Below are 137,222 nucleotides of genomic sequence, written 5' to 3' on the forward strand. Positions count from 1 at the left end.
ACATGTTTTTGCAATGCACATATCAATGCCTACGACATAACAGAGCTGAATAATCAACAAGTACTTCACATACACTTAAGTTTTAAAAAGCTAGCGCTGTGTTTCCACCAAAGAAAGTTTATCAAGCATTTGGGACACTTGAAGCATTTCAAAGTCCTCGTACTTAATGAAAGACCACAGAAGATCTCTGCTCAAGATGAAGCACCTTGTAAAGCACAGGGACTTGCAGCTGTAGAGAACTTTTATGATTGGTTTATAGCATGCAGAAATCATGCATATCTAAAAAGTGGTTCCTGTCTGTTTCATCATAACCAGCAATAAGCTTCGGATTAAAAAAAAAACTGGAGGGTGCATGAAACAAAAACAACAATGCTGTTAACTTCAAATTGCAGGAAATGTGTTAAAAGAAAAGACAAAGGCACTCATGCAGTTTGTCTCCATGGGCTGGAGGAACCTTTTAGTACTTATGGTTCTAAAAGATCCTGGAACTTTTGGTGGAAACGCAGCTTGAAAGATGACACAGAGTTGACAACAACATGGAGAAACATGAAAGGATGCAGCTCCCCCACATACTGTAAATCTGAGTCTAACTAGTCACCTGTGTATTAGTTCATCTACAAGGTTCACTAGTTGAGTGCAGGGCAATAAAAAGACTTACATTCGGCTGGATTCAGATTCCTCCTGCAGGCCCAGTATACAGTCGTCTGAAAGAAATGTTTGACATTAATGTTTATTTTTCACCTCTGATTACAAGAAGAGAGACACACACACACACTCACATCCAAACCCTCCTCATCAACACATGTTCAACTGACAGCTAGTCACCTGTCAGGATGAATCCCACATAAGCACTTTACTTTCTGATGCACTTTCTTCCTTTTGGTTTTATCATGCTGCTAATACTGTGTTTATGTTTGTTCTTTCATGTGCCCTTAAATGTTTGAGCCTGTCTCTAGTATATTTTTATTATGCACTGTCAATGTTGAATCTTGAGAAAAAGTAGCTCAGACACAGATTGAGAGGACAGTCGGTGAAGGGATGGTGACCTTAGAGGACAAGAAGCTCCTGTGATACATGATAAGTATAATCTTCCATTCGTCAATTTTTGAATGTCCAAAACATCGACCAATACAAATTATTTCACTCTTAACAATAACTCTTTTCTCATCCTTTAAAATGTGCATTTAATGTTGTCATTCACTTAATCCAAAAATGTCAATGTTATTAGTTTGTCCTCTCTGTGCTGCTGTAGAAACCTAGCAATGCAAGATGGCGGCCTCCATGGAAGGGGACCATAGACTGTATAAAATATGGATGTAGTATCCGTGACGTCACCCATCTGTTCCTGAGAGCTGTTTTGAAGCAAATCGACGGCAGCAGCCATATTGGTAATGAGGAACTCAACTAGGCGGAGTGTGACGTAGTGTGAGCCTCTTAGCCAATGGCTGTGTGTTCCCGACCGGGAGTCATGTCAGTCATGTCCTTATTTGGGCAAAAACTTGAAATCTTAATATCTTCTTTACCGTCACGTTAGAAAATAATTCACCCCCCTTACAGTGTGTGCAGATAGAGAGATTAGCATTGTAGGGCCAAGACGTTTTTTGAACCAGGCTGTAAACATGTTTATTAATGCTGCAAAGATCCTCTTTTTCCCATTCATGTCTATGTGGTTTCCTGTGTTTCTGCAGCCAGCCTTAAGCGGATTCTTCATGTATTGCAGTTTATAACACTTCTGCATGGGCTTCATCGTTTGAGACCGGAGGTTGCCGCTTGAAGGGGACCCGCTCCTTATATAGATATTAGGGATGTTAAGAATTAAAGGTGACATATCATGCAAAATGGACTTTTTAATGGTTCTTTACCTGAAATATGTTTCCCTGGCATGTCTACAAACCCCCCGAGAATGAAAAAAATCCATTCTGCCCCTGTTCTGATTTCTCCACCTTTCTGTAAATGTGTGTGAAACCAGCCGTTTCAGACTTCAGTGTTTTTGTTACGTAACAACAATATCCGGTCTGTCACGGAGTCAGAGCTCGGAGCTTGTTCAGCCCATAGACTGTATAAAATAATACTCAACCCCTCCTCCGTTTTTCATTACCTGCACACATGTGTGCTAACAAGGAGCTTAGGAGGGAGGCATGCTAGTTGTAGGCTGTCTTAATAAACACAAAGGTCGGTTTTACTCCCCACGTCTGCAGATTTGAAGATCTAGTGGATGATTTTTATTTGTCATGGATAAGTGCTAGCGCTAGTTAGCATAGCTACATAGCTACATGTTCATAGCTGTAGCTGTAGCTGTGTACCAAGACACACGTCGACATACTGACAAATAAAACAACAAGAAACACAGAATCTGTGACCAATCCTTCAGAAAGGTCCTGCTACAGGCGCCTCTCCGTCAGGATCAGATTCAGAGGGTTGAAGTAACGCGATCTCTGAGCAGCCGTGTATATTCAGCCAACATTTAAACATTAGATCAACGTGCTGGAGAGCCGAGGCACATCCACTTCCTGAGGGGGCGTGGTCAGAGAGAAAACAGAGTGTTCTGATGAGGAATGAAGAAGAGGGTTTTTCAGGCATGCCAAAATCTGATTTCAAAGTGTTTTTTTGAGCATAAACTTTAAAGACATGTTTTGGGGACCTCTTAGACCAATATATATTGATGAAAAAAGCATGATATGTCACCTTTAATCAAGTATGGATTAATTGATTGTTAAGAACTTACTCGAACACATTTTTTGTTTTTGATTTTCTCTCACGTGGAACAAACATCATGTGGTCTCATATTTGGTTCAGCTATCAGGGAGGTGTTTGAAGTTTAAAGCATGTTTCATGTGAATCAGCTGACTAAAGGTCTCTGCCGCTGGACTGATTCTGACCCGGTTGCTCTCCCGGCTGACACCTGACCGCGTACACATGCTTACTTTTCTCTATAAGAACGAGTAGACAGAAAACTGGACACTGTGAGTCTAAAATATGTTTCTGTTCAGTTCCCTTGTTGAAGTCTGAGCCTTCACTTTTATAACTGTATGTCTGCAGAGATTATGAGCCTGCTCCACACGTTGATATTCAGTGTGTCTAACATTTTGAACACCTCAATACGATCCTTACATATTCAATACCGTCAATTACATACATTGTGTTGCTAAGGAAAATATTGTCATCATTATCTTTTTAACGGATTAATTGATAATTGATCGTTAATATTTCCAAAGATCAATCATGGAGAATACATTTTTAACATAATCCCTAGTAGATAGTGGTGTAACGATTCATCTCCTACATCGATGTATGGATTTATATTCCTATGATCCGACTACATCGATCTGTGCTTGGCAGGTTGGCCCTCCAGACGACATATATGGATCTAACATCGTTTTAAAAGGTAATAAATCGATTGTATGGATACTAGGAAATAACACATTGGATTTAAGCACGGCAGACTTTATATGGATGTGTTTTTTTTAACACTTTTAATGATAAAGACGTTAAACGTTACTCAATTCAGGCTGCCTGTCTGTGACGTCATCACCACGCACCAACAGACAACAAAACATAGCATGGTGGACGGCAGAGGAGAAGCTGGTGAGTGAGAAATGATCAAGCCACCATTGCGGTCCAGTGAGAGGAATCACTTTGGCTTTTACAAAGACAGAGATGTTCTAAATAAGTCCCTCACTGTTTGTAGGATAGGAAAGGTCAAGGGAAGTTACCACGGCAACACCACAAATCTATCCAACCACCTACTAAGGCACCATGGGATTTCACACAACGCCGACCGTCCAGGCACCTCTTGCAGTGTTCATCAAGGTAACATCAGCTCTGCAGAAGCCTCAGGCCTCTCCAGCATGTTTAGTCAGAGACTAGGACAAAACTCAACTCGGGCCAAAAACATCAACAACAGGAATCTAGTCCAGTATCAAGGTGTTTACTTCACAGTCACTCTGGTTGAATTTTTAACTAAAAGTTACTGAATCGATTTCAAGTCACTGAATCGTTTCAGATCGTATCGTTCTAAATGAACCAATATCGTCCTTTAATCGTATCGGCAACCACGAATCATGATACGAATCGAATGGTTGTTAAAAAGAATCATTACACCCATACAAGTAGATATAAACAGCTCACTGGAATTCAACAAAAACAACATTGGTTTTACATTAAAGTGATAAAAACACTGATTTAAACATACTTATGAATATTATATTCCATTTCCACCGAGTCTGCTAAATGATGCTAAATATTGCATACTGTACCTTTAATTTCAGTCTGTGTCATAACCCATAAAAACTTCTCACAGGTGCTTTCATTTCTGTTCTTATGGACTTTACTCCTTAACACCCTCACTTTATTTCTTGGGTTGTTTTTTTCTATGACATTACAACTTATTTACAAAATAGGACAAATAGAAAATGAATCTTCTTCCTCTGATTTATCTTAATTATTTACAGTTTATTATTCTTGACTGGATTTATTCTGGAAATTTAAATGACAAAAAATCCTTTCCTTATTTTTCTTGCTTTGCATCATTATCTTCTCCATGAGTCATCCGTTTATATGCACATGTGGAGAGTTTCCCACACTGGCTGTAAAGAGCTGCTTTATGGCTTTGTTTTGGCAGGAAAGGAGCTTGTAAACAATATCAAAATGTATTGCATAGATTTCCCTTCATAACAGGTGTAAGAACAAACCTTATTTGTGTTATGATCAGTGTTTTCAGCAGGGTTATATTACATGTATTGACCAACAAACACATTTCACCATCAGCGTGATTTGGCAGAAACTTGACAGGTGACTGAGTTTAGCTGTCACTGCTCTGATTCTGCTTCTTCCAGGCTCCAGATTTATTATTATTATTATCTCATGTTTTATTATCTTCTATAAAACATGTTAAAGAAGTGAACACAGCAGCACATTCAGTGTCATGTATCCAGCTGTATTTACTGACCTGTGATTTGTACAGGGATACAGCCTGTCTGTCAGTCTGTCAGTGACAGTGCAAAAATCCCTCCTTCAGTCAGAGACACCGCCTCTGTGTTTGATCCGCTTTCAGTCCACTTCCGCCTTTTTACCCTGTTCAGATTCTCTTTAAATCACACAGAGACGCTCTGCTGTGATTCAGCTTCAGTTTGACAGCGTCAGGAAATCTGAACTCTCTCAGTTTATAAGTCAGAGCGAAATATCCTCCCCGACCATCTTGTAAACAAGAGCGCCAAATATCCCAGCATGCACCGCGCGAGGCTGTCATCACCATCACGCCCCCCTCCAACCCTCACGAGACCAAAATATAACATCACAAACGTCCAGATATCAGATATACAGTCTATGGTGCAGGTACAGGTAGATATACACATAGATATACACATAGATATACAGTCTATGGTACAGGTAGATATTCACATAGATATACAGTCTATGGTACAGGTAGATATTCACATAGATATACAGTCTATAGTACAGGTACAGGTAGATATACACATAGATATAGAGATACACATAGATATACAGTCTATAGTACAGATACAGGTAGATATTCACATAGATATACAGTCTATAGTACAGATACAGGTAGATATTCACATAGATATACAGTCTATGGTACAGGTACAGGTAGATATACACATAGATATACAGATTCAAATAGATATACAGTCTATGGTACAGGTACAGGTAGATATACACATAGATATACAGTCTATGGTACAGGTACAGGTAGATACACACATAGATATACAGTCTATGGTACAGGTACAGGTAGATATTCACATAGATATACAGTCTATGGTACAGGTAGATATACACATAGATATACAGTCTATAGTACAGGTACAGGTAGATATACACTTAAATATACAGTCTATGGTACAGGTACAGGTAGATATACACTTAAATATACAGTCTATGGTACAGGTACAGGTAGATATTCACATAGATATACACATAGATATACAGTCTATGGTACAGGTACAGGTAGATATACACATAGATATACAGTCTATGGTACAGGTACAGGTAGATATACACTTAGATATACAGTCTATGGTACAGGTACAGGTAGATATACACTTAGATATACAGTCTATGATACAAGTACAGGTAGACACATAGATATACAGTCTATAGTACAGGTACAGGTAGATATACACATAGATATACAGTCTATGGTACAGGTAAAGGTAGATATACACATAGATATACAGTCTATGGTACAGGTACAGGTAGATATACACATAGATATACAGTCTATGGTACAGGTACAGGTAGATATACACATAGATATACAGTCTATGGTACAGGTACAGGTAGATATACACATAGATATACAGTCTATGGTACAGGTACAGGTAGATATACACATAGATATACAGTCTATGGTACAGGTACAGGTAGATATACACATAGATATACAGTCTATGGTACAGGTACAGGTAGATACATAGATATACAGTCTATGGTACAGGTACAGGTAGATATACACATAGATATACAGTCTATGGTACAGGTACAGGTAGATATACACATAGATATACAGTCTATGGTACAGGTACAGGTAGATACATAGATATACAGTCTATGGTACAGGTACAGGTAGATATACACATAGATATACAGTCTATGGTACAGGTACAGGTAGATATACACATAGATATACAGTCTATGGTACAGGTACAGTTAGATATACACATAGATATACAGTCTATGGTACAGGTACAGGTAGATATACACATAGATATACAGTCTATGGTACAGGTACAGGTAGATATACACATAGATATACAGTCTTTCGTACAGGTACAGGTAGATACACACATAGATATACAGTCTATGGTACAGGTACAGGTAGATATACACATAGATATACAGTCTATGGTACAGGTAGATATACACATAGATATACAGTCTATGGTACAGGTAGATATACACATAGATATACAGTCTATGGTACAGGTAGATATACACATAGATATACAGTCTATGGTACAGGTACAGGTAGATACTAACATAGATATACAGTCTATGGTACAGGTACAGGTAGATATACAGGTACAGGTGACATTTAGAGGCTGTGTTCCTTTATTAACAGAAAATAAACCAAAATTAAATAATTAAGACGGCATGGTTTTAACGTGAAGATAAATAACGTCTCAGTTGTATGTGATTTCATTTCTGTATTGTCAAAAAATGACACTAAAAAACTTAAATTTAAGAAGCAAAATGTATGCTGATATAAATTTCAGAGCATAAATGTTAAAATATCAAAGTTAAAACTAGATAAATTCATAAAACACATTATTTTAAGTTTAGAGTACTATACTGAGTGAAAAAGGAAATAAAACACCAAATAAATGTTAATAAATAATTGTAAAAAAAATAAAAATAAAAATTGATGTGCATGATGATGAATTATGAAAACCTCTTTCAGGATTTTTTTTTTCTGTTTGTTTTTGTTGCTCTTTTGGCATGAAAAACCAAGATTCAAAGTTTTTTTTTTGTTTTACACTTTCTTTTCAAGAGGTTTTCTTATGTCCACTTGAGTGGACACTATGCCCCTGTATCAATAATAATATAGTAATAACAGTGTTACTGTGTTTATTTGCATCCTGTACGCCTTTCTATCACACTCTGCTATTGAGCAATACAAAACAGACAAAAAAGACATACAAATGGCTGCAATTATGTTTTAACAACAGAAATATATTAACTTATAGCCAAAAAGAGTGACTGATGAGGAAGCATCTTGAAGAGCATCAGTCACAGTAATGGAACAAATTGGAGCTGAAGTATAACCAGTGAACCATGATGTCCACTTCAGTGGACAGATGATTAATCAGAATTTCCTCCTAATCTAAAATCAATACTTTGAAAATTTAAGAATAATATAACTCCTAAAGTTGTACTTGATGCTACAATTTTTTTTTTACCTGCAAGGCTCCCCTAAAATAGAAGGATTGAACAGTTATTCAGGTGGAACTCGGCATTTCTAACTGGCTGTCGGCCATCTTGGATTGGAGGGGGAAAAAATGCACATAGAGTGGCTTCTCATTAGGTGGCATTGTATAGAATTATGCACTAGTTGCCACTGTAGTGACTGATGTGCAACTTCATCAAAACCAATCTATATGCAAGAAAATGTTTTTTGACTAGCTGCCCCTCAGTGTAGTTACCACTATGCATGAAAGGGTTAAAGATGCAACTCTTCACAAATACATGAATAAAAAGCACAGGTTTTACTAAAGAGGACCAGGCAAAATCAAAATGATGAGAGAAGGATTTCTATTATGATTTAAGGTTTAAAGAACTATTGTGAGGCATTAAAAGCAGGGCTGTACAGAGTACTAAAATATTCTACTTAAGCTGAGTATCATTACTGAATGATATGACATTTCTCTTAAGCCAAAGTAAAAGTACCAGTCCGTTATGTTACCAAGGTGAAGTAAAAAGTACTTTATTTGAAACGCACTAAAGGACTGAGTACTTACTTTTGACCCATGAAGCTGTGGTGGGTTAAGGGGAATAAGATAGAACCAACAGCATTCATGTGTGAAGTGATTTTGACTCTGAACCTATCTAGGGTGAAGTTATTGAACATTTTTGCAGCATTCTGCACACTTAAATCAGAGAGACTTGTTGTCACGACCAAAAAAATGAGTAGAAATTGCTGCAAATGAACCAAAAAAATGTTCTGAAAAGTTTCTTAGAACAAGATTCCATACTAATTTCAAGAAACGTATCAAAAATTGCTTTGAATATCTTGAAATAAGATTTGTATTTGGCCCTGTCAGGTCAAGGTAGTTTAAATAAAGTGTAATGGGATATTTTGACTAACTCACCACATAAGATTGGAATTTTTTTTACAGTGTAGACATCATCCAATCAGCTCATTGACACACATTTGATGAAAAGCCTTTATGTCTTTAGCTATCATTCACTCACTAACTGATGCTATGCAAAATGTAGTTGAATACAATATTTTCCACGGAAAGTACGGAAGTAAAAGTAAAAATACAGATTTTAAAAACCACTCAAACAAGTAAAAGCACGGGAAAAAGCTTAAAGCTTACAGTATATTCTTTTATTTATTAGTTCTTATGTGCACATGTTGCAGAGATTCAAATCATTTTCTGTTGATGTTTAGTCTTTCTTATTTTCATGTTAAAAAACGAAGTCATTTATTCTGTAATGTTGTGCTATAGGCTGAATTATAAATACACTAACTCCTAAGGTTATATTCCATTTACAAGTCCCTGATAGGAGGTCATAAGTTGAGCTTTTTATGCAACATTATAGCTCATTTATTTTATTTATAGTACCTACATTTAGACACAGTAGGGCTTAAAGTCAAAGAGCAACGTCCTTGAAAAACTAAAGGTCCTGGTTCCTCGCTGTGTCGATGGAGGCCGACGAAGACACAGTGCAATCTCTAAATCATATTCATAATCCATAAATCAAAGCTGGCATATGTAGCAGGTAGTCAAACCCCTGCAGTCCCATTCTGCTACAGGGCGTTGTAAATTATGCATTATCAAATCTATGTGCTGGGCTCTCATGGTGCTGAGGAGATGTTTGTTATTCAGTCAGCGTCAGAGCCTCGTGGAGAGTTTATTCTCAGTGTGACATTTGGTGTCTGCTCCCGTCACTGCTTTCAGTCACAGTGGACGCTGGGAGGGATTCACCTTAAAGAAAAGAGAGCATCAGAGGTGAAAGAACAGAAGACAGTCAACACAGCAGAAATATGAAGTCTAAATCTGTTATCACATCACAAGGGCATTTTTATCAACTAATAAAAGCGTGTTTCCAAAAAGTGTTGATGTATTTCTCATGATGTTCCTCATGTTTTTGTATTTATTATGTGCTAAAGTCAAGCTTTGTGATTATATGAAAGGAATTACTCTTTAAACTGAGACAAATGATACTACTACATTTGATTAACTTACCTTTTGTCTCCCTTTAAGTTTCTTCTTTTAGCATAATTGTGGCTGCAGTACTGCTTGTGTCCACTAGGAGTCACTGTCTGCACACAGAGCTCCAGAAATGCAGCTCATTGACACAGGGTGATTTCTTTTTTTCTGATAAATTTAGATTATTTACTTCCCAAACAATCTATATATTAAAAAACATCGCTTTTAAAATTTGAAATAAAAACCTCAACAAATTTAGCTTGAAGCACAGGACTTGACCTGGGTGCAACTTTTATTAAATGGAGTTGAATGCCTTTATTGTCATCATATGACAGGGTACAACAAAGATAAGATCATACTCCTGGATGGTGCAATGAAGTTATTGAAAACATTTGCACAGATAAGAATGTTCCATGAAAAAAAATTAAAAATTGCATCATAATTTTAGTCGCTTTATGGGGACAGATGCTGACATTGAAAGCAGGATCAAGAAGGCTGAATGTGTTTTTGCATGCTCAGAGAGATCAGCAGAAAAACACATATCTGAAGTAACACCAAAAGTCACAACTCCAACCTGCAGCGGACGAACAAAACTACAACAAACAGGCTGCAAAAATCCATTAACACCTGCCTCAGAGTTATCATAGAAACATCTGGTGTAGGTACAGAGTAGATAATAAGGAACTGGACAAAGACAAGTTGTGAACCTGTTGATTTACAAACAAGAAGGGAAGAGAAAGTTACACCTGTAGAAATCCTGAAACAGACACCACCTGACAAGTCCTGGAGTAGAGGAAAGGTGAGGAGGTCGACCTCAGACCAGCTGAAGAGGAGTTACTGCAGACAAGTGTTTGGATGGGGCATCAGTTGTGGGCTGATATACTAATAAGCTTCTAATATTTACTCAACAGGTGATGATAAATGTCCAAAACTTGTTTCTGCTGCTCCAAGTGTTAGCACATCTTACAACTTGATGTGGTCCAGATCCTCAGGGCTGAGTTGTTGTAATGAAATCCTATCAGATTAGGGCTATTCTGTAGATCAAGTCTTTGAAACGTGTCGTTCAAAAGAATAAAAAGACCTCAAACTGGATCAGATCAGGTAATCCACTCTTGTTTCTTTAGCCACCTAAAACCTGCAGTACGTGTTCCAAACTTTTGAGCAGGATTGGGGTAACGTTGAACCCTAAAAATCTTCTTCAAATCATCAGATTATCCTGATCCAAGCAGAGGGGTGGATTCAGGCTGGATTACAGAAAAAAAGGGATACATCTTTCAGGCAGTGGGGCGCTGGTTTGGCTAGGATGGGAGAGCAGGTGCCCCATGTACAGAGGCAAAAGTTCTTGTCAAACTACTATCTAAAAAACAAACAAACAAACTTTAAAGTAGGTCAAGCCAAAAAACATTTTTACATGTTGATAAGTTTTTCTACTATTTCACTCTTGAACTGCTAGATCACCACCCTGATGTGGATGAGCTTTAGATTGAGGATAAAAGGCTTCAAATCATAACAAAGTTATATGCATTTAGTCCCCCTAAATAATAATAATAATAATAATAATAATAATAATAGCAATAATATAATAATAATAATAATAATAGCAATAATATAATAATAATAATAATAGCAATAATATAATAATAATAATAATAATAATAACAACAATAATAGTAATTGAACCGTCCCTCACACAACCCCCGCCTGATGTGCAGCAGGTGTTGCCGTGCTGCCCTTTATGAGGCCTAGGCTGAAACTATACTCATGAAGTCATCAGCATAGTGTACATTGCAGTACTGCCTGTCACCTGTAGGTGCGGCTGTGACTTTAATTATGTTCTGAAGGATTGTTCATCACAGATCATTATAGAAAGAGTTGTGAACACAAGCATGTTGAAAACATGTTCTGAGAGTAAATACCGCTTGTGTCCAATAGGTGGCACTATTCATATGACAAACATGTGTATATAGATGAGTTCAGGCTGGGTCCATGATGAATCGTGAAATTTGGAAAAGATCGGGTATTGTATGTAAATGTCAGTACCATGTATGTCCTGTGGGTGGTGCTATGGCTGTAGTAGATAAATGAACCCATAGGTGTGTTGAGGGATGGACCCTGATCATGTGTATACAATTTGAAACAGATTGAACACTGTGTGAAGGAGCTATAAATGTTTCCTCTTTCATGGCAAGACATCAAAGTTTGAGGCAACGCCAGAGACACACCCTTCAACGACAGGTCACTGTCTGAGCAGTGACGCTTCATGAAGGTGTTAAGGTCATTTATGAGCACATTAGAAAAAGAGATGTTCCAAAGACTAGGAGCTACATATATCACAAAATAACACATGACATCCTGTTGGGGGCGCTATAAGATATAGGTGAATATTTCCATACAGTCGCGTTCAGCCTGGGACATTTATCATGGATGGAAGCTTTGGTCCTGATCCACTTCTGTATGTGAGAGATTTTAAGGTTTAAATATCTTCTATGTGTCTACTACAGAATGTGCGTGGTTTGGATTTGATCAGAGAAAAGGCCTTGGGGAAAGATCTCTTAAATATGTACACTTGCGCATCAGGCGAAAAACTGAAGAAAAAAAAAAACTTCCTGTTAGGATTTCACCATAACATTAGGAATCTTTTTTGTAGGTCTTGGCATGATACATATGGGGAAAAAAGTCATGCATATATGTTGAACCGTGTTGAGGGGGCGCTATTGAGCCATTTTGGGGAGTTTTTGCACTGGACCACCAAAATATCGAAATTTTTGCCAGGCCTGATTAGAGTGTCAAGTTTGGTGAGTTTTGGGGCATGTTGAAGGCTCCAAAAAGACAATTTATTTGGGTAGGTAGAAAGAAGGAAAGAGACATCCTTAGGGTTAAAATAGGGCCTTCGCCGACCTTGTCGGTGCTCTGGCCCTAATAATGATAATAATAACAATAATACAAATATGTTATAATTACTATAATAATAAAAAAAAAAAAAAAAAAAAATAATAATAATAATAATAATAATAATAATAATAATAATAATAATTATTATTATTATTATTATTATTATTATTATTATTATAATACAAATATGTTATAATTACTATAATAATAAGAAATAATAAAAATAATAATAATATAATAATAATAATAATAATAATAATAATAATAATAATTATTATTATTATTATTATTATTATAATACAAATATGTTATAATTACTATAATAATAAAAAATAATATAATAATAGTATAATAATAATAATAATAATAATAATAATATAATAATAATAATAATAATAATAATAATAATAATAATAATAATAATAACAATAATACAAATATGTTATAATTACTTTAATAATAAAAAATAATAAAAATAATAAAAATAATAATAATATAATAATAATAATAATAATAATAATTATTATTATTATTATTATTATAATACAAATATGTTATAATTACTATAATAATAAAAAATAATATAATAATAGTATAATAATAATAATAATAATAATATAATAATAATAATAATAATAATAATTATAATAATAATTATAATATAAATATATTATGATTATTATAATAATAAAAAAATAATAAAAATATAATAATAATAATAATAATAATAATACAAATATTTTATAATAACTATAATAATAAAAAATAATAAAAATAATATAATAATAATAATAATAATAATAATAATAATAATAATAATAATAATAGTAGTAATAATAATGATATAGTGATAATAATAATGATAATGCTACTACTACTGCTACTACTACTACTACTACTACTACTACTACTACTAATAATAATAATAATAATAATAATAATAATAATAATAATAATAATAATAATAATAATTTCTGATACGTTTCTCTGATGGTAATTTAAGAAACTTTAAGAGTTTGTCTGAGACTCTGAAGCATGAAGCTGAAGTTGTTGTGTTTAAGTTCAAGGTTTAAATCCCTTGTTGAACTGAAAAGAGTGAAACTCTATTAATCCACATTTTGGCCTGACCTTTATGCTCCTGCATACAGAAACTACTTTATCATTTCAAAGCAACCTCTCTGCTCCGATTGTGATAAATTGAATGTTTTAAATAAAAGGTTCAAGCAGCCTTTAATTCCTGTGAGGCTCCAACACTCCACATTATCAGATAGCGTCGTCTGTATCCTCCTCCTATGTGTGATAATCCCTGGTTATATCATTTCCCCCCTGTCATTTGATATGGATTAAGAGTGTCTGAAATGAACATCATCACGGCTCCTCTCTTCCCGGATCACATTAATTAACCTGGACTGCACTGTGGCGGTTCAGGAATGTGTCTGCAGGCTGGTGCAGGGTTCAGGAGAGGACGCTGAAGGTTGCGTGCAGGACGGCCTGCAGTGTGGAGAGCAGGATTATTTGATCATGGCTATAAAGTGATTCCTGGAAGTGAGCGGCTCAGAATCGAGAGACGAGAGGTCAGCGAGGTGATCAAGACAGACACGATGTCTTTTCTAAGGAGGATTCATGAAGCAGAGACACAAAGAAGATTACAACTCTGATCAGCTTTTACACCTCTGGATCATAATCCCAGATCAGCTCAGGGGATTTTCAACACTCCAGTAGAACATCACAACAGACAGACGAACTGTTGACAAGAATCTTTATGAGGCAAAGCCAGGAGTTTTATTTTCATCTCTTTTTAGTAGTCACTTTTTTTTTACACGGCTTTGTTTGAAACTTGTTCCTTTGCTGGCTCAGAGGCTGTGATGACTAAAGAGCTCCAACATTTCAATACATGTTTTAGTAGACAGTCATGGTCCTTCAGGCTCGATTGTTCAAAAGGTTAAATCTGCATAAGACTGATGAAAATGTTCTGAAATAATTACTTTTCCATTGAGGATCAGGTAATTGAGCTCACGTCTCTCCCAGCTTTCAAAGTAGAACAGGATTGAAATAACTTCATCTACATACAGACTCTTTAAAATCACTTAATCCAGATTCTCAGAGCTTTAAATCAGAAACATGATATATACTTTGACTGCAGGGGGCACCAAGATCCACACTAACTTAAAGACCCTGACGTTTGCATTTAACTCTGTTTTATGTTTGAAATTATAGCAATGAGGCTCAGAGCCCCTTAAGTCCCATTGGTTGAAGATTTCCATCTTGTGCACAGACGATATCTATCTTGTATGCATAAGTTATTACATTCTGCACACTACTGGAATCAGGTGCACAAGATAATAATCTGAAGTAGTTTAACATTTTGTGTTCACAAGCCAATATGTTCTGATCCAGAACACACTTCTCTTGAGAAAACAACTTTTCTATCGAACTATCTTGTGCGCACATAATTATATTGTGTGCAAAAGTAATGATATTTTTGCACACAAGATATTCACCTTTTGGAAACAAGTGAATTACATTTGTACATACAGTATTTTCTTGTGTGCTCAAGTTGATTGTTTTCTGGTGGGAACAAGGTTATTATCTTGTGCACACCCATAAACTTGAGTGCGCAAGTTAGGATTTCCAGTGCACAAGTATTAATCTTGTAGAAACAAGTTAATAATAGTTGCCCATGTTATTTTCTTGTGTGCACAAGATATTATATTAATATTTGTGCACACAAGTGAAGCTATGTTGTGCACAAGTTTTTATCTTGGGCGCAGAAGATAATTATGTTGGGGGGGAGGGGGGGAGTAAACAGGTGAACAGTTGTGGTTTAAAAACACTTACTAACAGTCCTATGAGCTGCAGTCTCACCTGTACTGAGCTTAAATCATAGACTGTATTACAGATGGATTTAGCCACAGTCAGATCAGTCATTAGTCTGTTAGTCTGGCATTTTAAATCTTTGACACTGTAGTGTTTGTTACTGTCTTTTTCTGTCTTTGCTCTTTTTGCAGTCAGAAATGTCCACGTTGGAGCACCGGTTAGGCCTCGTGGTAGTCGGGCAAGCCTGGCGGCCCTGCTTTGATTCCAATCTGCTCCCTTTCCTGCATGTCACTCCTCAAACTCCAATGTCCTGTCCTCTCTGAAAGAAGGTGTGAAAGCCCCAAAATATAACTTAACAAAAACTTAAATGTCCACATTTAAATGTAAAGGAGGACAGATTGTGGTAGCTGTGGTGGCCCCGCCCTTAAACATACCTTGCTTTAATGTCTTTCACTTTAAACAGGACCATCATTTACTACATAAACATCATGCTGGACTGAAAAGACTGGAAACTAGCAATTCAGAACATAAAATCTTTAGTGAAGTTTGAACTGTTTGATAAATGAAGTAAGAAGAGTGGTTTTCTCAGAATTCAAAACAATCTGACCCTTTTGTTCCAACCTGTGAAGTCGCCCTCTGCTGGCTGTTAGAGAGATATACAGTATATGGCTGCAACAGAAACACAGCTGATAATAAAAGCAGAAACCTGAAACTGTCAAACAGGGAGTAAAACACTCACACTTCAGTTACTCCTTAAATTCTAACAGAAATATGTTGATAATTAATTTGTAGTTTATTCTCCCCCTGGGAGTGACTCATATTTCTTGGGTCAGGTGGATGCGCAGCTATAAATTGAAGGTGTTTGCATATCTTTGCGTTATCAGTTCAGTGTAGCTGTTTGTGTTGGATGGGTTCTCGTGTTGGTGGGAAGTGAGAGTGAAAAAGAGCAATAATGTTCCGGGTAAAACACTCCTACGTGATAGTAGTGCAGAATGGAGCCTCACAATGCCTCCACCAACTGTGAGACAGATGGCCCTGGCTTGCAGAAAGCCTTCATTTGTTAATTGGAATGAAAAGTGATGCGTTGCATATCTCTTCTGGTGTAAATGAACAAATCTCAGAGTCATCTCAGCAAAACTGGAGAGGAGAGGTTGCAAGGTTTTAAAAACATAAACCTTTCTTATAATCCAGCCCCGTGACATGCAAGGCAGCTCAGGAAATTGAAAACATCCTGATTTGAGCTTGTTAAAACAACGGGTCATGAAGCGAGCCCCGGCGTCTTTAACGACCTGAATTAATGTAGCTCCTGTGTGATAAATGCAAATCAGAATCCATTAGCTGCTGCAGAATCAGTGTCCTGTCCCTCCGCGGAGCTCTGGTTATCTAAAAAGGTCGTTAAAGAGTGTGTATGGGCTCCTACATTTACAGTGTGAAGTGTTTTTAATTAAAATATAAATCCTGAGCATGATTCTTAAACGTGACACGTGTGACAAAAAACTCATTGTCCTGCTTGTGCTGCTTATCTCACACCGCTGAGAGCAGAAAGAACTTTAGGAAATCATTGTGCATGGACTAAAGCTTTGCACAAAGGCACAAAAGTTCCTCACTTACACACAGTATGCAGAAAAAACAGCTGATCAATCCTCCTGGTGTACACTCGGGCTTTGCAAGAGACGAAGAGAGCAGCAGTGTGAGGGGAGAGGAGTCATCATTATCTCTGCGTTCAGATGAAGAACCTGCAGCGGTGGTCAGTAATCAGGCCGTCCTGCTGCTGCAGCAGCATCAGCAGCACAGCTCTCTGTGTGTCCTCTGTTACCCTCTTTGGGCCTTCAAAGAAAACAATAATATCTCTTCACAGATGTTCCTCACAGCAGGCAAAGACAAACCGCTGCAACACAGGGCCAAAGATCAGCGTTTCATTTCAAACATTTGTACAGATGTGTGAGTGGATGAGACAACGGGACAGGGACTGAGAGCTATATTTATGCAGATATTTTTATTACTGAGACACAAAATATTCAACTCTTTTGGAGCTTCTTAGACCAGAGAACTGACTAAATAAGTTACAGCTCCACGGTTCAAACTTTGACATTTTATGATCTCTTGACCAGACAAATTACGTTTGTATCACATTTAGTTTAAAAAGCTCTCAAAGGGATGGTTTAGTTCTTTGAAGTGTGGTTGTATGGTTGTACTTACTTGTCAATAATTTGGTATTACCCACAGAGGGTCACAGTCAGCTCCGCCCCTTTGTTGAGAACCGTTGCGAGAACACCTGCACAGAAGCTAAGCTAACAAGCACTGCAGACAGGGTCAAATCTGACGTGTAATGTAGCTCATTCAAATCAGCCTCGAAGTCAGCCCCAAACTCATCTTGGTGTTGGTTTACTTTGTATTTAGGACATTTTCAGAGCTCTACTTTGACGCCAGGAAGCTACATTGCGTCGGCACTACTTTCAGACACAACAAATTGGTATTCTTCCACCTGCACCGGAGTTTACAGAGGAAGAACAGGACTTAAAGCTGGGGTTGGTAATCAGATTTAGAAAGACTTTTTGTTATACTGGTTAAAATGATCTTTATGTCCTGATGGTAATCAATACATAATGTGTTCTTAAAAAAGAGTGAAAAAAACTGCTATCTACAGCCGGAGTAAACCTTGGAAAACACCAACCAATCACCGTCACTAGGGTCCAATTTATGAAACCAATCAAATCCCGTCCTGCCGTTCTGCCCGCCTCCTGCGTGTACTCCAAGTCCCCGTCCCCTGCCTCTGCTTCCCCTGACTCTATTTACTGCCCCTCTCGCTCGACCTCGGGCCTGTCCCCTCTGACCCGATGAGGTGCTTTGCTCAGGACTGTAGTCCGGATCAGAGTCTAAAAAGCTCTCACCACGGGGCTCTGACAAGCAGAAGAATTAATGACATTTAGTAAGTCCTACAGAAGATTTAGATGTACTGTAGCGTCTGTCCGGACGCTGTAGGGATGACGAGACGATTCGTGAACATGTTGATCTTTAATAACCGGTCACTGTCGGCCGTGAACATGCCAACCAACAAAGCAACAATCAATGTTTGAATGAATGATAAACTTCTCCTCCCTGTTACTGTCTCCCGCTCGCTGTGAGTACTAACAGTAGCCATGTTTGTTTGTGTTTTTAACTTTCACTAGGACGGATTTTGATTCAGTCACGATCATATGGTCTTGAATCAGCAGCTCCGAGCAGCTCTGAGGGGAGGGCGGGAGGGTTTAGACAGAGTATTGAGGAAATGCTACATTCAAATTCATGCTAGTTTTCCGTGACTACCAACCCAAGCTTTAAAGGAGAGAGGGGAGAGACTTCTGTGCTAACTGGAGAGCAGGAGAAATCCCCAGTTAGCTGGTGGTTCAGGTGTATCAACTGTGAGAGCATGCTCATAATAAACTGAGAGGACAAACAGCTGCAGTCTGCATCACTCACCATCCAGTGTTCCCTGCCTCACTGAACACCACTGTTTTACCCACTGTCTTCAGTTTTCAGAAGTTAAATCAGAAAAGTAGAGAGGCCAATCAGAAGTGTGTCTTCAAAATATGTTTTTCGGCTCTTTTTTATTGAATTTTTTTTCTATGAATGACACATGACTACACAACCCATTGTCTCTAGATGTACACTACCAGTCAAAAGTTTGGACACACCTTCTGATTCAATGTTTTTTTTATCTATTTGAATTAGTTTTTTTTTCATTCAATAATTCCATATATGTTCTTTCATAGTTTTGATGTCTTCAGTATTAATCTAGAGTTTCAAATAACTAAAATAAATACAAACCGTTGAATGAGAAGGTGTTTCCAAACTTTTGACTGGTAGTATATTTACCTTTTTTAAATTACAGAATCTTAGCTGCTGAAGGGGTAGATTAAGCTGAAATAACAAACTCAGCAGACATTACTGTGACAGCCTGATCATTTTCAGCATCACAGGATCACAGAGTCTGTGGGTAAGTGTGACTCATGTTAGCAGAGCTAGCACCACCACCTTGTAGCATCAAACTTCACCTCTGGGGCACCATTGGCCTAGTGGTCTAAGCGTACGCCTCATGTACAGAGGCTATACCCCTCATCACAGAGGTCGCAGGCTCGACCCTTCACTGTATGTCCTCCCCCACTCTCTGCTCCCCACAGTTCCTGTCTCTCTTCAGCTGCCCTTTCCACAAAATTTCCCCAAAAGTATATAAAAAGAAAAAAAACAAAAGAAAAAAACACTTCACCTCTCTCTCACAGTGTCATTTTATTGTCTTTCAGCTCTTTGTTTTGGTTTGATATCTTCAGTTTTACTTCTTAATCCCTCCACATGAAAGCCTCGTGTTGTTTCTTCTTCTATAGGTTTTATATCGTACTTGAAAGTCATCTCTGCTCTCAGAGAAAACTTGGACGGTCACAGTGTGAAAGGCAGATAAATATTTAGCATCCCAGTTTGAAAAGAACGCCATTTGAACTATCTAAACGTTACAATCACAGGAGGCTTAAAACAAACCCTCCTGAGCTCAGCTGGACAGAAACATCAGTCAGACTGAGCTCAGCATCTGCAGTTTTACTGGAATAACATGAGACGCTTCTCATCTTATTTAGATATTTTCTTCCCAACCTTCCCAAGAAGCCACAAAAAGCAGGTCCAGTGCAAAGACGATGTCAGAAGTGAGGACTGAGACGTTTTATTAAGCAAAGAGTACAAATCTCTGAACAGATAAACAGGTAGTAAAGATAAATGCTGAATTATCATCACTTTTATTTTGTTCACAAGTAGCCATGATGCAATACTTTAAAAATCCCTCAAAAAAAAAGAAAGAAAAAGGAAAGTGTACATCTGGGATAACTTTGTAATGTAGGTGCTTGTTGCTGTCGTGGGTCTGAGCTTCTCAGTGTTTCCAGCTAACTCTGACCCTTTTTATATCTTGGTGCCAAAATGAACACCTTGAATGGTACTGATCAGTGTTTTAACAGAACGTAATCTCTGCACATGTAAAATATCAAATGTAAAACTTGTAGCAGGCCTACTTTGTAACAAAAGTACAAGTTTAACACCAGCAAACGGAGCTCAGATATGTCTTACACTGTGCGGGAGGATTCTCAACGTTCCTGTGAGGAATTTATAAAAGTGGGAATGTTGGAAATCAGCAGTGAATACGCTTGGAGCTTCATTCTGGCACACGAAGTGCGACGCCAAAAGCACAGAACAGACAGAACCTATAAAACAAAGTGGACAGACTGCAGAGTCAGAAACTGATAAACATGCCAGAGAAAGGCCTTGTGTGCAAAAAGAGACAGGAGGAAAAGAAAAGTCATCACATGTAGCCTCATAAATATCGACAACAGAAACAGAAAAATGCTCCCGGAGATGCACCGTCATCTTTCAACGACAACAGCTTCAGCATCACTTTAAAACTCTTATATTTGTAAATCTTATCCAGTGTTAAGGCACAGACTATTGCTTAGAAAATAATACAGAAATATAAATGTTCTTTGGTAACTGATACAAAATGTACTGCAATGAAACAATCACACAACAATCATACAACATTAAAGGTGCTGCTGCTTTAAATGCTTAACAATTAAACTCACTGTCGCATCTTTCCAATCCGTCATACTCAGTTAGTTTCTGATGATGAAGGACGTCATGATTCCTTTAAAACACGGTCCCATCCTTTTATTCTCTAACACACCAAATCAGCACCAACAACACTCAACGGCTATTCTACCATGATGCTTTCAAAGTGCAAATTTAGATCACAAAGCCTCATCTTTGAAATTAAGGGATGACCTTCTTTCACCATCAAGCTTTTGGTTTACAGCTGAGAACAAATCAGATGTTTAATTGAACTTTCTTAATGACAGAGTGTTTTAATTAAAGTTCAAGCTAGATAACGGTTAGCTTGACTTTGCACAAAGACTGCAAACAGGAGGAAACAGCTAGCTGAGTCCTTTAAAGGGAAGTAACTTAACATTAGCATGAGTAAAGTCTCATTTATAACACCTTCTTTATTTTCACTGGTATGCAAAACCTCTGTACAGAGCTAGCTGCTTGGAAGTTACACTTTTGTGTCCCCGACTTCATGCAAAGTGTCACTGAGTAAATAAAGTAGCTTTGTATTTTAAATAAGAAGCTTAGCTTAATTCAAAGTGGGGGGAACAACTAGCTTAGCTAACCGTTCTCTTTGTTTTAAGTTTCTATGCAAAGTTAAGTTTGTGCTACAGTAACTGATACCAGTCTCAAGTTTTCATCTAGAATAGGAAAGCCATCACATGGTTGGCTTAGCTTAGCATAGCATGAAGACTGGAATCAGGTGGAAAAAGCTCTTTAAAATACTTTATGTTTAATCTCTTTAAAACAAGTTGTGGCTCTAAGGGGTTACATTCTGGAGGATTGGAATATTAGACAGATATATTAAACATAAGGACAATTGACACAACCTGAGGTGGATTTTTAAATTTGAGATAAAACAAACGTACTTGTTTTGGGGATTTATGCTAAGCTAATGCTAACTACCTTCTAGCTTCAGATCTAACAGACAGCTACAAATTGATCTCAGTCTTCTAGCTTCAGATCTAACAGACAGCTACAGACTGATCTCAGTCATCTAGCTTCAGATCTAACAGACAGCAACAGACTGATCTGGGTCTCCTAGCTTCTGATCTAACAGACAGTTACAGACTGATCTGGGTCTTCTAGCCCCTGATCTAACAGACAGCTACAGACTGATCTGGGTCTCCTAGCTTCTGATCTAACAGACAGCTACAGACTGATTTGGGTCTTCTAGCCCCTGATCTAACAGACAGCTACAGACTGATCTCAGTCTTCTGGCTTCAGTTCTAACAGACAGCTAAAGACTGATCTCAGTCTTCTGGCTTCAGGTCAAACAGAAAGCTACAGACTGATCTCAGTCTTCTAGCTTCAGATCTAACAGACAGCTACAGACTATTCTCGGTCTTCTAGCTTCAGATCAAACAGACAGCTACAGACTGATCTCGGTCTTCTAGCTTCAGATCTAACAGACAGCTACAGACTGATCTCAGTCTTCTAGCTTCAGATCAAAGAGACAGCTACAGACTGATCTGGGTCTTCTAGCCTCTGATCTGACAGACAGGTACAGACTGATCTCAGTCTTTTGGCTTCAGGTCAAACAGACAGCTACAGACTGATCTCAGTCTTAGACTGATCTCAGTCTTCTGGCTTCAGTTCAAAGAGACAGCTACAGACTGATCTCGGTATCCTAGCTTCAGATCTAACAGACAGCTACAGACTGATCTCAGTCTTTTGGCTTCAGATCAAAGAGACAGCTACAGACTGATCTGGGTCTTCTAGCCTCTGATCTGACAGACAGGTACAGACTGATCTCAGTCTTTTGGCTTCAGGTCAAACAGACAGCTACAGACTGATCTCGGTCTTCTAGCTTAAGATCTAAGACAGCTACAGACTGATCTCAGTCTTCTAGCTTCAGATCTAACAGACAACTACAGACTGATCTCGGTCTTCTAGCTTCAGATATAACAGACAGCTACAGACTGATCTCAGTCTTCTAGCTTCAGATCTAACAGACAGCTACAGACTGATCTCGGTCTTCTAGCTTCAGATCTAACAGACAGCTACAGACTGATCTCAGTCTTAGGCTGATCTCAGTCTTCTGGCTTCAGTTCAAAGAGACAGCTACAGACTGATCTCAGTCTCCTTGTGTAGCTCTTGGCAGGAACAAGAATAAGCATGTTTACAAAAACTGATCTTTAAATGTGAAACTAAAATCTCTGTAGAGCAAAGAGTCTGTGAAACAGACACAAACACAATGTTACACACCTGCAGCATCGCTTCCTGTATTCAAACTTCTATAATGTTACCTTGTTAAATCTTGGAATGCATAATTAAAGTATTCAGTGGAATGAACTGAGACAGAGAAAACATGCTCTTTAACTTTGTAGAAATAAGGCTTGCACTTAAACGTGCACCAACAAAATGCCCCGACTTTCAGATTTCTGTAAAGATAAAACTCTTTGAGAATCTGCACTGAAACATAAAAAATCTTTCTGGAATACCAGCACTGATTCAAGGCCACAGCGGCATCAGACTCAGGTCTTCAGGAGTTCACAGGCGGAGCTGAAGGAACGAACAGAGTAAATAAACCAGCAGTGGAATCTCTTCAGCCTGAAATCAACAGGAAGTGTGTGCGCTGCATTCTGTAAGCGCCACAGTGCCGCTCCGTCCAACGACGCACCCTGCGACAAAAGCTAATTTGGACATTATTCCAGGACTCTTGTGTCTCTTGCATGGGTAGGTATGCTACATAAAAAGTTTAGCATTTTGCAGGTTTAGTTGTGTTCAATATTAATAAATAGGTTCTTACATGATAAAGGTCATGTTGTTGTAGACCTAAATCACTGATATGTGTCTGTTTTGTAGTTGTTAATAATATATCTATCATCAATAAGTTGGCTACTTCTTATCTATACTGTCGAAGGCCGTACATGATGTTTTATTCTGAAATTTAGGGGATTCTGCCGTTAGCCTGACTTCCTGTCCAGGTGGACCTGAGATATCAACTGTCTTTAGTGGAGCGGAGCATGGACACACTCCAAGCTTCGGCACGGTGCTCCTCGTGGAAACATGAGCATTAACTAAAACGGACACGGATCAGCTCCAGCGCGTGCAGCGTTGACAGAACACGACGCACATGCTTCCTGTGGGACTTGAAGGTGACTCTGCTCCTCCTTCTGTTAAAGCCTGATGAAGAACTGAGATGTATTTTTATGAAATAAAAAAAATCCCCAGAGAAAAAAACCCAGGAGATATTCCAGTTCTTCCATCTCCCAACTCTGAAAAACATCTTTAGCTCTAAACATCCAAAATATAAAGTACCTTTTTCTTTATTTATAAAAGAATCTTCTTGTAAAATACCATAAAATTAGATTTTAAAAAACTATCGTGCAAATTGGAGTAAAATACTTAAGACTGTAAGACATCACAAGGAGATGTGAAGTGACTGTTCCTTCTCCTGTTCCGTCTCCTGCTCGCTCCTCTGCGCTGCAGACTTGAGTTTTTCCTCTAAATCCCTCGTGTATCTGACACAGTGGGAGCCTCCGTCGGGGGGCAGGTTCAGGTGGATGCTGTCAGTTTGTGGGAGCAGAGGTGTGGAGGTGATCCAGCTGGACAGACTCAGATCTGAAGCCTCTAAACTATTCTCTAAACACTCGGAGTCTTTGGTTGGAGGAGGCTGCGGCTCCTCTGAGAGCTGAGGAGCGTCTTTGGTGTAAGGAAGAGTGTCTATTTCTGTAGGGACTAACGTGTAGAGGTCTGAGAGGCCCCTCTCACTGTCTGTGGGCCCCCTCCTCTGGCCCTGTTGCTCTGTTTGTAAAACAGGCCCCTGTGTTGTCTTGGAGCTGGGGAAGCCCCTTTGGTCTTTTTTACTGCAGTCTGTCGTCGAAGGCGTGCCGAGGGACAGGAAGAGAGGCTTGGGGCTGAGCGGTGACCCCACCTTGACCCTGCTGAGACTGAGGATGTTCCTGCGGGTTTCTGCGGGGAGTTTATCCAACTGTCTTCCAACTTGAACCGGGCTGGGAAACAGCGTGCCTTGACACGCCCTGTAGAAATATCTGGAAAGTAAAACAGAGCCAGACATCAGGACACTCTCCAACAACTATTCCAAAGCTGAATGCCAAACTCACGGGATAAACATTCAAAGACATCTGGTGCAGATAGAACTCACGGCACGGGTCATAAACCAGACAAACAGGCTTGTGTTTTCAACCACAGTGCAGAATACCTGGGCAGCAGTGCAGCGATTGGCGTGATGATGCAGAGCAGGTAGAAGAGGGGGTCCTTCAGCAGCCTCTGCATGGTCCAGTATGGGTTAGAGGGGGTGTAGCAGGTGGGACAGGAGGCGTTGTAGCACAGAGCCACCGTGAAGAATAAAGCTATACTGAAGCTGATACACAGCCAGTTCATCCAGGTCTGCAGGAGGAGAAGAAAGACACTACATCAACTTCTTTGAAGATTTAAAAGTCCACAAAACAGATCATCAGTCATGAAACTGTCAGTCAAATATCTGCACTCAGTTTTGTTTTTTTAAGCAGAGTCTAAAAATACCTCTTCACTGTTATTTTATTGCTTAGATTTTTGGGGGCCAATCATTTTACAGCAGGAGGTTTTCTATCAGCTGCACTCTCAAAACACTTGGTTTGGTTAAGTGCTCCCTCCAGACTTCTGGGGTGAGATGTTTTAAAAGAGAAACTTTGCTCAACGCAAACTGCAAACTTGCTCATGGTGCATTGTCTGGACTTTTATCACCTTGCAGACATTTTACAAAGAAGCTAGCAGGCTAAAGTCTGGATAAATGATGAAAGTTCTTCTGTTTTAGTTCACAGATGCAGCCCAATCAGATACAGTAAAGAAATGTTCAGGGGGTTCTCAAAGATATGTGACTCTCTTCCATCAGGAGGGGCTGTGAGCTGAGCTGACACGAGCTTATTTGAACATGCTCTGCTGGCTTTACGTCATAATTCACTCAATGCTCTTCAGTGACAAAGTTACAGAGAGCATATTTTTGTACAAGTGGGTTCGATTCATCAGTGATTTGAATCTTTGCAGGTCACTACGGTCTCTGATGTGTTTGGGAAGCTAGCTCCAGGGGGAGGAGACAGCAAAGGGAAAGGCTGTACCCCCAGGTTCAGTGCTTGGTCCTGGATGCCAGAGAGAGGAGGTTGGCAACAGAGGTGCTGGGACTGTGGGCCAGACGTGGGGATGGAGCAGGTCAATGAGGTAGGACTGGGCCTGGTTAATTGGGACTTTAAAGATCAGGAGAAGGACTTTGAACTGGACTTGTTGTGGGACTGGAAGCCAGTGGATGTTCTGGAGGACAGGGGTGATAATAGCTCTGTTTTGGTGGTGGAAGAGGGCATTTCTAGTGATGTTCAAATGAGACATTGCTGTTTAAAGTGACCAGAGGTACATAATGTGAGTTGTTGATGGTGAGGCAGAAGTTTTGCCTGGTATTGGTGAGCGATTTGGGACTGATGGTTATCATATCTGACTTGTTGCAGCTGAGTTGAGGAGGAAGCTGGCATGCATTGATGATTTGACACTTGGAGCAGGTATGTGATTTCATCACGTACACTACCAGTCAAAGTTTGTAAACACCTTCTCATTCAAGGGTTTGTATTTATTGTAATGATTGTAAACACTGTAGATTAATACTGAAGACATCAAAACTATGAAAGAACATATATGGAATTATTGAATGAACCAAAAAGTGTTAAACAAAGCAGAATCTGTTTTATATTTTAGATTCTGTAAAGTAGCCCCCTTTTTCCTTCATGACAGCTTTGCACACTCTTGGTATTCTCTCAGTCTGCTTCATGAAGTGGTCTCCTGGAATGGTTTCTAATGAACATGAGCCTTGTCAAGAGGTCATTTGTAGAATGACTTGCCTTCTTAATGTGTTTGAGACCATCAGTTGTGTTGTTCAGAGGTAGGGTTAGTACACAATGGATAGTCCTATTTGACTACTGTTGTAATCCAGATTATGGTACAACCAGATTAATTCATAGTTTTGATGTCTTCAGTATTAATCTACAATGTTGAAAATAATTAAAATAAATAAAAACCATTGAATGAGAAGGTGTGTCCAAACTTTGGACTGGTAGTGTATGATTAATTAGCTTTGTGAAAGCTGTCACTGTCTTGTAAAGAGTTCTTCTTCTACGTTTAATCTGTCGGCCTCTCAAAGTGGAAATATGTGTTTACCCATTTCTGGAATCTGGGGATGTGCCAAATCAACTCAATGAAGTCCAACAGAGCAGAACATAAACACGTTATCACACAGGTTGTTTTTCTTAAGCCTCTGTAGACTCAGAGTGAGAGAAGCCAGATGTCAGTATTAATCACTTATTGCACAAACACTAATTGACGCCTTGTGGTCGCTTCTCTCTGCCAGTGAGTCAAAGTTGCAGTTTAAATCCACCCATACTGTGCGTTTGACTGGGAGTGACATCAAAGCTGCATCGGGGAAGGGGACACGAGGTTACTACTCTAAAGACACAACAGCAGCAAAGGTTCCAGGTTAAGCAGGAGAGATGCCATCACATAATAATAATAATAATAATAATAATAATAATAATTGATAGGATTTGTATAGCACTTTTCATGATACTCAAAGTCGCTTTACATAAAAATAAAAATAAAAATAAATAAAACAGAACAAGGACAAAGGTGGGGAGGTAGGTCTTGAGGTGGTTTTTAAATGATTTAAGTGAGTCAGAGGTGAGGATCTGTGGAGGGAGTGTTCCAGAGAGTCGGGGCAGCGATGGCAAAGGCTCTGTCCCCCAAGGTGCGGTGCTTGGTCTTGGTGATAGGGGACAGGAGTTTGGCATCTGATGATCTGAGGCGGCGAGATAGGGAGTGGCGTTTGAGGAGGTCTGTCAGGTATGAGGGGACGAGGTTATTGAGGACTTAAAGCAGGATCATGAAGTGGATTTGGTGCTGTATGGGGAGCCAGTGGAGGTGCTGAAGGATCGGTGTGATATGGGCTCTGGAGCGGGAGTGGGTGAGTAACCGGGCAGCTGAGTCCTGGACATATTGTAGTTATTGGAGGTCAGAGGAGGGAAGGCCGTAAAGGACGCTGTTGCAGTGGTCAAGTCTGGAGGTGCAATGTTGCAAAGGTGGAAGAAGGATGTTTTGGTGACGTTTCTGATGTGTGGTTTGAAGGAGAGAGTGGGATCGAGGATGGTGCAGAGGTTACGGACTCCTGGGGAGGGTGTGACTGTGTGGCTGTCGAAAGCACACATGAAAGGAACACTAGAAAAGACCAGATTAATGTTTTCTTTCCAGGAAACTATGATCTTGAAGTAAAGTTGATCTCTATCCCATTTGTGTGAAATTGTGTCCAAATTAGCAAAGAATTTATTGAGCTTTTAAGAGTGACCTTTGACCCTAAACCACCCCAAATCAAATCTGTTCATCCTGAAGTACAAGAGAACTGTTGTGCCAAAATCTGAAGAAACTCCCTTCAGACATTCCTGAGATATCAGGCTAATGTGAAGAAGGACGGATGAAGAGACTGAAAACATAATGCCTCTGATCAGACATGGACAGGGTCAGCATGGACACCCTGAGTGGTCTGCAGCGTGCAAAATACTGTGATACACTGTGAGTTCTGACACCTTCATCAGAACCAGCGTTCAGGTTTCAGCAGTTTGAGCTCCAGACCTTCACTCCCCACATTTCCCATCATATCTTTTACATGCTGGCGTCGTGTCAAGGTTGTACCCCCTCTTGGCTCCAGCTCTCACAATCCCCGAATGGGATAAGTGGTTTAAATAACAGATGGATGAACAGATCTGCTATACGAGAAGTCGTATTTAAATATGGGTTCATGTGTGAGAAAGCTGTGTCTCTGATACTGTAGCCTCTCTGGAGCCGACAGACACCTGACAGTTTGAACTGAACACAATGGTTGGCTGCAGTGTTTTCCCTCTTACACACACACGCACACACACACGAACAGAAGCAGATAATTAATTACAGCCTCACAGCGACTGAATAGGAGGAAGAGACAGAGCGTTACCTGCCGTCACCTCGAATACCTTTAATTGACTTTCACAGCCGTTTACCCATCATGCATGAGTTATTCTCCTCAGCAGCCCGAGAATGAAGCATTTAGCCGTAACTGATTCAGCTCGCGTTATGAATACTTCTCTGCAACAATAGGCTATCATGTCCAGGAAGGTGTTCAGCAAAGAGGACATTTTTCCACGTACGAAACTTGTCGGGCTAAATTTACAGCCTCAGCATAATGGAAAAGACTGATTCAATGCAGGGTCATAAATTCAAAATGGCTCACGACCAAGCTGCAGAGCTCTTTACGAGAAACACACGTGGATACCTGAGAATAGAGGCAAGCTGGGAGGTGTGTGTGTGTGTGTGTGTGTAAGGGGGGGGATTGAACAGGTATTTAGGAGCTGTGTTTCAGTGTGAGGTGGTGAGCAGCGGCGTGGTGGAGACAGTTTTTAGAGGAGCTGGATGGAGGCAGAGACGCTGTCAGGTTGATATATTGTCTCTGGTGCTGCAGAGCTTTCTGGTTCAATCTAATCAGCTGGAGTTAAACATCCATGTGCCTGACAGCCTTCACAACAGCCTCTCACACAAAGACCAGAGAGGAAACAGAGCACTGGGAGGCGTTTTTAACCGAGTATTGAGTCATCAGTGTGTCTTAAAAAAGCTTCCTCACCCAAGTCTTGGTCTCAATGCCTAAGTGCACAAGAATGGTGAACAAAGCCAGGGTGGTGATGGGAGTTCCCCATGTAAACAAATCCACGTCGGAGTCAGCGTAGGCCTGAGGAGGAGAAGAAGACAGGGAGGAGACGTCAGTGTGGAAACCATGAGTAAGCTCAGTGTAATAAGGATGACTCAGTCTAGACGAGCTTAGGTAAATAAAAGACAGACTCACAAAGTACGGGATGAAGAAGCAGATCAGACTTTGGTAGAAGGCATCAATCATGTTCATCCAGAACATATATGGCTTATATTCCTGCAGGATGAAACCACAGATTAGCAGCTGTAATCCTCCCCAGTGTGACGGAGCAGAGGTGGAGTTCACACCAGGATAACATGATGTCAGTATTTATGTTGCCTTGAATACGATTGATTGTCAAACATGTGAGCTGACTGGAGACTTGTACATTCTAACTTCACAAAATAACCTGCAGAAGAATCAGAGTGGTTTCATCTCTCAGTGCAGGAGTCATGGGTTTTATCTAAAGCCTACAGCAACGCTAGCAGCTCTAACCTTCATTTCAATCAAGGTTGCCACATTTTTAGATTTTCAGTGACAGGTACATTAAAACGACAGAATGTGTTAATTTTACATTTGATAGGTTTGAAAGTAGCTGAGCTTCTGAATGAGCAGATCTACAGTTATAATTTCAATCTAAATCGATCATGAGCAAAGACAGAGAAAGCATGGACGCTCTGTCAACTGAAAGCAGAAGTGAAGACAGAGCACGTTATTTGAAGACAAAGCTGTAAAACAGAGAAACAAGACGTTGTTTTCTAAATGTTTCTCTGTGGTTGCACTCTAATGAACTTGTGCTACGCTCTACTCTCCATCACACACCTGAATCTCTTCTAAAGCACAGCCACAGGTCTGCTAATAAACCAAGGTTTTACAAAGTGACTTTAGTGTAGGGCTGGGAGATAATTCAATAACGATAAGTCTCGGGATATCATTTTTCTCAATATAAATATGATGTTTCTTTATTTGATACTTTGAGGCCTTGAGTCCCTTCGAGAGCACAACAACTATATTCAATGAAGAACATGTTCGGTTGTTCCTATTTGACATTGCCATATGTGGTGTTTTTTTATTTGTTTGCCTGTTTGTTTGTTTGTTTTTGTTTGTTTTGTTTATTCTACTTCTTAACTTGTTTTTGGTACTTTCATTCTTTTATTATTATTTGTTTGTCTATTTATTAATTTATCCGTTTTTGTTTTTTTTTCTTGTACGATTATATTATTATTTCCATGTGTGTGTATGTGCATGTATGTATGTATGTATGTATATATATGTATGTATATGTATGTATGTATGTAGGTGTATCTGGATATATATGGATGTATATTTGTTTTTTTTTAGACTTATTGCTCTTTTATCTTTTTCAATTATTTATTTTTTGATATTCACCTACTCATCGTATTGTAATTTCACTATTCTTTATTTTTCTGTTTGAGTACTTGTCAATCTTTTATTTTAAGTTATTATCACATATTATTGGCTCTTTTTTAAAAAAAATTTTATTCATTTACTTATTGTGTTTCTTATATAAAAACGTCACCTTCTTGAATTGTTTGCATTGATCTTTTTCTTGTAATGTGTCAAAATCTAAATAAAAATATCTTTGAAAAAATAAATAAATAAATAAATAAATGGAGCGACGCCTGCGAGCTAGTTCAGGCAGACAACTCGGCCTGCAATGCCATACACGTCACATGTCCCACTCTCTTATCCATCATCCAATCCTGCCCTCTGCCTCTCAAATTGGCGGTCTATTTAAACTGGGGAAAAAATCTCCCATCTCTCCCTCTGCCTGTCAACGACTCTGCTGCTGCATGCCATTGCTGATATTTTCTTCTTCCCCGCCGCCTCCCCAGCTTCCACCTGCAGGCTCCGGGGGTGTTTAGTATGTTTTGCTCATCACTCCTCAAAGTCTGCATGTAAACTTATCTGCAGGGAGTGATGAGGCCGGAGCCTGGGCACCAAACATGAATATGTATTTGCTCCTACAATAAACAATTTAAACGTGAGTTGTCTGACTGAAATAAATATGACAAATGTTCAATAAAAGTTTGATATATTTAAACCTGTAATTACACACACCAACCATTGCAAAGGGAGGGGCGCTAGTGAGCCATAAACGCTAGTTGCCGACCAACATTAGACAGAAGGAGAAGACGGCATTGAACAGCCAATCATGTCGCGGGGTGAGAGGTAGGCGGGGCTTAAAGACATTTGGGGCGTAATGTAAACACAGCTGAAACGAGCGACAGCAACACGGAAGAAAACTTACACATCTTACTTCTTACCGTCAGAAATGATGGATTCAAGAAGTTTATCAGAAAACTAAATCCAGATACAAACTAACTAACTGTCTGGTTTCTTCAACTTTCACTCAGGAGCAGAAAATCTGACTTTACATTTAAATGAAATAATGATTTGATATTTATCGTGATAATTATCGATATCGACTGATATGAAATATTTTAACATGATAACATCCTTTTCAATATTGTTCATGTCTGTTGCAGACGGACAGAGAGCAGAGGAAGAACACAGTGGTGCCACCTACACCCTGTTGTAGTCTTTATTTGGGTACTGTTGACATCGAGCCTTACACTGCTGAACGATTACTGACGCTTTAAAAGGTCCAAAATAATAAACATTGAAAGAGCAGCGAGAACCCACACTCTCTGCAGATACAGACACCACCACACACTTCTTCTGGATTGTGACTTCTGGATAATTCTTTAGAGCCCAGCAGTTCATTTTTATTATAGGTATACACTGCGTGGACAATTATTAGGCACATGAGTATTTTTGTGAATATGTTAAAAACTATGTTAACAGTCGTTTTCAAATTTGTCAGGAAGTCAGATAGTGAATATATTTCTTGAACTGTGTGGTTAAAATGATCCTTTTCGGCTGTATTTTTAAATAAATGCAGAATCTGCAGAAATGAGCGTGCCAAATTATTATGCAAGTTGGTGATAAGAGCATATAACTTGTAAAAATTAAAAACCAGGCACCATTTTAAATATTCTATTGATTGAAAATAATAATATTTACTACAACTGTATTCAAACTTCAACAAAAACAACAGTTTTCTTTACATTTGTTACAAAATAAAACTGTTAATGTCTTTGAAACATTTCAAATCTAAAGTGTTTCTCAAATGTCCAATATAACCTCCTTTTCTTTCAGTGAGGGTCAGAGGTCACTGTAAACTGATTTAGTTTCTGATGACTTCTCTGCTGACTCTGTGAGCTGTACCTTGTATGGCTTTCCAGAGATGCTCGTTTGAGCTGTATTTCTCACCATTACTGTAAATTATCTCCTTTATTATTGACCACAAGTTCTCAGTCGGGTTGAGATCAGATGAGCAGGCAGGCCAGTTCATGAGGCGCTCCTCTTTAAAGCCCTGAGATGCCGTCCTGTCCTGGGAATAACGTGAGGCATGTGACGGTGCATTGTGCTCATGCATGAACACTAGCATCTCCTTCACTTTAGCTGAATGTCTTTTCCTCCATGCAGGAAAATACATAAGAGGATTGCCTCATGAACTGGCCTGCCTGCTCACCCGATCTCAACCCGACTGAGAACTTGTGGTCAATGATAAAGAAGATAATTTACAGTGATGGCAAGAAATGCAGCTCAAAGAGTATCTTTGGAAAGACATACAAGGTACAGCTCACAGAGTCATCAGAGAAGTCATCAGAAACTAAATCAGTTTACAGTGACCTCTGACCCTCACTGAAAGAAAAGGAGGTTATATTGGACATTAGAGAAACACGTCAGATTTGAAATGTTTTAAAGACTTTAACACTTTTATTTTGTAACAAATGTAAAGAAAACTGTTGTTTTTGTTGAAGTTTGAATACAGTTGTAGTAAATATTATTATTTTCAATCAATAGAACTTTTTAAGTGGTGCCTAGTTTTTGTTATATGTTATATGCTCTTATCACCAACTTGCATAATAATTTGGCACACTCATTTCTGCAGATTCTGCATTTATTTAAAAATACAGCCAAAAAGCATCATTTTAACCACACAGTTCAAGAAATATATTCACTATCTGACTTCTTGACAAATTTGAAAACGACTGTTATCATAGTTTTTAAAATATTCACAAAAATACTCACGTGTCTAATAATTGTGCACGCAGTGTAGGTGTTGTTTGATTTTTACTAGTGTCCTATCCAAGTTTAAAATTCTGGTACAGTGACAACCTTAATGCCAACATGCTATGACTGCATCAAAATGATGTAACAGCCCATAGAAGGCCTAAACCTAACAGGTTAAAGTATGCACAAACGGAGTGAGGAAGCAGTGCTTGTTTACTTCTCTTTTTCTAAATGCTCAGTTTTCTTAAAGACAACACTTGGAGCTCTATTTATCACACACATTAGATTTCCTGAAATATGGTGCAAAGTCAGGAGGTCATACAACATGGATGACTGTATAAAGTTTCCAAAGAAGTATAACCCTGGATAAATGTGTCTTTTTAGATCTCTAAACCATGAAGAGGCAGGACAAAGAAAAGGAGACAGAAACCGGAGCAGAGCTGACCTCTGAGTTCTGCCCGTTCACGTAGAGCTGAGGTAGTTGTTGCAGAGTCTCTGCTGACACGTCTTTGTCCAGAGTGCCGGTGACGAGTTGTGGGAAGGCCGAAAACATCAGGTTGAAGAAGATAAGATACCACTGATCAATCATGGCTGAACCTGAGAATCCACAGTAGAACTGATACCAGAAGATGAGCGCTACAAACATCTGTGGGAGCAGAAGATAACAGGAGGAGGTCAAACAAGGACATGGGACAGGAACACATGCAGACAGGACATGTTTGTTTTCACTAATGTGCATTACATGTGCATAAATAGGTTAGAGTGGCTTACAGCATTCTTGTAGAAGAAGTAGAGGATCATGTTAGCCAGTCGGGAGTAGCACCAGTGTCCGTGGACCAGCAGGAGCTTCTGGAGATACCGGAAACGAGGCAGAGCAAAGTCGCTCGCCATCACTGCCTGCAAAACACCAGAAAGAGACATTCAGTGCTCTCCTCCCTGTACCGTCTCCCCCTCAAACTCACAACTTCTGCAGATTTCAGGAAATAGCTGCACTCACCGGCCTCTTTTTAATGAATCTTTAGTGGGTATAATCTTTCCAAAGCAATAACCCTTAAACGAGTTTGTGCACCTCTAGGGATTCATCGTTAGAGCAGCAGGACGCCGTCAGTCTCATCCATCATTATTGAAAACTAAACCCTCCCTGAAGTCACGCTGGGTTTGTAACTAACATTTTAAACTGCGCTGCTTCACCCTTTATGACACGTCTCACCTGTCAACATTATTTGTCAACATGAGGAATAACAGCAGATGCCTTGTTGTGCAGCAATTTAGTTTCTGCTGCGCTCTAATAACGGTCCGCTAACGACTACATGGGGAGAGCGCTCTGATAGGAGAAAGGAGTGTTAATCATAATGAGGTGTGTGTGCTGAGATGTGAGTCTCAGCACGGCGCGCGGTCCAGAGGAGTGACCGATGTCTCATTAAGAGCAGATTTGATTAACAATGATTAATGCAGCGGCCCCGTTAAGGACAGGATACTGAGACTTTAACAGATGTGCTACACAGCAGCGCGCCTACAAAACCTCCCCTGGAACTTAATTGGGAATCTCCATCACTGCTATGCAAGATCACCTTTCTGGAGCAGGGTTTGAGTGAAACGAGCAGGGGGAGGATCAACAGAGCTTCCTTTCTTTATTATTTTAGACTCTGCACGCTGACAGCCTCTGCTTTAGCGCCGGTGTTGACCTTAAAGCGTGGAGAGAAGATGGAGACTGTGTTCTGCTTCGCTGCAGGACACAGGATGAGCTTCCTGACTCAGCGTCACACAGGCAATACAATCTAAAGGATGTGTGTGGATGAGGGTTAAACATGCACTTAAGAGTAATGAGGCCAATCAACCACGCTGAAGAATGACCTCACTCCGCCATCTTCTATCTCATATTCAACCTCACAGGATCTGTCATGTTGTTATTACCCCGCTGTGTTAACACTGGATTCTGATTGGTCAAAACTCCACAACAACGTTTCAATCTCAACAGCAAAAGGGATGCAAACATATCAAATCACTCCACAGAAAGAAGTCCATCACACTCCCCCTCTGCCTGTTGACACTGGTAAAAACGTTAGCTACCTCGATTGTTGGTTTATCTGTTACCCAGCTGTGTTACATACTTCATTCTGATTGGTCAAAATCCCATAACAATGGTGATTAATTCTCAAAAGCAAAAGAGGCGCTATGGAGAAGTCTGAATTCCCTCTCTGCCTGTTGACACTGTGGTAAAAACGTAGGTGTGGTCTCAGGCTGGTCCTGAGAGTGGGGAGATAATGACAGTTAGCGGGCGCAGATAAGTGAGCAGCCTGAGGAGCTTCTGGACCCCAACCATCTCTGAGAGGGACAAGTGGAGCAACATCCTGTCCTGCAGCAGGGCTGAAGAGAGCATCTCTAAGCTGCTGATCTCTACAGTCACTCAAACCAAAAGCCAGCCTCAAGTGGACACTTGAGGAACTGCAGCTTTAGCACTTCTGCATTGGCTTCATATTTCAAGACAGTAGGTTGCTGCTTGGTTTATATATGACCTTGTGGCCAGAGTGTATAATGACACCTCGGTTTTCATGAGATGCACACTGGCCCAAGAAGATTTTTTCTCATCTTCTTATAATGTTTACTAAAAGCTAAATCCACAGAGGGCTGCACACTTCCTTCAGAGCAAGAAGGTCCCTGGTTTGTGGATATCCTCATTAGGTTACTTGGTGACTGTTAATTGCATTAAAAGTGTGAGTGTGAGCGAAACTCATTGTCTGTCAGCCCTGTGATAAACTGTCAACCTGTCCTGGGTGTACCCCCGCCCCTCACCCAATGACAGCTGGGATTGGCTCTAGCCCCCCATGACCCTGAATGGGACACGCAGCATAGTAAATGGATGGATGGATCCATCCATTTATGTAACTTAGAATAATGTATCAGAGCACAGAGCTTCAAGGGCAGGACAAAGGTGACGCTAGTGGGCATGCTGTGAGTGCATGAAAATCAAGAACTAGCAGGAACAGCTAGGTGAAAATGTGGCATCATGAATGAGACCCTGCAGAACAAGCAAACGCTGAGTAATGAGTTAGCACAAGGAGGGTTGTTAGGTCATTTAGAGTAGCTATGATGTTAACAGGGATGCTAACTTTGGCAAGCAGAAAAAAAGGTTTTAAATCTCCTGTGAGGAACTTTCTGTTTGTGTTCACTTTGGCGCCCCCTCTGGACAAAGTTATCATCATCCTTTTATATTTAACAGTCAAATGATCACTCAGTCTTAGGGATGTACATTTTAAGAATTTTCCGTGATCGATTTTTGGAAATTTTAACAATCAATTATTGATCAATCAATAAAAAAAACATTATTATTCTTACGTCAAAAACAATGCCAAATATGTTTTTCCCCCTAAATAATATTTTCTGCAGCAACAAAATGCATAGAACTGACGGTATTGAATACGTGTACATGTTAACACTGATTATCAATGATCAGGCTCATAAAAATATTCTCCATGGACATAGTCTTATAAAGTGAAGGCTCATAATACTAACAGTAAAGTACTTCAGACTCACAGAGTCCAGTTTTCTGTCTACTCGTTCTTATTGAGAAAAATAAACATGTGTATTCAGTCAGGTGTCAGCCGGGAGCGCAAACAGGTCAGACTCAGTCCAGCTGCAGAAAAGCTCACACGGCTCTGATGTTGCTGCTCTGCAAACATAGCACACTAGCAATTCCTACCAGTCTGTTGGCTTTGTCTCTAAAGGTTAAAATGTCCTGTTTAAAGTTGTCAGCCTTCGTGTCCATGTCGTTGTTGGCAGCAGTTGTGTATTGATCCTCTTTAAAAAGCGCTCATGGAGACCTAACGGACAGCCAGGCTGCCAGCTGAGCGTCTTTGCTGCATGTGTGCAACACCTTTAACAGCTGATTCACATCCAAACATGCTTTAAACTTAAAACACCTCCCTGATAGCTGAACTAATATGAGATCACATGATGTTTGTTCCATGTGATAGAAAATTGAAAACAAAAATGCGTGTTTCGAGTAATTTCTTAACAATCAATTAATGGATAATCAATTAATTGTGTACATCCCTCCTCAGTCTAAATATTTGCTTTATAAAAAGGTTTTTCTGAAATCAGCCTCTGCTCTCTGCTATAAAAAGTGGCTAAATGATATGATTTCCTGTCTGTATCTTGAAGAAATCCGATTCACAATATCAAACACCTATTATAGTTTCTTTAGATTTGGGGACCCTTTGTGGAGTTTATCAATTTTCTATCTATTTTGACCCTCGCGGCGCACTGTACTTGTGTTGTGATTTGGTACGTCGGGAATGGCGTGACGTCAGCTAGTGGAGTTCTATTCATTCCGTTTGCTTGAAGAAGCACGGTGGGAAGAGCGTTTCGAGGAAGATGTGGCGACACATTCCTGGCGTGAAGCCACTGCAAACAAAAAGGATAAACAAAGAAGCAGGAGACGATCAAGAAGAGGAACAGACAGCTAAACGGAGTGATGTCACTAAACCACGTTTCAAAGAAATCGAGGCTGGCCAACCTCGGTCCTGACCAAGCGGCAACCTCCGGTCTCAAACGATGAAGCCCATGCTGAAGTGTTATAAACTGCAATACATCGAAAATCCGCTTGAGGCTGGCTGCAGAAACACCAGAAACCACATAGACATGAATGGGAAAAAGACGATCTTTGCAGCATTAATAAACATGTTTACAGCCTGGTTCAAAAAACGGCTTGGCCCTACAACGCTAATCTCTCTAATGGCACACACTGTACGGGGGGTGAATTTTTTTCTAAAGTGACAGTTCAGAAGATATTAAGATTACCAGTTTTGCCCAAATAAGGACATGACTGACGTGACTCCCGGTCGGGAACACATAGCTATTGGCTAGGAGGCTCACACTACGTCACACTCTGCCTGGTTGAGTTCCTCATTTCCAATATGGCTGCCGCCGTCGATTGGCTTCAAAACAGCTCTCAGGAACAGATGGGTGACGTCACGGATACTACGTCCATATTTTATACAGTCTATGAGTGTGACTGACTTACAACCCGACAAACCACACCATGAGCTGCAGCCTTGGTCGCAAACACACAAAAGAACACTTAAGCATTCTTTAAGTGAGGCTTAAGTTGGATTTTCATAAAAAAAACGTACGGTAATTAACTTAAATCAAATAAAGCATGTTTTTTTAATTTGGCCTGTGAAAAATATTTTTGGCCGGTACATTTTTGGAGGTCACTAGCCAATGGCAGATGAGGTAAAATGTTAATTTTACGCCCTGCGTGTATGTCTTTTATATGTATGTTGTTATTAATATATAAAAATGTGTATAAATAAAATCTTTAAGAAAAGAAAAGATAAAGGTTCTTCTTCAGTGTGATCCTAGTCGTCTGGTCTGACACCTAGTAAGAGTTATAAGAGTAACAGTCTTGTTGCTGATGGTCTAATTTACATTTGTAGGTCGTAAAGAGGCGTCAGTTTTAATTTCAGTCTCTTTTGTAACCAGCTAAAAAAAAAACACTGGAGCTTTAACCAATTACAATAACTGGAAAGAAGAACAGACCCCTCATCCTAAAAAATAACGCTCTCAAGTCTTTGTGGTAGTGAAGTGCCACACCTGTAATCATGCCCCTCTTAATTATCCTGTTTCTTTAAATAAAGGGAGAAAATGATGAAAATGAAGTTCATCCCTGGTCTTTACTTTCACTTTTCATGCACAGTCAGGGCCTTTATCAACCCTGATCCACCTCTTTAGGTTCTTCTGGTTTCCTCCTTACCTGCATGCCCTCCTGTCCTGAAATGCCCACACCAACATCTGCTACCTGGATCATGCTGACGTCATTGGCTCCATCACCTGAGGTTAATAAAGAGAGAAAGCGACATCGAGAGAAATGAGTTCCTTTAAAGAGAGAAATGTGACCATGAAGTCCTGAAACCATTGTTACCGTCAGATTGTCACGAATCCCCGAGACAGAAAAAAACCCTTTATTGAGCACGGTGACGATGACACTGAGCGTTATTGTTTCGGATGACAACCTGTCAGTTCCTTCAACCATCACATGAGCTGTTCATATCTGTTTGTGTCACCAGCTCTGGATGAGTGGAAGCAGGCCTGCTGTGGTGGATGAGGAGTTTTTTGTCTTTGCTCCTCTTTGAGAGTCGTGCTCAGGTTTCTTATTTTACCACGGCTGGTGAAGTGGGAGATGAAGTGTTGGTGGGCAGGGAAGGTTTTTTTGTTGTCACGATTGTAGGCACGACTGGAAATCAGGAATAGGTGGAGATGAGCGATCAAACAGAGGTAACTAGTTTGTATTCACTCACACTCTGGTGCTGCAGCAGTGTTTTAGTCATGGACTGTATAAAACATGGACACAAACACAATTTACTCCAAAATGTGCCATTGGAAAATCGTGAGGGCACATGGGTCCTCAAATATTCAGACAAGATCATAGTCAGTGGTTGTCTATATTTTGCACTCACACCACGCTCAAAATGAAATGGACAGATGCAAAAAACCCAAACATTCCTTCCCAAAAGAGAAAAGATTTCTAGTCAGCGTGCAAACATGATCAACACAACATGTGATCATATTTCTTTTTAAATTGGAGAAATTAGGAAGAAAACAGACTCAGTGTTTAAAGACCTAAGCTTCAATGAATCAGAAATCATGAGATTCAGTGTAAGAATGAATAAACGAGCAAAATACCCAAACAGTATTTTGTATCATGCTGTAAACATGTTGTTTTAACCTTTTATACTGTTGTTTTTAGTATTCCAACATTGATTTATCTTAACCTCTTGTCTTAACCTTTTTTATCTTCCTTTATGTCATTTCTTCTAACTGTCACCTCTCTGCAATTTATTGCTTTTTTAAAATCTTTTTTCATTGTATTCCTGTATTCATATTTCTCTTTTATTATCTTTTAGTTTCTTTCCTATTTGTAAAACACTTTGTAACCCTGTTTTAAAAAGTGTTACATAAGTTGTTGTTGTTGTTCTTTTTCTTCTTCTTTTACTTCTTTTCTTCTTCTTGTACTTCTTTTACTTCTTTGCTTGTTCTACTTCTTTCTTCTTTTCTTCTTCTTGTACTTATTTTCTTCTTCTTCTTCTTCTTCTACTTCTTGTCTTCTTCTTGTACTTGTACTTCTTTTACTTTTCTTCTTCTTCTTGTACTTATTTTCTTTCCTTTTCTTGTACTTATTTTCTTCTTCTTCTTCTTCTTCTTCTTCTTCTTCTTCTTCTTCTTCTTCTTCCTAATGAGGATTCCTTAACTCTTGCAGCCAGCCTCAAGTGGACACTGGACGAGCTGCAGCTTGTTGCACTTGTAATGGCTTCATTTTCCAGTACCTGAGGTTGCTGTTTAGTGTATGCAGCTTAGATTGGTAATTTAGTCTATGAATTACATCCTTAAGTACATATGATGTAATCTAATGAAAGAAATTAAGACTCTGGGTAGTTCAGTAAAAATCCAAGGTTGTATATTAATTGTTGAGAGTGAAATTCAAACCCGTTTTAAGCCCTTTTCTGGGTTCCTTAATCAAAAGAATCCAAGAACTTCAAAGTCCAAATTGTTTTCAGAAATGCAATTGCAAAATATCTCTTGATACTCAGAACAATCAGCACGGCATTATTTACACTGTATCATGTCTTGTCGATTTTATCAGCCAAATCTTTATTTTGTTCTTTTTTAAAACTCTACCCTGTACGGTGACCTTGAGTGCTCAGAGAGGCACCTTTGAATAAAACGTATAATTGTTATTATCATTAGCAAGAGGCCCTATGATGACCAGCTGTTTGAATCAATCACCTGAATCATCATCACATCACTAAAACGGTCTGCTTCTCACTAACTCAGGAGAGCACAGCGAGTCTGTCGTTCTCAGGTTTGTAGCATTGTTGTCCTGCTTGCTGTACATCTTCCTGTATCAGAATATAAACAAATTCTACTCTGAAACTTAATGTGAAATATATTATTTACATATAGACAACAGAGCGGTGTAGTCCACAGTCTTGTCAGTGTTGTACAGATAAGATTAGAGAGCTGACAGATATTAGAGCTCCACTATCATCTGCCTTCCCCACAGAGGTGTAAAATAAAAGTGAGAGGAGCTGCTGTGTGTTTTTTTTCCTCCACATTACTGCAAACATCGCAATGACAGGAAAGTGCTCGGTTTGCAAAACAGGATCCTCCTGAGAGCAGCGTGAGCGAATAAATGAAAACAGAGAGAAGACAGTCGTAAGTCACTCTGACGTCCTCGTGTCACCTCTGTGTTAACAAAGCTTCATTAAGACAGAGTCCGTAATGACCCAGGTTGTATTAAAGTTACGTTGTTTACACTGAGTGGTCACAGCAAGGGTGCAGGAGGTGTGTTTGATGAGTGTGCATTAAATCTTTTAAAGTCGACTGAACATTGAAAACAAAGCAAGAGGAACTTCAGAGCTTCACTGCAGCTGTGTAACATTACAATGTTTGCTTCTGTTCATTTTTAGAGTTTAGAGTTTAGAGTTTTGCAACCAGAAAAAAACAAGGATTTTTTTGATCCATCAGGACTCTGACTCTTGAGTGTCTTGCACCAAACACACATGCAATCATTCTCTTCAAAGCCCGATCTGAGGTAATTCTATTAACAGGATATTAGGCATCTTTTCCCTTGGGGTTAAATGATAAATGTGTTGAATGAGAGTGCCTCTTGACAGTGTTCTTACCGATAGCTAAGGTCATGACCTTCAGCTTGTTCCGCACCAGTTTGACCACCATGCTCTTCTGCAATGGCGTAGAGCGACAGCAGAGAACAGAACGACAGCTCCGAGCCACCGCCAGAAACTTATCCTCCAAGCTCTTATCCAGAGCGTAGGCCAGGGTCCGCCCGTCGATCACCAGGCCCAGCCTGTGCACCGTGAAGGGAGCGGTGTGGGAGGATGAGGAGGAGGACGGAGATGAAGAAGAGTAGATGTCAAAGGGTACAAAGTTGTTGTGGAAAGCCTTGGTGGATTGATCTGAAGAGCTGCAGAGGAATTTGGCCTGGATGTAGTGTAAACTCTCCTCCAGCAGCAGCGCACACGCCTCCTGGTTCAGAGACAGGTACAGAGAGGGTTTCAGTTCAAGACCAGGTCAAAAAGTTAAGTCTGATATCCAGCTGAGAGAACCTGCCTCACATCTGGCAAACAGATGCTTCAACAGCACAGAGTTGAGAGGATGCCAAACCCTTCTAATGAAGGCGGTGAGGAAGAGGAGGTTATCAGGGAATGCAGAGGAGAGGATTTAGAAATATGAACGGTGGTGTTTTCACATCGTTCAAATTTGCTACACTTCTTTCTGTCAGTTAAAGGTTTATTTTGTCATCCTTCTGAGTTTCTACCATGCTCTGTCTGTCAAAGCACTTTGTAAATATTTGTTTTCAAAGGTGCTGTATAAATAAAAGTTATTGTTATTATTACTTATCACCCAGCTGTTTCAAATATTCAATTCTGATTTGTCAAATATCAAAACAATAGTTATTAAATCTGAGGACAGAGTTCTTGCACACTTTTTAAAATCAAATTGAAGACTTATGAGGATCTTTCAAAGAAGACCCAAACACAAAAAATTACCATTTTTGTACAGCAGAATAACAGAAATGTACACAGGTGTGTTGTATTAAAACTACTTTGAATATCATGAATATTATGAAGCTCTTTTCCATATCTTGCACGTCACCTCACATTTATTTGCCTACCATTCCAAAGGATTAAAGGTGACATATCACGCTTTTTTCATCAATATATATTGGTCTAAGAGGTCCCCAAAACACGTCTTTAAAGTTTATGCTCAAAAAAACACTTTGAAATCAGATTTTGGCATGCCTGAAAAGTCCTTTTCTTCAGTCCTCCTCAGAACAGTCTGTTTTCTCTCTGACCACGCCCCCTCAGGAAGTGGATGTGCCTCGGCTGTCCAGCACGTTGATCTAATGTTTACATGTTGGCTGAATATACACGGCTGCTCAGAGATCACGTTACTTCAACCCTCTGAATCTGATCCTGACGGAGAGGCGCCTGTAGCAGGACCTTTCTGAAGGATTGGTCACAGATTTAGTGTTTCTTGATGTTTTATTTATCAGTATGTTGACGTGTGTCTTGGTACACAGCTACGAACATGTAGCTATGTGGCTATGCTAACTAGCGCTAGCACTTATCCATGATAAATAAAAATCATCCACTATATCTTCAAATCTGCAGACGTGGGGAGTAAAACCGACCTCTGTGTTTATTAAGACAGCCTACAACTAGCATGCCTCCCTCCTAAGCTCCTTGTTACCACACATTTGTGCAGGTAATGAAAAACGGAGGAGGGATTCAGTATTATTTTATACAGTCTATGGGCTGAACAAGCTCCGAGCTCTGACTCCGTGACAGACCGGATATTGTTGTAACGTAACAAAAACACGGAAGTCTGAAACGGCTCGTTTCACACACATTTACAGAAAGGTGGAGAAATCAGAACAGGGGCAGAATGGATTTTTTTCATTCTCGGGGGGTTTGTAGACATGCCAGGGAAACATATTTCAGGTAGAGAACCATTAAAAAGTCAATTTTGCATGATATGTCACCTTTAAAGCCAAAAAATAACATAAGACAGAACAGTTTCAACATAAAAAACAAATCACATCGGCCCTGTGATTTTAAATGGTGTATAAAAACTCTGAAAAAAAAATCTAGAGTTGATTTAATTAAACTCAATTTATTCTTCTGCTTTTACTGACTGCATCTGTTGAGAATGCAAACAAAAGCAAAACAACTAATGTATTGACTTCACCCTGAATGAAAGTGTTTAGTTTAATGTCAATTTGACCTGTATGTAGGCTGATAAGAATATCTTTCCATGAAGTGATGCCAACTGTTGAATCAGAGGGACGATTTTTTTAGCTAAATAATCATCATCAATGAGGAGCATGATGAAGTCCATCCTCAGTAACAGTTAGGGGTGACCCCAAATAGTCGAATATTGGACGATTCTTTCTAACGAGCCTTAGTCGACTGCCAATCTCATAGTCGAATATTTGCATATGAAACATGGATCATTCCATTCAAACCATGGGGGTGCTCAATGTCTAATTTTACATTATTTTCCTGTTTCCCGTAAAAAATAGTGTCTCATTTAGCCTATTTTGATATAAATATAGACTTATTTAATGTAATTCTGAGAACAGCTCTTGAAGTGTTAAATCTCCTTAAAGTGGTAATTAAATCTCCCCTGGTAATTAAAGGTGGACTCTACCATTTAGTGGGACCTGTGGAGCAGACGTACCTCAGCTGGTCTTTAAACCTTTCTACGTTCATAGCAGCTCAAAATGTCAGGAAATAAAACTTCAGTTGATCCTAATAAATAGTGATGAAGATGAGGAGCAGCTTCATGAAGAGGGCTGTGAGATCAAGGATTACCGGACCACACAAAAACTGTACGGGGCCAAAAGAACAAGGAGGGATACCCAAAGCTGTGCAAAGCCTCAAAAACAATCCACAGCATCCCATCCACCTCCACACCATCAGAGAGGATATTCTCAAAGACAGGATTTACAGTCAACAAAGACAGGAGCGCACTTCTGCCCGTACACACGATGGTTTTCCTCACGTACAATTTGAAAAGACTCGAGTGGACAAAGACGCGATGAAAGACTGTTTTAAAAGGTTCTGTTAAGAGATTTAAAAACCCTTTAGTTGGTTCAGGTTTGATTTTGAACATTATACAAATGTTTAGCCTTAAGTTGGACAAACTACCCTCTGCAGTGCTGCTCTCCTCTCTGCTGTGTGAACACTGTTTAAATATCTCCTGATTCCTTATTCTATAGTGGCGCGTTGTTCCATGTTTAACTGATGGTGGTCTTATTTGAGTTTTCTCTCCTTCATCACCTCGTTGTTTTTGCAATATAGATTTAAATAATCTTAGTTTTATACTTATGATATTCTGTTGTCCCTTTTACTTTAAGCTATGAGTCTCTTAATTGTAAAGGGTTATGTGTAATATTGTCATGTGGTCACCATCATGCAGACTTTGGGTCAATAAAGAAAAACAACAAACATTCCACTATTCATCGACTATGGGCAAAATCTGATGATCAGATTCAACTAAGCAAATCCTTAGTCGGGCTCACCCCTAGTAACAGTAGTCACCCCCTGCATGACACTGTGGTTGCTCAACAAAGCAGCCACAGTGAGCCACTCCTGTCCATGCGCTGCAGGACTGAGAGGTTCAGAGGTCGTTAATCCTGGCTGCGATAAGACTTTACAATGGATCTCGCTAATGTGCACTTTATTAATACTATCGATAGTATCTTTTAACCTACTTTATTCACTTTGCCTTGTTGATGTTTTTGCCTGACTTTGAGAGTGCTTGGTTGTGTATGGCACACACTGTATGCTGCTGGACACCCGAATTTCCCCTGATGGGGATGAATAAAGTATCTATCTATCTGTCTATCTATCTATCTATCTATCTATCTATCTATCTATCTATCTGTCTGTCTGTCTGTCTGTCTGTCTGTCTGTCTGTCTGTCTGTCTGTCTGTCTGTCTGTCTGTCTGTCTGTCTGTCTGTCTGTCTGTCTGTCTGTCTATCTGTCTATCTATCTATCTATCTATCTATCTATCTATCTATCTATCTATATATCCGTCTATCCGTCTATCCGTCTATCCGTCCGTCTGTCTGTCTATCTGTCTGTCTGTCTGTCTGTCTGTCTGTCTATCTATCTATCTATCTATCTATCTATCCCCCCCTGATTCCCAGCGCTTTTGTACATAGGTAATTCGAACTATTCTGCTCTTCTGTATATACTTCATTATTATTATTATTAGATGTTATTCTATTTTATCTGATCTTTTATTTTATTTTATTCATATTTGTATCTTATTTATTCCTTGTTCTATTAATATTTTGACTTTCTTACATACTGTTTATAAGAGCTCTGTAATGACTGAATTTCCCTCCCCAGGATAAATAAAGTCTTTCTGATTCAGATTCTGATTTAGATTAATAGTTAGTGTCAACGTATTTAATTGATGGCTGCTTTCTGTCAGAAAAATCTGTACTTAACAAATATGTTATTGCTGTGGGCATGAGCTAACATGACCACAATGCTTCTGCTGCTCACCTGAGAATCAGCATTCAGCGTCAGGATCTCCTCCTCAGGGTCCAGCAGCTTGCAGGCGTACGCGATGTTCACCGCCGTTTCCTGTTTGTCCCCCGTCAGCACCCATATCTGCAGGCCGGCCTGTCGCAGAGAAGCGATGGTCTCAGGCACGCCGTCCTGCAGCCGGTCCTCGATGCCCGTCGCTCCTGTAGGTCAAAAACAGCGAACCAAACAGTTAATTATGAGCATTAAGTTCAGCGTCACACGTTGTCGGAGCGTCATTAAAATGATGGAAACTCTGAGAAACCAGGTGGTACATTTATAAAACTTTAAGGTTTAATTTATCAACGTGTGCTGAAGTAGTTCAACATACTTCTTTAATGGCTGGATTATTGTAGAGTAGAATAAATGAAGGAGTTTAATGTCCTCTCTGCTGCTCTTCCACAAAGAGTCAGAAGAAGCCTGTGAGCCTGTCAGTCTGTTATCGTCAGCTCAGCTTGTTTCCAGAGTTCAGTTTGTTTTAAGGTTTGCATTCCTTCAGTGTTTATTTTTTGCAAAGTTTAAAGGTGACATATCACGCTTTTTTCATCAATATATATTGGTCTAAGAGGTCCCCAAAACATGTCTTTAAAGTTTATGCTCAAAAAAACACTTTGAAATCAGATTTTGGTCTGCCTGAAAAACCCTCTTCTTCAGTCCTCCTCAGAACACTCTGTTTTCTCTCTGACCACGCCCCCTCAGGAAGTGGATGCGCCTCCGCTCTCCAGCACGTTGATCTAATGTTTACATGTTGGCTGAATATACACGGCTGCTCAGAGATCGCGTTACTTCAACCCTCTGAATCTGATCCAGAATCTGATCCTGAAGGAGAGGCGCCTGTAGCAGGACCTTTCTGAAGGATTGGTCACAGATTTAGTGTTTCTTGTTGTTTTATTTATCAGTATGTAGACGTGTGTCTTGGTACACAGCTACGAACATGTAGCTATGTGGCTATGCTAACTAGCGCTAGCACTTATCCATGATAAATAAAAATCATCCACTAGATCTTCAAATCTGCAGACGTGGGGAGTAAAACCGACCTCTGCCAGAAAGGCAGCAGGACCTTTCTGAACCATTGGTCACAGATTTAGTGTTTCTTGTTGTTTTATTTGTCAGTATGTAGACGTGTGACTTGGTACACAGCTACAGCTACAGCTACAGCTATGAACATGTAGCTATGTGGCTATGCTAATTAGCGCTAGCACTTATCCATGACAAATAAAAATCATCCACTAGATCTTCAAATCTGCAGACGTGGGGAGTAAAACCGACCTTTGTGTTTATTAAGACAGCCTACAACTAGCATGCCTCCCTCCTAAGCTCCTTGTTAGCACACATTTGTGCAGGTAATAAAAAACAGAGGAGGGATTCAGTATTATTTTATACAGTCTATGGGCTGAACAAGCTCTGAGCTCTGACTCCGTGACAGACCGGATATTGTTGTTACGTAACAAAAACACTGAAGTCTGAAACGGCTCGTTTCACACACATTTACAGAAAGGTGGAGAAATCAGAACAGGGGCAGAATGGATTTTTTTCATTCTCGGGGGGTTTGTAGACATGCCAGGGAAACATATTTCAGGTAAAGAACCATTAAAAAGTCAATTTTGCACGATATGTCACCTTAAGCAGGAGCAGGAACCTTAAACCTGTGTTACCTCAGGTATTCGGCGCTCTATTGGGGAACAGGGTTTCTGGTAACCCGCTGTGAGAGCTCTTATAGCTGACATCCTTCAAGGCCCACTTTTGTCAGTACTTATTATATCTTTGTAGGATGACTAGAGTCCTTTTCTACCATTTGGTTCCTCTTTTTTTCTTTATTTCAAATGTCATCTATGTTCCTGACTGGCAGCTCAAACAATGCTTTGTGGTGGGAGGTAGTTTGCACACGCGGATGTACTCCACATGCAAGCAAAAACCTGCAGACAAAATTCTGTGGTTGCTATTTATGCTGTTTTAAAGGCTTTTTAATGCATCCATGTCAGGGAAGATGTCTTAATACCGGTTAAAAAGTGGTCATATATCGTTCAGCTGAGAAAACATGGATCAAGAAGTTACCCAGAAGATGGAGGTTTGTCTCCAGACGCAGAGCAGAATCAAACAGCAGCTCCTCTCTCCCTTGGATGGCCGTCTCTGCCTCCAGGTGGCGCTGCAGCCAGCACGCATACTGCTCCTTGCTCATAATCTGGCACACAAACACACACACACACCATCATCATCTGTTAAGAAAAGGAGAAAATTCAGCAGAGGAGCAGCCTCTCGTCTCTGCCTGCATGTCAGAGGAGGATCCAGGAGAATGTGAGACCTTGAGAAGGTGTTTTATCACTTTGCTTCGGTGACGGGCTTTGCACAAGCGCGGATATAATGAGCCTCGGCTTGTGAGAGCATAAATTAACAGCCTGGGAAAGTGGCACAGATTGCAGCTGAGTCACGGAGAATGTCACTTTAGGAGGGACGGTCCATGCGATCATCTGTGCCGGGCCGCAAACACAACCTGCCAAAAAGCCACTGACACACCCACAAACACAAACACAACACACACAGAGCTATGATTGGCACTTCAGAGGAGCTGAATGGATTCCTGTTACCTTTTTAGCGATGCACAGAGTCCGAAGGCCGTCTGCAGCGTACAGGTTCAGGTAGTTCTGGGTCCGGCTGACAATCTTCTTCTGGCGCTTCCCTTTGGAGTTTCCTAAAAAAAAAGATGAAAGAGAGAACATTAAACGTGTTTGTTTGGGAAGGAATTTGCATAAACACTTGAGCGTTTCGTTTCCAGATTGCTGAAGGCTTCTTCCAAGAGGCCCATGAAAGCCATCTGTCTTCACACCTAAATTAACCATGTACGCTGTGCCCGAGTATATTCCATCACGTCTTCATGGAAAACATGACGCTAAACGTCTCAGAGCAGGCCTGTGATCTATTTCATCCCACTTAAATGATGTTGGTATGATTAGGTAAATGTGTTTGGGATCATGCTTAAGAATCTCCATGGAGCAGCATCTTTAGCATCGTCCTGGCAGGAGGTTCAAACAGCCTCCTAATGCAGCAGCAAGCTCTCTGATCAGCAGCCCTGTAATCTCTCTAATAACACAACAGCCTGGTTTATTCAGCTACAAATGCAGCACCACGCAAATATTATTTTTACCTGACTGAACAAATTTATACCAAAAAAATCAAACACAGAAAAATGCAAATAATCAAACAAATTTAAAAATAAGGCAGCAGTGTTTCCTAAAGAATGAAGCTTCACATGTGGCAGGAGAGGCGGACACAGGAGGGCCATTGAAAATATTAAAAAACATTACCCTTTATAATATTACACAATGTCATCAATCTATGAATTCTACCATTAGACACGTTCAGATATCAATTATGCTTATCTTTCTAACTTATTTTACTATTAAACAACTTTAATTTTCTATATTCATTCATTTCATTACACTTCTGCTGGTTCATTAATGACAGAGGGTGTTGTTATACAGTTAAAGCATACAGTTATACAGTGATACAAAAAGCATACAAATAATAGCATTATACTATTAGCAAAGTGGGGCTGAGTGCAGGATGAATTGCCTTCTTTGAAAGAGTCTCTGAAGACTATTTATACCTTCTTGTGTATGAAGCATGTTCTTGCATGTGTAGTTGTATTCTTATTTATGTTTACTTTCAGCTTAAAGCTAGGGTTGGAAACTAGCATGAATTTGAATGGAGCATTTCCTCAAGACACAGCTACCTTCTGTCTAAAAATATGAGTCCAATGCAGAAGTGTCAAAAACTGCAGTTCATCGAGGATCCGCTTGAGGCTGGCTCCGGAGGTACCGGAAACCACATACACACCAATTCAAAGAGACGATCTTTACAGCAGAAATAAACATGTTTACAGCCTGGTTCAAAAGTCAACTGTAGTCTGGATAGCTCATTTCTTGATCGGCACACATTATATGGGGTGAATTTTTTCATAACGCAGCAGTTTCAAAGATATTGAGATTACGAGTCTTCCAATGAGAGGCACAGCTGACTTGATTGACAGGCGGGAACACTGTAGCTGTTGGCGAGGAGGCTCAAAGCCCGCCTCTTTACGTCACAATGGCTCGACAGCAGCAATATGGCTGCAGCCGACAATTGGCCTCAAAACAGTGCTTCAGAAACAGATGGATAACGTCATGGATACTACGTCCATATTTTATACAGTCTATGATCTAATCCCCTCGGAGCTCCTCCAAAACCACGCCCCTGCTCACATGCATAAGCGCCGCTGATTCGCGACCATATGATGGTGACTGATTCGAAACCGGTCCTCAGCACATGGTTTGTGTTTTGCACTACGTCAACTCATGAAATGTACGCTTTGCGGGAGGCGGGCAGAGCGGCAGGACAGGATTTGATTGGATTCATCATTTGGCTCCTGATGGCAGGGATTGGTTGGTGTTTTCCCAGGTTTACTCCGGCTGTAGATAGCAGCTTTGTTTACCTCTTTTTAAAGAACACATTATGTATTGATTACCATCGGGACATAAAGATCATTTTAACCAATATAACAAAAAGAGGATCCAAATCTGATTACCAACCCCAGCTTTACAGTTGAGGAAGTTTAGTGGATTTGACTAGCGTCACCCTCGCTAGTTGGCACCAGAATTACTTGCTGGTAAAAATAATGATTCATGTTTTATATTAATAATAGTATTGTTTGTTTTGTTTGATTGTTTGTTATTTGTACATGTGTATATTTTAAATTGTAAATTAAAATTATAAAAAAAATATCTTGTAAATACGACAGACAAAAAACTAAAACAAACAAACAAAAATAATACTAATAATTATTAATATTTGTATTGTTTTAGGCCCCTAGTGTCAGTCATATGTTGTGTCTAAGCTGCAATTCAGCCAATTGCCAGGGCTGAAGCTCCAGTTAACGGCTACTGCCATAATGCTAAATTGCTCTACTACCTGGATGTAAACAATCATGGATGACACATAGCATCTCGTAGCACGATGCTAGTAAATGGAGATAAAGTTGTATGTAGGCTGTGTCTGGTTAAACGGACATATAACACTCGACAGGAGTAATGAGGAACCAGCACAGGCATGAGGAGGCTAACCTGCAAGGAGGACTGAAGGCTGGGGGTGCTAACTCTGCTAGTGTTAGCTACACTCAGTAAACTCATTTGACATGGTTTACCTCAGACTCTGTGATCCTGAGTTTAGCCGTGGTGAATGAATTGAGTTTAATTTCTTCATTTTTTTGCGTGTTTTCTCTCCTTTAGACAGTCAGCAAGTTGGAATGTAAAAGTGACTTATACATAGGTCAGTTGAACTATTCTTCACTTCTGTATATACTTAATCATTATTATTTTATTTTATTCTATTTTATTTGATCTTTATTTTATTACTTTATTCGTATTTATATCCTATTTTATTCCTTCTTCTATTAATATTTTGACTTTCTTACATACTGTTTATAAGAGCTCTGTAATGACTGAATTTCCCTCCCCGGGATAAATAAAGTCTTTCTGATTCTGAGAAATAAACTGTTCAGAACGTGTGAATTAAATGATTATGTCCTCTCATCGGTCTGTTCAGCAGATTTTGTGCAGAGTTTTACAGCTGCTACATAAAACAGTTTTCTTTTAGAGCAGTATTTTTTGCATTAATCTTAAATATAACCTGTCAGGCAGCTTCATCTCTCTCGTGGTGTTCTTCTTGTTTGTGACGCAAACACTACTTTTTCCTTTTGCTTGAAAAAAACCCAACCCAGTATTTCCAAGAACAGCAGAACTTTTTCCTTCTGACAGAAATCAAACGGCCTCACTGTGACACACAGGTGGAACTTTACACAATGTTTATTTCTCCTGCCTCTGAAAATAGGAAAATCCACCTCACATATAAACAAGGACCTGTGTCCTGTGTGTTAAACGTCCCCTGAGGAGTTGTTCCCTCTCTGCGATGTGTGGCTTTGTGTTTTTATGTGTGGCTCCCCGTCTGCACACATAAACGATTTGGTACACACTCCTGCTCTGCAAAAGTTTTATGAGGAAGGAAATGCATTCAGCACATTTGTGAGAGCTCAAGGACAAACACACAGCGTCTCAGTGAGAAGCACTGAATATGATCATGAAGTGTTTGTTTTGAAGAGAACTCCACAAGGGCGGCTACAGACCTGACAGAACTGATTTTTAAAGGCTTGTGAAAGGCTGAAGAACACAAGCTGACACTGATGAACACACGTTTTATTACCTTTTTAAGTTTCTATGGCTGACCTGTTGGAATATCCTGCAGGGTTTTATTTACCTGGAGTCATGTTTCTGTGGATCTAATGAACGCTGGAGCCAGAAGAAGAGTAAATACTCCACTGTTTTTTTACCAAACACTCAGACTGAAACGTCTCCCTCTTTAGCAACTTAACCATCTCACGACTTCCTGACAGCTAGTGCTGCAGGATTCACAAGATATGCTTGTGCTTTGATTTGATTATGATGACCATCAGTGTCATGTGACTCTGACTGTCTGCCATTGAGTGCTGGATGGATGCCGAATTCTCTGAACAACAAAGTGAGTGCTGAAAACTGACATGTGAGAGCAGCTAGAGGAAACCAAAACAGCAGCTTTGGGACAGAATATCAAGCTAACGGTGCTTCAACAAACAGCAAACAAATAAAGCTTCCCTAGGTTGCACGTAGGGGATTCCTAAGACGGATGCTGATGCTAGCTTATGTTGTTGTAAGGAAAGTAGGTGTGCAAAGATAAATTGACAATAATCCATGACAGTTAAGTTGCAGACATATCTAATTATTGTTGATTAGTCGGTTACATCAATGTGCATGGTTTTCATTAAATTGTTCAGGGGTGAGCCATCTCACATATTCACCATCTCTGAAAGAGTTGTGCACACAAGACAGCGACAGTAAAGCAACCATGGCATCCTAAAACTTCAACAGTCGGGAGCATCTCACCCTCAACGCTAAAAGAGAAGGATTACCTGCACAATAAGTGAAGCAGACACCTCATGGATGCACGTCGGGTAATGCACAAGTGTTTGATTGATCTTCAAATGGTTTCATCTCTGAGCTTTCATGTATGAAACAGTGACTTTTTAATCCACTGTTACTTTAAGGTGAACAAATTATTCTTCAGATAATATTGATTTAACAAAGTCTAGAAAGTTACAGCTTCTTTCCAGTCAAATACACTACCAGTCAAAAGTTTGGACACACCTTTTAATTTAATTTAACTCAAAGTTTCTTTGGTTATTTTTTAGTTCAGGATATTTTTACACAACACAAATGAATCAAAGTGCTCTGAATCTGTTTGCCTCAAAGAGAAGGAGCTCTTATGGAGTGTGCAAGGAGAACCCTATCCTTTAACTTATACACTACCTGTCAAAAGTTTGGACACACCTTCTCATTCAATGCTTTTTATCTATCTTAACTATTTTCAACATTGTAGATTAATACTGAAGACATCAAAACTATGAAATAATCTGGTTTTGCCATAATCTGGATTACAACAGTAGTCAAATAGGACTATCCATTGGGTACGAACCCTACCTCTGAACAACACAACTGATGGTCTCAAACACGTTAAGAAGGCAAGTCATTCTACAAATGAACTCTTGATGAGGCTCATGTTAATTAGAAACCATTCCAGGAGACCACTTCATGAAGCAGACTGAGAGAATACCAAGAGTGTGCAAAGCTGTCATGAAGGAAAAAGGGGGCTACTTTACAGAATCTAAAATATGAAACATATTCTGCTTTCTTTAACACTTTTTGGTTCATTCAATAATTCCATATATGTTCTTTCATAGTTTTGATGTCTTCAGTATTAATCTACAGTGTTTACAATCATTACAATAAATACAAACCATTGAATGAGAAGGTGTTTCCAAACTTGTGACTGGTAGTGTATACTCAAATGAAGTGTTCAAATGAGAAATCTTCTCTTAGTAGTGTTTCTATTTTGACAGTCCTGGAAGAGTTCATTTAAACATGAAAATTATACTAAATGTCCCACAGCTGCAACGTGAGTAAAGAAGCAGAAGTTGAAACAAATATGAGCAGCCCAAACAAAATGATCATCAATCTGTTGTTAGTTATTTTGATTATTAATGAGTTTTCAGGTTTTAAACATCAAACAGTCATTTCAAACTTCAGTTCAACGTCATAGAGAAGGAAAAAGACTAGAGTATATTCACATTGAAGAAGCTTGAATCAAGAACAAATTAAAAGAACAGTTTGACAACTAATTGATAAATATATACACTACCAGTCAAAAGTTTAGACACACCTTTCTCATTCAATGGGTTTCTACTTATTCTAATTATTTTCAACATTGTAGATTAATACTGAAGACATCAAAACTATGAAATAATCTGGTTTTGCCATAATCTGGATTACAACAGTAGTCAAATAGGACTATCCATTGTGTACTAACCCTACCTCTGAACAACACAACTGATGGTCTCAAACACATTAAGAAGGCAAGTCATTCTACAAATGAACTCTTGACAAGGCTCATGTTCATTAGAAACCATTCCAGGAGACCACTTCATGAAGCAGACTGAGAGAATACCAAGAGTGTGCAAAGCTGTCATGAAGGAAAAAGGGGGGCTACTTTACAGAATCTAAAATATAAAACAGATTCTGCTTTGTTCAACACTTTTTTGTTCATTCAATAATTCCATATATGTTCTTTCATAGTTTTGATGTCTTCAGTATTAATCTACAGTGTTTACAATCATTAACATAAATAATGTTGAATGAGAAGGTGTTTTTTCAGTTAAAATGATGAACTTTGAATTCGTAACATTTTATTCTCTTCCTGTTTTAATGTGTGATCTGGCATTAAACATGAGCCCACAGCAGGACTAAAACTACAGTTACGTCACAACTAGCTCTTAAACTTTGAGCCCCGAGAGTCTGCAGTCACCCCCCATCCTCCACAAGCTCTGTTATTACAGTCACACTGAACAACTCTCTCATCGCCTGAATGGAGCCTTTATGGAGGTCTGTGTTGTGAGGAGGCCCAGCTCGTGCTGCGCTCCGATTGGTTGGTTTTCACCAATGGTTAAACAAAGCTGTCTGTGTGAGGACACACCCTGGAAGCCAATAAAATTGCAGAACAGACACACACAGGGGGAGAAGGTGTGGGTGTGAGGATGTGACGACTGTCTGGGTGGAGTCTCTCCTCTTTGGAGAGTTTCACTTCTCATTGGACTTTAAGAAAGTAAAAACATCCATGTAACAATATATAATCTTTATCTGGGGTAGGATTGTCACATTTAATAATCATAATAATATGATCCAGTGTATTTGATGAATACAAATAAAATGAACAGGATAAGATGAAGTGCAGTGAAGAGGTGTAATTAGAGTGAATATGACATTTTAAAAACATGTGTTTTGAGATGTGATTTGAAAATGGAGAGAGAGTTGATGTTGTGGATGTCTGGTTGGAGGGAGTTCTAGAGGCGGGGGGGCAGAGTGCCTGAAGGCTCTGGACCTCATGATGGTCTAGCGGGCAGGAGGTGTAGTGAGGTGAATGGAAGAAGAAGACCTGAGAGTGCGGCTAGGTGTGTTGATGTGCAGAAATTCAGAGAGGTATGGAGGAGCGAGGTTATGGAGGAGCGAGGTTATGGAGGGCCTTAAAGGTGAGGAGCAGGATCTTGAAATTGATGCGGGTTTTGACCGGTAACCAGTGAAGCTGCTGAAGGACGGGAGAAAAGTCCACACTATTCAAACCCATGAATTTTATTACAATAAAACTGCTTAAAATAAAATCAAGTTATTGCAATAAAACTGCTTTGTTTTATGACATCCTTGATCTGGGGTTTAAGTCATCAGTTGTGGAAGTGTCCTGGTTTTTGTGTGTAGTTTGTTTGTAGCAGAAATGCCCAACTGCAAATCAGAAACTTTGGCGTGTACTGGAAAAACAGTCGTATGGAGAGCAAAAACAGGCCGGATGCAATCCACAGTGGCACATATCAGCAGCACTCTCACTGCTTATCTTATTAATGAACTTAAAAACAGCAAGAGCATCTAACAACCTTTTACAGAAAAAATACACCAACTGGAGCTGCTTGAACCTCTGTCATGAAAGCTAATCAACGTTTACATTTCCAGATTTCCTTGAATGCATCAGAAATTATCGATCAGTCTTCCATTCAACAAGCAAACATTTGAAAAGTTGTTTTCTTCTCTTCTTAAGAGACCTGAGGAAGCTTGACTTTTTGGCAAACCTGTTAATGCAACTAAATCACAAGAAAATAGTTTCTTTTTAAGTTTCATACTGATGAAATAAACCAGAGTGAAGCATCCGTATAACTTAGTTTATACAGTGAAACTGAGACTCAACAGAAACACTAAACAGGTGCTTCTCTTGGGGTTAGTATGAACCATAGACTGTATAAAATATGGACATAGGATCCGTGATGTCACCTATCTGTTTCTGAAGCGCTGTTTTGAGGCCAATAAGCGACGGCAGCCATATTGCTGTTGTAGAGCGAGTGTGACGCAATGAGGCAGGCTTTGAGCCTCCTAGCCAATAGCGACAGTGTTCCCACCTGTCAGCTGTGCCTTTCATTGGAAGACTTGTAATCTCAATATCTTTGAAATTGCAGCGTTATGAAAAAATTCACTCAGGCTGTAAACATGTTTATTTCTGCTGTAAAGATCAGCTTTTTCCCATTCATGTGTATGTGACTTCCGATACTTCCAGAGCCAGCCTCAAGTGGATCCTCGATGAACTGCAGTTTTTAACACTTCTGCATTGGACTCATATTTTTAGACCGAAGGTTGCCGCTTGGTATGAACCAAGAAATGACAGCGCTCAATTTGCAGACATAACTGGGTGTGAACACTCTCTCTTTGAGTCTCTGATCGGACTGTAAACAATGCAGGGAGTGGAAAAATAAGTCATGGCCGGAACTTGTTTAATCCCAAACAGCTGACTACACCTGTAAGCCCAAAAAGCTGTGAACAGCACCAAGAGGCATGTATCCTCATTAGACCCAAACCCTAACCCTAACAGCAACACAATGAAATGCAACCAGCTTCCTCTTCAATTGGAAAATCAAGGCAACAAATCAGAATTCAGCTCTGCAAAGAAAAGCCCCTCGTACCAGTAACATGTCACACAGAAGAGGAGGGCTTCTCTCTGCTGAGGTGGAGCAGCTAACGAGTCTGGGTTTGGCGTAGGAGGATCATTTAGCAGGAAATCAGTTTTATGTGGAGCCGAGCCGCCTTGTAGAAATGAATTGCCCGCAACTAATGAACAACAGGGAGCCGCTAACCACATATGTGGAATAAATGAATTACTAACACAACAAGGCGGCGAGCGTTCACTGGAAATATGTCAAGACAAGGTGATTAACAGGTCGAGTTACCTCATCAAAGTATCAGATTAGTTATGTGGAGTATATAGGATTACTAATGGAGCTTGCAGCTCTAATGCAACGACCTGAAACTTAATCCAGAGTGAATAAATCATGGTTAGTTTGTGGATGAAATAAAAATGATGAAATATTTTGGGATTGCTCTTTTGTAAAACTAAGGAGCGATTAATTGAAATACAAATGTTAGAAACAGATGCAGGTGAGGACCCATCTTTCCCTCCAATGGGCCAGACTCTGAAACATGATACTCATCTTCTATCAGGGAAACAACTCATTGGCCGTACAGCAGCTGCAATCATTTGTTGTCACTTCAACAACTTCTTGTTCAAGTTTCAACTCCATGTAGGGCTGAATATATTCTTACTGCTCAGGATTATGATTATGTATCAGTGGACTCATTCTAGGACATTTCACTGATTTACAAACATGAGGCCGGTCATAAAGGAGGCGTTTTTTCCTGTAATATTTCAGGGAACATCCTTATTATGTTACAATGTTACAATGTTACAATGTCATTTAGCAGACGCTTTTATCCAAAGTGACGTACATACGAGAACAAGAACAACACAAGCAAAGATCTAGACAAGTGGAAACAAGATCAGTAAGAGTAACAAAGTGCTTCAAGTCCATTTGGGTGCAGGTACTGCCAAGCAGTGTAAAGGCAATGAACAAAAATAAGTAAGGAATTATTATTATTATTATTATTATTATTTTCCCGAAATAAGGAACATCTACAATGAAGCAACCAAACAATTTAAGACCTTCCATTATCATCATCAACAATTAACATCACTACAATAATGACCAAAGTACCAAGAGTAGAGCAGGACAGTGTGAGTCAATTGTAGCTGGAAGACATGATCTGCCACTGGGGACAACAGTGGAGAACAGTCTAGCTAAGTGCATAGTGCTTCCTAAAGAGCTGGGTCTTTAGCTGTCATGTTATTATGGTGGTTCTATGTTGAACACCAAATACTAATTTCTCTTAATGTGACAAAAAGTTAATATTATGTAGGAAAAGGTTGTTTCAGGATTGCAAAAGGATGAACAGGATGAATTCAGTTAGCAGCACTTTTGCTATTTGACCTACTATTGACTTCCTTTCTTTTGTTGGTGCTGCTTTGGCATGTTGAAAGTCCTGCAAAATAAAAGGTGCAGTGAAACTTAAAGGATACTAATAGTTTTTATGATAGACATCTCTTTTCATCTCTTATCTTTGGTTGGTTTTATTCTTCTGGCTTTGTTTTATTTCTTTTTATTCTATTGCTGATGGTTTTAGAGTTTTTTTAAAACGTTTTTTATTCCTTTTCATCTTTTGTGCTCTTTCTTTTTTTACTTACTTCTCATTCTCTGTCTTTTTGCAGATATTATTTTACTTACTTCCCTGCTCTGTTTTAATTTTTAATTTGTAAAGCACTTTATAACCCTGTTCTGAAAAATGCTATATAAATAAAAAATTATTATCATTATTATCATTAGAATTATTATTATTATTATTATTATTGTTGAATGGGTGCATTTGAAAAGAGGTGGATTGTTTATTATAAACTATTGTTAGTTACCTATTATTGGTTAAACCCATAGACTGTAAATAAAAATGGACAGTGTTGCTCCGCCTCTTCCCGTTGTACAGTTCTGAAGCCAAAAAATCCCGCTCCTCGGCGCTGCCATTGTGCAGCCAGAGCCTGTGAAGCCTTTGTAATAAGCTCCGCCCTACAGCGTGACGTCACAAGACGCTGTGAGTCCTTCGAAGTTTCACTCCACGGCGGCTGTGAATCAAAGGAAACCCAGAAGTAAAACCCCGTTTTTTAAACTCTAATAACTAACGAAAAAGAAACTTTTCAGGAAAAAGAGGACTTGAACACAAAACACTCAGATACTAACTACATATCACCACAGCATACGGATGTGAGAAACGTTCGTACCACGTGTATTTATTTTTGAAAGTTTGACTGCTCCCCCATTCAAATGAATGGGGGAGACAGATTTTTTGAACTATACTGCAGCCAGCCACCAGGGGGCAGTCACACTGCTGAAAGCCTCACCACCAGCCACCGGAACCTCTCCCTTGGTTAAACCCCAGAACAACAGGGATTAAGCAACAGTGGGGACAACCAAATCACACATTGTATCCATAGACTGTAAAAAATATGGACGTAGTATCCGTGACGTCACCCATCTGTTCCTGAGAGCTGTTTTGAAGCAAATCGACGGCAGCAGCCATATTGGTAATGCGGAACTCAACTAGGCAGAGTGTGATGTAGGGTGAGTCTCTTAGCCAATGGCTGTGTGTTCCCGACCGGGAGTCACGTCAGTCATGTCCTTATTTGGGCAAAACTCATAATCTTAATATCTTCTTAACCGTCATGTTAGAAAAAAATTCACCCCCCCGTACAGTGTGTGCTGATAGAGAGATTAGCTTCATAGGGCCAAGCCGTTTTTTGAACCAGGCTGTAAACATGTTTATTAATGCTGCAAAGATCGTCTTTTTCCCATTCATGTCTATGTGGTTTCTGGTGTTTCTGCAGCCAGCCTCAAGCGGATTTTCGATGTATTGCAGTTTATATCACTTCCGCATTGGCTTCATCGTTTGAGACCGGAGTTTGCCGCTTGGTTGTATCAAATCAATCCAGAAGAAGCAGTCTGATACATTTCACCTCTGCCTGTTGACACTGTGGCAAAAATATATAGTTTCCTTTAGCATGCTAAATTGGTAAAAATTGTGGCAAAAACAGGGCAGGCTTTGCTACATGTTGGTGTCCTGTTACCCTGACGGGACTCTAATTCGCTTAACTACCTGGGCACTGTACATTATCCCCAGAGGTGGAAAAAATGTCACTTTGATAACTGTAAGAAACGACGTTAGCTTTGATAGCAGCTAATCCCTTTAATTCTGTTAAAAAGTGACAGAAGTCAACAATAACGTTAAAACAACTGAACATTGAAAGTCCGACCCTCTGCTCCCTTCCTGCTGCAACAGAAAGAGTCCCCACGATCCAAGTCCAGTAAAAGATTAAATCCAAACACACTATATCCATAAAGATCCACAGATTATGTTAAAGGAGCTCTCAAGCTTTCTGCGATCCATTTTACCATGTGGGAGCAAGGTTTGGATCCTTCTACTCTCTTGGGTAAACGACCTCAGCGTAGATGCTCCTAGGGATGGGCATTCAGGCTTCTTTTTAGTGATGCAGATCATTTGTTTCAGCACAATCCAACTCTTTGGGCTCCAAACTGGCTCTTCATTGTAACAGCTGATATTGTTCATGTGCAAAAGTCAGCTCTCAAAGGTGAGTAGTTTGTGACCAACACATCAAAGTAACATCCAGATTAAAAGTGAATAAAAAAGTAACACTAATATTATTTAACAGACATGTGCTCAGCTCTGATTGTCCCTTACCTCATTGTTGTTATTTGGATGAGTTAAGAAATGTTTAGAAAATGTTAGCCTTTAGCATGTTTTGTCTTATTTTTTTAGTTAAAGGTGACATATCACGCTTTTTTCATCAATATATATTGGTCTAAGAGGTCCCCAAAACATGTCTTTAAAGTTTATGCTCAAAAAAACACTTTGAAATCAGATTTTGGCATGCCTGAAAAGCCCTCTTCTTCAGTCCTCCTCAGAACACTCTGTTTTCTCTCTGACCACACCCCCTCAGGAAGTGGATGTGCCTCGGCTGTCCAGCACGTTGATCTAATGTTTACATGTTGGCTGAATATACACGGCTGCTCAGAGATCACGTTACTTCAACCCTCTGAATCTGATCCAGAATCTGATCCTGACGGAGAGGCGCCTGTAGCAGGACCTTTCTGAAGGATTGGTCATAGATTTAGTGTTTCTTGTTGTTTTATTTATCAGTATGTAGAGGTGTGTCTTGGTACACAGCTACGAACATGTAGCTATGTGGCTATGCTAACTAGCGCTAGCACTTATCCATGATAAATAAAAATCATCCACTAGATCTTCAAATCTGCAGACGTGGGGAGTAAAACCGACCTTTGTGTTTATTAAGACAGCCTACAACTAGCATGCCTCCCTCCTAAGCTCCTTGTTAGCACACATGTGTGCAGGTAATGAAAAACGGGGGAGGGATTCAGTATTATTTTATACAGTCTATGGGCTGAACAAGCTCCGAGCTCTGACTCCTTGACAGACCGGATATTGTTGTTGCGTAACAAAAACACGGAAGTCTGAAACGGCTGGTTTCACACACATTTACAGAAAGGTGGAGAAATCAGAACAGGGGCAGAATGGATTTTTTTCATTCTCGGGGGGTTTGTAGACATGCCAGGGACACATATTTCAGGTAGAGAACCATTAAAAAGTCCATTTTGCATGAAATGTCACCTTTAAATAAAAAAAAGGATAACCAGTCTAGCATTTATGACGATTAGTTGAAGTCCAGCTCTGAATTGAAACTTAAATCACATTTCACACAAACTGAAAACCAGCACAAAGAGTTCTAATCCAGTTCTCCCGTTCTGCTTCTTTTGAAGGACTCTTCTGTCACATTTCATGCCGACATAAATCAAAACAAACCATGTGGCTGAACCCAGCAGAGTCCATTAAAGTGAACAAAACAGATTAGGTGTGAATGCACTTTTAAACACCACGTGCCCTGTTCATGACTCAAACCCAATGTTTCCTCACAGAGCCCAGAGGAGCTGCTTTAAGAGGCTGAGTATTTTTCCCCGTGGAAAACCCAGAATGCTTTTCAAAGTGGTGCTAAAATTATGAGTGGATTTACAGAAAATGCATTACCAGCAAATTTAATAACTGTTTAAAGGTTTACAAGTAATAAAAAGAAGATTTGGTGGCTCCAGCTGAGCAGTCGCAGGGATTTTCTGCATCTCTGTTTTATATCACTGCAATAAAACGCATTTGCATAACAAAATAAAAACATTATATGCAGCAGAACAAAGTGTGTGTGAGGTAAAGCCTTCAGTCTGTGGGCAGAAACAGTCCCTGCTGAGCACCCCTGGACAGATGTCTGGTGACTGTGTACAAAGCATTAGTGAAAAGTGCCTGTGTGGCTCTTTGTGTGCCTGGAATACTAACAACCTGCCCGCTACACCTCCGCCATTAACAGGTTACTGAAGTGCAGAGCAAGACTTTAAGATCAGAGAGGAAAAAACACACAACCAGAGGTTTTTCAAAGCAACAACAAAGAAGTGACTCGCTCTAAAAATACAGTTCTTACGCAACATGTCACCTTATACGTTTACATGAGTGGAAAGTATGAAGGTTTGAGGAGAGGCGGGTGAAACTGTGTGTGCTCTATAAAGAAACAAACCTCCTCCCTGTGCTGGCATGTTAGTCTGCAGACAGTGTGCAGAATAAATCAGCCACAGCTTCAACAATCCATCATTTGGGATTGACCAGAGCCTAATGAAAACATTGTCAATTTACTGACATGTCCGGTGAGCTCGTGTGCCATGTGAAGATTACATCCCATGATTTGTAGCAGATTGCACATTCTCAGCCACGATTCATCAACGCTGGAGGAAAAGTCTGCAGACGTGATACAGCACCGGCAACATCGTGCACTAAACCACTTTAAAATACAACGCTGACAGCGGTGTCACCATTTATCAGCAGTTACTACTCTAAACTATCCTTCTTGTAGTGATACACTTCTGACTGGACACAGCGATCTCAGAGAGGAGTGCGATGATGATATCTTCTAACTGATCAATACTTGTGTTCATCATGAAATGTGATCTGATGAAACAGAGGCCTGAAAAAACCAGACAGTTCATCAGTCAAGCTTCAGAACAGAGTTTCATACAGTAGAGTTGTCCATCACACATTTTAAAGGATGCGTCCCCTGTTTTCAAAATAAAAGTAATCAAAACAGGAAGTTAAACTCCAGTGCTCTGCATGTCTGAGGGGCTGCAAGCTGAGCTGCCATAACATTACATGAGCTCAGTTTGCTTCAATGTTAAGACAGGGTTTCCAATGCCAGTTAACACGATGAATAAAGCCGTCAAATGTTAAAGAAAAGGTCCAAAAAGGTTCATTAGGTCTGACACTGTATTTTAATTTTAGTAATGCATTTTTGCATTATATTTATAGGCGCCTTTCTTGGCACTCAAGGTTACCTTACAACATTAAAAACAAACAGAGTTTAAAGCTAGGGTTGGTAGTCTCGGAAAACCAGCATGAATTTGAATGTAGCTTTTCCTCATGACTCCGTCTAACCCCTCCCCCCCTCCCCTCGGAGCTCCTCCAAAACGACGCCCCCCCCCGCTCACATGCACGAGCGCCGCTGATTCTCGACCATATGATCATGACTGATTCAAAACCGGTCCTCACCAAAACATTCTCAGAGTGAAAGTTAAAAATACAAACAAACATGGCTACTGTTAGTACTCACAACTATCATGCTAGCATTATCCAGTTGTACTGGTGACACGATATCAGGAGAAAAGTTATAACACATATATAATACTGTAACAGCTCTACTGTTTGTTAAACGCGTTCAGTGTAGATGCTCTTAATTCCTACAGTGTTGATGGTCAGTGAAGGCATCAGGAGAGGTGTAGAGTGTGTGAGCGGGAGAGACAAGAGGAGAAGTTCTTCATTCATTCAAACATTGATTGTTGTTTTGTTGGTTGGCGTGATCACGGCCGACAGTGACCGGTTATTAAAGCTCAACATGTTCACGAATCGGCTCGTCATCACTACAGCGTCCAGACGGACGCTACAATACATATATATTTTCTGTAGGACTTACTGAACGTCATTAATTATTCTGCTTGTTGGTGAGAGCTTTTTAGACTCTGATCCGGACTACAGTCCTGAGCAAAGCACCTCATCGGGTCAGAGGGGACAGGCCCGAGGACGAGTGAGAGGGGCAGTAAATAGAGTCAGGGGAAGCAGAGGCAGGAGACGGGGACTCGGGGGAGTGCACGCCGGGGAAATGTACGCGCAGGAGGCGGGCAGAAGGGCTGGACGGGATTTGATTGGTTTAAAATTTGGGGAGCCAAAAAACGGTGATTGGTTGGTGTTTTCCCAGGTTTACTCCGGCTGTAGATAGCAGCTTTTTTCACTCTTTTTTAAGAACACATTATGTATTGATTGCCATCAGGACATAAAGATCATTTTAACCAGTATGACAAAAAGTGGATCTAAATCTGATTACCAACCCCAGCTTTAAATAGTAAACAGTAAATAAAACACAATTTAAAAAGTTTGAAGTGAATGGACAGTGGAGTTGTGGTCAGATGGAGTAAGCCAGTTTAAACAGATGGGTTTTGAGTTTGGATTTAAAATGTGGGATTGAGTCAGTGTTGCGGAGGTCAGGTGAGAGAGAGTCCCAGAGCTGGGGAGCATAGCGGCTGAAGGCTCTGCTCCCCATGGTAACAAGGCGAGCAGGGGGGACAGTGAGGTGGATGGAGGAGGAGGAGGATCTGAGGGTGCGGACGGGTGTGGCAGTATGGAGGAGGTCAGAGAGATATGGAGGGGCGAGGTTGTGTTTGGATTTGAAGGTGAGGAGAAGTATTTTGTAGTTGATCCGGTGTGTGATGGGGAGCCAGTGGAGCTGTTGCAGGATGGGTGTGATGTGGTGGATGGAGGCGGTGCGTGTGATGATACGGGCGGCTGAGTTTTGAACCAGTTGAAGTTTATGGAGGGTTTTGTGGGGGAGGCCAAACAGAAGGGAGTTGCAATAGTCCAAACGGGAGGTGACGAGGCTGTGAACAAGAATGGTGGTGGAGTGGGGAGTGAGTGAAGGACGGAGACGGTTAATATTGCGAAGGTGAAAGTAGGCGGACCGGGTGACGTGGTTGATATGGGAGGTGAAGGAGAGGGTGCTGTCGAGGATGACACCCAGACTCTTAACCTGAGGGGAGGGGAAGAGGGGCGAGTTGTCGATGGGAGTATAGAAGTTATGGAGTTTGTTTAGTGTAGATTTCGTGCCAATTAGAAGAACTTCAGTTTTATTGCTGTTTAATTTGAGGAAGTTTGAGGTGAACCAAGATTTTATTTCAAGGAGACAATCAGTGAGGGAAGAAGGTGGAAGTGAGGAGTCAGGTTTAGTGGAGAGGTAGAGCTGGGTGTCATCCGCGTAGCAGTGGAAGTGAATATGATGTTTACGGAAGATGTGACCAAAGGGGAGGAGGTAGATGATGAACAGCAGGGGCCCTAGGACAGAGCCCTGGGGCACACCTGTGGTGACGGGGACTGGATGGGAGGTGAATGATTTAAGTTGAATGAACTGAGTGCGGCCTGAAAGGTATGAATGAAACCAGTTGAGGAGTGTATTAGTGATGCCGACAGTAAGACAGTTCTTGTACAGTAATTAGACCAGTGTGACCACTGCAAGAGAGAAAATCACATCATGGACTGGGAAAAGGCAGATTTAATCCACTCAGAGAGCAGCAGATATGAGTGTTAGATAAGGGAGGCTGTAGAGATCAGGAAGCGGGCCCAGAGGACGATGAACCAGGATGAGGGGGCCTACATGCTGTCACACACCTGGGACGATGTGGGACAACAGGGGGGCGCGGTCGTGCCGTTTCAGGTAGGACAACCAAACCTCTATAAATCAGCTGACAGACAATGTCACAACAACGTCACATGACTCCTCTGAAGAAGACAGCAGGAAGTCTGTAGTCCTAACATGTCAATGTACAAAAGAAAACACACACTGGTCGAGTTACAACTGTCGAACTACACTACCAGTCAACAGTTTGGAAACACCTTCTCATTCAAGGGTTTGTATTTATTGTAATGATTGTAAACACTGTAGATTAATACTGAAGACATCAAAACTATGAAAGAACATATATGGAATTATTGAATGAACAAAAAAGTGTTAAACAAAGCAGAATCTGTTTTAGATTTTAGATTCTGTAAAGTAGCCCCCTTTTTCCTTCATGACAGCTTTGCACACTCTTGGTATTCTCTCAGTCTGCTTCATGAAGTGGTCTCCTGGAATGGTTTCTAATTAACATGAGCCTTGTCAAGAGTTCATTTGTAGAATGACTTGCCTTCTTAATGTGTTTGAGACCATCAGTTGTGTTGTTCAGAGGTAGGGTTAGTACACAATGGATAGCCCTATTTGACTACTGTTGTAATCCAGATTATGGTAAAACCAGATTATTTCATAGTTTTGATGTCTTCAGTATTAATCTACAATGTTGAAAATAATTAAAATAAATAAAAAGCATTGAATGAGAAGGTGTGTCCAAACTTTGGACTGGTAGTGTATAAGTTAAAGGATAGGGTTCTCCTTGCACACTCCATAAGAGCTCCTTCTCTTTGAGGCAAACAGATTCAGAGCACTTTGATTCATTTGTGTTGTTTAAAAATATCCTGAGCTAAAAAAATAACCAAAGAACCTTTGAGTTAAATCTCCTGTTGGTATTACTTTCTGTTACAGGAGAATGTAAACATGTGTTGACTGTTGATCTGAGGGTTTCTTACCTGTGTCTGGAGGTTTAATGAGGTCCATGATAACAGAGTCGGCTCCTTTGGTGTACACAGTGATCTGATCCGTCAGAGGGTGTCGAACCACCACTGACATGCGTTTCCTGGTGGAGTCGAAGCCAAGCGTGTGCAGCAGCTCAAAACTCAGCTTCCCGAGGTGAGGCAGCTCCACGGTCACCTGGTCGGGGAGGCGCCCCACGAGGGAGCACTTGTAGGCCCTGGCAGCGTAAACCAGAGCGGCCTCGTCGGGGGACTCGGCCTCATACCGCAGCTCGCCTTCCTCCACGTTCCACGCCTTCCCGTCGTAGCAGGGCGGCATGGGGCTGAAGGCGTGCTGCAAGCTACCAGAATGCTTCTCCTCGTCCAGTTTAGTGAGCGTGCTCTCTGCAGACGGGGAGGACAGCATGCTGGCGCAGCCTTTGTTGGAGGAGCGGTTGGTGATGAGGCTGGAGGAGCTGCTGCTGTTGGAGCCGGAGGTCAGTCGGCTCGGGGTGAAGCGTTTGATGAAGTCCTCGATCGTCTTGACGGGGGACTTCAGCTCAAACCTCATCCGGACCTGAGGGACAAAAAATACTGAGTCAATCACACGTGACATCAACCTATCTTGGGTCAGATAGTGGAAAGTCAAAGCATCTACAGCTTGAGGAGTCCTCCATCGCCTTCAATGTGGTTTTAAAAAGACACAAAGAGACCAGCTCCCTCAGACCCAAACGTCCTGCAGCAGATTCAACACCACAGGAGCAGTGTACAAATGCGATACAAATTAAACGTGCTGAATATGAGTTAAACTATCAATACATGTATTTGCTTAAAAATTCAGAGTAAAGGATTACATGAAGGATGAATCAGTAACACTGGGTAGAGTCAGCTCCTGCAGTCACATGTCACAGCGTCCTTGGGCCAGAGACACTGAACCTTAAATTGCTCCCAGTGGCACGGCCAGTGTGTGAATGTGAGAGTGGGATTACTCAGTTCTGATGGGCACTTAGCATTGCACCCTCTGCCATTAGTGTATGAATGTATATGTGAATGGGTGAAAGTGATCTGGGGTGTAGAAGCACTTTAAGTGGCTGGCAGACTGGAAAACGTTAAGTGAGTGGATTTAACGTTCATTTATCCAAAACATGAAAACTGATTTCTGGAGTGTGTCGAATTGTTTCTGTAACCAGTTGACAATCTTAACTTCAGACACAGACTGAGATCTGTGAGGGCTAAAAACAAAGACAGGATTCACCTAAGGCTTTAAAAGTTAAACTAACTTTGAAGCCCATTGCTCGTTGAATGCTCGGGCATATAAACTGCATGATCCACGGGTTTTGGCTTCATGTTATATTTTAAACATTTCTTGGCTTGCTTCCATTTGAACCTTTTCCCCTCTAAGATATACTTTCTAAGAAAAAGAAGGGAAATTACGATCCATGCTGCCAAGAGATATTCCTAAGATATAAGAGTTGAAGAGCACCGCTCGCTCTTTACACAACATAACCTCAAACTTTAGGACTTTGCTCACACTCGTGAAATCTCAATATAAGCCACATATTATAATAGTATGTGTAATATACTATGAAAGCCCTAAAAAGGCATGTTTCAATACATTTTATTTTTTCTGTTTCCTCATGATAACTAGTTCATTTAACTTGTTTTGTAGATTAATACTGAAGACATCAAAACTATGAAAGAACATATATGGAATTATTGAATGAACCAAAAAGTGTTAAACAAAGCAGAATCTGTTTTATATTTTAGATTCTGTAAAGTAGCCCCCTTTTTCCTTCATGACAGCTTTGCACACTCTTGGTATTCTCTCAGTCTGCTTCATGAAGTGGTCTCCTGGAATGGTTTCTAATGAACATGAGCCTTGTCAAGAGTTCATTTGTAGAATGACTTGCCTTCTTAATGTGTTTGAGACCATCAGTTGTGTTGTTCAGAGGTAGGGTTAGTACACAATGGATAGTCCTATTTGACTACTGTTGTAATCCAGATTATGGTAAAACCAGATTATTTCATAGTTTTGATGTCTTCAGTATTAATCTACAATGTTGAAAATAATTAAAATAAATAAAAACCATTGAATGAGAAGGTGTGAACAAACTTTTGACTGGTAGTGTATAAGTTAAAGGATAGGGTTCTCCTTGCACACTCCATAAGAGCTCCTTCTCTTTGAGGCAAACAGATTCAGAGCACTTTGATTCATTTGTGTTGTGTAAAAATATCCTGAGCTGCACAATTAACCAAAGAAACTTGATTTAATCTCCTGTTGGTATTACTTTCTGTTACAGGAGAATGTAAACATGTGTTGACTGTTGATCTGAGGGTTTCTTACCTGTGTCTGGAGGTTTAATGAGGTCCATGATGATACACAACATAACCTCAAACTTTAGGACTCTGCTCACACTCGTGAAATCTCAATATAAGCCACATATTATAATAGTATGTGTAATATACTATGAAAGCCCTAAAAAGGCATTTTTCAATACATTTTATTTTTTCTGTTTCCTCATGATAACTAGTTCATTTAACTTGTTTTCTCCAGATCGCAACGTATTTTCTCATTATGTAAGGGATAATGTATGGCATGGAAAAAGAACCACTTCAGGGTGAGACAAGACCCCTCCACTTCAAGTCTGGGTCTTGTCTCACCCTGTTGGGATTCTTTATCCCATAACGACCTGCTAACCATACATTATCCAGCGTATTACCCGGCTACTAACTAAACATACAAACACATTGTCAATTATTTTTTATCAAAAGATGATTTTTATTTGCTCTTAGTGTTTTTATTTTATTTACTTTCTATTATTCATTTTATTTTTTTGTGTTCTTTAACTGTTTTTTAAAGTGTTTTATGTGTTTTATTATTATTCTTTTATTTTATTGTATTTTATTTTCTCACAACGTTTTATGTTCTGTGTGTTTTAACTTATTTTACCAAATGCGCTGTATAAATAAAGTTGATTGCATTGGATTTAAAATGATTTCTGTTTACAGTTTTTAAAAATAGTCCCAGTGATTCCTCGTCAGTGATCGTTCCATGGTGATGGATTCTTCTCTGCCTGTTGTGGTGGATTGAACATGAAACTGTCCTCATTCAGCTCTCCTTCTTCTCTGAGCTCTGTGGTTCACACACCTTTAAAAAGAAACTAATGTCACAACTTTGAACCCTGCTGCTATCATCACCACCGCTCATGGTTTAACTTTCTTTGGAGAGATCACTAACCTAAAGTTTCTCTCACCTGCTCCGCTCCTTCATCATATTGATGGACAGGATCCAAAATGTAAACGTCTGTATCCTGCCGGTTAACATGCTAACTGAAGCTAACGGTTTAGCCACATTGTTTTGATGCTAACAGAAGCTAACGGTTTAGCCTCACCTTGCGGTCTATGGTGTCAACAAGCAGAAGCTAAATGTGTCTGAACTCTTTTCTGTGGATTGATTTGACATGACGTGTGATCAGTTTGTCTCTGGTGTTGCTCATGTTAGTGAGAGTTAATAACCATCATCAAGGGGTTTGGACCAATCAGAATCAAGCTTCTTACACAACCGGAAGATCAGTAAGAAAGCCGGGTAATAACTCAAGATAACAAGCTTTGTTTTCTCAGGATAATGAGAAATATAAGATGAGAAAATGGAGTAAATAAAATGTATTTAATCGTGTTCTTTTAGGGCTTCTGTACTAAACATAAAAGGAGCACATTTATAGATATGGTAATCAAGTGACTTATAGGAAAGGCCTGTTTTCAGTTTCTTTAATTGTTATGTTTTTGTTTTTTAACAAACATTGTTTAGAAAATTTTGTCTCAGTACAGAATGAAAAAAAGACATTTTGTTACAGGACTTTTATCTAACAGGTTGAAGATCAAAAACACAAAAACTAAGCTTCGTCCTCTGGACACAACGAGATAAATCATCCCGTTATCACGGGAAAAAGTCAAGATCTCGAGATGACGACTAAATTAACTTGGTATCTTGAGAAAACTGAGAAATAAAATGTATTTAATTGTGTTTTTTTTGGGGCTTCTTACTAAACATAAAAAGAGCACATTTACACACATGGCAACCAAGTAACTTCAGGTAATAGGAAAGGCTTATAAATAAGTCAAGATCTTCAGATACCGACAAATGGAACTTGGTATCTCGAGTAAACAGAGAAAATAAAATGTTTTTAATCATGTCCCTTTAGGGCTTCCGTAATATAAATCTTGATCTTTTGTTTGTTTTGTTTGAATTCCTATATTTGTGTTTTATGACTAAAGCTACACTCAAGACATACGACAAGCACTGGGATGATGGAGTTTTCTGCGCCACTAAACCCAAAACAAACAGCTCTGAAGTATTTTCTCAACTCCTTCACGCTTCTGTAAAAATGACACCTGAATCAAGCTGAGATTGTTCAAGACTGATATTCTTAGATAAATCTATCTGTGTCTGCTCCTGACAGCAGAATCTAGTTCCTGTTTGAAGCCAAGCACTGACCAATCACAACACACAGAGCTGTCTTGCCTGGTTTGAGAGTTACTGCTCTGATCGTCTTCAGTCTGTAAGGGTGGAGGGGCTCCTTTCAGATCCCCTACCTCTCTCTATTGGTGTCCCACAAGGGAGTATATTGGGTCCTACACTGTTCAGCATTTATGTTAATGACATTGCCCTTGCAGCGGGTGATTCTCATATCCATCTATATGCAGATGACACAATTATTTATACATCTAGTTCCTCCCTGACCACAGCACTGTCCACATTACAAGCCAGTTTCCATAGTGTCCAACATGCTCTCATGAGGCTCCATTTGGTTTTAAATTCCAATAAAACTAAATGTATGGTTTTTAACAAAAACATGCCATTGCCCAACAGCCCCCTCAAAATCTCCTCCCTGGATGGGTCGGAGATTGAGTTTGTTGACAGTTACAAATACCTAGGGATCTGGCTTGACTGCAAACTTTCTTTCGAAGCACACATCAACACACTACTCACTAAGGTCAAATCCCGCATTAGTTTTCTTTATCGCAACAAATCCTCCTTCACACACTCTGCTAAACAGCTTCTGGTTCAGATGACAGTCCTCCCTATTCTTGATTACGGTGACATAGTCTACAGGTCTGCTTCCAACACTCTCCTTCACAAACTGGATGTCATTTACCACGCTGCTATCCGTTTTGTCACTGGAGCCCCATTCACCACTCACCACTGTCACCTGTACAGTCATGGCCAAAAGTTTTGAGAATGACACAAATATTACATTTTCACAAAGTCTGCTGCTTCAGGGTTTTTAGGTGTTTTTGTCAGATGTTTCTATGGTCTAATGAAATACAATTAGAAGCATATCATAAGTATCAAAAGCTTTTATTGAGAATTACACAGAATTCATGCAATAAGTCAATATTTGCAGTGTTGACCCTTCTTTTTCAAGACCTCTGCAATTCTCCCTGGCATGCTGTCAATCAACTTCTGGACCAAATCCTGACTGATGGCAGTCCATTCTTGCATAATCAATGCTTGGAGTTTGTCAGAATTTGTGGGTTTTTGATTGTCCACCCGCCTCTTGAGGATTGACCACAAGTTCTCAATGGGATTAAGATCTGGGGAGTTTCCTGGCCAAGAGCCCAAAATCTTAATGTTTTGTTCCCCGAGCCATTTTGTTATGACTTTTGCTTTATGGCAAGGTGCTTCATCATGCTGGAAAAGGCATTCTTCATCACCAAACTGCCCTTGGATGGTTGGGAGAAGTTGCTCTCGGAGGACGTTCTGGTACCATTCTTTATTCATGGCTGTGTTTTTAGGCAAGATTGTGAGAGAGCCCACTCCCTTGACCGAAAAGCAACCCCACACATGAATGGTCTCAGGATGCTTCACTGTTGGCAAGAGACAGGACTGATGGTAGCGCTCACCTCGTCTTCTCCGAACAAGCCTTCCTCCAGATGCCCCAAACAATGGGAAAGGGGATTCATCAGAGAAAATGACTTTACCCCAGTCCTCAGCAGTCCAGTCCCTGTACCTTCTGCAGAATATCAGTCTGTCCCTGATGTTTTTACTGGAGAGAAGTGGCTTCTTTGCTGCCCTCCTTGACACCAGGCCTTCCTCCAAAAGTCTTCGCCTCACTGTGCGTGCAGATGCTCTTTCACCTGCCTGCTGCCATTCCTGAGCAAGCTCTGCACTGGTGGTGGCCCGATCCCACAGCTGTAACACCTTCAGGAGACGGTCCTGGCGCTTGCTGGACTTTCTTGGGCGCCCTGGAGCCTGTTTGGCAACAATTGAACCTCTCTCCTTGAAGTTCTTGATAATTTGATAGACGGTTGACTGAGGTGCAATCTTACTCGCTGCTATAAACTTCCCTGTTAGGCCCTTTTTGTGCAATGCAATGATGGCTGCACGTGTTTCCTTGCAGGTAACCATGGCTAACAGATGAGGAACAATGGTGTCATGCACCATCTTCCTTTTAAAGTGTCCAGTCACTCAATCATGACAGATTGATCCCCAGCCTTGTCCTCATCAACACCCACACCTGTGTTAATGTGTGTGACACCTGTGTGTCATTGAAATGATGTTAGCTGGTCCTTTTGTGGCAGGGCTGAAATGCAGTGGAAATGTGTTTTTGGTGATAAAGTTCATTTTCAAGGCAAAGAGGGACTTTGCAATTAATTGCAGTTGAGCTGATCACTCCTCATAACATTCTGGAGTATATGCAAATTTCCATTATAAAAACTGAAACAGCAGACTTTGTGAAAATTAATAGTTGTGTCATTCTCAAAACTTTTGGCCATGACTGTACTCTCAGCTGAACTGGTCCTCACTCCACTCTCACAGACAAACATGGTTTCTATTCATTTACAAATCCCTCACTGGTAAAACCCCGTTATATCTACAGTCACTAATCAAACTTCACAGCACAAACCGTAGCCTGCGCTCAAGTAGCCTTATCAAACTCATCCCACCAAAAGCCCGGACCTCCTTTGGTCGCACCTCCTTCCAGTTTTCCGCTGCAAATGACTGGAATCACCTGCAACAATCCCTAAAGCTGTCCTCTCTCATTCCACTCGCCACTTTCAAAAAACTAATACACCCCATAATTCAACATCACTGCACTTGCTTTTAAATTGCTTTTAAGTTGTTCACTGCTGTCATATTTTTGTATTGTATTGTTCTGTCTCTAGGTTTCTATGTATGTCCTCTCTGTTTCTTGTTTTGTTTTTTATTTATTGTCATGCCACCTATGTTGCCTCCTCGCCCAGGTCGTTATCGCAAATGAGAATTGGTTCTCAATTAACTCACCTGGTTTAATAAACGTTAAATAAAAAAACATTAAAGCAAGCTTCGACTGCATGCATGCTGAACACATTGTCCAAACTTCATGGAAGGGCATTCAGCTTTCTAATAATTCCTAATTCCAGGTAAATTCCATGATTTAATCTCCAGGTTGATGTCCTTCCTTGACTCCAACTTCTTCTCGTGTCTCACAGTCGGGCTGTAAACAGCGACCTGAAGGAGCGGAAGTCTTCCCCGGATATCTGTTATTGGTTATCCGGACATCCACAGGCTTCACCACCAGCCTGGGAGTATTGTCTGAGGCCCCCCGAGGCCCCCTGAGGCTGAATGGTAGTCAGACGACAGCAGATTCTTCCAGAGATTGTATATTTGATGAAAAACTCCATCATTGGTAACAGATGTGTTTCTTGGCTTCATGTCTGAGCTGGACGGTTAAAGAACGTGGGCATCAGGGTGGAGAAAAGGAAGGTGGAGTGTATCAACAGAGAAAACAAGCACTCCTTTCATATTTTGGAACCACAGAGTAATCGATTTTTAAAATAATCCACTCTTTACTGTCTGGACTATTTAAGCCACACAGAGAAGAGGTTGTGATGTTTCCTGAACAGACGTGATCACTTCCAGATCTTTACCACGACTTCCTCCTTCGCTCTGCTTCCATCTTATCTAGAAATCACAGTTTGTGCTCGATGACACCTTTTACTATCCGTTCCAAATGTTCACCCTGATCTCCTTCTCTCGCTCTGCTGCCTGGAAACACACAGACAGACTCGTAGCTGGATGAGCTGATTTCTGAAGAGGGATGAAGAGTTCGGTGGTCAAAAAAAAATAAGGAAGTGAGGAAGTGCAAAGGATTCAATGTTCCTCGAGTGCCACGTGAGGCTAGTTCCAGAAACATAAGAAACCCAGAGGCTGGTTTCACAAAGCTTCAGAGTTACGATGAAGAATTTATCCCTAAAGTTAGGAGTAGATCCTGGTAAAGATAAAGGTTTGACACAACACCCTGAGGTACAGTGGCCCTGAAGGTCAACTATGCAAACATGTCATGATCACACAAATATTTCACTATTTGTGAAGTGTCTTTGAGTTCTGTGAAAAGCGCTATATAAATAAAATGTATTATTATTATTATTATTAAACACTAAAAACATTTTCAACTGACTGCCTAAACTACTTTAACAAAATATAAAAAAGTCAGGAAACACAAAAACAATTGACAAAACTTCAAAACTATTTTAAGACTTCAGAAAGAAAGACCTCGCAAAAATGTTTCATTGAATGAAAAAATTTGTCACAAACACAAAGATATCTACAGAGAAACACATTGTATCCACAAATAGGATTTCTTTCAGATTTTGTGATTGTTTTTCTGCATTTATTTAAATTTTTTTGCCTTCCATTGATTGTTTTTGCATTTTAATGTAATATTTCTAAATAATGCAAAACAAATAAAATAAAAAGTGTTTCATTAAATATTTTAAATTCTGTAAAAAAAAAATGTTTCATGACATATTTTAAAATTTTGTAAAAAATAAAATGTTTCATGAAATATTTTGAAATTTTATTACCAAAAGTGTTTCTTGAAATATTTTGAAATTTAAAAAAATGAAATGTGTTTCATGAAATATTTTTTGTCATTAATAAATATTTGTTTGTTTCTTCGAATAATTCTATATTTTGTGAAATGTTTTTTTTTGTGTCTGATGAAATGATTTTCTTTTATTACTTATTTGTCCACCTGACACCGTTCTATGGAGAGTATCTAAGGTGAAGCCTGCCTGAGCTTATATGGCACCATGAGATCACACAGTCTGGGGTCAGAACGTGGAGCAGGTCAATGTTATAGAACAGGAGAATAAATATTACACTAACCATGTTGTATTTTCTATAGGCTTTTAAGACAAAATTGGCGAGCTTCAAAGGTGACATATCATGCAAAAGCGACTTTTTAATGGTTCTCTACCTGAAATATGTGTCCCTGGCATGTCTACAAACCCCCCGAGAAATTAAAAGAATCCATTGTGCCCCTGTTCTGATTCCTCCACCTTTCTGTAAATGTGTGCTGAGACCAGCCGTTTCAGTTTTCAGTGTTTTTGTTACGTCACAACAATATCCAGTCTGTCACAGAGTCAGAGCTTGGAGCTGGTTCAGCCCATAGACTGTATAAAATACAACTCAACCCCTCCTCCGTTTTTCATTACCTGCACACATGTGTGCTAACAAGGAGCTTAGGAGGGAGGCATGCTAGTTGTAGGCTGTCTTAATAAACACAAAGGTCGGCTTTACTCCCCACGTCTGCAGATTTGAAGATCTAGCTGATGATTTTCATTTGTCATGGATAAGTGCTAGCGCTAGTTAGCATAGCCACATAGCTACATGTCGTAGCAGTAGCTGTGTACCAAAACACACGTCGACATACTGACAAATAAAACAACAAGTAACACAGAATCTGTGACCAATCCTTCAGAAAGGTCCTGCTGCCTTTCTGATAGAGGTCGGTTTTACTCCCCACGTCTGCAGATTTGAAGATCTAGTGGATGATTTTTATTTATCATGGATAAGTGCTAGCGCTAGTTAGCATAGCTACATAGCTACATGTTAGTAGCTGTGTACCAAGACACACGTCTACATACTGATAAATAAAACAACAAGAAACACTAAATCTGTGACCAATCCTTCAGAAAGGTCCTGCTGCAGGCGCCTCTCCGTCAGGATCAGATTCTGGATCAGATTCAGAGGGTTGAAGTAACGCGATCTGTGAGCAGCCGTGTATATTCAGCCAACATGTAAACATTAGATCAATTTGCTGGAGAGCCGAGGCACATCCACTTCCTGAGGGGGCGTGGTCAGAGAGAAAACAGACCGTTCTGAACAGGACTGAAGAAGAGGGTTTTTCAGGCATGCCAAAATCTGATTTCAAAGTTTGTTTGTGTTTTTTTGAGCATAAACTTTAAAGGCATGTTTTGGGGACCTCTTAGACCAATATATATTGATGAAAAAAGCATGACATGTCATCTTGAACTCATCTTATTTAAACAGCCAATCCAGTTTTTGCTCATTTGAACTCCAGAATATTTCAAGCTTTCGAGGATTTCCTGTAACACTGACTCCCTGAGATCATCACGGTTTTTATAAAGTGCAAAAGGAAATGGGACTTGTGGAATTAAAACTCGCCATTACTTCCCTGGTGATTTTTTTTCTTCTTTGTTGACTGTTCTTAAAAGATTTGAGGGTTTGTTAGTGCTTTCTGTTGGATTTTTTTTTAACACTGTGCAGCTGCTGTTTGTCCAGAGCTCCTTCAAAATAAAGGATCTTGTAAAGTAAACAGGACTGATTCAATCAGGGTTTACTGAGTAATGAGTCACTTTAGTATACACTTCAGCACTTATTTCACATCCACATCACTCGACAGAGGTCATTAAGGACCATGATGGAGAGACTTGAGAACCAACAAAACAATGACAAACTTCTAGAGGAAAACATGAAAACGGATGAACCTTTCAGCTCCATATTCTGAATCAGTGCACATCTTTGTATGAAAATGCAGTATGTGTTTTTTCTGCATGTTCATCCTTCTATAAATTTGAAAAATCATGTCCTTCAGTATTTTAGCAGTGATGAAAATCCACCTCCTGGCTGTTCTCCTTGAGCCGATCCCTTTCCTGAGATGTTGCAGCACAAAAGCAGAGAGAGTGACTCACTGAAGTTCTCACATACAGTTATAAATCATTCAGGTGGAGAGTTAGCCGCAGGGGCTTTATAATAAAATGTGCACGATTACAATGGCACACAGGAATAAACGCAATAAAGAAGAGGAAAACAGAAACAGTGAAACAAGTGAAGCTGAATCTGAGCAGGTCTGTGTGCAGCTGACTGGCAGCACAGCGAGCTGGTGCACACTCACAGAGGATATCACCTCCTAACAGGACGACCACACCCGGACTCCCACCAAAACACAACAAAACACGGATACACGGAGCCAAAACATCAAAGACTCAGGCAGCAAATTACTGAAAGATATGTGCAATCAGAGACTTTTAGAGACTCTGAACCAGCTCCCTTTGCTTTATCTCTACGTTGATCAACCACTGACGCTTTCTCCTTCTTTCACTCGCTGAAAATATGAGCGTAAATCTATCTTTTTCATAAGCTTTGGTGCTTCTTTCTATTTCTACAATTATGTCAAAATAATGGAGGCAACATCATTTGAAAGCACAGGGTGTTAAAAAGTATGTTTTTACAGCTTAATAGTAAACTGTGGTTTTAAAGCTTGATTCTGATGTCATTATCCTGCCTCCCAAGAATCATCTCGCTCCTGGTGCGTCAGGAAAGACTTCACGTTGAGGAACTTTAGGAGCTTCAGGGGCCGAGCTCACGATGTTTGTAGAAAATTACAGGAGTGCATGTGCGGACGACGGACTCCTCCCACCGTCCAAAAACATGCTCATCAGATTGATTGATGACCCTGAAGTGTGAGTGTGTGCGTGAATGGTTATTTGTCTCTACATGTTACCCCTGTGATGGACTGGCGACCTGTCCAAGGTTTTCCCTCCAACCTCAAACGGGATAAGCTGTAAAGATAATGGATGGATGGATATGTGGATGACGTTAATGTCTACAGCTGTAATGTAACACTCTGATTAACTCTGATCATCTCTCTCTCTCTTCATCTCCCTCTATCCCTCTCTCCAACACGGTCTCAGCTGACGTGTGTCTAACATGAGTCTGGTCCTGCTGGAGGTTTCTGCCTGTTAAAGGAAGTTTGTCCTTGCCACTGTAACTTGCTAAATGCTGCAAAGTGCTCTGCTCATGGTGGATTAAGATGAGATCAGACTGAGTCCTGTCTGTAAGATGGGACTGGATCTTATCCTGTCTTGATGTTTGGTCTTTGTTAATATACTGTAACATAGAGTACGGTCTAGACCTACTCTGTTTGGCGTCTTCAGATAAGGTTTGTTGTGATTTGGAGCTATATAAATAAAGATTGATTGATGATTAAAAGCCTGTGTGTGAGCATTTTTATCTTATCTTGACGAGTTAGCATCCAAACATTTGCTCCTTAGCTCTGCACACAAAGAGCAGCCAGGGATGGTGGGATTGTCACTGGGTTTGTATGCATTTACACTTCCAGTCCAAAGTTTGGAAACACCTTCTCATCCAAGGGTTTGCATTTATTTCAATTATTGTAAACACTGTAGATACTGAATAAAAAACACTGTAATACTGAAGACATCAAAACTATGAAAGAACATATATGGAATTATTGAATGAACAAAAAAGTGTTAAACAAAGCAGAATATGTTTTATATTTTAGATTCTGTAAAGTAGCCCCCTTTTTCCTTCATGACAGCTTTGCACACTCTTGGTATTCTCTCAGTCTGCTTCATGAAGTGGTCTCCTGGAATGGTTTCTAATGAACATGAGCCTTGTCAAGAGTTCATTTGTAGAATGACTTGCCTTCTTAATGTGTTTGAGACCATCAGTTGTGTTGTTCAGAGGTAGGGTTAGTACACAATGGATAGCCCTATTTGACTACTGTTGTAATCCAGATTATGGTAAAACCAGATTATTTCATAGTTTTGATGTCTTCAGTATTAATCTACAATGTTGAAAATAATTAAGATAAATAAAAAGCATTGAATGAGAAGCTGTGTCCAAACTTTTGACTGGTAGTGTATATCACAGGTTTATTATTCTAACTCACAACATGAAGCCAATGTCACAAAGAGATGTCAGCAAATCTGTATATGAGACACCTTGAACTGCAAACAAGCTGATTGACCGACCTTTCTTTGATTCACTTTTAATTTGTGGGTGTTTTATATGGACCTCGACTCCTGAAGGCAACAGAGGCCTCCTTCTCTCCTGTCCAGAACAAACAGACGCCTCGACTAGAGGCAGTCAAATCAGAAGAAGAAAAGAGTGTGTGTCACTTTCTTTCACTTTTCAGCAGACAGGACATTCACAGGGGCTGCGAGCTGAGCTGCTGGTACATTCTGTCTTAATTCATGCATTTTTGTAGGTTAGGGTTCCTTCAGTTCACAAGGTTTTGCATGTGTCCTCATTTTTAGTGGATGACCAAGTTGTTAAAAACTCAAAAGAATAAGCTGAATAACCAGCTGGGCTTTGACTTGCACAGGTCTGGGTAGAATTAAGGTCTTAATGTATGAGAGTCAACATGCAAATGCAATAAAAAAATCTACCATCCTGCAGCCAATCTGACTCCCTCAACAGTGTCATTAATGTATAAATGATAACAGAAATAACAACCCACACAAAGCTGCAGAAGGTTTGACTGCTTGGATTTATCTGCCGGGCTTTTACCTTCTGTCTGGGCTGGTTAGGAGAGGACACGACCACGGTGTTGCAGATGGTGAGAGCGATAAAGAAATCAATGATGTCAGCGAGGTCGGAGGGCAGATGGGACGCGGGCTGGCTGTGGAAGCGCATGAATTCCATCTGACTGCTGCATTCATTGACTTTGTCCAGGAGCTGAGGGTCGGGGGTGATATCTTTCTCCTGCAGGACAGAGGACGGTTTATCAGCGAGGGATCACACAGCACAGAGAACGGGGAGGAGGACGGTGTGATGGTGTGAGAGAGACTGACCATGGGGCTGCTGAAGGCCGTGTGCTTGGACAGGATGCTGGCTCGCTTGGCCTCCGCCCTGCTGCCCGTTCTGCGGTGTGACTTTGTGCTTTGAGAGCGCAGCACCACTTTGGCGCTCTGGTGACTCGCCACGCTGTCCCGCCTGGGCAGGGTGCCACCGTGAGACGTGCACTCCTCCTCCTCTGAGTCCATCTCCTGGTACATCGCCAGTCTCCGAGCTGGATGATAGGCACACATCATAAAGAATTACTTCATACTTCATAATGACTGTTGAATGTTGTTGTTAGGGTGTGTGTGTGCTGGCTTGCGTCACCATTTGCATCATGGGAGTACTCCACCCCTGCCACAGTGCAGCGGCGGAACACCATCTTGTTCTCCGTCAGCGTGCCCGTCTTGTCAGAGAAGATGTATTGCATCTGTCCCAGATCCTCGGTGATATTAAGAGCTCTGCACTGCAGGTGAGAGTCGGTCTCCTCGTCGTACAGCTCCATGTCCTGATGGATGAAGTACACCTGGCAGATCTTCACGATCTCAATCGATACGAAGAGGGAGATGGGGATCAGCACCTGGAGGAAGGACAGAGTGTGTGTCAGGAGAGAAGCAGAGCTGTCATTTTACAGCTGTCACTGCAGCTACTTTGAGCTTTTCAGAAAGACGGTAGATTTATTAAATCTACAATAAACCACATACACAAATATAAACTCAATTGTAACACAAGAGACGAGATCAGAGTTTGATAGAAACAATGAGGAAGTGAGCAGGAGCTGAAACATTGAGATGACTAAATGATAAAATAAGAAATCTTCAGTTTATGGAGGATGTATGATAGTGAAAATGATGTAACAGTATGTAACTCAATGTTTTGCAGTCTGAGTTGGCGGTGGTGTCTTGACTGTAAGAAGGTGTGAACTCCCACAAAAGATTAATAAAGTATCTTCATATGCGTCTCTATCTCAACTCAACTTTATTTATAAAGCACTTCTTCATTCATAAAAGCAAGCAGCCCAAAGTGCTTCACTAAAGAACAGAGAGACAGAAAACAACAGAAATGGGCAAACTAATAAAAAACAAAAATAATCCTTCAAATAAAATAAAATAAAAACAGTAGAAATAATAAAATAAGTAAGGGTAGAAAGTAAAATTAAAAATGTGTTTAAATCTAAAAGATGATTTAAATACAAGAAATAAATAGATATGTAAATAAATAAAAGAAATGTTATATCATAATAATAATAATAATAATAATAATAATAATAATAATAATAACAACAATAACAATATAATAATCATAATCATAATCATAATCATACCAGTCATAATTATTATTAATATTAATTTTAATATTATTATTATTATTATTATTATTATTATTATTATTATTATTATTATTATTATTATTATTATAATGCAGTCCAGTGCTTATAATACAGTCATGGCCAAAATTTTCGAGAATGACACAAATATTACATTTTCACAAAGTCTGCTGCTTCAGGGTTTTTAGGTGTTTTTGTCAGATGTTTCTATGGTATAATGAAATACAATTAGAAGCATTTCATAAGTATCAAAAGCTTTTATTGAGAATTACACAGAATTCATGCAATAAGTCAATATTTGCAGTGTTGACCCTTCTTTTTCAAGACCTCTGCAATTCTCCCTGGCATGCTGTCAATCAACTTCTGGACCAAATCCTGACTGATGGCAGTCCATTCTTGCATAATCAATGCTTGGAGTTTGTCAGAATTTGTGGGTTTTTGATTGTCCACCCGCCTCTTGAGGATTGACCACAAGTTCTCAATGGGATTAAGATCTGGGGAGTTTCCTGGCCAAGGGCCCAAAATCTTAATGTTTTGTTCCCCGAGCCATTTTGTTATGACTTTTGCTTTATGGCAAGGTGCTCCATCATGCTGGAAAAGGCATTCTTCATCACCAAACTGCCCTTGGATGGTTGGGAGAAGTTGCTCTCGGAGGACGTTCTGGTACCATTCTTTATTCATGGCTGTGTTTTTAGGCAAGATTGTGAGAGAGCCCACTCCCTTGACCGAAAAGCAACCCCACACATGAATGGTCTCAGGATGCTTCACTGTTGGCAAGAGACAGGACTGATGGTAGCGCTCACCTCGTCTTCTCCGAACAAGCCTTTCTCCAGATGCCCCAAACAATGGGAAAGGGGATTCATCAGAGAAAATGACTTTACCCCAGTCCTCAGCAGTCCAGTCCCTGTACCTTCTGCAGAATATCATTCTGTCCCTGATGTTTTTACTGGAGAGAAGTGGCTTCTTTGCTGCCCTCCTTGACACCAGGCCTTCCTCCAAAAGTCTTCGCCTCACTGTGCGTGCAGATGCACTCACACCTGCCTGCTGCCATTCCTGAGCAAGCTCCGCACTGGTGGTGGCCCGATCCCGCAGCTGTAACACCTTCAGGAGACGGTCCTGGCGCTTGCTGGACTTCCTTGGGCGCCCTGGAGCCTGTTTGGCAACAATCGAACCTCTCTCCTTGAAGTTCTTGATAATTGGATAGACGGTTGACTGAGGTGCAATCTTACTCGCTGCTATAAACTTCCCTGTTAGGCCCTTTTTGTGCAATGCAATGATGGCTGCACGTGTTTCCTTGCAGGTAACCATGGCTAACAGATGAGGAACAATGGTGTCATGCACCATCTTCCTTTTAAAGTGTCCAGTCACTCAATCATGACAGATTGATCGCCAGCCTTGTCCTCATCAACACCCACACCTGTGTTAATGTGTGTGACACCTGTGTGTCATTGAAATGATGTTAGCTGGTCCTTTTGTGGCAGGGCTGAAATGCAGTGGAAATGTGTTTTTGGTGATAAAGTTCATTTTCAAGGCAAAGAGGGACTTTGCAATTAATTGCAGTTGAGCTGATCACTCCTCATAACATTCTGGAGTATATGCAAATTGCCATTATAAAAACTGAAACAGCAGACTTTGTGAAAATTAATAGTTGTGTCATTCTCAAAACTTTTGGCCATGACAGTGGATTACTCCAAATTAAAAACCAGATTAAAAAGGTAAGTCTTAAGTTTATTTTTAGAAACAATAAGGGTAAAATAAGTAAGGGTAGAAAGCAAAATTAAAAATTAGTTTAAGTGAAAAAGATAATTTAAATACAAGAAATAAAAAGAGAAATAAATAAGTAAGAGAAATAAATGTCATTAAAACTATGATAATAATAATAATAATAATAATAATAATAATAATAATAATAATAATGCAGTCCAGGACTAAAAATAAATGACTCCAAATTAAAATTAGACACCCAGAGAGCTTGTTGTTTTGATGACCAGAGGCAGACAAACAGAAAAACAGAAAGCGCTCTGGCCAGTGCTTCTGTAGGACACATGAGGATCATCAATCATTTACTTACAGACTATAAGTCAATACATTTGTGTTACTTTTCACCCTCGCATATATTCCTGCATTGTTTGGTTGAGCGTAAAAAGTTTGAACACCTGCAGACTTTTCTGCCATTTTCTGCTACTGAAGGATCTTTAAAAACTGCTGCTGTTGTAAGGAATTACAGCTTATCTGTGATAGATTTCTGTAGGCTGAATTTTCATTATTCAGATAAGTATAAATAAGTGTGCGGCGTATGTGTTTGATTGTTTAAAACATGTCAGGATCCAGGCTGAGACGTTTCCTGGAAAGTCATTCTGCAGAAATGAGTCACAGCTCTGAGGAGGGCGGCTCAGCCTGCACTGTCTCTCTGTGCCCGGGCGACTCCTGTGTTTGTTTGAAAGTGTATCAGCAATGTCTGGCAACACTGGTGGGTCTCCAACCTCAAACATACACTGTTTGTACAGTGTATCCAAACTATCAGCTGTCCCCTTTGACTCCTCATTTATTTCAAAGGCTCAGTGGGACCAGCTGCAACATCTGACACAGGACAGGGTGACATTTTCACTGACATATCTGGCATGGTAGCAGAAAAAAAGTCCAGCTAATCAATATCTGTCAGGTGGCACTTTTCCTCATTTTGATCCAGTATTATAAAGATTAGTTTGCAGCGCTGCCTCACTGCTTCTCAGATTCAGTGTTGGGATAAAGATCTAGAGGTCACACAGCCTGGGGGGCTGAAATAACCACTGCCAGTGTTTGATTTACAGCAGTGCTTGTGTTCAGCGGGATGAAACATTTCTAACTTAATGATGCTGTGTGACTTGTGTATATCTTTATCTGTGCCTGTGTTGCTTTAAGCTCCCTGTGCTGTTTTTTGGTACCTGAAAGACGATGATCATGGTGAGGAAGAGATAAATAGCCGACATGATGGGTGATAAGTCTGTCCCCTCTGGACTGAGGACGTCAAACACAGGCCTCTTATCTCCGTACTGAAACATCCACAGCCCGTGACCTGGAACAGCAACAGCACAAGGTCAGCTCATATAAACATTGGAGGGATGAGATATAAATACAAAGCAGAGTAAACACAGGAAAAAGGAGCTTTTTAAACATCAAATCTACAGAAAGGAGGTTTCCTGATGAGACTTCTTAATAGAAAGCACAAGACTGGACCAGTACGCACCAACTGCAGCAAACAGGCACATGACCAGCAGGATGATGACGCACCAGAACACATCTACATTCATCTGTCTCTCCAGTTTACTACGTTTGTAGCGCGGCCCGTTGTTGTTCAGCATGGCTTTGGTCTCATGACCTGAAAACACACGATATGTTAGAAGCAGCTAATCAGAGGTCTGCTGTGCTTTATGACTGTTACTGTGGAGGCTGACCTGCGTATATGACGATCCCCACAGCCTCCTCTGTGTTGCGGATGGTGCAGCCTCTCAGCAGCAGGTTTTCTTTGTAAAGTGCATCTCGTCTGCCGCTTCGATGGATTCTGCAAGGTGAGAAATCATGACATAATTAACTGCACCTTTGATGATCATTGTAGGGTGAGCTTCTCAAAAAAGGCCTATTACAGCCTGTTTCAATGCTGCTGGATCAACTGAAGAAATGTCAAAACAGCCTGAAGCTGAAGTCATTTAGACGAATAATCAATAAAAAAAAGACCCAGGTTCAGAAGAGTGGGAGCTCTCCTTTAAAAAAAATGATGCTCAGAGGGAAACAGCATCAGTCTACACCAAAGCACCAGAGACAACATCAGTTAATTCTGCTGAGCACCTCAATCAATCACGCTCCAGAGCCGGTCTTCCCTCACCAGCCGCCCTTATCTCAGCACAAACTCCCTCTGAAATAGAAACCCTGCCGTCCCACAGAAACCCCCCCGGGCTTACAGTCAATCAGGCGAGTCACAGCTCCACCGCTGACCCTCAGATCTCACTTCAGACTCCAAGGTTTAGAGGCTCATCTCGAGCTTCAATGAAGGGCTGAATTCATATCTCAGCCAGGCAACCGAGGGAGCCTAAACACTCCTAAATGTGCTTTTTCACCTGAAGTGAGATGTTTACATTGAGCAGATTTAACTGAGGGGAATACGTCTTTGTGTAGGACGGATAAAACTTCAGTGTCTGCCTTAATCTATTTACTAGAGTACAAGCAGGAATAAAGCAGCATCTCAGCTCTACGCAGATTTTGGCCCGATGCATCCAACAACACAAGTCTCATCCTTCTTTCTCCTTCATTGTAGATATTTGATTTGGAGATTATACCAATAGGTTGTTGCAATCAACCACATTTTCTGATACCCTCCCCATGCCAGCATTTACAGGCATTCATAATAATTATACAGATATAATGTTTTAATGTTTGCTTCTGGAACTCATAAAGAGAAGTGGTGCAACACCTAGTCGACATCACAGACAAAAATCAAAGACACAATTGGCAAGACAATTTTAATTGGTTTTACGTCATTGCATATTTTTTCATGCTGTGAGCGGACATTGCATCATTCTCTGGCTATGAGTTCCTGTGGAGTGAAACATCTCACGTCTGTTCTATCTCTGCTGAGAGTTGCACATGCATATTCATTTGATTGCATTTTTATGTATTCATTTATTTATTTATGTATTTATCTATGTACGTATTCATTTATATACTATTTATTCATTTATATACTATTTATTCATTTATATACTATTTATTCATTTAAAGATGACATGTCAGGCTTTTTTCATCAATATATATTGGTCTAAGAGGTCCCCAAAACACATCTTTAAAGTTTATGCTCAAAAAAACACTTTGAAATCAGATTTTGGCATGCCTGAAAAACCCTCTTCTTCAGTCCTCCTCAGAACACTCTGTTTTCTCTCTGACCACGCCCCCTTGGGAAGTGGATCTGCCTCGGCTGTCCAGCACATTGATCTAATGTTTACATGTTGGCTGAATATACACGGCTGCTCAGAGATCACGTTACTTCAACCCTCTGAATCAGATCCAGAATCTGATCCTGACGGAGAGGCGCTTGCAGCAGGACCTTTCTGAAGGATTGGTCATAGATTTAGTGTTTCTTGTTGTTTTATTTGTCAGTATGTAGACGTGTGTCTTGGTACACAGCTACAGCTACGACATGTAGCTATGTGGCTATGCTAACTAGCGCTAGCACTTATCTATGATAAATAAGAATCATCCACTAGATCTTCAAATCTGCAGACGTGGGGAGTAAAACCGACCTCTACCAGAAAGGCAGCAGGACCTTTCTGAAGGATTGGTCACAGATTTAGTGTTTCTTGTTGTTTTATTTGTCAGTATGTAGACGTATGTATTGGTACACAGCTACAGCTACAGCTATGAACCAAGCGTGCCGGATACGGCCCTGGTGGTGAGGCTTTCAGCAGTGTGACTGCCCCCTGGTGGCTGGCTGCAGTATAGGTCAAAAAATCCGTCTCCCCCATTCATTTGAATGGGGGAGCAGTCAAACTTTAAAAAATAAATACACGTGGTACGAATGTTTCTCCCATCCGTATGCTGTGGTGATATGTAGTTAGTATTTGACTGTTTTGTGTTCAAGGCCTCTTTTTTCTGAAAAGTTTCTTTTTCGTTAGTTATTAGAGTTTAAAAAACGGGGTTTTACTTCCGGGTTTCCTTTGATTCACAGCCGCCGTAGAACGAAACTTCAAAGGGCAAACAGCGTCTTACGCTGTAGGGCGGAGCTTATTACAAAGGCTTCACAGGCTCTGGCTGCACAATGGCTGCGCCCAGGAGAGGGATTTTTTGGCTTCAGAACTGTACAACGGGAAGAGGCGGAGCAACGCTGTCCATTTTTATTTACAGTCTATGCTATGAACATGTAGCTATGTGGCTATGCTAACTACCGCTAGCACTTATCCATGATAAATAAAAATCATCCACTAGATCTTCAAATCTGCAGACATGGGGAGTAAAACCGACCTTTGTGTTTATTAAGACAGCTTACAACTAGCATGCCTCCCTCCTAAGCTCCTTGTTAGCACACATTTGTGCAGGTAATGAAAAACAGAGGAGGGATTCAGTATTATTTTATACAGTCTATGGGCTGAACAAGCTCCGAGCTCTGACTCCGTGACAGACCGGATATTGTTGTGACGTAACAAAAACACGGAAGTCTGAAACGGCTGGTTTCACACACATTTACAGAAAGGTGTAGAAATCAAAACAGGGGCAGAATGGATTTTTTTCATTCTCAGGGGGTTTGTAGACATGCCAGGGAAACATATTTCAGGTAGAGAACCATTAAAAAGTCAATTATGCATAATATGTCACCTTTAATGTTGTTATTATCATTATTATAATAATCATTATTTGTGTTATGTTTATTATCATTACTTTTTATATACATATTTTAAGCAGATAAGCTATGTTCTTTTCTATGTTCTACTAAATGACTAAATAATGTAGAAAATAAATTATGGCTTGTTTTTTTATTTTTAGTCTACTACTTGAGATGCACAGTACTTTGTTAAGATTGTAACTTATGTTACATTTCTTTGCTATTGACTGTAGTTCTCAATCTCTATCTGTCACTGTGCATTTGCCATATTTCTAAATAAAAATATTCATAAAAAAAAAAGAGTTGCTCATGCAAAAACAGTAACCAGGAAGCAACAGGTAAACACAGCAAGATGATGGCAGCCAATGCAACACCACCGTGTCCTAAAACTTCTAATGTCCTAAATAACAATTCATCTTCAACTCTGCAAAGTAAAGGCGGGCCTCGCTGAATCCACATCACCAATATGAGAGCAACATCACAGTCCAAAGTTAAAGCCACACTGTGCGACTTCTCTCATGTACAGATGCAGACTCTAACCTACAAACATCTACCCTAGAACATGTCATCTTTTTCTTCTCCTCTTCTCTTCCCTCTAAACAGAGGAGAAAACTCTTGATATGTTAGTAACCATGCAACAACTCATCAGTCTTACATCAACACTAGATATTTATTTTGAATTTGGCTTTAACCAAGATTTTTAACAGTGTGTTTTGGTAGAGCCCTATGAAATCTGTTTTATTTTTTTCCAAATTCAATTTTTTAGAATTCTGTTTTTTACCCTTTACACTTATTTTACCACCATATAGAGTGTGCTTTTTGTGTCAGTGAATAAAATGTCTGTTAATGAAATGCAAAAAGTAAGTGCAGGTTGGCCTGGCTAGCATTAGCAGCACAATGTTTTTCTCTGTTTTTCACATGGCTTTTGGACGACAAGTGGTCATCATGTATTTTTACGTTTCCAGTCAACAGTATGTTGGCAGAATTTGTAAAAAAGCCTGTCACCTGACACATAGGAGTCCTTTGGGAACTGTTCAGCTCTGTGTTTTGGAGTAAGAGATGAGTTTCGTAGGTTTTTTTGTAGACTTTGCCGGTGTTTCTGGTGGCCGCTTCAACCAGGGGTGCATCTTGCTCGGCTGAAAGTGAAGCTTTCAGCAGAGTGGCTGCAGTATAGGTCAAAAACTCTGTCTCCCCCATTCATTTGAATGGGGGAGCAGTCAAACTTTAAAAAATAAATACACGTTGTACGAATGTTTCTCCCATCCGTATGCTGTGGTGATATGTAATTAGTATCTGACTGAACAAGACCCCAAGATACTTAAACTCCTTCGCCTGGGGCAAAGACTCCCTTCCTACCCGGAGAGGGCAAGCCACCCTTTTCCGACTGAGCACCATGGCCTCAGACTTGGAGGTGCTGATCCTCATCCCCGCTGCTTCACACTCAGCTGCAAACCGTCCCAGTGCGAGCTGGAGGTCACTGTTCGATGAAGCCAATAGGACCACATCGTCTGCAAAGAGCAGAGATGGAATCCAAAGGCCACCAAACCGGACACCCTCCACCACTAGGCTGCGCCTAGAAATTCTGTCCATAAATATTATTAACAGAACCGGTGACAAAGGACAGCCCTGGCAGAGTCCAACCCCACCGGAAGGAATTCGACTTACTGCCGGCAATGCGAACCAGACTCTGGCTCCGACAATACAGAGACTGAATGGCCTGTAGCAACAGGCCATCCACCCCATATTCCCGGAGCACCCCCCAAAGGATACCTCGGGGGACACGGTCGTAAGCCCTCTCCTGGTCCACAAAGCACACGTGGACTGGTTGGGCAAACTCCCATGCCCCCTCCAGCACCCTCCCGAGGGTGTAGAGCTGGTCCAGTCTTCCACAGCCAGGACGAAAACCACATTGTTCCTCCTGTATCCGAGGTTCAATCAAAAGCCGTACTCTCCTCTCCAGCACCCTAGAGTAGACTTTTCCAGGGAGGCTGATTAAATGATCATTAAATCATTTCATTCATTATCCAATTAGTCTGTCATTTCTTCTTTTGTTCCACTTTTATTTTACAAGGAATAATTCCACTTAGATACAAAATCACTTCATTAAAAAAGTCCTTGCCGAGACAGCAACATGAAAAGTTTCACACAAAGAACAAGAAAAACAGACCATAAAAAATAATCAATCACATCCATCAATGTGTTATCAACGTGAATGTGCTCACACTGTCCAGAAGATCTGCTTTAAAGTTTTAATAATCAATGAGCAGTCAACCTTCAAACTAGTGATTGTGCGGCCCTCGTACGGAGGCGTCAGTGTGAGTTTCAGTCTGACTCATAAGCAGCACCAAACTCCCCACAGCAGCTTTAATCAGCTCCACAACCTTCGGCTGGAAGCAGAGTGTTATCAAAGTCACGTAACCATCAGCATGTTTACCAACATGACTGTTCATCCTTTGGCCTCTGACAGCAGGCCGGCCAACACGTCACCATTATAGATGAATAACAGCGTCCCTGAGCAGCCAGCGGACATAGTTCACACAGATCGTCCCGGTTCACAGCTCGCTCTGTTCGAGGAAATTGATAACGCCCTGAGACGCAGAGTGCTTTCTCCAGCTGAGAGGTGCAGAGATAAGACTTGGTGCTGTTGGCTGTAATGTAATAAAACATTGCTGAGACAACTATCCTCCCTGACATCCACTCGGCCACTGTGCTCCTCTGTAGCCTGGCAACTGAATACCTGCAGCATCTGGTCTCCTTCTGTGCAAAGAATAAATGTCATAATCATGTGAGCGCTGGTCACTCTGACTGCTTTCACTGTCCGTGTTTCATCACAAGGACTCATCCGACACGTCTCAGCGAGGAGACCAAGTGAAAAGAGCAGGACAAAAAAAAGGGAAAAGTCAAGGTCTATGAAATCGCACTCAGCATCTCTATAATACCAACAAAATGCACCTCACAACCGAGGCTACAAGATCCCTCACAGGCAGACACTAACTACAAGTGCTGAAAAGACAAGCAGGCCTTACTGTTAAAGGTGACATATCATGCAAAATCGACTTTTTAACAGTTCTCTACCTGAAATATGTTTCCCTGGCATGTCTACAAACCCCCCGAGAATGAAAAAAATCCATTCTGCCCCTGTTCTGATTTCTCCACCTTTCTGTAAATGTGTGTGAAACCAGCCGTTTCAGACTTCCGTGTTTTTGTTACGTAACAACAATATCCGGTCTGTCACGGAGTCAGAGCTCAGAGCTTGTTCAGCCCATAGACTGTATAAAATAATACTGAATCCCTCCTCTGTTTTTCATTCCCTGCACACATGTGTGCTAACAAGGAGCTTAGGATGGAGGCATGCTAGTTGTAGGCTGTCTTAATAAACACAAAGGTCAGTTTTACTCCCCACGTCTGCAGATTTGAAGATCTAGTGGATGATTTCTATTTTTCATGAAAAAGTGCTAGCGCTAGTTAGCATAGCCACATAGCTACATGTCGTAGCTGTAGCTGTGTACCAAGACACACGTCTACATACTGATAAATAAAACAACAAGAAACACTAAATCTGTGACCAGTGGTTCAGAAAGGTCCTGCTGCAGGCGCCTCTCCGTCAGGATCAGATTCTGGATCAGATTCAGAGGGTTGAAGTAACGGGATCTGTGAGCAGCCGTGTATATTCAGCCAACATGTAAACATTAGATCACTGAGCTGGAGAGCCGAGGCCGCTTCCTGAGGGGGCGTGGTCAGAGAGAAAACAGAGTGTTCTGAGCAGGGCTGAAGAAGAGGGATTTTCAGGCAGACCAAAATCTGATTTCAAAGTGTTTTTTTGGGCATAAACTTTAAAGACATGTTTTGGGGACCTCTTAGACCAATATATATTGATGAAAAAAGTGTGATATGTCACCTTTAAAGTCAGTTTTCCTCTTCAACTAATAAAAATGTTTTTGTCTGATATTGTCAGCTCAATGGGTTTCATCTCACATCAGCCATTTATTTTCACTGGAATATTTCTTTAAACTAAAATGCATGCGCCATGTATGTTTTGTGCGGCACTATGCTATACTATAAAAATATGATCAACAGTTCAGCTCTGCAGATACATGTGAATATGCAGAAAAGGACTGTTTTCAAGCATGTCTCCATGAGGATAAGATGAGATGATTGATTACGCTTTTATGTCCAGGGGCGTTTCTAGGGCAGTATCTAACTTGAAATCTGGCCACCCCAAAATCTTAAATTATGATTGGCTGTTTGCCTTGTTATAAGCAGACATCCATCCAAAATAGAAATCATGTGCTTCATGTGATGGAGGAATGCACAGTGTATGTAGGGGGCGTGGTCTCAATAGCCCTGCAGTAAGCAGTGTGCTCTGTGCATGTGATTGAGGAATAGCTTCAGTATTCAACTACTTGCATGAAATCTGGTTGTTTTAGTCAGGATTATGCTAAAATATATTTCCTCCAACTATATTTAAGTTCCCTTAAGAGCCAACCTTCAATTTAGTTAACTCCTGCTGTATTCCTATAAATTCACCTTAAGTTTACAACTTTGAAAATTCCCAGAATTTTGCAACCCTAGATGCAACATGCTTGTAGTAGCTGTAATTTATTCAGTGGTGGACAGTAGCAAAGTAAATTTACTTGAGTACTGTACTAAAGGACAGTTTATGAGTATCTGTACTTTACTTGTGTATTCTTTTTGGGGGAACTTTTTACTTTCCCTCCATTTAAAATACAAATATCATACTTTGACTCCTCTACATTTCTATCAGTGCTCTAGTTACTCACTACTTTATCTTTGAAGTCAGCTGATGAGTTTTCTTTTCTGAAATCAGATCCCAAAGACCGTAAACTGTTGGTGTTCTTGTGTTTGGTTTGTCTCAGTGGTGTAGCCGTACCTGGGTTGAGCATAGATCAAACGTTCTTCAGATCAGTGCGTTCATGTAGTCGTGGTGATGATGGCTATGACTGAGAAGGATGAGGATTCTCTACCTGAGTACCTCGGCCATATTTTAAACCCACGTTTGAGGTTGTTGAAATAAAGAATGATTGTTTGTATTGTTGTAAATCTCTGATCTGTTTACCACACAAACTTCATCACAGCCTCCAAAACATCAGCATCTAACCTGAGAAAGCATGTGGAGGTCTGGAGCTAACACACTGCTTTGATTCCAGAGGAACATTGTAAACTTGTCTGTGCTTGTAGTAACTTAGTTTAGATTTCATGGTAGACTTTGTAGATATGAAATCATGTTTTCTAGATAAACAGAACGGAGCAGAATGTTCACCCATGCATTCTTGACTGACCTCAAGCTTTGTGAAAACATTTAATGATATTTTAAAAAGTACTTTGAATACTTCAGTATTTTTTAAAAGCAAGTACTCCAGGACTTTAACTCAAGCAAGGATTTGACAGAACAACTTTCCCTTGTATTAGAGTAATGTTTGACCTGGAGGATCCATACTCTGACTGAAGTAATGAAGACGTGGACTTTGTCCACCACTGAATTTGTTCATACAAAAATGGTTAACAGTTTTTTCAATCTAAAATGAAAGACCTTGAAGTTAAATCTTCAGGATGTTGTTGTTTTTAGTGTATCTTGTTCCAACTGCCTCCTAGGTATTTGCTCTTCCTGCGACAAACGTTGTGCTTGTAAAGTGTACTTTGGTTCTTTGCGTGTCTAAGTCTGTAACTTTGTGTTTTTAGCTGCTGACTCTCTTGGCCTGGTCTCCCTTGAAAAAGAGATGTTTGATCTCAATGGGACCAACCTGGTTAAATAAAGGTGAAATAATAAAAAAATAAAATAGAGGCACATCCAAATTCTGAAGCGCTGGGGACTGAAGGGAGATGACAAGAGTGGACAAAGTCTGCACACCAGAAGATGCTCCAATGCGAATCTAATGGAAAATATCATCACAAGTAACTTTTTGGGTTGTTGCCCTTCATCACACATATCTGAAAATCTGCATTGGAGAAGTTTCTGGTGTTCAGACTTGATCTATTCTTTTAGTAGCTGTGATTTATACCAAGCGGCAACCTCCGGTCTCAAAATATGAAGCCAATGCGGAAGTGTTATAAACTGCAATACATCGAGCGTCCACTAGAGGCTGGCTGCAGAAACACCAGAAACCACATACACACCCATTCAAAGAAAACAAACTTTACAGCAGAAATAAACATGTTTACAGCCTGGTTCAAAAAACAACTTCAATCTACGTAGTTAATTTCTCTATCGGCACACACTGTACTAGGGCTGTCAACGAATATTCTAAATTCGAATATATATTTGAATATAAAAAAAAAACGGAGATTCGATTCTGAAAATTAATATTCAATTGTGGAAAAAAACACATCAGCGGCTGCTTTGCGAGTGGGCGCACTGCATGACAGGTCAGGGACAGGTCACAGGAGTCACTCATGCACAGCGTGAAGACGGCAGAGAGAAATCCTTCCGTACCCAGATCCTCAGTGCGCTCTGAACGCGTCTTTTCGTCCGCTAGGAATATTGTGAATAAAAAGAGATCGGCACTGGCCTTTTCACGTGTGGACTGTTTGTGTTTTTGGCAAACAACCTGTCAGGCCTAAGACCCTACATTGACAGTGGACTAAAAGAGCCCGACAATCAGTGACACTGGGATAAAATGCAGTTTTTCCTCTTTTTTTTTTTTCATACTAGCGTCAAGAATGTAAGTGGACTACTTTTTCATTTTTAACTTTAACTTCAATTAATGTTATTAACATTTGCTTCAATCACTGAATGAAGCCTACCTATATTAGGGACAAGAGTCGGGACCTTTAATTGCTCGCACAAGTCTTGTTCAGCACTCACTCAGTGCATTGCTCACAGAGAGGGGAGGGGGGCGAGCGAGCGAGCGAGAGGTCTTCAAAATGTTACGGTATAGACCATTAGCTCATTTACTTGTTTTGTAATGTGTAGGTATGTTTTAGGCATGTTATATCTTAAATAAAAATACATATACAAGTAGTTATGTCTCCTTGTATTAGTTTGTCCACCTGTGATTGACATAATGCGCAAATATAGATATTCGAATGGTTCGAACCTATGGGATTTTTTAGAGCGAATATTCGAACGTCATTTTGGAGCAATTTTGACAGCCCTACACTGTAAGCGACGGTTCAGAAGATATTAAGATTACGAGTTTTGCCCAAATAAGGACATGACTGACTTGACTGACAGGCGGGAACACATAGCTGTAGGCGAGGAGGCTCAAACCCCGCCTCTTTACCTCACACTAAGGCTGTTTTCGAAACCGCCTACTATACTAGCAGTACAAAGTGATTCGGCCAAAATTCCGTATGTAGTAAGTAAACAAGAGCAAAATCTGCAGTATGCCAAAACTCCCCGGATGTCGTACTGATTCAGGAAAATTTCACGGAATGCATCGGACCAGTCTGCCTTGCGTACTGTTTCCCACAATGCACAGCGCTCGTTCCGCTTTTTCTTTCCTCTTCTTTTTTGATGGGGGGGTAACCCAGTTTTTAGGTGCTATGATAATTATTGAATTCCATATAAACAACTTCCTAACTTTTTAAACCATAAGTGATGCTAAAGAAGCAGTTTCTCTATCGGCTTGGCCGTTGTTTACTTCCACTTTCCGAAACCGGAAATTCAGTGACGTCTGACCCAGCCTACTGCAACACAGATCCAACAGAACAGTCAGACTACACACTAAATTCAAATGCAGTATGTAGTAGGCTGTACCTATTGCCTTCTACATTAGTAGGTAGTATGTAGAAGGCCGTTTCAAAAACAGCCAAAGTTTAGATGAGTTCAACCAATATGGCTCCCGCCGACGATTGGCCTCAAAGCAGCATTCAGGAACAGATGGGTGACGTCACGGATTCTACATCCATTATTTATGCAGTCCATGGTTTATACACATGTAATGGTGATACAGGCTGGAGACAAAGGATTGATGATTAAATATTACAGAGTTGCTGAAAAATGGGATTCAAACCTCTGAAACTGTAAAATAAACTCTTCTGAGTCTTACTTCACTCTTCTTCATGGGTGCATACTTTCCAACACGCACCCTGACTCTGATTCATACCAATATAACTGTGAAATAACAATACTAGCTGATAACTCAACCATGCATTCCTGGGTTACTTCACCCAATGTTACCTCCTGTGATTACACAGAGGACAAGAAAACATGCCATGTTGTGGTTTCACACCTCTGTTTATGTGCTGAGCTATTTCTGGCTGCATGCAGAGGCTTCCTGGAGGCTGACAGCTCACATAGATTACAACTTAGATTACAACACAGACTTGGCAAAGCAGACAAAGTTTTTACAGACTTAAAAAAGTGTTAGAATCACTTTAAAGAGTGACGCAATACATGCATGAAACACAAGTTTCAGTGTAGTACAGTGGAAGTAACTGCATGAGTCAGTGCTCATTGACACACAAGTTTAAAGAGATAACAAGAACAATGCTGTATGTTGTCTTACTTTTATTCCCCAGTGTGTGCAAAGCTCATATAGAGAAAATCCTATAAATCCCATGATGCAACTCAACAGCACCTTTCATTCATTCAACATGCAGAGTAAAGGCCCAGGTCTCACACTCTGACCTCCATTTAGTAACTTTGACTTTTTGTTGTAGATTATTTAAGCAGCAGAAAATAAAAACCAGCCTGATTTCAGACAGTTATTAGAGCAACAAGGGATTGATGTTACTAATAAAGAGAGGGATGGAGTATTACATCAGTATGAGTCATTTCATGAAACTTAGTCAAGCTCTCCTCCTTTCTCAGTGCCTTTAAAAACACATCTCGTCACCTCTGACATGCTGCAAACAGACACAAGGAAGTAAGGTGAAACACAGGAAACCAGCAGAGAATGAGGAGCAGCTTGTTGTTGTTGCTGCTGCAGTAAACTGAACCCTCTGTGAGCTGCAGCCTCAGTGATCAGCCTGCACAGAGCAGCTGCTGCTGCTGCTGCTGCTGCTGCAGTTTATTCCAGTCATGAGAAAACACACACATCTTCAAATGGGAAAACCCTGCAACCACATCCCAAGAAAGCAAATCGTAATCTCGACTTGGAAAAACTGTTTAAGTCATAATGATAAGTTAGAAACTCCTGGCTCCTCAACAAACCTCAGTTTCACATTATTTCCATTTTGGAGCTCAACACAACTGAAAATGTAATTCAGTTAATTTACAGTGAAATGAAACCTGAAACTCTTCATGTGAGTCAACACAGAAGGAGCCAAGCATCATGCGTTTAAAGGAGGTCTTTATAAAAGTTACAGGCACATAGAGGACGGCCTTAAACCACAGAGAGAGAGAGAGAGAGAGGGAGAGAGAGAGAGAGAGAGAGAGAGAGAGAGAGAGAGAGAGAGAGAGAGAGAGAGAGTACTCACATGTAGCCTCTGAATCTGTTCAGGTCGTTGTTGGGCTTCTCACATTCAATAATGCTGGAGTACTTTAAGGGGTCGAAATCACAATCCTACAAACAGACAACAAACAGAGGATCAGTACACAGCAGTAAGATTTCAGACAACCAATACTCTAGCCAGTTACTCCTTGTAACTAACTATTCTGAGCTTTGTGTATACTTTAGTATGATTTGATTTGATTTGATCTTTATTTTATTTGATCTTATTCATATTTATATCTTATTTTACTCCTTCTTTTATTCATATTTTGACTTTTGTTTTCATACCGTGTATAAGAGCTCTGTAATTTCCCTCTCCGGGATAAATAAAGTATGTCGGATTTCTGATTTCTGAATGATAACAAGGAGAGACAAGATATCAGAAACACAGCTGAACCAAAATGAATACAATCATACAGCATCACAAAACAATGATGTACTTAATGAACATGTTCATGACACAGTTTTAACAGAAACAGTAAATGTATTTAGAGTTATTTCACTGCTTTAAAGCTGGGGTTGGTAATCAGATTTAGATCCACTTTTTGTTATACTGGTTAAAATGATCTTTATGTCCTGATGGCAATCAATACATAATGTGTTCTTAAAAAAGAGCGAAGAAAAGCTGCTATCTACAGCTGGAGTAAACCTGGGAGAACACCAACCAATCAGCGTTTTTTAGGTCCCCAAATTTTAAACCAATCAAATCCCGTCAAGCCACTCTGCCCTCCTCCTGCGCGTACATTTCCTCAGCGTGCACTCTGAGTCCCCTGCCTCTGCTTCCCCTGACTCTACTGACTGCCCCCCTCGCTCGTCCTCAGGCCTGTCCCCTCTGACCCGATGAGGTGCTTTGCTCAGGACTGTAGTCCGGATCAGAGTCTAAAAAGCTCTCACCACGGGGCTCTGACAAGCAGAAGAATTAATGACATTTAGTAAGTCCTACAGAAAATGTAGATGTGAACACGTTGATTTTTCATAACCGGTCACTGTCGGCCGTTATCACGCCAACCAACAAAACAACAATCAATGTTTGAATGAATGAAGAACTTCTCTTCTTGTCTCTCCTCTCTCCCGCTCACACACTCTACACCTCTCCTGATGCCTTCACTGACCGTCAACACTGTAGGAATTAAGAGCATCTAAACTGAACACGTCTAACAAACAGTAGAGTTGTTACAGTTTTATATGTGTTATAACTTTTCTCCTGATATCGTGTCACCAGTACAACTGGATAATGCTAGCATGACAGCTGGGAGCACTAACAATAGCCATGTTTGTTTGTGTTTTTAACTTTCACTATGATAATGACCGGTTTTGAATCAGTCACCATCATATGGTCACAAGTCACAACGCTCGTGCATGTGAGCGGGGGACATCATTTCAGAGGAGCTCCGAGGAGAAGGGGGGAGGGGTTAGACGGAGTCCTGAGGAAATGCTACATTCAAATTCATGCTAGTTTTCCGAGACTACCAACCCAAGCTTTAATGCTTTATAAGGTTAGCGGGCCAATTCATATCTAATGCAGTTTGTTTGTGTAATCTTCACATAAACAGGTATTTGAGCATCCTAAATAATAACAGAGCAGAAAAGGTTTGTGGGTGTCCAGGAGAGAGAATGCAAGGAGGCAAAATGTAGCATTATGAAAAGCATACCTAGCAAAGTGTTTAAAGGTTTAAAGTGTATCATTGTGACCTGAGGTGCAGAGGCCAGTGTTTCCCACACATAGATGATACCTGAGCATGCTGCCTTTATTTATTGTCTACCTTTTTAATATTTCTCTTTTCTTTTCTGTATCTGCTTTCAATGAAATAGTCACCTGATCACTCAGTCATCTTATCATATAATTGATAGATAAATGTCATAATACAATATAACTAGGATAATGTATTTCAATTACAGCCGTCAGATTTAACATGTCAATCATGATCTGATTAAGGTCCAAAAATAACTTATTAATTCTTTTTTAATTGTGTACCTTTTTTGCACCATAGTCAGGCTGATACTCCTGCTGCCGCCATGACGGAAAATTATGACATGGCTGCACGTTTAAAATGCATATTTTATGGCACATAAACACATACACTCAGAGGCTGCTCAGTTGATTAATCAAAAGTAATCTGCACTTTGTGTCAAACAGAACTAAAATATCATCAAAGTACTTCCAGTTGAGCTACCAGCTATGAGCTAAGCATACAGGTGCAGCTATTCAGACGGATGTCAGTGGGCGACTACATCACAAGGTGGAGCTCCTGAGAAGTGTAGATGTTGTCACATTCTGCAGGGATCCCTGGACGTCAGTGAGTAATCTAAGTTATCTCAGAATAACTGCACACCATATTGACACTGATTGGTGATTATGTACTGTGTATTGTGTCTTAAAGTGTAACACTGTTATCCTTTAAAAATATCTATAGTATAAATACACACTTCTGTATTTCACAGCATGAGCACTTTGAAGCTGTCTCCTCCCTCTGAGTCTTGGTTTCAGACCACATTGGTGCAGCAGTGCAGCATTTATTTGAGTAAAACAACTAAAAATCAAGATTATAAAATACATTTAATTTCACATATTTGACTCTCAAATTAAGACACCCGCAAGACTTGCGTTACATTTTTAAAATTGACTTAAAAATATTTTTGATATGCAAAATAATTTAATTTTAAATATGTGATTAAAATGTGATTAATCATGATTAACTATTGAAATTCAGTGATTAATTGCAATTAAAAAAATGTAATGTTTCATAGCCCTTATTTCAATATTTGCAACAGATCACCCCCACCCCACCTTAAGTACAGTATCAGGTTGGGGCAGGTTGTATGTGAACAGCCACAGTACATGTCAGAACATGTCATACATGTCAGTTTGAAAACCTTGGACAACATGCTGAGTATGTTAATTATAAAGAATCTAAAACTGTGAAAGTCAACCAAATCTTTGACTTTTTATATTACAGCACAACCATGAGCTGCACAAAGAACAACTGTATTATTGAGTTACTGAGTGGTTCTAAAATTCATTGAAACATTTCTCCTTCTTAGAAGAACTAACTCTGACACAATGACACAGAATCATATCAACAGGTGTGATGTCGACTAAATGATAACTCCACTGGCAAGAAACATAAGAGAGGCCATCTCACCAGGTCGAAGAAGCTGCGGACGACCTGCCTCTGCTTGAGGTTGGTCTCTCCGTCCAGTGTGGCGGTCTCGATGTGGCACAGGCGGTCGGGGTCACTGGTGCTCAGCAGCAGAACGTCAGCGGGGAGGATCTCGTTACATCGCAGCCTGATGAAATCTCCCACCCGCACCTCCTTCCAGTACTTCTCCACATAACGTCTCTCCGCTCTGCCAGAACAACAAGAGGGCAAACAGCTGCTGTGAGCCATTGTTTTCAATAATTGTTGGTTCTATAAACAGAAACTTCAGCTGCACTCCCATAAATCTGGACGGGGCAGTGGATACGTTATGAATGAGAGTGGCAGGCAGTAAAAGGGATGCTAAAGCTGGAGTGACCAAGTTTCAAATTTTGCAGAGGCAGAGATTTTCCTCTTAGAGAAAAGCTCCAAACGTCCAACAAAGTACTTCATAATGTCCAGAATGCACTTTAGGAGGAACACAAACCTCTTCATTGGATTCTACACAGACTGAGAATGTGTTGGATGAGATTTGGGACTTACACAGACTGCTGATATAGCTTCCAGTACAGTCAATTTTTGAGATTCAAGAATTTTTTTATGATTATTTTTAATTAACATGATGATGCACAGGTTCAGAGGAAGCTGTTTTCTTAAACTTATTACTGTATTACTGTTTTAAAGAGGAAACTAAAGACTTACCTTTCTAATCTAGTTTTAATGTGGAGGAATTTCTTTTAAGCCTTGGACTGCATTATTACCATTCCTTTAACATCATTTTATTTTTAATTTTAATCTATCTTGTGTTCTGTTATTTTCATCTTATTTACTCTCACTTACCAGATTGTATAACTGATTTTATTGTTGTTCTGATATGTGTCTGCTTTTTAAAAAAATGTTATTGTAATGATTTAATTAAATTTTTGTAATATGCAACTGATTTCATTTTATTGTAATGATTTATAATTAATTTTATGTTATTTTCATTTTATTTTATTTCTGTGGTATTTGTCTGATTTTATTTTATTATTTTGGTATATTGATTTTATTTTATTTTTCTGATTTCATTTTCTGATTTTATGTAATGGTTTAATTTATTCTTCTTTTATTTGTCTGATTTATTTGATAGATTTTATTGTAATGATTTAATTATTTCCTGATTTTATTTGATAGATTTTATTGTAATGATTTTATTTTTTCCTGATTTTATTTTATTAATTTTATTGTTATGGTTTTATTTTAGCTGATTTTATTTGATTAATTTTATTGTAATGATTTTATTTTTTCCTGATTTTATTTGATAGATTTTATTGTAAGGATTTTATTTTTTCTTGATTTTATTTGATAGATTTTATTTTTCCTGATTCTATTTTTCCTGATTCTATTGTTCCTGATTTTATTTGATTCATTTTATTGTAATGATTATATTTTTTCCTGATTTTATTTGATAGATTTTATTGTAATGATTTTATTTTTATTTTTAAGTTGTTTTTCATTCGTTAGGTTTTTTTGTGAAGCACTTCTGGCTGCATCCTTGAATGTATGAAATGTGCTTTAGAAATAAAAATGAGTCTAGTATTAAAAGTATGTTTGTCTAGCAACACAAAGTACAAGTGCAAACCTTCCCTTGCTCTTCAGTGATTCTCTGCTACATGTGCAGCAGACAGTGCTGAGTGTATTATAAACAATGGAGTCAAAGTTCACTGCGATCATTTCCTAATAATCCAAACCTTTTTTTCTCCATATTAAATGTTCTGTAATAAAACAATTGCTTATGTTTGCATATTGAGAACATAAACACAGATCATCTGGAGTAGGGATGCATGGAAAAGGAAGTCTTAGCTGGAAGTCGTTGAAGACGTTGTTTACGGCAAAAAATAAGTAAATGTTAATAAAAACAAGGACATGTTCTAAGAGGGTTCAATATTGGATATTTTAAGACATTTTGATGAGAGCGTCTCTGCCGGGGGCGGATGCTATATGAGAGTCTGTGGCATGGCAAAGTTTGGGAACCTTTGGACTAAATAAAAGCCACCATTGTAAATAATAAAATATGTGCACTGATAGGATCACTGATAGACAAACAGAACTCCACAATGAAAGACTCAAATCTATGAGACAACATTCTCCTTGTTTGGAGTCATTCTCACCAGAGTTCTGTTTTTAATCCATAGTCTAACTGTAGCTCAGATTATAATAATAATAAAACCTTTATTTGTATAGCACTTTTCCATACAAGTAACAAAGTGCTTCGCAAGAACAACAGATTATGGCATTACATTGAGATAATATACATGATTTCACTCCTCCAATCATTAATTGACTCCAACCATTAATGTGCAGAACCCTTCACTAATGGGAACCAGGCTTCATTTGTGAACAATGTGATTTTCCTGTTAACAACTGTATTAAATAATGCAAACCCCCGAGCTGTAAACAACAGTGAAGAAAGAGAGAAACAGTTATTTATTCATAACAGCCCCCATGGCATTAATGACTCACATCCAAGTATATCAAAATTTCCTTGAATGTTGCTGCTGAGCGGCACGTGGTGCCCACATGAAAATCAAACTTTTTCCACGCACGTCAAACTCCAGACAAACAGAGAGAAGAGAGAGAAAAATTCAAGGAGGACAATGACAAACTGGGAACTGATGTTTGAAGCATTTTCTCTTTTGTCTTCTGTTGTCTAACGTCTGAGAATGAATCAAACGCCCGAGGATGAAGAAAAGACTTCCAAAGCGAGAGAGCATGATTGTTTGATAAATCACTCTGATTTCTTCTGCAGACAAAGTCGTCTTCATGTGAAGTTTGAGGAGCTAATACATGGGTCAGATTTACAGCCAGGCCGAAATGATGTTGTTGTTGTTGTTTTGCATTTGATAAAATACAAAAATGTAATGATAACAAATGAGAAACAAGTCATTTATTATTCCATTATTCCATGCACATTACACAAAGGATACAAGGTTTTATGAGCCAGCAATGTGTACTAGATGGATTTCTAATTAATTCATGAAAAGGAAAAAAACATTGGGTTATGCTCTAGATTTAAGAATATGACTGATGTTTATGTCAGTAGCAACATTAAACTGCATTATTCTCATAATAGAATCTGTATTAAACATCAGCCAGTAACTGTTTTAGATAGATCTGCTGTCGTTTAAGATGAGACGTCATGCAATCATATAGAAGAGATGAAGGTGACTGAGGTAGGGATGGGCATTTCAAGCCAAGATACTATTCGATAATCATTGGCATCTATTTGACGATTATTTGATTTTATAGCCATGCTCAGTCTCTGGAAATACACGTGTAGTAGTGAGATTCAGAAATGGAGAAAATCACTGCGACTGTCCCAAATGTTTTCTTCTTCTTTTGCGATTTAATGCAGTTAGCATTCTTCTTCTTCTGTTATATAATGCGGTTAGCAAACAGCTTTAAGACGCTCTGTAGCCACCACCTGGAGGGAATACTGTATTACAACCTAAAACGATGAAAAATTGTACTTTCAAAATGAGAAAATATTCGCAGTAACTCTTCGATTTTTTAACCAAGTGAACGAATAATTAAATATTAGAAAATCATTGCCCATCCCTAGACTGACGACATTTAAGCAAACAGTGGCATTAGAGTTAAATAAACTGTCCCAGGGCATATCTTCATATGTTTCTTCATGTTTGTTGACAGACTCAGTAACAAGCCAATAACCAATCTATTGGATAAGAGCACATTAGAAATACAAACTTTATTCCCCCTCGTTTTGCACAGCCTGCTCACAAACCATCCATCAAGTAACTGGAGGAAACACTAACTTGCTGCCTGCAGTGTCTGCAGACATCAGCTGATGCAGATTATTTCAAAATGCCATTAACCAGCCAGATTAATGGGTCTATCTCCGGTCAGTAATTAGTGGTGCAACGGATCATCGTTGATCCGTGATCCGTACGGATGCCTCTCCACGGTTCGGCACGGACGTGGTCCGCGGATCGGTTGATGAAAAAAAAAGGTTGCGCGTCAACTCACTCGTCAAGCGCAGCGGTAGTCATGGCAAGTGAAGGAGGAGATGAACATTATAACCCTCCTGCATCTTGGAAGTCACATGTATGGGAGCATTTTGGGTTTCCCTGTAAAATACAGTGAATGCTGAATGTGCTTGAGCCACGTTATGAAATTCCGTCGCGCACCCACTAGAACAGAGGCCGTCAATACGCGGCCCGCGGGCCGTCAATACGCTGCCCACGGGCCGCATCCGGCCGCCTATTTGTGGCCCCCGAACTGTTATTCCTTCACTCTGTGTTTTGGTCGGGTCACCGCGTGTTTACCGGGATTTTTTTCTCCATGTCAACGATACGCAGACAGCCTGTTACTGGGTCACTTAGAGTCCACTGCTACAAGTGCAATTTTTAACTTTCACTTTGGTTTATGGAGCAGTTTGCATGTTGGCACTTTGCCAACTGTAGGACCCTAGAATAAAACGGTGTGTTCACAGTTTGCTGCTCAAAGAAAAGTGGACGGTGAAAATCAGCGATTGAAAGAAGAATAGAGTGAATTGAAGTTCCTCTGCTCCTTCACTTGCCATGCCATGAAATGCAGTGAATGAGGCAGGACTGGGCCCACAGATAGGGTGCTTTGCACATGCAGTACATTTTGAGTTGAATGTTGTTTTTATTTAATGGGCAAAGTGTTTTACAAAATAAATAGAGGGACAAAGTTGTATTTGTCTTGTCTTCTTTCTTTTTTTTTTTTTTTTTGTTGATCCGAAAAATGATCCGATCCGTGACTCAAATCCGTGATACGATCCGAACCGTGAGTTCTTTGATCCGTTGCACCCCTATCAGTAATACAGCAGACTTTGCATTTTTCAGCTGCAAATAATTCCTTTTCTACTTTCAATTAGTCAACTAACTGTTTTGGGATGAATTTGCGCCAACGTTACATACCTTTACATTTCATTTCAATACAACATATTTATCAAAATGTTAAAAAATCTGACCCCTTGGGACAGGTTTTGGGACTACATAATGATAGATAATGACCCCCACTAGGATTCTTGTTTTGCCTCCCCCAAGTGGGAACCTGCAATACTGTATACCTCAGCAACATGTCTATATGATGTACAGTGGATATCAAAAGTCTACACACTCCTGTTAAAATGCCAGGTTTTGTGTTGTAAAAAACATGAGACCAGGATAAGTCATGTCAGAACTTTTTCCACCTTTAATGTGACCTATAACGTGAACAATTCAACAACATTTTTAAAAATATTTTAAGAAGAAGAGAAGAATAAAAAATAAAAAAATAAAATAATGTGGTTGCATAAGTGTACACACCCCTTTATAACTGGGGATGTGGCTGTGTTCAGAATTAACCAATCACATTCAAGCTCATGGCAGATAGTAGTCAGTATCCACCTGTCATAATTTAAAGTGACTTTGATTAATCCCAATAAAGATCAGCTGTTCGAGGAGGATTTTCATCACATCTCCTCAGTTACATCTTACAGCAGAAGTCCTGGTCCACAGAGAGCTTCCAAAGTATCAGAGGGATCTCATTGTTTAAAGGTATCAGTCAGGAGAAGGGAACAAACATGTTCCAAGGCATTAGATATACCATGGACCACAGTGAAGACGGTCATCATCAAGTGGAGAAAATATGGAACAACAGTGACATTACCAAGAACTGGACATCCCTCCAAAACTGATGAAAAGACCAGAAGAAGAAGACTGGTCAGGGAGGCTTCCAAGAGGCCTACAGCAACATTAAAGGAGCTGCAGGGATTTCTGACTAGTACTGTCTGTGTACTACATGTGACAACATCTCTCCTATTCTTCATGTGTTTCAGATATGGGTAGTGTGGCAAGACGGAAGACTTTTCAAATGAAGAAAAACATCCAAGCCCGGCCATGTACCAAGCCTTTGAAAAGTTCAAGAAAAACTTAAATAGTAAAAAAAAAAAACCAAGCATTCAGTGTTTGCAGGCGAGTGTTCAGGCTACTTTGAATTATTTTGTTATTTAAACTGCCAAAAACAAACTTTATAATAGCAAGATAAAATAGGAAAGCAGTAGCAATTATTCAGACTTCATCAAGACAGATTTTTTTATTCCTGACTGATTATTTGTAAGCTGTCTTATTTTGTTTTACTAGTTTATGTAGAATTAGTCATTGTATTTGTATTGTATTATATATTATAAGTGTTGCATTATCCTTACTGCACGTCTTTTATTTTCAATCCAAAAAAATGTTGATGTTGCGTTGACTTTTTTTCTTTTTCAGTTGCTTACAAAGTTTTTCCATTACACTAATTTGTTTAAAGAATGCTTTATATACAAGTTTGATACACGACTGGTTGTTTTTCTTAATGTCCTCCAAAACCCACGGGGAATATTCTGAGAAAAGGTGAAATAAGGACAGAGTGCATGAATAAAAAGGATTATTAGTGCAGTCCAGTGCTGCTTAGATGTGAAATTGACCTTCTTATCTATTGCATGCCCACATAGTTACTTCAGTAACGAGAGCCGAGGAAAAAGAAAGGCCCTCACACACGTCAGTAATGAATTATCCAGTTATGAAAGAATGCATCATCTTAGGCTGTTGTGGTCAAACTGGGCGTTCAGTGACCCGGAGTCCAGATCAGTTCCAGTCAGCACAGTGGATAACGGATGTTTTTTTGCACTACTGTGTAACGCAGATTAAGATGGAAGTATTTACATTCCAGTAAAGTAACTGTGTTAGCATAGGGGCCTGGTTTGACGGGGTATGTCTCTGTAGTTTCTCCAGGATCTAAACTAAGGAGGTAAATCATGATAAATGTGAAGAAACACCCACCAGCATGTGGCTGCTTCCATCTATCAGACTCTGTAAATATTAGCATGTTTGATTAAATAAGAGGGTTTCCTGTATCATAATAAAAGCTTCTTGTGTTTTGCTTTGTGAAAAATATTTGTGTCAGAATGAGATTTATTGTGTTAACTGTGTCGATATGGATCACCTGCTGCTGAAAAAAGTCTCCAAAGACAGACAGTAAGAGAAACTTTAAGATACTATTTCACCCTTGAGAATAAAAATAAATAACACTGTCATGGATTATGCAACAACCTTTAATGTGCTGTCAGGTTACTGCATCTACACCATTAGAAATCAAACATGCTTCATCTTATTATGAATACGTATAAGGTATTTATGCGCTAAAGAAAAGGGAAATCAATCAGCGAAGATCCCATCTCATCACGTCCTCATCACAATATTTATGCTCTGCATAACCTTCCATGTGACCCTGAATGTCCCCCACAACCTAAGCATGATGATAGATGAGCAAAGAGAGACAGTAAATCAGCAGGGTTATCAAGCTGACACCTCCCTGTACTGCTGTTTTGTCCAGTTGGGCCCACAACACCTCGAGGAGGTTCAACAGTTAGCTGGAGCTAAATGAAGACTGGAAAGAGAAGTACAGACATGAAGGGAGGAGTCTGTAGAGAGATGTTAGGGACACAGAGGGAAGGGCAAGAAGCTTGTGTAGGGCCCGATGAAATCTGTTTTATTTTATTCAAAATTCTGTTTTTTCCATTTAAAGGTGACATATCATGCAAAATTGACTTTTTAATGGTTCTCTACCTGAAATATGTTTCCCTGGCATGTCTACAAACCCCCTGAGAATGAAAAAAATCCATTCTGCCCCTGTTCTGATTTCTCCACCTTTCTGTAAATGTGTGTGAAACGAGCCGTTTCAGACTTCCATGTTTTTGTTACATAACAACAATATCCGGTCTGTCACAGAGTCAGAGCTCGGAGCTTGTTCAGCCCATAGACTGTATAAAATAATACTGAATCCCTCCTCCGTTTTTCATTACCTGCACAAATGTGTGCTAACAAGGAGCTTAGGAGGGAGGCATGCTAGTTGTAGGCTGTCTTAATAAACACAAAGGTCGGTTTTACTCCCCACGTCTGCAGATTAGAAGATCGAGTGGATGATTTTTATTTTTCATGGATAAGTGCTAGCGCTAGTTAGCATAGCTACATAGCTACATGTCGTAGCTGTAGCTGTGTAGCAAGACACACATCTACATACTGACAAATAAAACAACAAGAAAATCAAAATCTGTGACCAATCCTTCATAAAAGGTCCTGCTGCCTTTCTGGCAGAGGTCGGTTTTACTCCCCACGTCTGCAGATTTGAAGATCTAGTGGATGATTTTTATTTATCATGGATAAGTGCTAGCGCTAGTTAGCATAGCCACATAGCTACATGTTCGTAGCTGTGTACCAAGACACACGTCGACATACTGATAAATAAAACAACGAGAAACACTAAATCTATGACCAATGGTTCAGAAAGGTCCTGCTGCAGGCGCCTCTCCGTCAGGATCAGATTCAGAGGGTTGAAGTAACGTGGGTCTGTGAGCAGCCGTGTATATTCAGCCAACATGTAAACATTAGATCAATGTGCTGGTGAGCCGAGGCACATCCACTTCCTGAGGGGGCGTGGTCAGAGAGAAAACAGACTGTTCTGAGGAGGACTGAAGAAGAGGGTTTTCAGGCATGCCAAAATCTGATTTCAAAATGTTTTTTGAGCATAAACTTTAAAGACATGTTTTGGGGACCTCTTAGACCAAGATATATTGATGAAAAAAGCGTGATATGTCACCTTTAAATTTCTTAGAATTCTGTTTTTTACCCTTTACACTTACCACCATAGAGTGTGTGCTTTTTGTGTCAGTGAATAGAATGTCCGTTAATGAAATGCAAAAAGTGAGTGCAGGTTGGCCTGGCTAGCATTAGCAGCACAGTGATTTTCACATGGCTTTTGGACGACAAGTGGTCATCATGTATCTTTACGTTTCCAGTCAACAGTATGTTGGCAGAATTTGAAAAAAAGCTTGTCTCCTGACACATAGGAGTCCTTTGGGAACTGTTCAGCTCTGTGTTTTGGAGTAAGAGATGAGTTTCGTAGTGTTTTTGTAGACTTAGCCGGTGTTTCCAGTAGGGATGGGTAAGATTACTGGAGTACTGGAGTACTCGCAGTTGACCCCATTATTGGAGTAGCATTTTGTTACTCGCGCACATGGCAACATAACTCGAACTCATACAGCGTTACATGTGTGACCATGTGCTTTATGTTTTCGCCTAACTGAATATACTAGGTAGGAAAATAATTCACTGGATATAAACATATGACTTCTCCGGCCATGGCTTCAGCGTTAGAACACACTGAGACAGATTTCAGCAAAAACAGCTGTTTTACAGCAGCTACGGCAACACTTTAGGAACACGTTATTCAACTGAAAGAGAAAGCACAACAAACACAGAACCATCTGTGACACCTGAGACATGTCAGTTAAAGGTGGCATATCATGTTTTTTCATCAAAATATATATTGGTCTAAGAGGTCCCCAAAACATGTCTTTAAAGTTTATGCTCAAAAAAACACTTTGAAATCAGATTTTGGTCTGCCTGAAAAACCCTCTTCTTCAGTCCTCCTCAGAACAGTCTGTTTTCCCTCTGACCACGCCCCCTCAGGAAGTGGACGTGCCCTCGGCTGTCCAGCACGTTGATCAAATGTTTACATGTTGGCTGAATATACACGGCTGCTCAGAGATCACGTTACTTCGACCCTCTGAATCTGATCCAGAATCTGATCCTGATGGAGAGGCGCCTGCAGCAGGACCTTTCTGAACCATTGGTCACAGATTTAGTGTTTCTTGTTGTTTTATTTATCAGTATGTAGACGTGTGTCTTGGTACACAGCTACGAACATGTAGCTATGTGGCTATGCTAACTAGCGCTAGCACTTTTCCATGAAAAATAAAAATCATCCACTAGATCTTCAAATCTGCAGACGTGGGGAGTAAAACCGACCTTTGTGTTTATTAAGACAGCCTACAACTAGCATGCCTCCCTCCTAAGCTCCTTGTTAGCACACATGTGTGCAGGGAATGAAAAACAGAGGAGGGGTTGAGTTGTATTTTATACAGTCTATGGGCTGAAAAAGCTCCGAGCTCTGACTTCCTGTTACAGACCGGATGGCGTTGTGACGTAACAAAAACACTGAAGTCTGAAACGGCTCGTTTCACACACATTTACAGAAAGGTGGAGAAATCAGAACAGGGGCAGAATGGATTTTTTTCATTCTCGGGGGGTTTGTAGACATGCCAGGGTCACATATTTCAGGTAGAGAACCATTAAAAAGTCAATTTTGCATGATATGTCACCTTTAAAAAAAGTAATGTCTGGAAGTACTTTGAAAAAACGATGAAGTTAATGAGCAGTGCAAGATATGTGGCGTTAAACTTACATACCATATAAATACTAGTTTGATGATTAACCACATGCACTTAAAGCACAAGGAGAAAACAGCAGAGACAGATAACAGGCAGTCTTGCGTCACGTCTTTTGCTTGCCCTGTTAGCACACGTCGTTGTGACAAAAGAAGATTAGCCTGATAATAACCAAAATGGTAACTGGAGATATGCTTCCATTAAGTTTTGTGGAAGGAGAAGGCTTCAAAGAGCTGATCACGTTAGTCCAGCAGGAGTACAAGCTACCATCACAGAGAACAACAACTACGAGAGTGGAATAGCGTAATACTAAATCGCGTGGTACTCGAGTAATCGCTCATTAGGAAATTCGAGTAATCGATTACAAGGATTACAGTAAATTCCCATCCCTAGTTTCCGGTGGCCGCTTCGACATGTTTATTTGGGGAGGGGGCGGATGAGTGTTTGTGAGGAGATGCACAGGTGGTGCCACGAATGAGCGGTCCCCGGAAGTACTTCCCCAGACAAACGTTCCTTCTCCTCATGGTGACAGCATTTCAATCACATTATGTCAATTTCCACGATATTCCACGTTTAACAGTAGATTCCGTTTTTATTGGCCAATTGCGTGAACATGGAAAATCATAGGGCCCTACTTGTTGGTGTAGAGCTCATCTCTGCCAGGATTGGCTGTATGCTCTCCCTCCCCCTTCTCCCCCCATTAATGAAGGAAGAGAGGAGAGAAGAAAGAGAGAAAAGAGTTATGTAGAGAGATTTTAGGCGAAAACAAGGAGGGCGGGAATTATTTTGGCTGTACGCTCTACCTCCCCTTAATCCCCTACTTTAACGAGGGAAGGGAGAAGAGAAGAGAGAGAAAAAACAACAGTGAAAAGAATATATAGAGTTATGTTGGATAGAAGACAGGGAGAGCAGGAGTTTGTTTGGACTAGGGATGTACATTTTAAGTATTTTCCGTGATCGATTTTTGGAAATGTTAACGATCAAATATCGATTAATTGATAAAAAAAACATTATTATTCTTACGTCAAAAACAATGCCAAATACGTTGTTTTCCCCCAAAATTGTATTTTCTACAGCAACAAAATGCAAATAACTGACAGGATTGAATACGGGCACACGTTTCACACGCAGAATATCAACGATCAGGCTCATTAAAATATTCAACGAGGACATAATCTTATAAAGTGAAGGCTCATAATACTAACAGAAAAGTACAAGACTCACAGAGTCCAGTTTTCTGTCTACTCGTTCTTATTGAGAAAAATAAACATGTGTATTCGGTCAGGTGTCAGCCGGGAGCGCAACCGGGTCACAATCAGTCCCGCTGGAGAAAAGCTCAGACGGCTCTGATGTTGCTGCTCTGCAAACGTAGCGTACCAGAATTTCCCACCTGTCTGTTGCCTTTGTATCCAAAGGTGGGAAATGTCCTGTTTAAAGCTGTCAACCTTTGTGTCCGTGTTGTTGTTGGCAGCAGTTTTGTATTGATCCTCTTTTAAAAAGCGCACGTGGAGACCTGACGCACAGCCGCAGCCGCCAGCTGAGCGTCTCCGCTGTGCGCAACACCTTTAACAGCTGATTCACATGAAACATGCTTTAAACTTAAAACACCTCCCTGATAGCTGAACCAAATATGAGACCACATGATGTTTGTTCCACGTGACGGAAAATTGATAACAAAAATGTGTGTTTCGAGTAAGTTCTTAACAATCAATTAATCGATAATCGATTAATTGTGGTCATCCCTAGTTTGGACTAGAGTTCACCCCTGATAGTTCAAGCTGTATGCTCTACCTCCCCCTTCTCCCCAGATATCATGAGGGGAGAGAGGGGAGAGGAAGAACAAGACAGGGCAGAGAAAGCAGAGGAACAGTTCTGAAAAGCAGTTTTACTGAACGGACCCAAAACAGTAGCCTGGACAGGAAGTTGCACTTAACTACCCGATGGATGTAATATGGTTACTTCCTGCAGATACTGTATTAAGACGGCAAAGAAGAACTGATTTTAGTTGATGCACCATGTGACAATAGTTATCAAAAGCAGTCAAGTACGAGCAGAGACTGTAAGGTTAGAAAGAGCAGCACTGGATAAGCAATTACAAATCTGTGGTTGTTTGTTGCTTGAAGGGAAACAACATCTCCAAAGGGACTGCAAGTCAAGCTGTCACTTATGTTAGCTTAGCTTGTGTCTAAATCCTCTTTCAGGGGGCTGGGGGGTTATGCAATATTTCACATTTGGAAATGATAGTAAAACGGATTGTTACAGTATATTTAGCATCGACTAATTCACAAACTCAAGCTCAGACATCAGTATGAAAGGAAAAAAGACTATCTTAAAATCTCTAGTAGTCATGTGAGTGGTTTCCAGGTTGTGAAAAAAAAGGGTGTTTTGCACAATATTGCCCCAGCAGAAGAAAACTCAATTATGTCCAACCTTGACCGAACAACTTGAGTCAAGCTGAAACTGCAGCCACTAAACACTGAGCCTTTTGATTTACCATGAATTATGCTCTGTACATGAACCACAGTGCTGCTTTTCATTAGCAATAACACTCTGCACACACAAACACACACACACGCACACACACACACACACAGGACTCAGGAAGAGAGTTAGCATTGGAGAAAGCCTGGGAGAGAAACAGGTAACACACTGACTCATCACTAACAATGACGGCTCTGAGACAACATCTGGATTTAAAGCACTCTCACACCTCGGTGACAGAAAAGTGGGCAGCAAACTGGAGGTCTGCAGGACTTTTTGGATTCACGTGTGATATATTCCTCATGTGTTGGCCAGGTTTAACTCTGAGGCCTGAAAATGTTCTTTTTTGTGTAAGTGAGGATACGTTTTAGCATTGCAATGTAATGTTTGTGATACTGTATTGATTCTCTAAAAACAGGACCAAATTTAAGAGGCAGAGATTTCTATTTTCTTAGTGACCTAAGATCTAGACTGTTATTTTTCTATATTTGGCCTCAGCGTTATTTTGAATGAGGCTGCTTTAAAACTCCAACCAGAGCAAGTGAAGTAATTTAACTCAGGTACAGAATGAAACACCCACTACTTTAAGTATTTCTACAACTAATTCCTACAATTTGATGTTCTATTCTTAATCTGCTACATGTGTTTGGCAGCTGTAGTTATAACTCATGTTCCTGATGTATCTGATGTTATGAGGGCTATCATACTAGTGCTGTTCTGAATCTGTCACAGTATAGGCCAATTGTTTTAAATGTGGTATCATGTATCTGATTTAGCTTGTCAGTGCAACAATCCAATACCATAACCAATGACCCCCTCTCAAATCAACTTCTTTAAAGGCTAATTATCCTGCGAAAATAATAAACAATAACAGTGTGGCGCTAGCAGAGAGTGTGATGTTAATCGAAGCTAGCAAAATGTCAGCTGTGTTTTTTCTATCAATATCATGTAAATGTTTTAAGCTCAAGTGTTTTGAAGTTCTTGGTATACTAAACGTAAAGTTTCAAAATTGGGTATCAAAATAGGACTTAAAAAGTGTTAGTATCATAAGAAATGTAATCTACTTGGATTATACTGAATTATGCAGTGTGTTTTTATAATCAAATAAATACAAAAATCACAGTACGTTGCACTCTGGTGTATTGTGCTTGCATATCGCCAGATCTTTAACGGGTAATCCAGGAAATGATATGAAGTGACACATGACCCGAAACACTTGTAATATAATACCATAGATACTTAATGACACGATACGATGCCATATATGATACTATACGATACTCTATGAAGGTAATAGCATATGTTACAACACAACAGGAAACCATACGATACAACACAATAAGATACGATACGACAATATACAACATGATACAACCAAGCGGCAACCTCCGGTCTAAAAATATGAGTCAAATGAGGAAGTGTTAAAAACTGCAGTTCATCAAGGATCCACTTGAGTCTGGCTCCGGAAGTACTTGAAGTCACATACACATGAATGGGAAAAAGCTGATCTTTACAGCAGAAATAAACATGTTTACAGCCTGGATGTGCTCTCACTGTGAGGGGGGTGAATTTCTCGATGTGCTCTCACTGTGAGGGGGGTGAATTTTTTTCTAGCGCGGTAATTTCGAAGATATTGAGATTACGAGTCTTCCAATGAGAGGCACAGCTGTAGCTGTTGGCTAGGAGGCTCAAACTCCGCCTCTTTACATCACACTGGCTTGACAGAAGCAATATGGCTGCCACCGCCGACTGGCTTCAAAACAGCGTTCAGAAACAGATGGGTGACGTCACGGATACTACGTCCATATTTTATACAGTCGATGCATACAATACAATATGATATGCTGTGATACAACACGACCCGATAGGATGCGATACTGTATAACCAAGCGGCAAACTCCGGTCTCAAACGATGAAGCCAATGCGGAAGTGATATAAACTGCAATACATCGAAAATCCACTTGAGGCTGGCTGCAGAAACACCGGAAACCACATAGACATGAATGGGAAAAAGACGATCTTTGCAGCATTAATAAACATGTTTACAGCCTGGTTCAAAAAACGGCTTGGCCCTACAACGCTAATCTCTCTAATGGCACACACTGTACGGGGGGTGAATTTTTTTCTAACGTGACGGTTAAGAAGATATTAAGATTATGAGTTTTGCCCAAATAAGGACATGACTGACGTGACTCCCGGTCGGGAACACACAGCCATTGGCTAAGAGACTCACACTACGTCACACTCTGCCTAGTTGAGTTCCGCATTACCAATATGGCTGCTGCTGTCGATTTGCTTCAAAACAGCTCTCAGGAACAGATGGGTGACGTCACGGATACTACGTCCATATTTTTTACAGACTATGTGTATGACACGATATGATACCACACGATACAACCATAGACTGTAAATAAAAATGGACAGCGTCGCTCCGCCTCTTCCCGTTGTACGGTTCTGAAGCCAAAAAATCCAGCTCCTGGGCGCAGCCATTGTGCAGCCAGAGCCTGTGAAGCCACTGTAACAAGCTCCACCCTACAGCTTAACGTCACAAGAAGCTGTGTGTCCTTTGAAGCTTCCCTCTACGGCGGCTGTGAATCAAAGTAAACAGGAAGTAAAACCCCGTTTTTTAACCTCTAATAACTAACGAAAAAGAAACTTTTCAGGAAAAAGAGGCCTTGACCACTAAACAGTCAAATAGTAACTACATATCACCACAGCATACGGATGTGAGAAACATTCGTACCACGTGTATTTATTTTTTAAAGTTTGACTGGATTTTCTGACCTATACTGCAGCCAGCCACCAGGGGGCAGACACTCTGCTGAAAGCTTCACCACCAGGGGAGCATCCGGCTTGCTTGGATACAACGTGATATGATACTATTGTAATATGCGATATGACAAGATATAAAACAATCTGATGCAACACAAAAGGACACTATAAGTTAAGATACTGTGCGATGAGTACAATATAGGAATCCGATTTAGACGATACAATATGGAACAATCCCATACAACTGAAACATGTGATATGACTTGAATGTGACACGATATTATAACTGTAGTACAATACGGTGTGTCGCAATATGAAACTTTCATTACATTACATAAGCAATGGTAATGATTATATCCAACAACCGTGTATTGATACACAATATCTGTTTAACTGAAGAACACAACATGCCCCTAAAAAGATAAGGACAGGATTAATGTCATTAGTGCCACCAAAACTAGACATGAGGTTTTGGAGATGTGAGTCAAACTGGAAGGGAAATTTGTTTATAGCCCTGTACTATTCTATCACTGTCCTCAATACTTTTCCAATGCTAATTCCTAGTTGATTGAATATGTGACTCAGAGGCTGACAGCTGGAACTTTGCATGAAAGCCAGGTTGCCAGGTTTGGAAAGGAAGGCAGAAAAAAGTGTTTTGTTTTAGAGTGTGGAAGAATGTGCACCATCTGATGTGAATTCTTTTAAAGATGCATGTTGGAAGGACACTTTGTACACTGACTCACAGTGAGGAACACAACTACACACACAAGGATTGAGCTGCAGCTGGACAGGCCCATCTTACCTGCTGAAGACCAGACAGTCCATGTGATTGATCTCTTTATCCGACCTGTGTCTCCTGTAGTCCTCCCACAGGTCTTTGATGGCAGTGACAGACAAAATGAAGACCACAGGAGCCAGGGCAAGTTCTGGCTGAAACGCATTGACAACTGGAACAAAATTCAGCAAAGCGATGAAGACAAAGTAAACATTGGCGAAGCGATGGAACTGCTCGAAGAGATTCTTTGGCAGGAAAGACAGCACCGTGTACTTGGTGGTCTTAATCTTGTTGTTTGCATAGTGTCTGTTTGGGTTTTCCTCTCCTTTGGCGTGGTCATACAGTATGTTTGCGTGGACGGTCCTGGTTTTGTTCTCTTTGGTTTTCTTCCTCCTTTGTCGTTTGACTTTAGGAGTTTTGTCCATCCCGGGGTCTCCTGTGTCCCGCGCCATAGCCAGCTCAGCTCAGCTCCAAACTTTCCCCCAGCTGAGCTCTTCTTCGTGTCCTCTTCTACACAACAACCCAAAGTGCTAGCTATGTGATCATTCTTCTACCGTGTGGAGAAGGTTTCCGGTAGTTTATTCACACAAACAGCTCCTTTTCATCCATGTCGACTCCACTGTTTGTGAGTCGGAGGAAACTTTTGCTTGTTTAGCTTCTCCTTTTTTTCCTACTGCTGGGAAGGATGCTGAGATAGTAGGGAGGTATAACTTGGCCGCCCCACAGTATAGCAGTCGACTTATAAATCATGTGGATGGAACTTTTCAGTTCCTCGCGGGTTGTCGCTGCAGTTGGAGATCGGCGCATGCGTACACGCAGCGCACAGACAGGACGCTCGCTGGCAGCTCAGGGGTCGCACTCCTCTGGAAATCTGACCCGGAGGCCCCTCCTCGATCAGACCTGAGGTTTCTGTGTCTCCAAGTGCCACGCGGTATTATTGGAGTCTGCTGGAGCACACGGGAAGCAGCCAGAGATCGACAGTGTGAAAGGTGTGTGCACTTTTTAAAACGAAAGCAGTTTGAAGAGAGAGGAAAAAGCAAGTTAAATCAATGTGAAAGAGTTTGAAGTGATCGCTTTTTTCTTCTCAAAGCTGAATTTGACTCTCATTACGAACACAACTTTTACATAACATGTTTTTATCATTCTTATTATTAAATTTCAATAATAACAATATTATTTACAAAAAATATGTGTGATTCATAATAGCAGTGATACAAAAAGTGTGGATTACAGATATATTTTATTTTTTAAAAAACATAAATAAATAACTAATATCTTAAATGGAAACATGCTTATACTAAAATTTAGGCTCATACTTGTGCCATAAATAAAACACAATAAATTAGATTTGATGAGATTAGATTCGAAAAACTTTAATGTCCTCCAAGAGGCAATTTGTGGTACAGCACAACTTAAAAAACACAACAACATGAAAGGTACATCAGACACACACAACCAAAACGATCCAAACAACCCATAGTAGCTGTTTCTCATTACTACAATAAAAAACACCTCCACAGACATTCACAGTAGTAGTCAGTGCTAGCCCAATGTGAACAACAATCACAATTTAAATACAAATAAATAAAATAACATTGGTGTACTTGTAGACAACCTTAATTAGATTATCTTATTTAAATGAGTTATTGCCATGGGAATGAATGAGTTCTTAACACCATTTGTTCTTATCTTTGGGTATCTATACCTCCGGCCAGAAGGGAGTAGCTGAAACTTCACTGAGAGTGGGTGTAATGAGTCCATGCAGACTTTGTCTGCCTTCACAGCCAGCCTGCTCTGAAATGAAATTGAAAATTATATTCAATTTACTCTGAAATATTGGAGTTTATTTAATTTTTATATTCACTTATAGAAAGAAGGTTATTTTTTGTTTGATTGTTTTTGGTATCTATACAAGACTTAACACATCTGACCTGGTCTTACAGATTTGTATGGCTGCTACTTTAATGTTCCAATTTGAGCTGAAAACCTCAATGGGACTTCCTGTTTGAATAAAAGTAAAATAAAATATAGAAAAGTTTCAGCCTTAAAGGTATAGAAGCCCTAAACAGACGTAGCCATGCATTTTATTTACTCCATCGCCCTGTGATAAAAGAGCAAGACCGTTTGCTTTCTTGAGATCTTTGATTGTTTCTCTCTATCTTAGGACAACAACAGAGCTGGGTTTCTCATAACAACAGATCAAATTGAACACACCTGCCCTGCTTACTTCCACAGGTCACTTGTTGTCTTAAGTTGTGGAGTCCTCTCAATCAAACCAGCGCTCCACAAGGTTTATTTACTTTGTATTATCACAGAGTTTTCTATGATTATGACTTAGTCAGTGTATTGTACCCGGCTGCAAATATGTTTAACATTGTGCGACTCTCAGTTGGCAAAAAGCTGGAATTGCAGCGCACATGTTGGTAAATGTTGAAACTGAAGAACCACTACAGAGTAATTTTTGAGCAGTGTTATTTTTTCCTGTCTCCCTCTTTCAATAGGAGGAATGCTAGAAATCCCTTGGCTTACATCATTGCCTGTTTATGAAATTCGTGAAGAGACAGAAACGATTTGAGATGAATTTATTTCCCTCTCAGCCTCTCTCCTCTTGAATGCTGATATACGTGCACTCCTACCACTCATGTAGCCTGGACATGCTTTAAAACTGTCATTAACTCTTCAAGTAAAAATACGAATGACTCTTTACTATAAACAAGAACAAGTTCTCATTGTTTAAGTATATGATGGGTTTCACATGACTTGAACCCAGCAATTTAGACCAACTCACAATTTTTTTTTAAGTGGAAATAAATCAAGTGAAAAAAAAGTGTCATTCTAATCTGTCAACAAAATATTATCCTGTCTGTAAAACTAGTTAATTTGCCCCCTGCTGGCCATAAAAGAACATACAGATTTCAGGAACTTCCCCAAGCATGGGTTCAATTTGAAAACCAAAAGTCCACTTCTTGTACGCAGATTTCATTGTTTGCACTTTTATTTTTAGGTTTATTTAAGCATATTATCTGTATTAATCAAGTAAATGGCAGCCTCAAGAGATGTAATATGAAACCAATCCAGAAGTGCAAAAAACGTAATTCCTCAAGTGTCCACTAGAGGCCAGCTCCAAAAGCGAAGAAATACCCATTAGAGCTTATGTTTAAATGCTGAACTTTACCACAAAAATAAACATGTTTACAGTCTGGTTAAACAATGGTTTTAGTCTTTGTAGCTCATTTATTTATTTATTCATGCACACTGTACAGAGTTTAGTTGTTTTGTTAAGCATCCCCATGAAGGCAAGGAGTTACAGGTTTACATGATCAGTGGTGCAGCTGAGTGGATTGACAGGTGGGTGCGTGGTAGCTGTTTGCCAGGAGGCGTAACAATTGCCTCAGCTCCACCTTTCTGTTTCTAGAATGACTGAAAGTTAGGTTGAGTCAGCTTTGTCTCTTATAACTACATCCATGATTTATACAGTCTATGATCATTTTAAAGGCAACCTCTTATGTTGGGTTAACTATGAACCCTCCTTTTGAGTGTGTCTTTATATTTGTCAATCCATGCTGCAGTTTTTAAAGATTCGGCCACTAGGAGTCACAACAGGCACAAAGTCCCGCACGCAGGGGCTTTAGAGGTTGTTGCATGCTCAAAGAGACACTGACATAATGACCTGTTTGATGTAAAACTATGCTTTAAAGTCCTCTCAGAAGATTGTGTTCACTTCTATACTTTTGAAAAGACATTCCAGATGTAAACACGGCCCCATGCTCTGTAATGCAGTGGCTGACTCAAACACTCAAAGCTCTGAAATATGTGCAGCTCCACAGACTGTCTGCCCTCTTCAGCCAGCAGGTTGCACTCAGGAGATAAATCACAGACCTGCACTAGGGCAGACTGCAGCAATTCATTTCAGGAGCATCCAGCTGTTGAGCTTAAAACTAATGGCTGATCGCCGTCTGTGGCATCTTGGCATTCAGAACAATTCAATTCCCTCATGATGAACGACCGGAGTGAGGTGGATCTGATTCAACAGGCTACTGCTTTAAAAAGGCGGCTACTGCAGCGAGCTAACAATGAGAACAAAGCTAAATCAGGTTATGCTTCTCTACTGGAAATAAAGTAATTCCTTTCTTTTGTTCCCTCGTGGGAAATCAGGTTTTGTATATTTGTTGTTTTCTTCAGGCGGGTCAGAGGCTGCAAACTCCACTCACATGGATTCTGTTATTGTCTGGTGTCATATTTATCATGGAGACGTATTTGAACACATTTAAAAAGTTTCAGTTTTTGTTTCTACTTAAATTAATTCAAGTGAATTTGTTATATTTTCCTTCATTTCACCAGCGTCTTAAAGGTGACATATCACGCTTTTTTCATCAATATATATTGGTCTAAGAGGTCCCCAAAACATGTCTTTAAAGTTTATGCTCAAAAAACACTTTGAAATCAGGTTTTGGTCTGCCTGAAAAGCCCTCTTCTTCAGCCCTCCTCAGAACACTCTGGCTGTTTCCGAAACGGCCTGCTACATACTACTTACTAATGTAGTAGGCAGTAGGTATTGCCTACTACATACTGCATTTGAATTTAGTATGTAGTATGACTGTTCTGTCCGATCTGTCATGCAGCATGCTGAGCCAGACTTTGCTGGATTTCCGGTTTCGGAAAGCGGAAGTAAACAACGGCGAAGCCGATAAATAAAAAGCAGGAAAAAGAAAAAGCAGAACGAGCGCTGTGCATTATGGGAAACAGTACGCGAGGAAGACTGGTCCGATGCACACTGAGATATTTTCCTGGATCAGTAGACATCCGGGGAGTTTTGGCATACTGCAGATTTTTGCTCTTGTTCACATACTACATACTGAATTTTGGACATATCAGTACGTACTGCTAGTATAGTAGGCGATTTCGGAAACAGCCTCTGTTTTCTCTCTGACCACGCCCCCTCAGGAAGTGGATGTGGCCTCGGCTCTCCAGCACATTGATCTAATGTTTACATGTTGGCTGAATATACACGGCTGCTCACAGATAGCGTTACTTCAACCCTCTGAATCTGATCCAGAATCTGATCCTGCAAAGAGGCGCCTGCAGCAGGAACTTTCTGAACCATTGGTCACAGATTTAGTGTTTCTTGTTGTTTTATTTATCAGTATGTAGACGTGTGTCTTGGTACACAGCTACGAACATGTAGCTATGTGGCTATGCTAACTAGCGCTAGCACTTATCCATGATAAATAAAAATCATCGACTAAATCTTCAAATCTGCAGACGTGGGGAGTAAAACCGACCTCTGCCAGAAAGGCAGCAGGACCTTTCTGAAGGATTGGTCACAGATTTAGTGTTTCTTGTTGTTTTATTTGTCAGTATGTCGACGTGTGTCTTGGTACACAGCTACAGCTACAGCTACAGCTACAGCTACAGCTACAGCTACAGCTACAGCTACAGCTACAGCTACTACGACATGTAGCTATGTGGCTATGCTAACTAGCGCTAGCACTTTTCCATGAAAAATTAAAATCATCCACTAGATCTTCAAATCTGCAGACGTGGGGAGTAAAACCGGACTTTGTGTTTATTAAGACAGCCTACAACTAGCATGCCTCCCTCCTAAGCTCCTTGTTAGCACACGTGTGTGCAGGGAATGAAAAACAGAGGAGGCGTTGAGTTGTATTTTATACAGTCTATGGGCTGAACAAGCTCCGAGCTCTGACCTCCGTGACAGACCGGACCATTAAAAAGTCGATTTTGCATGATATGTCACCTTTAAGAAAGTATCGTTATGGTTTAATCTGTGTTTTGGTCAGCAGTGGCTCTCTTATTATTGTTTTGAGTCGTGATGGAGACAGTTTTTGGTCTTGAATTTCCAAAATATTAAAGAAATGCTGTAGCGATGACCCAGCATGCCCATTTCCCATCATGCTTTGCATCAGACTAAATGATAGGTTTGTTAAGGTTGCAGTTTAAGTCTTTAAAGGATGTTGCTTCATGCAGTGAGATGCTGTTTTGGTGTCTGTAGGTTTGTTTTAATTTTGACTATGACTGAAGAGACTGTTGGATTCATAATCACAGGTGCATTTTCCAGTTTACCCGTTGAACAATAACCAGCAGGCTGGCTTTGAGGGAAATTGCACATCTTGTTCCTTGGGTATATTACTCCAGCACCTCAAGGAATTGGCCATGATCTTATGGGAATGAAATGAGTGCATGAAATGATTATCCGCAATACATGTCTGACTCCACAGCACATGTCTTCATAAGAAACATTACAACACCTTGAGTCTCCATGCAGACAGAAGATTAAGTGATGAGAAGCTGACACCCCTTTTATAGTCACGCCCTCCATCTGTGCTCCTCTGGTTTCATCCTGGCGTCCTTCAATGAAACATAAAAATGACATCACCAGGCCCCGCCCTCTGAGACTGACCTGACATGCTGCCCTTGAAGAGGAATTCACAGGGCGGCTCGTGATATCCCTGCATGTGTGTCATGCAAGTGTTTATTGATTGATTGAATTTAAGAGCACAAGTATCTCTTTGTGTGTTTCTTTCAGTTGTCCTGAGCGGTAGTGTTTTTCCAAATGACCCTTTGACTGTAGATCATTTAAACCTCTGTTATCAATCACGATAAGACTGAAAAATGGACTGTGACTGAGTGTGAGCACTCAAACAGGCAGCTGGAGGTTAACAGGTTCACAGCAGCTCATCCACCTTCACAGACAGAGAGCGATCTGCCAGAAGAGGGCATGATACTCCATCCAGATCACACAGACGCCTCGGTGCTACAGTGTGATGTCCAAACATCAGTACACACGTTACTCTACTTGTGGAAAGCAGGCAGTGTGAGCAGAAAGGATGCACAAACATGCAGGGTTTTGATTTCTCAGATGAAAAGAGATTATCTAGGCCAGGTATAAAAAAACACATAAATGTATTCAGAATATTACCCAAGGTCCTCTGCAGATAGAAACTGATGGAGACAGAGAAAACATCTCCTCACAGACCACACAGTCTGCTGTTTCCCTCGCCTTTATACACTTGTACCTGCTTTCGTGGACCAATCAGGCAGAAGCTCTCTATGTCACTTGGAACCAGGTGAAACCAATCCCCCCTCACCTGGGCCCTGTTTTTTCAAAGGGAATCTAATGAAACTAAAACTGAAGAATATAATCCTAAATCAGGGTTTCTTTATTTCTGTTACGATAAAACCTCCAGTTTATGTTGTTCAAAACAGGTAGCTTTAATCTGAAACATCAGCATTACCCTGATCCAAGCAGGAAGGTGGATTAAGGCTGGATTACAGGAACACAATGTGATAACATTTCTAAATTGAGCAATAAATACAACATTTTTTTTCATGGTACTAATAAATCAGACATTGTTTTAAAATGTGTTTTGCACTACAATGCTTTAAAAATAAAATAATCCAAAGAAGAGCATCTCTGTCACACTTAGAGTATTTATGTGAAATAACTGAGAGGATCTGAGAGTTTTTGTGGGTTTTGGTGCCCCCTGTGGACAAATTTGGTATCACAAATTTATTCAGAGCTCTGGTAATCGTTAAACGATGTATTTGGATCAGGTTGACCCAGTGATATTATCCTATGAAAAAATGAGACAAATGTGAGATGCATGATCCTATAGACAAAAAGTGGCTTTCTATATTATTATCCAGATTCAACCTGATGAACGAGTTAAAAACAAGACTGAATCATGATTTATCAGTAGGTCGTATCAAAACATCTTGATCCTCTCTTTTAGTTCAAATGGAAAAAAATGGAGAAATGTGCACCTTCCTCTCAACCAATATATCAATCTGGAGGTTTGAGACGTTAAGCTCCATGACAGACTTAGGCAATACACCTCTTTCTGTGCAACATATATTATCCAGCGTGCAATACACTTGATTACTGTGCTTTGACTTTTTTTTTACCTTGCAGTAAGCATGATCTTTCATGTAGTGTTCATTCTTTCACTGTGCAATGTAATTTTTTTACTTGGATGAGTGTTAGCTTGTCCTGTGGGTGTCTGAATGTTGCATGCTGAAGGTGATGCAGTTTTTAAACTGCTTATATAGTGTATGATGACGATGAACGCTTTCATTTCAACTCTATTATTTTTTTTATTCTGTTGTATTCTATTCTATGAAATCAGATAACTTCTTTTATTGCATAGAGACTGTGATGTGCAGCACTTTTTGACCTGTAAGTGATATAGCTTATATCAGAAAACCAGCTTTGTTCCTACAACTTTACTACATGGTATAGAAAGTAAAAGAAGCCATTGCAAAGACTGTCATTAGTTAGTTATATGTAATGAATTCTCCTGCGACATTGACTCCAAAGTGTTTGCTAAACTTTGCATCTATGCTCCATCGTTTACAAAACATCATCACGTCTTGCTCCTTAAAACCAGAACGGCGGTGAGCACGATGCCAGCCTTGAAGCTTTGAAACTGCTGTCCACAAAGGGGACATCACACTGCACTGCTCCCTCTCAAGCATCCATCTCACAGCCCGTAGATCACCCTGTTCACCTTCTTTTCATAATGAACCCACGGGATGGATGTCATCTTTTTCACACCGATAAGCAGTAACAGCCCGGCCTGCTGATCTCCAGGTGAGCCAAGAGGAAACCTGCTGATTCTGTTGAAGCTGCAGATCAATCTGTTGGGATGATGCACAGAGGCTTCAGGCCGTTATAACAAATGTAATCTGTTACTGCAGATGGAATCCATAAAAATCAGGAGAAAATATACGTATGCTGCAGAAACAGCAGAGGGATTATTCAAATCTCTCGTGTCTGACTTCTTTGTGCAGCGTCTAAGGATTCTGCTTTAGTGTAGTTCGTAATATTGCCCCGTTTATATGTTAATAATGGAATGATGGAATGTGCTGTATGTGCCGATACATGCTGGCTCATCATGTAAATGCAGTTTTAAAAATGTGCCTCTGAGCCTTCACATGTCAGAGCTGCAAGAAGTTCAGTAAAGTCAGAGTCTGCGGTAACATGCAACCAAACTGCAGCGATTCTGCTGAATTATTCACAGTGTTTCTGCTTTGTTATTACTGTTGATCCATACTGTAGTAGAAAAACAGCAGTCACTCTCTGCTGTGTGCACCATCCAGTTATCAAAGGATTTAGCTGACTGCTTCTTGAATGAATAATGCTGACAGAAGTTCAATGTGCAGAGGCCCAAATAAATCAAAGTAATTAACTCAATAATTGATCTGATGAATTTCTCTGCAAAATGGAGACATTTTTGCTAAATGTGCAGAAATGTGCAGCTGGTGGGGCTCAGGGAAATCACAGATGGAGAAAGATCTTGCATAAACAACGGGCACATTTTGCCAGAGGGTGAAACACTTTTAATTAAAAAGCACAGGAATCTGCAGCCACAATATTAGCCTTGAATCAGTGATTGAGTGGTGGATGCGTGCCAGTCAGGTGTGAAAACTGAGAGTGAGGATACAGAAACCCTTCCTGTCAAGCAGATAATGATCATTCTCAAATGTGAGCTTCTTAAAATGACCCTCTAATTATTACTGTTAGCTGCACACACAGCCCTGAGTTAATCATCATTAATGCTGCTTTTAGAAGGAAAGTGTGAAAATTACAGTTTTTTGAGAGTGCAGTTATATTTTGATATTCATACTTATCTCAAGCTTTATGACTTAAATAACCCTTGTGTTTCCCACCTTTATGCTCTAAAAGATCTCTACACTGGCTTCCTGTCTGTCAGAGAATAGACTTTAAAATCCTGCTGATGGTTTATAAAGCACTGAATGGTTTAGGCCCAAAATACATTGCTGATCTGCTACTACTTTATGAACCACCTTGACCTCTGAGGTCATCAGGTACTGGTCTGCTTTCAGTTCCTAGAGTCAGAAGGAAACATGGTGAAGCAGCGTTTAGTCATTATGCACCATATATCTGGAACACACTCCCTGAAAGCTGCAGGTCTGCTCCAACTCTCACCTCTTTTAAATCAAAGATTAAGACTTTTTTATTTGCCACTGCCTTCCTATCTTAGATTATTTTAACCCACTTTAAATTTAAATTTTAATGTAATTTTTAATATATTTCTAATTTTCCTTTTCTTTTCTGTTTTATCATATTTGTCATTTTAATTGTGTTCTTTTATGCCTGTCTGAATGTCTCCAATGCTTTTAATGTGTTAATGTAAAGCACATTGAGTTGCCCTCGTGTATGAAATGCGCTATACAAATAAAGCTGCCTTGCCTTGCCTTGCCTAAAATCAGGAGTTTGCTTACTTCTTTCATATTTCTTAGCTTGTGTTCTTGTATTCTTTGTCTGTATATTTTCCATTCGTGTCTTGAGTGTTTCCTGTTTTATTTTGTAGTTCTTGCTCCCTATGTATCTGGTTTGGTTTTACCTCCTGCCCTTGTGTGTTCCCCTCCACTTTGACTGCATCTCAGAAGTTTTACCTGTGTCTTATAGTCACACGTGTCTGATCACCTTGTGTGTATTTCGTCTCTCTGTTCCCTCCCTGTTGTTGAGTATTTACTCCGGTGTCTTTTCCCCAGTGTTTCAAGTGTGATTTTTGCTATTGGTTTGTGTTATTTTCCTCAGTTGGACTTTCTGGATTTTTTAATTGGATTTTGTGCTTTGGACTTTTGATTTTACATTTTCTTCATTTTTCACTTTTCTATCCTTTGTTAAATAAATCTATTATTTTGTCAGCAGCTTTGGTCCTCTACTTTCGTTTAAATACAATATACGACACATGGATCATCTTGTGAAGTTAGGACTAACAGCGGTTGCAGAAGCGTGCTGCCTGTTAGCCTGCCCCTCTACAAAACCAACAGTTTTTCACACAATCGATCCAGAATCCTGATTCTGTGGTGCTGATTTGCTAAAAGATCCAGTATTGAGTTATTTGTGAAACCTCTACTAAAACACAATTTCACAACTTGCTCCACATGACCTATTTTGGTTCAGGGTCTGAGATCCGTCCCTTCAAAATAACATACAGGTTAACCATGAATTATGACCATTATTTTAGCATTATTGTATTTATTACATTTTATTCTATCTTATTATATTATATTTCATTGTTATATTATTTGATTTCTCTGGTATTTATCTGATTTTATTTTACTGATTTTATTAAAATGGTTTTATTTTATTTTTCTGATACTTTTTTTGACTTGATTGTATTGTTTTGATCGTCATGATTTTATTTTTCAAATTTTTCCACTTTTACCTCTTGCAGTTGTTTTTTGTCTCTGTTCTTTTGTGAAGCACTTTGGGCTGCATGCTTGCATGTATGAAAGGTGCTATATACTGTAAATAAAAATGAGTTGAGAACAAAATGTTGACTTTATTCTCAGAAGTGTGCATCTTTAATCCTGATAAATTCTCTGTTTTCCCCCCAAAGATGTTCCTAACTCTCTCTGTTGTAGTGTGATAAATCATTTTTAGCCTCAGGACGTTATTTTATTTTAACCTCAGAGAGATCTGAATGTTATTACAAAATCTTAATATGATACATCACAAAAATGATTCACAGAAATGATCCTCATAGTGGCACTCTATCTGAAAGTTGGGGCATCTCCAAAATCTTTGAATTAATATTCTGGGGTTTAACAATTTTTTCATATAAAAAACTCATCAATTAAAATTTGCTTTATTTGCATGGAAATCATCAAAACATCAGTGAAAGCATCAAGAATCAATAAAAACATGTTGCATATGAACTCTTTATGCTTCATGAATAGAAACACTAAACTATTACACTGTGTTAAATTGAAATGTTACACTAATGGAAACACCTGTGTAAATATAGATGGTGCACAGTTGATTCTCATGACATGGCTGAATGATTTAAATCAATATTCAATCCCAAACTTAACATCAGTTTGTTCTGTGCAGATATTGATCCCAGAGACTCAAAGAAGAGTTATAGCACACAGATCATTTACATTATGTTTTCCTGTTCTGCTGACTCACTCAGAGTCTGTGACTGTGCTCTGACTCTTCATGTTCAGGTGTGACAGGGGAGATGATTTTATTTACATCCAGACAAGTTTGATAGATCCTAAAGCTGGACAGGTGAGGAGTCATCACCTTTACACAAACAACAATGAGCATCACAATGAGACCACAGCGTACCTCATCAGGTATTTCAGATTCATTTCAGGCCCTGTTAATTAAATACAAAAGTTTCAGTATTCTTACAAATCTCTTACTTGTGCTGTTTTTCATTGTATAATTTAAAGAATCAGAAGTTTGAAGACAAAGCCAAATGTTCCTTCATGGTTTAACATTCAATGTGCATTTAATGTGAGGAGCCTCTGCAGGCTGAGGTAGTGCTGGCTGATCACATCTCTCGTCATCTATCTTTTTTGGCCTTACTGCCACTCTTACTTCATGACACTTAACATGTCACTGTAGTTAATCTAACATAAAATGGCAGAATCCCTGATTTGTCATGCTGATGACTGAAGCTTTCCATTCTGAATGTCAGTGTAATGAGTTGAAAATCCATAATTCTGGACAGAGCTACTCATATGGGAGGCCGTTTAGGCCATAAATCACTACCCTCATGCAAAGCCCTGTAATTTGACGCAGGGTTCTATGTTCTCTTACATCATAAGAAACTGCTAAGGGCTGTTTCTTAGTCCAGGGTAAGGAAATTAAAGGTGGGTGTTTGAAATTCAGTTTGAATAGTGTAGAGAAATCACTGTCGATCATGATCCGTTTTCCTGTCTTATCAAGAGGCTTTGAGTGTAGGTGGGTGATTTCAGCTTAAGGACACAGGAGAACATCAAAAACATGCTTAAGAACATAAACCCTTTAAAAATTCCTTATTATTTCAAAATTGAAGGATATTGACCTGGAGACAAATACTTCAGTAACACTCTCCTGTTTTAACCCCGTTATTTAACTGGATGAAGGATTGTGGTCCAATGCTGAGGGGAAGTTAAGCTCACAGACCCCCAAGGCGCCAAAGAATGTTGTACAGACACTGTTTTTCAACTTGAATTTGAGACTATCTTTAATTAAAGGAGGTATTTTATGGTGTGTAAAATTTGCAAATATTTCTCTCTGCTTTTACATTTGTGACAAGGCATAATATATGCTTTTATTTCCAGTGTTAGGTCGGTTCTTTTATCCCACCTGTCGATTTTTATAACTAATTTCTATCTAAGGGGTACTATGTGGTGAACAGGTGTTTAGGCAAAAGAAAAACCCATCTTGTTTCACCTTCATGACCACCTGTTCTCTATACATTATCCCACTTATAACCCTGCAAACAACTTATGATATAAACATGTCTGATTTAAAGATGATTTTATTGATTTAAAAATAGTTTATTGACACTTTAAGAAAACAGTCCTTCCAGTTTCACAGAAATGTATCAATCAATACATAATGTGTTCTTAAAAAAGGAGTAAAAAAAGCTGCTATCTACAGCCGGAGTAAACCTGGGAAAACACCAACCAATCCCTGCCATCAGGAGCCAAATGATCAAACCAATCAAATCCTGTCCTGCCGTTCTGCCCGCCTCCTGCAGAGCGTACATTTCATGTTTGTTTGTGTTTTTAACTTTCACTATGAGAATGTTTTGGTGTTTTCTTACCGCTGAGTGAGACATGAGTTGACGTAGTGCAAAACACAAACCATGTGCTGAGGACCGGTTTTGAATCAGTCACCATCATATGGTCGCGACTCAGCTGCGCTCGTGCATGTGAGCAGGGGCGTCGTTTTGGAGGAGCTCCGAGGGGAGGGGGGGAGGGGTTAGACGGTTCAATTTCATGCTAGTTTTCTGTGACTACCAACCCTAGCTTTAATCGCCTTTGTTATGGAGTTTTGACCTATCAGAATCAAGTATGAAACACAGCCTGGTAATAAATCTGTACCTGCACATATAAAGATCTTAATTCAAATGAAACAATGTGCATAACTCAGCTTAAAATAAAAACCTTTTGAACAATGAAGGAATCCTTACTCTGCCTTGTTTGAATTATTGGCACGTTGTTGTTTCTCCAGATCGCTGCAAAGTGAATACTTCAGTCAAACATTTCTGCAGGAGGAGTGTGTGCATGCAGCTCAGAGAATCCAGGTGAGCACAGCATATGTACAGTAATCTCTTTAATTTAAAGGCTGTCTGGGCGATCTGCCAGCTGTAATGAAGTATGCCAAGGTACCGGAGCATCACAGTGCTAATGTTATTTAGAGATGTAACAATAATCTACAGTACGCTTCATTTCATGCCAGGTTAGGGGTGAGTGTTGTACATGAGCAAGAACAGAGTCTGCTGACTTCTGCAGGTTGTTTGGTTTGTTGTAGGGTTTAATAACATCTTATTATATGATGTCTGCTGTTTACACACAGGACAATAAATCAGTGGTGGGTGATGTGATGAGTGATGTGATAGGAAACCTTTGGATATCCTATCACAGGTTAGGACAACCTAGGATTTAACAGGTATGCCATTAAAGGGAAAGTGTGGGTGTTTTGAAGTGTTTGATAGTCAATAAAAAGTGCACTGTGCACACAGTCAGCATGGCTCCTGGTATCTGAGTATTGGTAGGAACCATAGACTGTACCAATAATGGACGTAGTATCTGTGACATCACCAATCTGTTCCTGAGCGCTGTTTTGAAGCCAATCATCAGCGGGAGCCATATTGGTAAAGCTGAACTCAACCAAGCTTATGGTGCGTTCACACCAAACACGAACGATTGCGCTAGACGCGCGAATAGGGACGCGCGAATGATTCCTGATCCCATAAGAACAGGTAGAGTCACAGAGTTTGGGGAAGCAGCACGGTGATAGAATGAAAGTGTCCCATATATTCCAGATGAGGGAGTCCCCGCTGGAATCTCCGCTGGTCCATACGTCACACAACACGCGTCACCGGGGGATCTGCACACCGATTGGCTATCACGCCGCGATTCATTCGCTTGAGTTCAGATATTTCAACTCTCGCGAATCGTTCGCGCGAATGAATTCACTTCATATGCGCGAATGAATTCGCTTCATATGCGCGAATGAATTTGCGCTGTACGTGCGAATGCGCACGAATGATGCGCGCCAATCGCACCATTCGCGTAGCCAAATAAGCGCAATACGCGCCGCCAGACCTCTACTCGCAGCGTCTACTCGCGGCTCAGCATTGACTTTACATGTACTTCATTCGCCCGAATGAATTCACTTCATATGCGCAAATGAATTCGCTTCATATGCGCGAATGAATTTGCGCTGTACGTGCGAATGCGCACGAATGATGCGCGCCAATCGCACCATTCGCGTAGCCAAATAAGCGCAATACGCGCCGCCAGACCTCTACTCGCGGCGTCTACTCGCGGCTCAGCATTGACTTTACATGTACTTCATTCGCGCGAATGATTCTATTCGCGTTTGGTGTGAACGCACCATTAGTGTGAGGTAAAGAGGCGGGGTTTGAGCCTCCTAGCCAACAGCTATGTGTTCCCGCCAGTCAGTCATGTCCTTATTTGGGCAAAAACTTGTAATCTTAATATCTTCTGAACTGAATTTGGAGACCGGAGGTTGCCGCTTAGTAGGAACATGTATCTATCATCTGTACCCAGTTATATGCCTTTGTAACCAGCTGTATATCCTCAAATGTTTCTTTAAATCATTTCTTGTGATTTTGTATTTTTAATATCTTCAAAGAAAGGCATAGAATTCTGAACTCTATGCCCCGTTGAAACCAAGCACCACTGAAGTTTCTCACATTATGTCCTGTCTGACTAAAATTGGAAATTAGACGTCTGAATAATTTCTACACTTGAGTGACGCCAAATCTGAAGCTATAGTAAAACTCATCCAGCTCTTTAATAATCTCTCCATTAATAATATCTGCCCCAGTCTGAATGCCCTGTTTAATATTGTTTGCAAAGAGGTTGTCATGATCCTCATCATGGCAGCCCTTCCCTCTCCCTCTTTGTGTGTGTGTTTTGTCATTTCCCTGTCTGTTACTCCTCCTCCTGTGTCTCTTCCCCTTGTTTGTTTCTTGTGGGTGAATGTGGGCGGGGTTTCCAATTATCAGGTAGCACCAGGTGAAGCCCATTCACTAATCAACCCTCTACTATAAAGCCTCGGGATTTCCTCCTACTCATCGCCAGATCGTACTTCAGTTTTCAGTGGTACTCTGAGTCCGTGGCTCCTCAAGCATTTATGTTTTGCTTATCTTTGTGTGTGTTTAGCTGACGTCCTTGTGTGTTTCCATCTTGCTTCAGAGATTGCCGTGCATGCTTCCCACTCTCGTGCTGAATACTTCCCTGTCTGCTGCTGAACCTGCCTGCCTTGGCCTGAGCTCCAGTTACCCTCTGTGTGAGTATGCCGGAGAGAGGGACTGCTCTGCTCTGTACTCACGGCGCCATTACCACAGGGTGAACTACAAATAAAAGACTTGTATTTTCACCATCCATCTTGCCTGAGTTCTGCTTTTGGGTCCAGTCCTGGTGACAATCCATAACAGAGGTCTGCACAACATGGGGGCAATTTTTGACTCGAGACCTCTCCTTTGATACCCAGGTGACCAAATATTAAAAAGACATAGCTATTTGAATGTGCCATCATCATTGTTACCTTTAACATCAGAATCCTTACCGTGATGAGGATACTTCATTGATGCTTTTCTGTATAGCATGCTTTGATAAGGAAATTGCATGATTAATATATCATCAGATTATAAAAACAGCAGCTGTAGTGTTACTACAGTCCAGTCTATAAAATGTAGCCTCAGAGTCTGAGACCTCTGATTTGGCACTGATTGAAATAATGAGCGTATCATTAAGAGCAGAAAAAGAGTCTGAGGAGGTGGAAAGGATTCATTGAACAGCTGAGACATGGAGCTCCACAAAGAGTGCTGACGGTGCAGAGTCAAGTCCAAAAAGGTTCCACTCTGAGAAATCTGATCAATGTAAGGAGAAAAAGGAAACACAGCACAGCCACAGAGAGCTGGAGAGGTGGTGGTTCCTCGATAAAGCTTTCTAGATACACTTCCACATAAAACCAGACAATGGTACAGCTTTGTAAAAAAGAAATGTTTTAAGAATAACAGCACCACTCTCCTCTTCTTTTATAAACCAATTTACATCTGAGTAAAGCGTTTGTTTCCTCACCACTGGATTGTGTCTGAAATTCATTTAAAACATGAAATCACCCACCTCTTGTTTTGATCACTGACCTCGAACTAATGTTGAGTTTTCTGGAGCGCAGCAGCTGCTTACCGAAGCTTTTCACAACTCCACACGTGAAATTCATCAGGACTCCAACGGCACGATGTTTGAGTTTTTGTGTGTTTGCTGCACATAAACATTGACACCCTGCAAGAAAAAACTAATGAAAAATAGAGCCACTTGTTCGGCCTCGTGGTTAAGTTGCTCCCCATGTATGGTCCTCAAGGTCCTCAAGCAGGTGGCCCAAACTTTTCTTGAATAAATTTAAAAAAATCTGTACAGTAGCTCCTAAAAATTAAGATTACTGAATAGTATTAATTTCTTTAAGCTCAGTGTTGATCTGCTAAAAGAAACTGAGGCCCTTCCTAATATTCTGAGGCCCACCCATCAATGACGTTCTGTATCCACCACTGTAACTGTCACAACAGGGAAAAACTGAGGTGGAGGACCCATGTGCTGAAAATAAAGATTTAATAATAAAAGAACAAAAGGTACAAACAAACGTACTTAAATTTCCAATAAACTGAGTTCAAAAGAAAACACTAGAAAAACTGAGAAAAGGGAACATGAGACTTACACACTAAACACAAGAAAGACTTACAATGATCCAACACAGGACAGGGGACACAGAGGAACTGAATCCACAGAGTGATCAACACAGGTGTGAACACAGGACACAGGTGAAAATAATGAGGGGAATCAAAAAAGAGGGAAACACACAAGGGCAGAAAGTAACTAAACTGGAAACACTGATTTTATTGATTTAAAAATAGTTTATTGACACTTTAAGAAAACAGTCCTTCCAGTTTCACAGAAATGTATCAATCAATACATAATGTGTTCTTAAAAAAGAGGTAAAACAAAGCTGCTATCTACAGCCGGAGTAAACCTGGGAAAACACCAACCAATCCCTGCCATCAGGAGCCAAATGATCAAACCAATCAAATCCTGTCCTGCCGTTCTGCCCGCCTCCTGTAGAGCGTACATTTCATGTTTGTGTTTTTAACTTTCACTATGAGAATGTTTTGGTGTTTTCTTACCGCTGAGTGAGACATGAGTTGACGTAGTGCAAAACACAAACCATGTGCTGAGGACCGGTTTTGAATCAGTCACCATCATATGGTCGTGGATCAGCTGCGCTCGTGCATGTGAGCAGGGGCGTCGTTTTGGAGGAGCTCCGAGGGGAGGGGGGGAGGGGTTAGACGGTTCAATTCATGCTAGTTTTCCGTGACTACCAACCCTAGCTTTAATCGCCTTTGTTATGGAGTTTTGACCTATCAGAATCAAGTATGAAACACAGCCTGGTAATAAATCTGCACCTGCACATATAAAGATCTTAATTCAAATGAAACAATGTGCATAACTCAGCTTAAAATAAAAAAAGGGATCAGAAGTATAAAAAAACAGAGAACACAAGACAAGACCGAGAAACACAAAGTACAAGAAGAGACATGGATTACTAAACACACAAAGGACACAAAGGATAACTAACACAGAATAAACACAGGAGGAACCAAGGCATGAAACACAAGGACAAACTGAACTAAACAGAGACTCATGACAGTAACGAACATTTGATTTGAAGACTTCCTTTTAAAGTTTTGGGCGAAATCAAAACTACTCTTTCATTTAAAGCTCTTGCGTCCTCATGCCTCCCTGCCCGGTCCCTCACAGACTGCATTGTCACCATCATACATCTTTGTGTTCACGCTCAGTCGGTGATGGAGAGTT

The 137,222-nt window shown here is 40.1% G+C and overlaps 2 protein-coding genes across 2 annotated transcripts in view; both read right to left on the reverse strand.

Moving 5' to 3' along the window:
- Positions 1-5,217, reverse strand: part of ube3a (ubiquitin protein ligase E3A) — a 20,905-nt gene extending 15,688 nt beyond the window's left edge. Inside the window, exons 1-2 of the mRNA XM_034676284.1 lie at positions 4,949-5,217; positions 659-704 (exon numbers count right to left, since the gene is read on the reverse strand). Of these exons, the coding sequence (XP_034532175.1) occupies positions 659-660 (2 nt within the window). The 5' untranslated portion in view covers positions 661-704; positions 4,949-5,217. The remainder of the gene's footprint in view (positions 1-658; positions 705-4,948) is intronic.
- An 18,128-nt stretch (positions 5,218-23,345) lies between these two features.
- On the reverse strand, positions 23,346-119,102 carry atp10a (ATPase phospholipid transporting 10A). Its single transcript, XM_034709312.1, has 21 exons — positions 118,353-119,102; positions 102,028-102,232; positions 98,871-98,956; positions 86,575-86,681; positions 86,367-86,498; positions 86,065-86,195; positions 82,141-82,393; positions 81,828-82,045; positions 81,544-81,738; positions 67,959-68,517; positions 49,728-49,831; positions 49,198-49,324; positions 47,122-47,306; positions 42,705-43,065; positions 39,776-39,852; positions 34,792-34,917; positions 34,466-34,666; positions 30,073-30,153; positions 29,854-29,958; positions 25,393-25,580; positions 23,346-25,222 (listed from the first exon to the last, which is right to left on the reverse strand). The coding sequence occupies exons 1-21, from the start codon at positions 118,775-118,777 to the stop codon at positions 24,592-24,594; spliced, it is 4,497 nt and encodes a 1,498-aa protein (XP_034565203.1). The 5' UTR covers positions 118,778-119,102; the 3' UTR covers positions 23,346-24,591.
- Between the last annotated feature and the right edge of the window lie 18,120 nt (positions 119,103-137,222).

This window comes from Notolabrus celidotus, chromosome 2 (assembly GCF_009762535.1).
Source record: "Notolabrus celidotus isolate fNotCel1 chromosome 2, fNotCel1.pri, whole genome shotgun sequence".
Taxonomy (NCBI): Eukaryota; Metazoa; Chordata; class Actinopteri; order Labriformes; family Labridae; genus Notolabrus; species Notolabrus celidotus.

Bases quoted from the DNA above. Each gene is read 5' to 3' on its own strand.
- atp10a (XM_034709312.1), bottom strand. From the start codon at position 118,777: ATGGCGCGGGACACAGGAGACCCCGGGATGGACAAAACTCCTAAAGTC. The intron at 39,853-42,704 runs GTAAGAACACTG...TATTAACCTCAG, and splicing joins GGTCATGACCTTAGCTATCG to GTGATGGAGCCAATGACGTC. The intron at 30,154-34,465 runs GTCAGCTCTGCT...TTCATCCTGCAG, and splicing joins TGAACGGGCAGAACTCAGAG to GAATATAAGCCATATATGTT.